Source organism: Quercus robur, chromosome 5 (genome assembly GCF_932294415.1).
Source record: "Quercus robur chromosome 5, dhQueRobu3.1, whole genome shotgun sequence".
In the NCBI taxonomy this organism is placed as follows: Eukaryota; Viridiplantae; Streptophyta; class Magnoliopsida; order Fagales; family Fagaceae; genus Quercus; species Quercus robur.
Genome location: NC_065538.1, coordinates 14309098 through 14453276, shown reverse-complemented (window position 1 = coordinate 14453276; position 144179 = coordinate 14309098). Strand labels below are relative to the sequence as shown.

Below are 144179 nucleotides of genomic sequence, written 5' to 3'. Positions count from 1 at the left end.
TAGAGAAACCCAAGTTAGTGGAGAAAGGTCAGCACTAAAACGAATCTAATTCATCAAGCCATGGTCGTATAATTTTTACCTAAGCTTCATTTGTTCATCAGTTCTCAGTTCATCCTCCCATACCACTTTGGGGTTATAGGAGTGGAAGTTGTAATAACCTTAACATGGTTATGCCATCTACATGTAAACTAATACTTGATTTGAAGTTTTAACTGATTTGTTATTTATGCAAGTACTAATAACTGCCTAGCTTGCTTGTGTTAATCTGGCTCTCTGGTGGTTTGCTTCCTTGTTCTGCAGACTTCGTTTTTCTATTAGTCTTGTCTTCTGATCCTGTTGCACATGTTTCTCACTATAATACATGTGATCTTGGAACTTTAAAGAGGGAAAGAGAGGGGGGTGGGGGGATCCTATGTTGATTTTGTGGAAAAACATAAAATTTTTTGAACTGTATGAATTTTTTATAAAATAAATAGGCCGACATTTGCCAACTAGGAATGGATCAGCGAAAAGTGAATGTACTTGCAAGAGAGTACTGTGATGACATCAAGAGGAAAAACAAGCCTATTATTTTGTCACACCGTATGTTCCTAATTCTTTATACTGACTATTTCTCTATTTATTTTTGTATCCTGTAACATTTTGTGTATAGTTGTGTGGTCTTTATTTGTTTTGCTTATTGGTGATTTACAGACATGTTACCCGGTTTACAACAAGGTCAGGAGAAGATGTCGAAAAGTGATCCACTATCTTCCATTTTTATGGGAGATGATGAGGTAGGGTGCATGTAAAGGGGTATCAAATTGCCATTTAGGGGGTTGCATTGTGTTTTTTTTATTAGTTGCACATAGCATAAGGATGGTGGATTAAAAACTAGGTTAACCTTAGATTTATTCTGCCTCCATGTTGTAGGCCGAAGTGAATTTGAAGATAAAGAAAGCATACTGTCCTCCAGATATTGTGGAAGGGAATCCATGCTTGGAGTATGTGAAGTACCTCATTTTACCTTGGTTTAAAAAGTTTGTAATAGAGCACAGTGCAGAGAATGGTGGTGATAAGTAAGTCATAAGGATTTTATTATGAAAGCTTTACTTATTTTATTTAATTAATGCTAGGACATCTGCCTTTTCACCTAATTTAACCCTTGCATCTTGTTGAAAGTGCGTGCTCCTTAGATTAGTACAGTTTCTTGAGCTATTTTTCCAGAATCAATTTTCATTAGGAATATTAACTCATATTGTTTTCTTCCAATGTATGATGCCCGTTATCCAGGAGCTTCGAAAATTTTGAAGAATTGGTTGCTTACTATGAAAGTGGAAAGCTACATCCAGCTGATCTTAAACCAGCCTTGGCAAAGGCTTTGAATAAGATACTAGAGGTATGTTCTTTCCATCTATCTCTAATTAATGCTTCTTAGGTAAATTGATTCCCCATGACTTTGGGGAGTGATGCCACTGCTTTACACATGTTGGATAAATGATGTTGGACTTCTGCTAGCCATAAAGCATCTTGAAGCTATGATTAAATTGCTAGGACCTTAATTTGATTGGCCCAAATACTTTAGGGTTTGTTTGGAACTGCCCCATCCAAACATAGGGTGAATTCTTTGGAAGGGTGGGGCTATTGCAAAGTATGCTCAAGAGAGCCTACAATCCATCAAATTTGTTAATTCTGTGGTCTAACTTCTTTGTTCTGTCTGTTTGCAGCCTGTAAGAGAACACTTTAAGAATGACAATGATGCAAAAGATCTTTTGAAAAGGGTTAAGGTATGGTCGATTGACTTTTAAATTTTTTTTTTATTTTTTTAATAATGAGTTTTAAAAATGTTAAGAGTCAGAATTAGCATTTGCACATATAAATTGTGCCTTAAATCAAGAGACGTTTTGGTTCATTGCATTTCAATTCCAATTATTTTTTAAATAATTCTGTTAAGGAAACTCAACCAAGTGGTGTTTGGTTTTTGTAGGCTTACAGAGTCACAAGGTAACGTAGAGCACGGCCGTCAACTTTTTGCTCCTTCCAAATTGGTGCATTAAAGGTCTGGTATTTGTGAATTGGCTTGCAGCCATTGCACTAGATGTCAAGCCTTGTTGCAATGGCAAAGGACCCTTTTGTGCTGATTGGTTTAGGATTTTGAATGCATTTGTTAACTACTGCCTATTTTAGTCAATATTTGAATCGGCTCATCCCAAATTTTCATTTACCTTAGGAGGGCGTATTTTTCTAATCACACCTGACACCCATAAACTCATATTGATGTTTCCTAAATCATGTTGTGTAGTATCTAATTATTAGCTTGTGATTAATTTTGTCTATGAATTTAATGTGAAGTGGATGGAGGTAGTTGATCAAAACAATTAGATACCTCAGAAAGTGATTTGAATAATCAAAACTCAGAGTGTGAATAGGACTCATTGAACCATAAGGGGTGTTGGTAACTTGATCTAATAAACCGCCAGAATTCCATCCAAAAAAAAAAAAAAACCGTCGTATATGACCCGTATAGACAAATGTGGAGGCATAACTCAGCTTTCATATGTAAGAAGCAAGGGTGTTAAATACTTAAATTAGGGTGTAATATTTACCCAAAAAAAAAAAAAAAAATAGGGTGTAATTGTCACTTTGGAATAATATAAGTTTCCCAACTCCCAAATCACCTTTTTAATTGGAAATCCACATTTCCATAAAAATGAGGTTTGAGAAAAATTCAGATGTCGTGGTCCTCAATTTAGGCACACTGTTAACCTATATATATATATATATATATATATATATCAAATCTAATTATATTTTAGGCTAAATCCACATTACAAATTGAATCTAATTGTTCTATATTTTACAAGAATAAATATCTCGAAAGTACACAATTAATAACTTTTTATATATAGGTCATTATATATCATTTATATACACTATAATTTGTAGGATTCTTTTTATAATTTATGTTTTTATTTTGAAATTTTTTAGATGTAAACAAATATTATAAAATGGACATATATATATATATTCAATAATTTATAAGCTACATGAATATTATATGAAATACATTCTTTTCAAGTTTACTAATAGTATATTGGAACAAAATTAAGAAAAAATTAAATTAATCATAAACATTTTATCAAACTAAACAAGGGAAAACTACATGACATAATAAGAATGAAATCAAGGTTAGAGAGTTATTTATTATATTTTACGCAAAAAGCATTTATGCTACGTTTATCACTTATTATATATGTATGTGTATATCATTTGTCGACTTTTATTTTTTTGAGAGAATTATAACTAAATTTGTCTAGGTATTATCTATATACATATATATATATATATGCTTGAGTTTACAAGGTTATAACATTAATACTTTTTTTAAAGGAAACCTAGCGATATTTTTCCTAGTAATATAAAAAAAATAGAAGAAAGAAGCCCAAATTATTTTGAGTCTTTTCGATATCAACGAAATATAACTTTTAGCCCACTACAAAAGAACAAAGAAGCCCAAAAAACAAAAAGAGAAAGGAAGGGCATGAGACATGGTCTCTGCGGGGCATTTAGTCGAACAAGTGGAGGGCATCTTGAATGAGACCACATTTGCCGTACTCGTCTATGAGGGTGTTGGGCAAAGGACCACAGTGCTCTAGGCCAGCTTTGATAATTTGGGCATGAAGGTTTTCGGCTGTAAGTGGGGTATGGCGCCTCACACAAAGTTGGAGTTGATGGAGATAGTGAGAGATGATAAGCATTCATCACCGTTATATACTAAGGGTTTTTGTTTTTGAGACCAACGTTAGTTAGCCGAAGTGGGCGGAGTCTCTGTTATGTACTACTAGCGCCTGTGAACTTGAAACTCATTTAAGTGGGCCTAGCCGTCAGCAACCCATTTACTTATGCCGTTCAGTCATGGGCCCTATTATTCCTGGAAACCTTTTGTTATGAGCATGGTTTACAACTTACAAGCCCACACAACACAAGTAATCCATGAAGATAATCTAAAGAAATTTGAAGAAAACAAATGGGCAGTATTTGGGCCTTCACCTATGGAGAATTAAGCAATGGGCTTCAGCTCAAGCAAGACGGTTATACGGGCCCCAGTCGGAACAGCTCTTACCTTGGTTACCCACAAGAAGACACTAACGAAAGGCCCAAAAGCCCATCACCGGAATCTCCAATATTTTTCCGTTAAGAAGTCTTGACAGAGTGAGGAAATGAGGTATCAAAAAACTTTATGCAAACATATTTTACACCCACTTTCACACTAAGGTATTAAGTTGCAATCGAAGCAATATTACTTTAACATAAGTTCATAACTAAAACTTCTTTTATTATACAATAATTATAACTTGATACTTTAGCATGTTGTGAAAGTGAGTGTGTCCCTACAAGGCATGTTTAGTCAACAATGTACTCATGTCTCTTCATAAGGGTTTTGGGAGGTTTTTCCTCAACACAGTTGGAACTATTAAAATTATTTTTGTTTTAGGAATATATGATATACCAAAATTTTGGATATCAAAGTAGCTCAAATCCACATATTAAGTATTTGTTGCGGTGTCTTCTAAAAAAAAAAGTATTTGTTGTGGTGGCAATGAATATGATTTATTTTTTTTGTTTGATGTGGAGAATGAATATGATTAGCATTACACCAATAACATAATAAATATATTTATGAATTACTTTCTTTAGATTTTATACACATCACTTTATAAGGCTTCTTTAATATAATTAAGAGTAAAGTACGCTTTTACCGCTCGAAGTTTGGGTTCTTATTTTAGCCCTTTAAGTTTCAAATTTTAACTTTTTCTCTTCCATATTTGATTTTTGTTTTTAGATTAATCCTACCATCCATTTACATTAGTAAATTGATCATAAAATGTGAGATAAATTCAAAATAATTTTGTGTCTAAAAAAAACTAAAAATAATTTTAACAAGGGAAATGGACAATAGATTCAATAAGAAAACAAAATAAAATAGGAAGGGCAAAAATAAAAAATTTTGAAACGTAAATGGTCAAATAAAAAATAAAAAATAAAAATAAAAACCTCAAAGTTTAAGGATCAAAACTATATTTTAGTTCAAGAAAAATATAGGCTACCATGTATATTAAGTGATTTTTAAATAATAAAAAATTACTAAACCATAAGTGACATTTGCTAAGGGAAAATTCATGATTGAATGAAAGTATCCCTACATGACTCTTCGCCTTCTAATTATTTTATTTTCCTTCTTGTAGCAATTCACCGTATTCATGTTTTCATATGGTCAAATAAGAAATGCAATGTGATGAATAGCAAGATTAGCTCCAAATTCCCATGTTTTGAGTTTAAGTGTATCTCAAATACATAGAGTATTGCAATAGGCATTGTAGCCCCCATTGTGGTGTTAGATTTTTTTTTTTTTTTTTTTTGAGAAATAATTACAACATGCTGCTAACCCTGCAGCTCGAACCCTTTTCCCCCTAAACCTCTAAGCACTTTGTACATGAGGAGGTGTCAATTCAGTTACAAGGCCTTTGGCAGTTGTGGTGTTAGCTAGATTGCTTATATCGTCACTTTTGGCATGTGGTCTATTGGCCCTGCCAAGCCTCACCCACACCATTAAGGATTTACCTATCCCTTCCATGGGCAGTATGGGATAACACGTCATGTAGTACCTCTTTTACATGTGATCTCTTGGCCCTACCTAGCCTCACCCACACACTCAAGGATTTACCTCTTCCCCCCCCCCCCCCCATAGGCAGCAGGGAACGACGTGTCGCACAGTACCCCTTTTACATGTAGTCTTTTGGCCCTATAGGCAGCGACTTTACCCACACACTCAAGGATTTACTTGTGTCATACAAAGTGTGAGTCTCCAACTTGGCTTGTTGTCACCAAGACAGGGATATAACCAACATCACAACACAAGGGCAAAGCCACATCAAAAGCTCACAAGTTCAATGCATTCAAAATACATCGTTTCCTTCCAAGTAGTTTCATAAGGTATTACAACAACCAAATATCCACAATATTCTCAAAAGTAATTCTTGTCAAAAATGTTTTGCATCAATATTTCCCAAATAATACAAGACAAGATAAATAAGCACCTTTCAGTTTCCAATGTACCATGAAGTCATGAATTCCTTATCATAGGATTAAGTCAAAGTTGCTCATATTTTCCATGTCAACAATCCATGCATTTCCCCAAATGCAATACTAAATATGATGCATTTTTTTTATATATAATAATATATAATAGGGTTACAACACAACACTTTTAAGAAAACGTAGATCCATATATATAATTTCTCAAAATGTGTTTTACCCCAAAACAACATTTATGCAACATGATTATTTTCCAAAAAAATCCCATTAAAAGCTACTTACCTTGCAACCCGCAAAAGCTTAATTTTCCAAGTTCCAAATAAGATTAGCTAGACCTAAACAATATCAAGCAAACTTATCACAATAAGCATAAAACTTGAAATTGTATCTAGCTACATATTAGGAATTGCCAAATAAGCACTGAAGTAGGCAAGCCTAGATTTAGCCTCACAAATAATATTTTCCACTTTCAAAGTTTCTCAACCAATTACTTTACAAGGCATAGACTCCCATTATACTCATGAATCATTCAAGGTATTATCTTTAACATCAAAACCTCAATAATTTATGAATAGTTTCCACAAGGTTTTCACAACATCATCAAGAGACCCATGACACCAAAATCACAATATCCTTCCAAACAAACAATTTAAATCTTTAACTAGCTCCAAATAAACCATAAAATTATATTCACGATTTATTTCACAAGATATACCTCAAAACCCCTAAATTTTCACCATTCATAAACCTTAGTTAGCCACCACTAGTAAAACCATAAACCCACTCATCAAATTAGTCCACCAAATCAAAAACCCATATACATAATTGCAAGAATATCACCCAAGAAGCTCATAAAACTCATGAACATCATTATCAAAGCTTAGATTAAAATAACCTTAAGCAAAAGTATAAAACCCATTAAAAGATTAGAAATTTATACCTTAGATTTAGAGCTGGACGTGGTCGTGTTAATAAGTTCAACATGAGGTAGCTTTAGATTTAGAGTTTAAATCTATTATAATCTTCCATTTTATCATAGTGGATTTATTTACCTTGAGGATAGCTAAGTTAAATTCTCTCCAAGTTTTTACCTTGAAACGGTTGGTTTCATTAGTTTTCATAGGTCATCATATTACTATCTTCACACTAAGTAATATATTTGCATGTGTTTAACCTAGATCACATAATTAATCTAAGTAAATACTTGGCTAATTCATTAGGTTAAACTAATCTATTTTTAAGGGGGTCCAAAAAAACAAACACATTCTATTATGTTATGTAGCATTATACTTGATATTTTCTAAAGCCAAAAATCTAAGATATTGAATTGCTTTATGCTAGAGCAAATATTTTCTGAAAGCCATAAGCACTTTTAGTTGCTTTGGTGTTACAAAAATATAACAGGAAGTTGATTATATAAATATATATATATATATATATATATATATATATAAAAGTATCAAAATAAAGAGAAACACTCAGTAAATTGCACCTTTTTAAGACTAGATACTGTTAAGATAACTGTTATTTAAGTGGCTTATTGACATTTTAGCTTTTGTTTTTTTGTGGTTGGTGACATGGTGACCGTGACTTGATGCTTAGGTAGTAAGCATTTTTGCGTCGAGAATGTTTTATTTTCCTAGAAGTCTTAGAAACCTAATCTAGGAATATCATTTATAAAAACTGTCTTATTTTCTTGTGCTGATGGCTATGAAGTTTTAGAAGTTTTAGATTTTAATCTCACCCGAGGTGGAAGCAATTGAGGGAGTAACAACAGCACCTACTTAAGGGTGGAATCCCAGTAATATTTACAAAATGAATTTCAAATGCATGAGGTGTAAGTAAGAATAAAAAATGTATACCATTTCAATGCATAAAGAAAAGGAATCAAGGGGCAAATAGACAATCCATGTCGTTCATAAGGTAAATAGTTTTCATGTTTATATATATTTAGCTAGGAAGCATGGTGCGAATTCAGGTTCAGATGTGGGTGCAGTGGGGCGACAAGACAATTTTTGAAAAAGTAGGACGTAGGTGTGGTAGGATATGTTTATTAATTAATTATTAAATATGTTTTTATTTATATTCTCAATATATTGCTAAGCTTTTTTTTTTATATAATGGTAAACATATATCAATTTAAAAGCAATAGTAGATAATAAAGTGAATACATAACTATTACATGATGTTCATAAATTAGAATACAATATCAAAAGTTTGAAACTAAAACTAAATAAAAGATAAGTTTGGTATTAACATTTTTTTAATAAGTATTTCGGCCCATATCGTGTCCAATTTCAAACCAAATTGGATTGAATCGGACCAAATCGAGACGTGTAAAAAAAAAAAATCGTCCATGGAGGCATGTGCAATCACGACCACAACCGCATGGCGCATCCACACGAATCTAACTCGGGTGCACTGGCCAAAACAGTCCACATGTGCTTCCTTGATATTTAGTTGGTATTGTTTTGTTGTGTGTTAAGTTTCAGGCCGATGATATTGGAGAATATTATTTGAGAAAGAGAATCTAAATCAGCAATACTTTGAAGGCACAAATCCATTTTTCCTTGGTATTCATTCTAAGCATCTCCACGAAAATCCTAGTTCCAATGCAGAAAACCTTCCTTGCACAACCCCAAAAATCACATAAAAATCCCTCATTTCTACCATCAAGCCAAAAAACCCAGAGTCACACCTTTTTCATAATCCTAACAACCATTGTCAAACCACAACTACTACAGCAAACTCCAAAAAGCAACCTCCTTTCTTCCACAAACCCAAAACAATAGACAACATTAAACAAGCAGATGAGCCCATTGCAACACCAAAGACAACAACTTCAACAAGAAACAAGAGCAAAGGAAGAGAGAAAAGGGGATGGAGCACAACAAAGACAACCCAATACCATTCTTTCTTACTTTGTTCTAAATCTTTCGTCTTTCTTTTTCTTTTTTTAGCTCAAAACCTAAACTAAAGTTTGCTCATTTTTTCAGCTATCAATAGAACACAGAGTAAATAGAACAAGCAGGTAACATTTATTCCTTCTTCACATGCACCTATCACGCACACAAGCTACATTACAGGAAATACACATAGCACACTCAGATTCATGCTCACACACATAACCACAAGAACACATATCAAAACCCCAAAATCCATTGGTAGATGGAATTTTATTTTATTTTATTTTTTGAGAGAAGGGATTTTATTTATATATTAGGTTTGGGCGTAATACATTTGGGAGTAATTAAATTTAACACCATGGTTATTAAAAATCTAGTCGAGATTTAATTAAAAAAAAAAAAAAACATAAATTTTTTAAATGGCATGTGTGTAAACCAAATAGTTAGTGTTGTAATGGCTTTCCCGCCATCATTCTCTTATACTTATAATATATAATTTTCTACAGTTTTTCTTTTTGTTCATCCACTTTGTAATTGTTTCTTTTTTTCACATTCTCTCTATGTTATTATGCACTATAGAGATCTCTGCTAGTCATCCCTATAGCTCTGTCTTTCAGGTATTTTCGTTTTTCAGTTTCAAGCCCTTTCATAATACTGTAGTTATCACATTCTCTCTATTTTCTCTCTTTTTTTGCCTTGTTTCCTTTTTTTTTTTATTAGTTTTGTTCAATGTGAAAACTAAAAACTGATGATGGATAAAGTTTCATTTGAATACTTTGTCAAACACCAAAATGGTATTTGACATGACTTTTTAAAACTGGAACTAATAGCTTCTTATTTACCACGTGCATGTTGAGTTGCCTTGTAACAGTCTTGCTTGCTTCAAATTTCTCCTAGATTGCTCTTTGTTTAGTCGAAGTCTTTGGATTACCAATATGCCTGTGAATCTTGTAGGGAATATTTTAGTGGGGACTTTTTCCTTATGAATAGCAATGATATTGATGACGTCGAAAATTGTCACCAATAGGTCACACCGTACTTGCGACTCGAATCGAACCTGCACGACAAGAACAATCGACGGACGTCCTTCAGGGAGCACCGGTGTGGTGCCGGCCAAAGGTTCTTCAACGGTCAAGTTAGAATTGTTCTGTTTTACTTAGAGCGTTAGAGAGGGTCAATTAAAGCGTACCCCGATTTCTGTGGGTATTAGACCTTTTATAGTGATAGAGGGTTGACTTTTCCTTTTTGGTTTCCACATCTTTTCAATGTGGGACTCTACTCCCAATTCTTCTAAGCGTGGTGAGCAAGGATTCCCACTTCCGGATCTTAGGGTTTTTCTGGGCTATGGACGTTTCGGATCATGGGCCCTTACTGTGTCAGTCAGTGATGGGCCTTCAAAGCTGGGACCATCTTCACACAGGCCCAAGAGACCCAATCCGTCAGGCCCATCAAGGTAAGCCCATCAGGCCCAATATTTTATCATCTTCAGTTGCCCCCTTCACCCCAATGGTCCGTCACCTTTTAGGTCAAAGGATCAATGGGGTGACGGTCTTTAGGTATGGGTATGACGGTCATTTTATAACGGATTCATGCACTAAGGACGACGGTTCCAGATGGATGAACCCGTCATAGGAAGATTCACCAAGTTGACGGTTACATGACGGGTACAAATCTGTTGGTACGTACTGACAGGTTGTCAGCATTTATTAAGCATGCCACGTGTCACTCTCTGAATGGTCGTTGTATAGGATCGAAGCGTCGCTTCGTCTTCCGTGCACCTCCTATATATATAAGGCGCCTCACTCTTTCATTTTTCACTTTTCACTCAGAATACATTTGTCAGAGCGGAGCCGTCAACCTTGTCAGAGTAATCCGTCGTGGACGACTATCTGTTGATTACACCAACCGTCACCTATCCTCTGATAAGTTTGGTAAGTGCTTCTAATTTACTATAGTCAAGTTACATTTCCGTCCATGCACTGTTGTTAGGCTTTCCGTACCCGTCAACACATTCAAACCCGTCGGTCTTAGGTTTCATTGTAAATTGTAGGAAATGTCTAGTGCGTCAAGTAACCAGTCGGTGGTTCGTGATGGGACGGAATACGAGGATGTATACCCGTCCGGTCATAAAGACCAAGAGAGCCCCGGCGAAGATAGGAGTCCGTCTGCCTCTTCTTCATCCTCAACAAATGAGGATGTGGAGATTGTCGAAATAGAGGGTTCTGATGACGACGGGGATCAAGCACTGGAGTCCGTCGTAGGCGCTGATGGACTAAGGCAGTTCATCATGTTGCCAGAGTGGACGGTGCATAGGTTCACGTCCGTCATAAGGGAGAAACACTTCAGCACCTTCAGGACCAACTTCCAAATCCCAGACTATGTTTCCATCCGTCTACCATATGCGTCGGAGAAGTGTTACTATGAAGGGGTAGACGGTGTCGGAGTGTACGAGCAGGCGTTGAAGGCTGGACTTCGATTCCCGCTTTCTACCCTTCATAGGGAACTCTTACAGTATCTGGGGTTGTCCGTCACCCAGATATCCCCTAACGCTTGGAGGGTCTTCATAGCCATGGAGATTCTTTACGGTGCGATGTCAAACGGGGAAAGAAAATTGACGGTCCGTGAATTTCTTCACTGTTACCGTCCAAACGAGATTTCTGGATCAAGGGGGATGTATAGTTTTGCTAGTCGGAGCCCCTTGTTGAAGGTGATCTTTGAGACCCCAGACTCAAATAGAGACTGGAAGAGTCGGTACTTCTTCCTAGAGGGTGACAGATGGATGAACCATCCAGGGGAGACGGAGTACATGCCCGTCGACACAACTTGGGCAGTTATAAATCAGACACGTATGCATCCGTCTAAATTTTGTACTGCTTTTCATATCCGTCCAGTTATATGTGTATATCTTGATCATCTTTCTTTGCAGGTAGACGGCGCCCACAAGTCAGCCTCAAGGAGTTTAGCTTCCTTGAAAAGGTTTGCAAGAAGACTACGCCGGAGGAAAGGACTTGGGCTAAGTTGGTGAACCCGAGGACCATACATTGGTACTGCGACGGTCCTGAGCCCACCCAAGAAGCAATAAGATACGACGAGCGAGTTCATAGACGTAAGCCCGTCGACTTTACTTTACCATTTACCTGGCTTTATTTTGTTTTAATTTCATCTGTCATTATTTGCAGAGATGGATGACGCAAAGAGAAGAGCTTTGATCAAGTCACAAGCCGTCAAGAAGAGGGAATCCGGCGAGGAGGTACCTAGGGTGTCGGCTTCAGTCCCTAAGAGGAAACTGACGACAAAATCCGACCGTCCATTTAAGCAACCAAAGGTCTCTCTTGAACCTGTGGTTGGCTTAATGGCTGAGGGTAACAAGGCCGTCACCCCAGCGAAGCAGGGGAAGGGTAAGGGATTGATGACGGTCCCAGACGGTAAGCAAGAGAGACCTCCTTCCCTTCTCCGTGATGACTCCAAGTATGCATTGGAGAAGCTGTCGTCCATCATCACGGCAGAAGATTATGAAGACCTGGGAAACCATTCGACGGAGGCCATGGGGGAGACGGGCCTCTTTGCCGTCGTTCAGGTTGGTTATGTCCGTCAAATAAGCTTTTATTTTTATTTCTTGTTGTTACTTACATTATGTGACGGTCTCTTTTCTATTCGCAGTCCTTGGTCATGATGAAGGGACTACTGGACCGGTGTCTCAACCGTGAGAGTGCCTTGGAACGGGTGCGCGCGAAGGCGGAGCAGACGGAGGAGGAGCTCGGACAACTCCATAAATGGAGGTCCAAGATGGAGAAGAAGCTGGAGCTTTCTGAGAAAGTGAGGAAGGAGCTGGAGGAGAAGACGGCCACTGCGCTGACGGCCATAGAGAATAAAGAGGCGGAGATCAAACAACTCAAAGAAGAGATCCGTCAGGCGAAAGAGGCAGCCGTCGAGGAGTATCGATGCTCGAAGTCTTGTTTGAGCGAGCTGTCAGACTCCTTCCTTCAAGGCTTCGATGACTCTCTCCGTCAAGTCAAGAAGGCTTATCCAGAGCTGGATTTGACAATGGTCAAACTTGAGGACCAAGCCCAGACTTCTGCCCTCCCCGTCGCCTCCGAAAATACGGAGGACCTTTTTGGCGACGGTGTTGCTCAAGGAGACGGAGAGTCCGCCCCGTCGAAGGATGTCCCAGTTGCTGAACCAAAGGAAGTTTAACGTCAATGTAATTCATTTTGAGGACAATCCGTCTATTTTTTTTTTTTTTTTTTATTCACATGTTAAGACAATCCGTCCTTTTTAATTGTATTAAACATTTGCCTTTGGGGCTTTTGGCTTAATGTTCACATATGCTTTTTATAATTGTTTGGTACCCTGTTTAAAGCTCCGTCTCCCTTCTTGAGGAAGGATTTTTGTGAGAATATTTGTTTCTGTGATATTCCGTCCACATTGTAGACTTATTATCTTGTGTTGATTGAGCATTTACATCGTTGAGGATTTTCCTTTTCCGTCTGTTTTGAGAGGTTTATTAGGAGGACCGTCCACTTTGCGGCGTTGTACATCATTTTTAAATATATCGCGTATTTAATGGACTTGTAAAAAATTTTAACGTAGTTAACTTCCGTCCACTTTGCGAACACGCTCTTCTATTATTTCCGTCCACCTTGGGACTTTATTTCATGTATTTCAACATCTTAGTGATCTGTCCACTTTGTGGACTAATTTCATCACCTTAGTGATCCATCCGCTTTGTGGACTTATTTCAACACCTTAGTGTTCCGTCCACTTTGTGGACTCACGTTTCATCACCTTAGTGATCCGTCCACTTTGTGGACTTATGTTTCATCACCTTAGTGATCCGTCCACTTTGTGGGCTCAAATTTTGCGTCCGTCCATCCTGTGGACTTAAGGTTGTCCCGTGTAGGGTGATCCGTCCGCCTTGTGGACTTAGGGTGATCGCCCCTGTAGGACGATCCGTCCATCTTGTGGACTTCATATTGTATCCGTCCATCTTGTGGACTTAAGGTCATCGCTGTAGGACGATTCGTCCACCTTGTGGACTTAGGGTGATCGTCCCTGTAGGACGATCCGTCCATCTTGTGGATTAAGGTTATCATCCCTGTAGGATGATCCGTCCACCTTGTGGACTTAGGGTGATCATCCCTGTAGGATAATCCGTCCATCTTGTGGACTTCATATTGTATCCGTCCATCTTGTGGACTTAAGGTTATCATCCCTGTAGGATGATCCGTCCACCTTGTGGACTTAGGGTGATCGTCCCTGTAGGATAATCCGTCCATCTTGTGGACTTCTATTGTTTCCGTTAACTTTGTGGACAATTGCAATGACATACATTCAAGTAGAAGATCAAAATTGCATCTGATTATAGAAATGCGTAAAGGAAAAGTGCCTGCCCCCTTGGGCTTAAAAAAGGCACGACAATATTGTAGCAAAAATAGTTAAACAGTGCCAAAAAAAGTTAATAATGCCAAAAAGTCTTAAAAGAGAAATTGGTTGTCGTGTCGCTATTACTGGTAGTATTTCCTCAAGTGCTCGGCATTCCTCGGATGTGGTAGCTTTTCTCCGTCTATTGTCTCCAGGTGGTATGTTCCTTTCCTTTTCCACGACGTAACTCTGTAGGGTCCTTCCCAGTTGGGGCCGAGTTTTCCCTGTGTAGGGTCTCTAGTTGTACCCATGACCCTCCTGAGTACGAGGTCTCCTACTTGGAAGCTTCTTTGTCGGACCCGGGAGTTGAAATGTCTGGACATGCGATCCTGGTATCTAGCGATCCTCTGTTCTGCTGCCGACCTGACCTCATCTATAAGGTCCAGCTGTAGCCTCATGGATTCGTCATTCCTTCCCTCGTCGTGGTTGTGAACCCTGTAACTTGTGAGTCCAATTTCTGCTGGGATGACTGCCTCGCTCTCGTATGTCAGTCGAAACGGTGTCTCTCCTGTCGGAGTCCTCGCCGTTGTCCTATACGCCCACAGTATGCTTGGCAATTCTTCTGGCCATATGCCCTTTGCCCCCTCGAGCCGAGTCTTGATAATCTTTAGCAGGGATCGGTTTGTGACCTCAACCTGACCGTTAGCCTGAGGATGGGCGGGTGATGAGTAGTGGTTTTTTATTCCTAGCTGTGTACAGAAATCACGGAAGGGGCCGTTATCGAACTGCCTCCCGTTATCTGAGACAAGGACTCTAGGAATACCAAACCTACATACTATGTTCCGCCAGACAAAACTTCTAATGTTCTTTTCTGTAATGGTGGCCAAGGCTTCCGCTTCTACCCATTTCGTGAAGTAGTCAATACCCACTACCAAGAACTTTAGCTGCCTTATCGTCGTTGGGAAAGGTCCCATGATGTCCAGTCCCCACTGAGCGAACGGCCATGGAGCCGTTATGGGGGTTAGCTCTTCAGCTGGCTGTCCGATAAAATTGCTGAACCTCTGGCATTTGTCGCATCTTTTAACGTAGGACTCAGCATCCTTTTGCATGGTCGACCAGTAATACCCAGCTCGTAACAGTTTGTGCACCAACGACCGCGATCCAGAATGATTCCCGCATATTCCTTCGTGTACTTCCCTCATCACATAGTCTGCCTCTTCAACCCCGAGACATCTTAGGTAAGGACGGGAGAAACCTCTCTTGTAAAGAATGTCTTTTATCAAGACGAACCTTGCCGCTCGGACTTTTAGCTTTCTTGCTGCCTCCTTCTCTTCAGGCAATATCCCGTCCTTTAAGTATGAAGCTATCGGCGTAGTCCAGTTTCTTTCGGAGCGTATCTCGTGCATGTTGTCGGGGTCTATTAGCGGAAAGATTTGAACAAAGGGAAGTACATTACCCGGTGTTATCATATGTTCTGCTGAAGCGGCTTTGGCTAGCCGATTGGCGGGCTCATTGTCTCCCCTGGGGATCTGGACGAACATTGCTTTTAGCCCGTCGACTCTAGCCCTCACTTGATCAAGATATCTCTTCAACCTTTCCCCTTTGCATTCATAATCTCCGTTTACTTGATTGGTCACGACTTGAGAGTCGCAATGCACGACCACGCTTTCAGCTCCGGCGGCTTTGGCTAGGTCGAGTCCTGCTGCTACTGCTTCGTATTCTGCTTCATTGTTGGTAATGGGGAAGTCGAGACGGACCATACATTCAATCTCGTCTCCTTCAGGTGACAGCAATACTATGCCGGCTCCTCCAACACGCTTATTGGATGATCCGTCGGTGTAGATGTTCCACTGGGGGGGTTCTTCTGCCCCCTTGTCCGCGTCATGCGTAAACTCTGCTATGAAGTCGGCTACAGCTTGTCCTTTAATGGCCACACGTGGACGGTACTTGATGTCAAACTCACTCAATTCTATTGCCCACAGCGTCAGTCGACCTGCGGCCTCAGGATTACTTAGTGCCCTTCGCAAGGGCTTGTCGGTCATTACGTTCACGGTATGGGCTTGAAAGTAGGGCTTGAGCTTGTGAGCCGCCGTGACCAACGCAAAAGCGAGTTTCTCCATAGGTTGGTATCTTTCCTTGGCACCGCGGAGCGCCCGGCTGGCGTAGTACACGGGCTTCTGTGCCCTGTCCTCCTCTCTGATTAAGGCCGCGCTGACGGCCACAGTGGAGACAGCCAAATAGAGGAAGAGCTCTTCACCTGGTTGCGAGGGGCTCAGTAGAGGTGGTAAAGATAGATAGGTTTTTAACTCCTCGAAGGCTCGCTGACACTCGTCCGTCCACTCGAATGACTTTTTCAATGTTCGAAAGAAGGGTAAACATTTGTCCGTCGCTCTCGACACGAATCTATTCAATGCCGCTACCTTGCCGTTAAGGCTCTGTACTTCCTTCACGTTTCTCGGGGGGGCCATCTCCATTATGGCTCGGATTTTGTCCGGGTTAGCTTCAATCCCCCTTTGAGATACCATGAATCCTAGGAATTTGCCTGCCGTTACACCGAATGCGCACTTTCCTGGATTGAGTTTCATGTTGTAGGATCGAAGTGTGCCGAATATTTCCTTGAGATCTTCCAAGTGGTCTTCTTCCTTCCGGCTCTTCACCAGCATGTCGTCAACATAAACTTGGACATTCCTCCCGATTTGCTGTGCGAACATCTTGTTCATTAGTCTCTTGTATGTTGCCCCTGCATTCTTCAGACCGAATGGCATTACTTTGTAACAGAATAGTCCTTGACTGGTTACAAACGAAGTCTTCTCCTGGTCGTCCTCGTGCATGCGGATCTGGTTATAACCCGAGAAAGCATCCATGAAGCTTAGCAATTGGTGTTGAGCCGTCGAGTCCACTAGGATGTCGACCCTTGGAAGGGGATAGCTATCTTTGGGGCATGCTTTGTTAAGATCGGTGAAGTCCACGCACATCCGCCATTTGCCACTCGTTTTCTTCACCATTACCACATTCGCCAGCCAATCGGGGTAGTAGACTTCCCTGATGAAGCTTGCCTCTTGGAGTTTGCGGACCTCTTCCGCTATTGCTTGGTCTCGTTCCGGGGCGAATACTCTCTTCTTTTGTCGGACGGGTGGAAACGAGGGCAACACATTCAACTTATGTACCATGACCGAGGGATCGATTCCTGGCATATCGTCATGGCTCCAGGCGAACACATCCTTATTACTTCTCAAGAAAGCTACGAGCTCTTGACGGATTGCGGGTTTGGCAAGCGTTCCGATCCTGGTGGTTCGGTCTGGATTGGAACTGTCGAGAGTTATCTCCTCTAGCTTCTCTGTAGGTTCTGCCGTCGTTCGGTGTTCTTCTATGTTCAAGGCCTGGATCTGGTCTTCCACCTCCATCATAGCTACGTAGCATTCTCGTGCCGCAATTTGACTTCCGCGTAGCTCTCCTACCCCATACTCTGTTGGGAACTTGATCATCAGGTGGTAAGTTGATGTTGCCGCCTTCCACGAGTTGAGCGTGGGTCGCCCAATAATAGCATTGTAGGCTGACGAGCAATCGACCACCAAGAATGTTACGTCCTTGGTGATTTGTTGTGGGTAATCTCCTACTGTCACCGATAACGTGGCTGCACCCAAAGGGAATATTCTACTCCCTCCGAAACCAACGAGCGGGGCGTTTGTTGGTATCAGCAGCTCCCTATCAATCCTCATTTGTTGGAACGCCGGATAATACAAGATGTCGGCCGAACTACCGTTGTCGACCAACACTCGGTGGATGTTGTAGTCGCCTGCCCGCAAGGTGACGACGAGGGCATCGTCGTGTGGATGGTGTAGGCGCCTTGCATCCTCTTCCGAGAACCCGATAATGGGGCCTTCCCTTCTTGCCATCTTTGGCACTGTACTCGCCAGCTGGACATTCTGTACTATCCGAAGATATGTTTTGCGAGCCTTTTTTGACGATCCGGCCGCACCTGTTCCTCCAATTATCATCCTTATGTCCCCCAATGGGGGCCTTGGTCGCTCGTTCTCTCGACGGGGGTGTTGTTTTTGTGGGGGTTGATCCGTTCTCTCCTTACTGACGAACTTCTTCAGTTTCCCTTGTCGGATAAGGGTTTCGATTTGTTGTTTCAAATCATAGCAGTCGGCCGTGTCGTGACCATGGTCACGGTGGAAGCGGCAATATTTGTCTCTGGACCTTTTGTTAGGATCACTCTTCAGCTTTCCCGGAAACGTCAGGGATCCTTCGTCCTTAATCTGCATTAGGACTTGGTCTATCGGGGAGGTCAACGGAGTGAAACTTGTGAACCTTCCGCCCATTGGTTTTGGACGTCTCTCCTCCCTCCGATCTCCCATCCGTCCTCTCTTCCGCCCCTGGTCCTGTCGGGGGTCCTCTTGTCTATCCCTTTTCTTGGGTCTGTCTTCTCGGGCTAACAGTGCGTCTTCAGCGTTCATATACTTGGTGGCCCTGTAAAGCACCTCTGACATGGTCTTTGGGTCGTTTTTGTATAGGGAGAACAAAAACTTACCCCCCTTCAGCCCGTTCGTGAACGCTGCCACCAATATCTTGTCGTCGGCTTCGTCGATCGAGAGCGCTTCTTTATTGAAGCGTGATATGTAGGCCCGTAGCGTCTCCTCCTCTCTCTGCTTGATATTCATTAAACAAGCTGTGGACTTCTTATACCGATGTCCTCCGATGAAGTGCGTAGTGAACTGAGCGCTCAGCTCCTTGAAGGTGCCGATGGAGTTTGGTGTTAGTCGGCTGAACCAAATCCTTGCCGCGCCCTTCAGGGTTGTAGGGAATGCCCTACACATAATTGCGTCTGCCACTCCCTGAAGGTGCATCAGGGTCTTGAAGGTCTCTAGGTGATCGAGAGGGTCCTTGATTCCGTCATAACTGTCCATACTCGGCATGCGGAACTTACTCGGCAGGGGGAAGGAATTGACGGACGCCGTAAATGGTGAGTCAGTCCGGTTGACAAGGTCGTCAAGATCGCTGGACACTCGCCCCTTGAGAGCGTTCATCAGGACTTCCATCTGTTCCTTCATCGCCTGCATCTCCGCGATGATGGGTTGTGGAGCTGTATCCGTCACTGAAGGGATGCTAGCGTCCCGTCGCACTTGTTTGCTCGGGGCGTTACTCTCCTGTGGTCCGTCATTATTTCTCCTTTCCTCACTGTTCCCTTCTTGGTCTTCTCCTTGGCTATTCACCGCTGCACTCTTTTGATTCAGCTGCTCTACCAGGTCGTGGTTTTGTTTGGTGAGGCGCTCCACGGCTGCGGCGAGCGTCTTGACCTGTCTCTCAAGGGCAGTCGTAGGGGCTTCTTCTTGGACGTCATTTGTGGTTGCCATCGAGTGTGTGAGTACCATGTAACTCTTTTGTCTAGGAAACGTCGATTCCCACAGACGGCGCCAACTGATGACGTCGAAAATTGTCACCAATAGGTCACACCGTACTCGCGACTCGAATCGAACCTGCACGACAAGAACAATCGACGGACGTCCTTCAGGGAGCACCGGTGTGGTGCCGGCCAAAGGTTCTCCGACGGTCAAGTTAGAATTGTTCTGTTTTACTTAGAGCGTTAGAGAGGGTCAATTAAAGCGTACCCCGATTTCTGTGGGTATTAGACCTTTTATAGTGATAGAGGGTTGACTTTTCCTTTTTGGTTTCCACATCTTTTCAATGTGGGACTCTACTCCCAATTCTTCTAAGCGTGGTGAGCAAGGATTCCCACTTCCGGATCTTAGGGTTTTTCTGGGTTATGGACGTTTCGGATCATGGGCCCTTACTGTGTCAGTCAGTGATGGGCCTTCAAAGCTGGGACCATCTTCACACAGGCCCAAGAGACCCAATCCGTCAGGCCCATCAAGGTAAGCCCATCAGGCCCAATATTTTATCATCTTCAGATATGTTTAGCTGCTTCTTCCTATATGGTCCTAATCTAAATGGTCCTTGATTTTAGCTTGTGATTTTTGCTTTAAGGAGAGATAGAAATATGGTACATTGGTACTAATTTAACCCAATGTATACTATTATTCATTCATTATTTAATTGCTAGTCGACCATATATATATAAATATATATATATATATATATATATATATATATATATATATATATATTTGAGTTTATATCCATATTGATAAAGTATGGTATTAATTAATGTATTAAATAATTATGACATTGTAAAGTGAAAACTCAAAAGTATTAACAACTAGTTTTTAACCCGTGATTCCCATGTTTTTTTTTTTTTTTTAATTAAGTATTTAGTTTAAAGTTTATAAACTTTTATGGACCTTACATATCATCTTCTCAAAGAACTTAATCCTTAAACATTTTTTATATTAAGTATTTAGTTACCAACCTTACGTCTTAAAATTTGAGGTAATATGTTTGTACAACAAAAACTTTTATTGCAATAAACTCCAAATTTTTTAATGATAATTTTAATGCAATGATATATATTGTTGCAATAAACAATTTACTATTTCAAATATCCTGTAAGTATAGGCTATTAATTCACAAAATTTATTGCAATAAATTGCAAATAATTGACCAAAATAAGTCGGATTAAATTATTGCAATGATATCTTTATTGTAATAGATAATTACTTCATTTTGTTATTGCAATAGATTATGAAATAATTGATACTAATTTATTTCAACAATATATTCATTGCAACTTCGTGTTTGTCATTGCAATAGATTATAAAAGAATTAATATCAAATTATTGTAATGATAACTTCTTTGCAATAAGCTATTAGTTCAAAATTTTCGTTGCAATAGATTGCAAAAATAATTTGTATCAATTTATTGCAATTATTCTTTCATTTTATGTTATTGCAACAATTTTTCCTAATTTATTAAAACTTCTATTGCAACTAAAAGTTATAGGTTATTGTAACTTATTATTGTTGATGCAATATTTTAACACTTTTAAGTTACTATTGCAACAATTTAACTTGTAGAGACAATATTTTGTCTAACACTACACTACTACACTTATTTTGTTGTATTAACACCTAATATAATAGATTTTTTTTGGTATAGTGTTAAGATGTTTTAAAAATTAAGAATTAGATGACTTGACAAAAAATGGACACATTAGGGTCATGAAATTGGAATGTGAGAAAATGGAACCTGTTGATGTGGCCTTCGATTTTCAGTGGCAGGCCTATGATGTAAGACATTAAAATTATTTCTTTGATTATATTTTGAGTATAAATGCATTCTAATGATTTCTTTTTGCAGAAAAATGGCAATATATCTAAAGGCCCGTTTGGTAAGAAATTTCTAGTAACGTTATTTGTATTTTTTGGAAATATGTGTGGATGAAAAAGTGTGAAAATATGTATAATGTTGTTTAAACACTGAAAACTGTTATTTAAACAACGGTAACAAACGGCCCTAAAGAATTTGAATTTACTGCTAATGTGTGCCTTGAGTTCAACACTCCCAAAAGTGATACCACAGAGCAAGCTGCAATGTTGGGCTTGAGGGGATATTTTGAAGTGATGAATGGTTGAAAGAGTTGATCTCATTACATCTTTCTATATTACTACTACTAATCAAGTCTTACAATATGACACATAATGGTGGACTGAAGCTATTTTAGATGATACATAATTGTTATATGTAATATTTTTCAAGAAAACTCTATGTTGGCTTATAGATTTAGACTAAAGCTATTTTGAGAGCTTTTAATGTTATATTAATTAAAAGTAGGAACCTAGCTGCTATGGCAGCAAGGTAAACTCCTAATATTATGATGTAATCCTTTAACTTCTTTGCCTGGTATTAGTAAGAAAAAAAAAAGTCTTGGAATAGTATTTTACAGTTTTTTTTTTAAAAAAAAAACCATAAATGATATGCAATAGTATGTTTGGATTGGAATGTATGAAACATTATTGTTTATGAAAAATCCCAACATAATTTCATAAAAATAAGTGGAATGTATAGCTAACAACAATCAGAATCACCACAAATATATCAATAATCAATTATATCACCATCTTCACTCTGTATAGAGTCTTGACCACAAGTACCAAAGAAATTTCAAAGTTTACAATCATTAATTGAAAAAAGAAATTAAAAAAATAAAGATATAGAAAGGTTTTAAAGAGTAAATACTAAATAATGAAAGGAGGTTTTAAGGATATAGTAAGGGTATGTACATTGTAATAGCTCTTGTAATTGAATAGTTGTTCATGTGTAATATCAATTCAATCATTTAGTTGCATTTTACTATATGAATTAGCTATTACATTGGAATAACTATTCTTTAAATTGAAGAATAGCTATTCTTCTTTAAATTGAAGAATAGCTATTCTTCTTTAAAATGGATGTAATAGTTATTCCTTAGTGCATATAATAGGTTTTAAAATTAATATATTTCCAAAAATATAAAGCTTCCTTATATATCATCTTTTACAAGCTTTCCATACGTAACAACTAAACTTATGAATAGTAATAGTTATTTCATTACAATGTCTTCTATTTCCAGTAATAAAAATTATTATTATGTAATCTTCATTCAGTGTATGAAACGTATCCTAAGTATAACCAATAAGTATAACCACATAATTATAACGTCCACTATTTTACACCTCCTTTATTTTGCTTTACCAATTACAAACTCTAAGCTTTTCCCTATCCCAGTCCTTTCAAAAGCAAACCTATTGCTTAGCATAGAAGATAAAGCTATCAAGAACGTTATGCAGAAACCTACTTTTGGTTTTCTAAATCCCAATGGCCATTGAAATATAAAGAATTTCAAAGTTCTATTATCTTCAATTCACTGTGTTTAGAGCATTAAACATACAAATAGTTCACATTATCCAATGTAGGAAAGTATTTATTCCACGATAAAATATTGCTTCAAATTCTAATCTTGTAAAAGCTTAAGCCACCTCTCCATGCAAATGGTGATCCCAATCCAATCTAAATTGAATCACATGATTTCTGTCAAGGGTAGGCAATATATCAAACAATGTCTTGCAATTAAGAAGCCTCTCATCTTCAATCCTAGGAATACAGATGATCTTTGCTCCTTTTAAATGATGTCACCAACATTTCGAATGACAAGGACAGCAATAGTCTAAATCTTCTCTATTTAATACTTTCTTACATAGCATCCAGTGTTTTATGTAAATTAGAGTTGAAGCAATTAGTTCCAGCAAGAGTAATAATTCTGAGACAAATTAGAATTATTCCTAATCATCATTGCTTTACATAATCTAAATAATTGCATCCATAGCCACAACCCACATCTTCACACCTGGCATCAAGTAACTATGTTCTCTTTAAGTAATAAAAATAAAAAAATAAATAAAAAATAAATAAAAAACATAGTGAGGATATTTAAAACAGAGTCTTGGGCAAAAAATGGAGGGTATTTATTACTGCCTTTTGGGAAGCAAGTGTAACTACTAACTAGGTCAAGCGTTTGCAGCATGAGTGTTGCTTGAATTCTATTTATAGAGGGAACTGCCTGTTTGGTTAAAGATTTAAAACAACAATTTTCAATGTTTACATACTGCAAACTATGGGCCTATTTCAACATATTTGGTAGGAAAGTTTAACAAAGACAGTGTGAGTCACAATTCTCATTTTAGAGTATTTAAGCGTTGTATTTTAAGAACATCTCAAGAGGAGTTTTCAATTTTTAAGTCAAAGTTTTAAGTGACATTGTTGTAATTATTTTGAAAACCATGAACCCATATGATGTTAACAACAAATAAAACAAACTTTTTCTTTAAAACACATACTCATACCAAACACTCAAATTGTATTTTTTTTTTTTTTTTCAGTTTTGAAAATATGTTATTAGAAACATAATACCAAGCACTTTTTTTTTTTTTTGGAGTACTTTAAACACTAGTTCAACACTTTTAAACCACAGTTTTTACATCATTTTGAAAACCAATACCTAAACTCTCTTACCAAATGGGACAACTATTCGGTTTCTCCATTCGGTAATGAGATATAGACTCATTCATCACAATCATACCCCACTCACACCCCCAGAAAATAAGAACTGTCTTGATTTTTTTCAAACTAAATGATAGACTTGGAAAAAGTAGAAATTTTTTATGTTTCAGACTAATAAATATTTATTTGAAAGTTAATATTTTCCAAATTTTAACTTACAATTCAAATGGAAAGGTTCTCCTACAATTAAAAAGGAACCACATCAAACTTGAGCGCTGGCTCTTTATATTATCATAAATAAACATCTATAGTATTTCTCCAATGCTTGTGGGAACTGAATGTACAACTGTTTGGTTTCTTTATTTGGAATTGAAATACTTATTCACCAAAAAAGAGTAATTATGGAAAGTAAACTTGTGCATATTTCAAACTAATTGATAAATTATGGGATTTATAACTTTTGGTTGTATAAGACTAATTGATATTTTATTAAATGTTTCAATTTTTCAAGTTTTAAAGTATATTCACATCAAGCTTGTGATAATGTATTGTGTGAAACAGAAGAAAAAGGTTTGTGAAAACTTTGGCATAGGATTCACATTAGGTTTGAGTATTGACATTTTATATTATCATATTCTTCAAATAAAAATAGAGTCAAGATAATATAGAGATATAATGAGAATATCATACACAAGCTCATTAATTTTGTTCTTCCATATAATTCTTAAAACTTATACCTTTTAAGAAAATTTACTAGCTACTAGAGTTTTCTCAATAAAAATTGATTTTGGACAAATTCATTGTTCTATAAATATTCCCTCGCTCTCCCAACTCTTATAGGCTTGTTTAAAAAAATCATTAATTCAAAAACTAGATAATGCAAATGGACACCAATGGTCTCAAAGTTGATGTCTCTTGAATGGATTTTTTTTTTAGACAGACCTATTAAGGGGTTTTAAGTCTCAAATCCCCAGACTATGGCTTGTGGCAAACGAGGCAAGGTTTAGGGTACAAATCATTTAAAATATTAATAATAATAATAATTAGATTTACATTTATTTTATGCAAATCTATTACCAAGCACCAACTTCTGCAACTTTGTTACTTGGCAAGAATTAACACTAGTTTAAAAAACAGAACAAAAATAAACCTAACTACATTATTACTTTACAGAAATGCAAATGCTTTTTCTGAATTTTAATTGTTTGACATCAGGAAGGATAGGTATTTAAAATCAGATACCACTTTTCCCTTATATTTTAATATCTGAATAACTGTATATGTTAATCACTAACATGCAATAGATGAAAACCCACTTTAATCTAATTAACTTGTTAAGTGCAACTTAGTCTAATAGAGGCACTCTAAAATCTAGTAGAAGAAAAATCATACCTTTATGCAGTTCTCCCGGGACTTCAAACTTGTTAGCAATGACAGTTTATTTGGACAACAACTCCAAAGCAAGCCATCTAAGAGACTTCCATGATCTATTGTTTCTATGAATGGTGGTGATATTCGTACATCTGTCGTCATAAGTTCCAGTTCAAATGATGGAGGAAGTGTAATTCCTTTCAATTCTTCAAGACTAAATGCAACCTTTATAATCAATGCAAAGTAAAAAGGTTTCAGAAAACAAAAGGTGAAATTGAAAATTTAAAATCACACTGAAGAAAAATTGGTTGAAAATAGATAAACTTGCATTAGTGGATATACCTCTTGACACAAAATTCTTAGGGTCAAAACTTTTCTTTGATTTGACATTAGTAGAAATTCCCTCAACTTATGGAACCACAGAGTGTCAATAGAATCTTCTTCGAATAATATAAAAGTAAGCACTACAACAAAACTCATTCTATTGCAGCGTTTTTTTCTCGGCGCTTTTAAAAACCATTATAATAGAGGAGCTTGTAGCAGCGCTTTTCGAAACCGCTGGTATAGGAAATCCTATTATGGCAGCTCAAAACCAGTGCTTTATTAATCGTTGCAATAGGAGGCCTATAACAGCGGTTTCCAAAAATGCTGGTATATGGAAACCTATTGCAGCGTTTTACAATCGCCACTATAGGTTCGGTTTATCATTTTTTTTTAATTACTTTAATTTTTGAAAGTACCCTATCCCAGCGCTTCAAAAGCGCTAGAATATGGTCGTCCTATCCCAGCACTCTAAAAGCGCTGGAATAGGGTTACTCATTTCCCTTATGGGAGAGACCTATCCCGACGCTTTTGGAAACGCTGGTAGAGGGTTACCCTATTCCCTTATGATGGAGACCTATCTCGGCACTTTTGGAAGCGCTGGAATAGGATTACTCCATTCCCTTATAGGAGAGACCTATCCTGACGCTTTTAAAAGCGCTGGGATAAGGTTAACCTATCTTGGCGTTTTTGAAAAGCGCTGGAAAAGGTCTCTTATAAGGATTTATTATCAAATGACTAAAATGCCCTGTAAACACAAAAATATGTCCAAAACACCCCCGATACCTAGAATAAGAGCGATATACCCCCAAAACCTAATAAATGACTGAAATACACCCCCAAAACATCAAAAATGACCCAAGCACCCCCTTAGACATCGAAAATGACCAAAGTACCCCTTGTGCCTAAAACAAACCAAAATGCCCTTGATTACTTGAATAAGACCAAAATACCCCTATAAGTCTGAAAAAAAAAAAAAAAAAAAAAAAAAAAAAAAAAAAAAAAACACCCCCAACACATTAAAAATGACCGAACTACCCCCAAAACATCGAAATGATCGAAATACCTCCTAAAAGCTAGAAAATGACAAAAGTACCCCCCATGCCTGAAAAAGGTGGAAAACCCCTTGATTACTTGAATAATACCAAAATAGCCCTATAAAAAAAATATAAAATAAAATAAAAAGACCACAATTCCCTCATAACCACAAAAAATGTCCAAAATATACCCGATATCGAAAAAAAAAGACCAATGCACCGCAGAAACATGGAAACCGACTGTAAATATCCCCCTACGTTTGAAAAAGCCCAAAATACCCCTTGATGACTAAAATAAGACCAATATACCCCTATAAATCAAAAATTGACCATAATGCCCCCATAATCGTTGGAGCTGTCTAAAATACACTTGAAACCTAAAAAATAACCAATACACCCCTAAAGTGTAAAAAATGATCAAAGAACTTGTGCAGGCAGCGTTATAATGACAGAAAAATTAGAGAAACGTTATAGCATGACCGAAATAGCCCCCAAAACATAAGAAATGATCCAATACCCTTTAAACATTTTAATAATTTTTTAAGTTCCAAGGGCATTTATGTCATTTTTTCGGCTTAGGATGTATGTGTGTAAAATTTTTTAATGCATAGGGGGTATTTGGATAATTTTTTTTAAGTCTTAGATGTCTTTATCCATTTAATGGATGTTAAACGAAATAAATAAAAAATATATATATTTCATGCCATATCAACTGCCAACTGTATTGCCTATTAGATAAAAAATAAAAATAAAAATAAAAATAAAATAAAATAAAAAACTCTTTTGATGCTCGCACATGAAATCAGTTTGGGGGAAAATTCTAAATCCCTACTCCCTCTCTCTAGTTAGATTCATCTCCCTCACCCCCTCACTCTCACATGAGTCAAGATCAAGTTGTAGACAACAAGGATTCCAACAATAGAAAGTTCATTCTCTCTCTCTCTCTCTCTCTCTCTCTCTCTCTCTCTCTCTCTCTCTCTCTCTCTCTCTCTCAATCTTTCTCTCTATTAGGGGTGTGTAGAATATTCGCTTGACCTGCCTACCCGCCCAATACACAGCCAACTCGCCCGTGCCAGGTGGGTTATTAAATTAGGTGGTTTGGGTTGGGTGGGTTAGACCCCTAAAATAGCGAATTAGGTTGAGTAACAAATTGAAACATTGCCTACCCGCTACAACCCAACCCGCCCAGTTAATTATAAATAAATAGAAAAATATATATTAGTTCAAAATTTTTAACCGTATATTTTTTATTTAAAGTTAATCAATTTACCTAATCAATTTTTACAACTAATCAGCAAAAATTTCTTAAACAAAATATAAAAAGCCAACCCTTAAACTCACTCTAGCTATAGACTACATACACTCTGCATTTAGCCTTCACCTTCAGCCAACATTGAAGCCTCTTTTTTTTTTTCTTTTTTTCTTTTTTTATCCTTTCAATTCTTCACTTTCCATCAACTGCGTACTCTCCTAGACAACAACAAAGGTAATTGTTTTTTTGTCTTGTATTGTTTAATGTTTGTATCTATATTTTTTTGAGTATGTTGTTTATCTTTTCAATTTGGGCTCCATATATTCTTGTAAATCTACAGAATATTTTGTCTTTTAATCCATTATATATATTATAAAAAATGTTATAGTATGACATGTAAAGCCAGCTATACCTACAAACTCAAATCAATCCACTAAAGATGCAAACAAATACAAAACAACATGTAACATTAGATTGAAAAGCTAAAGGTCATTTAGTTTCTAATAATAGAGTTAGTTTTACTGTTGTGCATGTGTAATACTCTTAGTGGTTCTTAACTTCTTACAATTTGTAATACGGTTAGTTTAGGCACCAATGTTGGTTATCCTTATATGTAAGTATATATACTCTTTAGTTTATTAAAAGAATAATATCAACCCGCCTAACCCATCGAGTTGATATTGCAAAAATTTGTAACCAATCTGCCAGATTTAGAATTCGATGGGTCACTGGCAGATTGAAATTTTCCCAACCCACTAGTGGTGGATTGGATAGAAATATTGAACTTTACCCACCCAACCCGACCCGTGCACACCCTTACTCTCTATGTCTTGGCTGAAATGGGTTTGATTTGTGCTTAGGTTTAGTGATTTAGAGATTTGGTTTTTGGGGTTTGAAAAAGGGATCTTCATTTGGGGATTTTCAATTGAGAAATTAATCCGTAGGTCATCATGCCCTATGCCAACTCAATTGTCTCCCAGGTTTGTCTCTCCATTCCTCCTTCTCTTTTGCTATTAGTTCCACAAGTATCAATTTTTGTCCTTTGTAAGTTGTAACTCAATTACGAATTACAAATATATAGAAGTTAAGTTTAGCAACAACAACAACCAAAAAAAAAAAAACACACACACATATATATAGTCAAATTCAATTACACGTGATTATTGTTATTGCTTATATTTATTTTTCTTTCTTATTTCTTGTTTTATTTCTATCTATCACTGTTTGCTTCGTTTTGAGGAGGTCAATGAAATAGAGGAAATTTTTGGTGAACCGTATTGAGTCCAAGATTGCTAGAATCTAGAAACATAGCATTGAGCCAGTTCACATAAATGCAAATTGGGTTTTGAGTGTTCAGAATGAATAACATCTTGCAAGGCTTCGAAGGAGTTAGTACACAAGAAGCACTAGAGGACACTTTTATTTAGCCTTTGTTGTCAAGACTCAAGAAGAAAGCAAGTGGATTAAATTTCACAACTTTACATAATGTAAATTTGCCGAACAAGTGTGATTGTAAATTAATAATGAATCAAACATTATTGGTCTCCCTTTTTTTGTGTGATAAAATTATATATCTTCTAAAGTTGGGTCTTTCTACTTTTGATCTCCGTTTTGTTTTTGTGAAAGTTTTTTTGCTTATTTTCCCTCTCTTCCATTTTTTTTTAATGCGCTGCTGTCCTTGCCACCTTCTACAACTTCAATGATTTTATTGAGATGGAGAAAAGGGAGAGGAGATGGAAATGATATTGGATAACGAGAGAGAAACTTATAAGGATTTTAGAACCATTTAGTGAGATGGTATTGATCTCACATACGTGTGAACATCTGAAATAGGGTTTTTTTTTTTTTTTTTTTAATCTAATGTGGCCATACAGTGGGTAGATGATGTGGTATGATTTTTTTTTTTTTTTTTAATTATTCCATTTGACACATCATATTTTTCCATCCAAATGATAAAGGCATGAATTAAATTAACACACTAAAAATATTGGAGATCAAATTGATACAATTGAATTGTTAGGAACCAAATTAAGATATGGTGTAAAAAATAGAAACCAACTTTGTAATTTATCCTAATAATAATTAATAAATAAATAAAAGAAGCAAGAAGGTTGCATGGCATTGCAGAGTGGCTTGAGTAAGTGGGTTGAAAGTCTAATACAACTTCTTCTTTTTAAAAGAAAATAAATAATAATTTTTTTCCCCCACAAACTTATCATTTTTTTAAACACTAAATTATTTTTTTTCCCACCTCCACATTTTTTTCTCACATTAGTAGCCAAGTACTAATACAACTTCTTCTTAAAATAAAAAATAAAATAAAATTGCCATGAATAAAATGTGTAAACCCAAAAAATAAATAATAAAAAGCCTCATTACATGCACAAAACATGTGTGATGAGGCTATTATATAATAATAAAAGTTGAGTTTGGAAACCGCGACTGTGCCAAATGATTACTTTTACTAATTAGTAAATTAATTTTATATTACTTATTAAGATATATTTCCTCAAATTAAGGGATAATATTTAAAAACTATTAAATTTAGGAAAAAATTTATCATTTAAATTTTATTTAAACTAAAATTTTATCATTGAAATTCTATTTTGACCTGATTTGACCAAAACTGACCAAAATTAATCCTGACCATTCGATAAGGATTAATTTAACCTCATGTTGTAGAAAATTTAATTCCCTTCAACATGATAGCTCATGAACCAAATTGGATTTAAAATTAACAAGATATCGTAATAACAATGATGACTTATGCCAAGGATCCAAAACACCATTGTAGAACCAAATAAATAGACATTCTATTTTACTACACTTGAAATATTATTACACAAGAAAAGTTGATCATCCAGCGTATCTCCACTAGCAGGATGGTAGTCAATCCACTTACTAAGGTCACTACTAAATATGTATTTTTACTAAATATGTGTTTTAGACTCATCGTAGGAGTTTGGAATTTTGTTGGATTTGATATGTTTTTTTCGATAACTTATAGACATTGTGATTATTCATATCATATGCAACAATGAGGTTATTAATTTTAATTCATGTTGTGATGTGATTGATATTGCATAATAGGCACATTATTTGAGAATATGTCACCATGCTTAGATTAATCTACTCACATGAATGATCGCCATGGTGCTTGAGTAGTGAGCGGGATGAAACATAGCGATCACTTTGGCATTTTGGAAAGTGAGCAAGTGATCATCTTGTGTAGTGAGTGGGAGCTTTGCCATAGCATACAAATTATACTATAAATGCTGTAGTCAACAAATTAAGGAAGTGCTTGTATAAATCCCTACATTGTCACTATATGAGGCTTCGTTTACCATTACATGATCTATTTTATTCCCTTTTTGACTTAGAACTATGCCATGAAGGCTTGATGTCGCTACTTAGCATGTCATCTTAGGGCCATGATAAAATACAATCTCACAAAGCATGTCTAGGAAAGTAGTCAAGTGCAAATGAATTATCATGAGTGTCTCTCAAAGATTATTTAGAGCACTATTCATTCTATGACATGTAGTCCTAATGATTATGATGAATCTTTGAATTTCAACATAATCATGAGAATATTATATGCTATGGGATCAAATGTTGCTTTGAGTTTTGAACTCATAGGGTATTAAAGAAACTTGAACTAGTGCGATAAAATAATTTGGGACATAGATGAGATATTATGAGTGATGTACTATGTTAGTTTAGATGATGACTTAATTTAGTACTCATACCCTACATACTCTATTTTTTGTATGAAGAAAGGATTGAATTAGAGATTGATAGGATCCAGTTCTGACTATAGTTCCCAATATGGATGGGTGGAAGATATTAGTAATTGGGTCAGATTCGACTCGACCCATAACCCATGGCCTAAGAATTGTCCACATGGGTTATTAAATGTATTTAACTTTGAGCTTAAATTTAAACTGATCTTATATGAGTTGTCAAAATTAGTAGTGAATTGTTAAGATGAGTGATTGAGTGTTTGAAGACCACTCATCCTAATAGTGGGGTTTATCCCTATCTACTTTTATTTTATTTTATTTTAAAGAAAGTTTCAACTTATAGCGTCCGTTTTTTATGATAGCTCTTTATCATCAGACCAAGACACCAATCAGTTTTTGGTGTAGGTGGGGATTAAATCTCAGATATCTTATTCAACCATCAAAGACTTTACTAGTTGAGCTAATTGGAACCCACTTATCTACTTTAAATATTCCTACAACAGTCAGAAAACTGAAGACTAAGGGTGTGTTTGTTTGGAGGTGAAATAGAGTGGATGAAAAATTTTGGAGAGAAAATGGGAAGGAAAACTTTTTGGAGTGTGTTTGGTTAAGAGGGGAGGAAGAAAAATAAATGGTAGGGTTCGTGTGTTTTCTCCTCAAGTCTACCAGTTGTTTTGTTTTGTTTTGTTGTTGTTGTTGTTTTTTTTTTTTTTTTTTTTAACTAGACATGATTTTTTTGGAACATGATTTTTATTTTTTAATAAATTGAGTAATTGCTTTTTCTTTTTTGGTTGTTTGACATTTTTTTTGTTTTAATTGACCATCATTTTTTAACAAGTATATATGAGTAAATTTATACAAACTCACTTTTTCCATCTCTCTACTTTTCCACTCCCAACCAAACAAAAATGAGAGAAATTAAAACTTTTTCTATTCTCCCACTTTTCCATCCCCTAAACTGTTAATGCAATACCCACAATTATAGGTAAACGTCAACCACTTTCACCGTAAAGCCTGATAACAATAGAAAAACAGAGCATCATTTACAGTTAAAGGAAGAAGATGGTTAAGCACGTATTGGACTCATACACACGTGTGAACCACTAAGTTAAACTATGTCGTTTCAGTGTGGGTGAGAGTTAGTTATAACTCGTGTGATTCTGGTATGGCACGTGTCTGTTTAAACCCAATCAGTTCAAGCTTTAGAGATGGCGGGAAATTCTGTTACAAGTTAGTTAGGATTGTTAGAAAGTTCTAGATCCTATTTTATGCGTGTAAATTCATTTATATATAAGTGAGATGTATTGTATTTTATTTTCATTCAAGAAAATCATAATTGAGTTTTCTCTTCTCTGATATTCTCAATTCTCTCTCTCTGGTTTTCCTTTTCTTTTCCTTGCTTCTTTTCTCTTTCACGCATCTCTGCAATTCTTACTTGTTTCTTCAAAGCCTGTGTTTTCCTTGGCTTGGAGGTTGAAAATACGAGATCAATGTCATTTAAACCATTGGTGCTGACAACACAGGTTAGGTGATATGTGTTCCAATAAAATTAGCAAGCCTCAGAAATTAAAAAAAAAAAAAACCAAAATGAAAGGAAAAGGCTAACTACAAGAGGCTTGAATAAGCAGATTCAGACTTGAACCTATGATCAATAGATGGCAGACACATGAAAAACCAAAGGAAAAATTCCAACGCAGATTCGCAAAATCACCAAAATCATTGCATGAACACTCCCCGTCCTTGAAATGGTGATATCTATTGGCATCTCTGACAACAATTTCCCTCTTCATAATGGTGCTTATAAATTTTAAAACTGTGTGACAGTCTCCACAAACACGAAGATTCTTCACTACCCGAATAACTGTCCCCGGGACAGCCTTAAGCAACCCGTAGGCCACAGCTAACCTCTCACTATGCCAAAATAGCTGTCTTTCCTTCTCTTGCCACTCCATGTCATGTAAAACAGAACTAATATCTGGAACATAACCCCTTCTCCTCATCTCTGCATCCAACTTCTTAAGCAAACCAAAAATCACATCCTTCATAGAATGAGCGGTCTCCCCAGCATAAAACACTATGCTTTCCTTTCCCAATTCAATACAACTATAGCCTGGTTGCTTTTTAACTTCCATGAATGCCATCAACTTTCTCACCTTTGAAACCTTTTCCCACAATTCAGCTCTAGCATAAATATTAGACAACAGTATATATGTAGATGGGTCTTCTGGTTCTAAACTTAATAGATGATCAGCAACCCTAATTCCCATTTCAATTTTATTATGGTGCTTGCAGGCACTTAGTAAAGTTGCCCAAGTAGGTTCATCAGGCTTAAATGGCATTGCATTAATGAGATTCTTAGCCTCATCTAGCTGTCCTGACTGACTAAGAAGATCCAAGAAGCATGTGTAGTGCTGCAGAGAAGGATTAATCCCATAATCCTCCATAGATTTGAATAGATAACGGCCTTTACTTACTAAGCCAACATGGCTACAAGCATAAATCAATCCAACAAAGGTCACTTCATTTGGCTTTACTCCAGCATAAATCATCTCATCATAAATAGCCAATGCCTCCTTTGCTTGCCCATGCTAAGCTGTCCCAACGATTATAGAAGTCCAAGAAACTACATCTCTTCGTTGCATCCTACCAAAAATTTCCTTTGCAGCCAGAATATCACTACATTTGGCATACATATCTACAAGGGCATTACTTATAAATATGCAAGACTCATAACCAAGAGTGTTGACTAGGCCATGAATCTGCTTCCCAAGTTCCAGCACTGCTAGATTAGCACTTGCACCAACAATGCTTGACAGAACTAATGGATCAACTATGTTGACTCCTTCTCTTCGCATTTCAATAAATAAATAAAACGCATCAACCCCATTCCCACTCTGTAGCGACCCTGAAATAAAGGCTGTCCAAGAAAATAAATTCCTGACTGGTACTCTCTGAAACAGGTCACTAGACTCTGATTTCCTCCCATGTCGAGCATACCCGGATATCATAGCAGTCCAATAAACTGAATTTTTCAAAGAAATTGAATCGAAAACCCCACGTGCAAGTAATCCACACTTGGCATACATATCAACTAAGGATGACTTGACAACATTGTCGTCACGAAATGGGGACAACACAAAGTGGGCATGCACTTGCTTGCCTTTCCTAATAGCACCCAAAGTAGTACATGCCTTAACGAGGCTAGCAAGCACAAAATGGTCAGGTCCTTGGTGATTTATTGTCTATACCTATGGAGAATTAAGCAATGGGCTTCAGGTCAAGCAAAAAGAGGTAAGGTTATATGGGCCCCAATCAGAACTGCTCTAACCTTGGTTACCCACAAGAAGACACTAATGAAAGGCCCAAAAGCCCATCACCGAAATCTCTCCTATCTTTTCCCCTTAAGAAGGCTTGACTGAGTGAGGAAATGAGGTATCAAAAAACTTTATGCAAACATATTTTACACGCTCTTTCACACTAAGGTATCAATTTGTGATTAAAGCAATATTACTATAATATAAGTTCATAACATAATTACAACTTGACACTCTATCATGTTGTGAAAGTGAGTATATCTCTAAACTTATTAGAAGTAAATAGGGAACATTTAATTGAAGAACTACAAGGTATGTTTAGTCACTAATGTACTCTTGTCTCTTCTTAGGGTCATGGGAGGTTTTCCCTCTACACAATTGGAACTATTAAAGTTATTATTTTTTAGGAGTATATGATATTAAAGTAGCTCAAATCTACATATTAAGTATTTGTTGTGGTGTCTTCTCAAAAAAAAAAAAAGTATTTGTTGTAGTCATGATGAATATGATTTATTTTTTTGTTTGACGTGAACAATGAATATAATTAGTGTTACACCAATAACATAATAAATATATTTATGAATTACTTTCTTTAGATTTTATACACATCACTTTATAAGGCTTATATAATATAATTAAGATTAAAGTACATTTTTAGCGCTCGAAGTTTGGGTTCTTATTTTAGCCCTTTAAGTTTCAAATTTTAACTTTTGCTCTACCATATTTGATTTTTGTTTTTAGATTAATCCTACCATCCATTTACATTAGTAAATTGATCATAAAATGTGAGATAAACTCAAAATAATTTTGTGTCTTTAAAAAAACTAAAAATAATTTCACCAAGGGAAATGGACAATAGATTCAATAAGAAAACAAAATAAAACAGGAAGGGCAAAAATAAAAATTTTAAAACGAAAACGGTCAAATAAAAAAAAACCTCAAAGTTTAAGGATCAAAACTATATTTTAATTCTTGAAAAATATAGGCTACCATGTATATTAAGTGATTTTAAAAAAAATTACTAAACCATCCGTGACATTTGCTAAGGAAAAATTCATTATTGAATGAAAGTATCCCTACATGACTCCTCACCTTCTAATTATTTTATTTTCCTTCTTGCAGCAATTCACCATGTTCATGTTTTCATTTGGTCACATAAGAAATGCAATGTGATGAATAGCAAGAGCATGAAAAGCATGAAAAGTTTATAAAATTAGCTCCAAATTCCCATGTTTTGAGTCTTAATTGTATCCCAAATACATAGAGTATTGGAATAGGCATTGTTAAAGCGTAGGCATTGCTAAACCGAAATAGAATGAATGGACAAAAGTGGACCAAATTGACTAAAGTAGACCCAATGGACTAAATTGGACCTAAATGGACCAAATGAACTAAAGAGATCGAATGGACCAAATTGAACCAAATTGGACAAAAGTATACCAAAATGGACTAAAATAGACCAAAATGGACTAAAATAAAGCAAAGTAAACCAAATTGGACTGAACTGGTCCGAATGTTGAACCATAACTAGTATAAGCATGGCTGAAAAATTACTAATATATATATATATATATAAAAGTTAAAGCATAGCATTTATTTGTTAATACACTTCTATTAAATCACATCAGCAGCCACATCATCAACCTATTTACAACTCTCTCTCTCTCTCTCTCTCTCTCTCTCTCTCTCTCTCTCTCTCTCTCTCTCTTATTTTTAACCCTTTTTATTCTTATTAATTTCCCAAATTATTGTTACACTTTTTCAAACCTTTTCCCTTCGTTTTACCTTTTCATCTCCCTACTACTATCTACTTTAATATTACTTTTCCTCTATCCATTTATCTTCCTTTATATTTGGCTTTTCTTATTCCCATCATCTTAATATAAATTTACAATTCTCTTTCTTATTCTATGCATAGTCTTCTCACACACAAAATGTTATTTCTCTCTCTTTGTCTCTCTCAAATTTTTTTTTTTTTCAATTTTTCTGTTGATTTTGATTTATCTTGCATCTCTACTTGAGGTCGATGAATTTTTGTATTATTTAGAACTCTATTTTGGGTTGATGTGATTAAGTTTTGTATTTTTATGTTTTTATCTTTTTCCTTTTCTTTGATTTTGTACATGTTATCCTAGTTCATTACAAAGATAGTATATAAGAATACAATGTTTTTTTATTACATAACATGCTTTAGATAAATTGGTATATATAAGAGTTAAAATGCTCATTAATCAAATTATTTGTTAAAAAAAAAAAAGGAATTGTGCATGGTAAAAAGTGTGCATATTTCAAAATAATTGATAACATTTTGGATTGTAGAACTTTTGGTTATTTCAGACTACTTGATATTTTATAAAAATGGATAAAACTCTATCTACTTATGATACTGTGTATTAATAGAAGATCAAAAGTTTGTCAAAACTTCAGCATAGGAATCGCATGAGGCTTGAGTGCTAGAATTCTAGAATATGGTCTTAAAATAAAAATAAAGTAAAATAATATAGGAATATAATGAGTATCATTCACAGATCATTATTCATTTATTTGTATACTTCCATATAAATCTTTAATACATAATACCTTCTAAGAAAAATTTCCTATCTACTAAAGCTTTTTAAGTAAAATTTTATTCAAGCTGGACAAATTTATGGTACTATAAATACTCTCTAATGCAAAAGGCCTTGTAATTGAATTGACACATCTCTATACATAAAGTGCTTGGAGGTCTAGGAGAGAAAAGGTTCGAGTTGCGGGATTAACAGCATGTTATAATTATCTTTTAAAAAAAAAACTCTCTAATTATCCCTAATCTTTTAGGCCTGTTTAAACAAATCTTTAATTTTCAAAACAGATAATGTAAATGTAGACACCATGGGTCTCAAAGCTAATGAGACCACGCTTTTTAGTTTGTCAAGTTGTGGCAAATAAGGAAAAAGCACAAATAATTTAACAAATTAATAATAATATTTACATTTTTCATCCTATTTGTGCACAACCAAACCGCTACTAATCTACAGCATATTTGCCTTCAACTAAAAATCATGAAAATATTTTATCCAGTGCTAACTTCGCCAACTTTTTTTTTACAGTTGTCGGAAATTAACACTAGTTAGCTGTCATCAATGGGCCCGGTCCGGGCCATTTTTACTTTACCCATGAGCACAAAAAGTTAAAAATAATGGGCTATTAAACAATTATAGTGGGTTATTAAAGTCATTCACAAAATGCAACCAAACAAACAAACTACTTTATTACTTTACTGAAATACAAATGATTTTATGAATCCTAATCGTTCGACATCAGAAAGGATAGGTTTTTCAAAAACGGAAACCACATTTCCCACATATTTTAATCACCAGTATAATTGTATAAAATTCATCACCTAACATGATAATTAATTAGAGGCACTCTAAAATCTAGTAGAAGAAAAATCATTCCTTTATGCACTTCTTCCGGGACTTCAAACCTGTTGGCAATGACAATTGTTTTGGGACTCCAAAGCAAGCCATCTATAAGACTTCCATAATCTATTGATAGTGCCGAGATCCGTACGTATAGCATCATAAGTTCAAGTTCGAATGACAGAGGAAGTGTAATTCCTCTCAAATCTTCAAGATTAAATGTAACCTATAATTCAATGAAAAGTAAAAAAAAAATGTTTCAGAATACAAAAGGTGAAATTGTAAAATATGAAAAGACGTTAAAGAAAGAAAATAGGTGAAAATAGATATATTTGCATTAGTGGACATACCTTTTCACAAATGACTGTTAGCTTCAAAACTTTTCTTTGATTTGACATTACTAGAACTTCCCTCAACTGGAGGAACCAAAGAGTGTCAACAAGATTATCTAATGTAAAAGTAAGCTCAAAAGGACATGAAGCATTCTTTGGAAAAATCATAGGAAATACATTCTCTAAACTGCGGTATTTGAATGATGACAGATTTGGACTATCAATTTCAAGCTCCAACAGCTTTAACAGCTTTTCGCATGCATCAAATGTTAACATTCTAAGCCTTTGTGCAGAAATCTTGACCCTTTCCAACATGATGCAGCCACTAACCTCCAAAGTTTCAAGGTGGGGGAATCTAGAAATATTGAAGTGAAGATATTGGTTTGTGTAATGCTCAAATCTGTCAAGTATAATTCTTTCAAATTTTGACATGCAATAATGTCCAATAGACATTGGCGTGGAAAAAAATCATACCCTCCCCAGCCAAAACACAAATCGAGCCTTCCCAGTCTAGCCTATTGAAAGTGGGCACAAAGAGACATAATGACAGAAACAACCATGGGAGTGACAAAGCTAAGCATTTCAAGTTCGAGGAAAGCAAACTACAAAATGGATTATTAATGGTGGAGGTTGATGCTCAGTCATGCCGATCACAATGATTGTCCTAAGTTGGAACTGTCGAGAGCTTGAGAATCGTCATGCAGTCGAGGTCCTCTCCAAATTGGTGAGGAAAAAAGCTCCCACAATTTTGTTCCTCATGGAAACAAAATTGATTGATAGAGAGATGGAACCGATAAAAAGGGAGTTGGGTTTTTATGGTATGCTAGCTGTGTCATGCAATGGTTGTAGGGGTGGATTGGCACTACTTTGGAGAGCAGATGTGACCGTGGACACACAAACCTATTCACCAAACCATATTGATGTGAGCGTACACCCACAAACTTCACCTGTATGGAGACTAACAGGGTTATATGGCCATCTGGAGGAAGAACTCAAACCTGAAACATGGAGACTCATGAGATACCTACATGCTCGACCATCTCTACCTTGGGTATGTTTAGGTGATTTCAATGAACTGTTGGCCTCAGATGAAAAAAATGGTGTCAATAGTAGACTGATGGTTGCAATGGTTGAATTCAAAAACACTCCCCTCCACTGTGGTTTAGTTGACATGGGTTTTAGTGGCTACCCATTTACATGGAGGAATGGTAGGCAGGGGGTAGCTTTTGTTGAAGAGAAATTAGATAGGGCAGTTGCAACAATGGAATGGTGTGAGTTTTTCCCTCAAACAAAAGTGAGTCACCTTTCAGTATCCTATTCTTATCACGATCCTACTATGATGGACATGGCACCACCCACCCAACCCCAGAAAAGACGACACAAAATCCAGTGATTTGAAGAGAAGTGGGTGGCCCACACTGATTGCGAGACGATAATCTAGGAGGCATGGAATCAAATACACCTTCATAATAGTCCCATGTACTACCTATTTGAGAAAATTAAAAAATGCAGAATGGACCTTATAGCATGGAGTCGTGTCACCTTTGGGAACACTAGAACTCACCTTGATGCAAAACAAGGAGAACTCACCTCACTGCTGGAAGCAAGGTATGGGTAGAATGTAGAGAGGATACATGGTGTGAAGAAGGAGATAAATGAGCTCTTACACCATGAGGAGGTATTTTGGAGACAAAGGTCGAGATCCATCTGGCTACCAGTAGGGGATAAAAATACAAAAAATTTCCATCAAAAGGCGAGCCAACAATGAAGAAAGAACAACATTGTGGGGTTGTATGATAGGGAAGGAGAGTGGCACACCGATGAGGATAAAATTGCCAACATAGTAGAAGACTTACAAACAGCTATTCACATCTTCCACCTCATTGGATATGAATGCTATAATTGAATCTGTTGATCAGGTGGTGACCAAGGGTATGGCACAATCTTTGACCCGCCCCTATACAGAGGAAGAAGTGAAAACAGCTCTATTCCAAATGCACCCATCTAAATCACTAGGACCTGATGATATGTTGCCTTTCCTTTTTCAAAATTTCTGGCATATTGTTAGGCATGATGTTACTACTATTGTATTATTTATTTTACACTCTAGCAGATACCTAAGAAAAATGAATTATACAAATATCGTTCTTATCCCCCCCCCCCCAAAAAAAAAAAAAAAAGACCCAGGATATATCACAGAATTTCGTCCAATTAGTTTGGGAAATGCTGTATCAAGAAGTATTTCTAAGGTCCTTGCCAACCGGATAAAACCCATTTTACCTAATGTAATTTCTAACTCACAAAGTGCTTTTGTGCCTAATAGAATTATAACAAATAATACTACAGTGGCTTTTAAGATGATCCATCGTATGAGAAACAGGAGAAAAGGAAAAAAAAAGGGCCACATGGCGGTGAAGCTTGACATCAGCAAAGCATATAACCGAGTGGATTGGGAGTTCCTTCAAAGGATATTGCTAAAAATTGGCCTACTAGAGCAATGGGTCAACTTAGCCATGGAAATGGTGCGTACTGCATCTTATTAGACTTTAATCAATGGAGAAGCTAAGGGATTCATCACACCATCCCATGGCATCAAGTAAGGGGACCCTCTGTCTTTATACCTATTCCTCCTATGTGCCAAGGGTCTCTCCTTTCTCATTCGGAGAGCCATGGAAAACCAAAAATTGAGAGGAGTATTGTCTTGTAATGGTCAAGATCTCACACTTACTATTTGTGGATGACAGTCTACTATTTTGTGAGACAACAACTGTTGAATGCCGACACTTGCTTGACATATTGGAGTCGTATGATAGAGCATCGGGTCAAGCCATCAACAGAAGAAAAACCACTCTCTTCTTCAACCCAAACACAAGCCAATAAGTGAAGTTAGATATCCAAAACATGCTGGGAACACAGATCATGACCAATTGTAAGAGGTACCTCAAACTACCAATGGTGGGAAGCAAATCAAAGGTGAGCACTTTTAGAGAATTACAGGAGCAGGTAACAAAAAGAGTGATGGAATGGAAATTAAAAAAAAAAAAAAAAATCTCAAAGGCAGGAAGAGAGGTATTAATCAAGATGGTGGCACAAGCAATCCCAACTTATTCCATGAGCATGTTCAAAATCTTGAATAGAATTTGTGATGACATTAATTCGGCATTAGCAAAATATTGGTAGGACCAAACATGAAATGAGAAGAAAATCCATTGGATTAAATGGAGTAAATTGTGCAATCCGAAGGATAGAGGGAGAGTGGGATTTAGAGATATTCATGCATTCAACCTTACCATGTTAGCAAAACAAGCATGACGGCTAATCCAAGGAAGCCACTCTCTGTCTTTCAGAGTAAACAAAGCATGCTATTTTCCTAATTGCTCATTCATGGAGACCGAAATAGGGAACAACCATGGACGGAGCCATGGTTGGACTTGGGGGGGCAATGCCCCCCAAATTTTTTTTAAAAAAAAATTTATTATATATATGGGTACTAATTTTAGCAATTTTGTTTTAGAAAATTACACTTTTGATCCCTTAAAAATCTTATTGATTCTTTTAAGAGTATTGTTATAATCACAAATTTTTCTATAATATTTTTACAAACGGTTAAGGTAGCAAATTCTTATTAGTTCGTATTTGGGCTCACTACTTACATTATCAGCAATTTGTAAAAAAGTTTGTAGTTCAAACATTTTCCACATTTTAAAGACCATTAAAAAATGTTTATAAGTCTAAAATCTAAAAAAGAAATATACAAACCCAAAAAAATTAGTACAACAACAAAAATTATCAACAATAAACTTTAAAAAAAAATTAAGCTTAATCAACAAATTTTACTTAAAACAAACAATTTGAACCTTTAAAAAATTTTAAACAACTAGTAACTAAGCGACTAAGTAGCAGCAAAGTTGAAGGCTAAAGTTACTGTACACAACCAACGGCAAAGCCTCCTCTCCTAACTCTAAGTTCTGGCTTCGTCCCTCGGAATAACTCCTCATTTGTGTGGAGAAACTTGCTGAAGACAAGAGACCTGATACGGGCAGCCACAGTGTGGAAAGTGGGAGATGGGAGGAGCATCAAAATTGATGACCACAGGTGGCTCCCACACCCCCCACGATTCAGACCAGATGCAGACAAAAATATGAGGATGGGTGACCTCTTCAACCCAGACACAAGACAGTGGCACTTGCAGTTGCTCTCCCATACGTTCATGCCTAACACGGTGGCTGATATTCAACACATTAATCTGGGTACAACAACAAACCGAGACAAACTAATATGGAAGGAGAACAGGAAGGGCATATTCTCTGTTAAATCGGCCTATCAAGTAACAATTCGCACGAGGCAAACTGAACAGGTGGAGCATTCCTTGGCAAGGCAGGATAAAAAGTTGTGGAACCGTATTTGGCAGCTACAGGTACCTCCCAAGGTTAGAACTTTTGTCTAGTGGGCGTGTTCCAACATACTCCCAACCTGCACGAATCTATGTCAAAGGAATATCCCACTGGACCCAGCATGTGCAGTTTGTCATCAACATGATGAGATGGTGGCTCACGCTCTTTGGGGATGTCCCATGGCTAGAAATGTATGGGCGATGGTGGCAGGAAAGTTGCAGAAACGAAGTTCAGCTGCAGAGGATTTCTATAGCTTGGTGCGAGAACTGATGTCTGTGTTGACGACAAAAGAAGTGGAGGTGAGGGCTATAGTATCATGGGCCATCTCGAATGCACGAAACAGGTACCTATTTGACAGAAAACAAACCCACCCCAGCGACATTCTACGAGGGGCAATGACACTGCTACAAGAATACCAGAGGCCTGACTAATGATGATGTACACCAGTGGTTGTTGTTTTTTCTTGTCTGCAATGTTGCCTTTAGTGTGGCCAACGGCTTCTCGCATGCATACCCAATACTTCAACATTTTGTATTATGTGGGCCTGGCATTAGTTTTTTTGTACCTCTATACTTTTGACTCTATAATATTTCTATCGTTACTGTAAAAAAAAAAAAAGAAAAAAAAAATTTAAAAAGAGCTGAAATGTTGAAGATTTGCTGCTTCAACTTTGATGTTCTCAACTTCTTGTTCAGGAGGAGTCACCTCAACCTTGCAAAGTTTAGGAAGTTTGGAGATCTCCAAATTTTTCAATCCGTGGCATCCTATAATACTAAAATCTGTGATAAAAGGGCAACAACGAATGATATCTTGGATAATTTCTTCGTTCACACAAATATACCCAAGCAACAACTTCTGTATGGAATAAAATTTCACGGCACTCCCAAGTACATGGTTGCTCTAACTTACAACCATTTGTTGATTTTGCAACAAATATTGTTCTAGGCAAAGTATACCACGAATTCTTTTCAGTGTTCGAAGGCCAACTCTATCCAATTAACAACCAATGAAGCCAACTTGAAGTCAACAAGTGTCATGTGAAGTTCAAATTTCTGCATCTTCAAATTATGCTATTGAAATCTATCTTAAAAGATGTATCCACACTATTCACGGATGTATCCGGCATGATATAACCTTTACCAAGAGCTTGATCAAAATCCAAAATTGGAAACGAAGACCATACACAATTCCATTTCTTGGACAAAAGACAAATCTTAGTTGCCTCTTTTTGGGTAGGAAGGACAAGATGTGATGCAAGATAAATTCAGGCAAATCCGATGTTCGATCTACAGCATCAATCTTTGATCCATCATGTGTCTCTCTAGGCTCACAATTTTTTAACAAATGTTTTTGTTAAGTAGTGTCTAAGTTCGAGTTTCTAGGAAGGAGATTAACATATATATATATATATATATATATACACTAAATTATACCAACAAAATTTATTACAACTATTTCAAAATATAGAGATTTTTTTAAAAACTAAAATTGACAAAATCTAATTAAGATTGATTATGTTTAGCAAAACTTAAATACAAAAACACAATTAATAATTTGAAATAAAAATTTATAATATAGAGAGTTATATAAATATTATTTGGTTGATATTTAAAAATACTACCAAATAAAAAATATTATTTGGTGGGTGTCTAAGACTCTAAGCTTACCAATAAAAAAAATCAATTAAAAATTTCAAGGTGGTAAATTTTTACCCCAGAAAAAGAGCATTTTTTTTTTGGGTAAAATTTCAAGGTGTTAAAATCAATAATTATGTACTAAATTTCTTCAATCAAAAGAAATTAACAAGATTTCATGGAGCAAAATATTTGGCTCTCCCAGCCAGCTAAACAAAATTGACCGTGGGTTCTAAAAAAATTGACTAATTGTTTCTGTACATATGTTCACAATGAGATAGATCAACAATTAATCCTTCCTTTCTCAAAAATCATCACTTTTTAACAAAAATCAAATCTTCGTCCCCTAAAAGCTTCAAGGGGACAAAAATAATTTGATAGAAGCAAGGCTAGTAGCCTAGTTCATAAAAAATTTATCTTAAAAACAAAAAATTAATCTCTTTTCCTTTAAACCTTGAAAAAGACAAATAATTTTTGGGTTTTTCATAACAAATGCTTACTCTGTCCACTTCGGTCCATTTCAGCCTGCTTTGTCCACTTCGGTTCATTTCAGTCTACTTCGGTCTAATTCGATCTACTTCAGTCCAATGTGGTCCACTTGGTCCAATTAAGTTCATTTGGTCTACTTTGATAAATTCAGTCCATTTGGTCTACTTTGTTAAATTTGGTCCATTTAGTACACATTGTTTATTCAATCCAATTTGATCCATTATGTCCATCTTGGTCCATTTGAACTAATTTGGTCCATTCGGTACAATTCTCTGTATTTGCTTAAGAATGGGATAATGCAAGTTTGGGTTAAGAGTACTATCAATTATTTGAGTAATATCAGTTGTAATTATATGATATGTTTTGGTTATCATAATAATCTTCTTAAGAAAATAAGATTTTGAATAATAATTTAAATTTTAAAAAAAAATCATTGTACCAAAAGAAATTAGGAAAATATAATGCATAATAACAATAGTTAGAATAATATAAACCATTTCAAAAAAGAATAATATCAATAAAAAATAATTATAAAATTATATAAATAAAAAAATAATTATAAAATTATATATTTGTAAAAATAGAGTTATGAAAATTACATGTTAAAAGTGTTTAATTTTTAGGAAGAACAAATTATCTTTAAAAAAATTTAGAGAATAAATTATAAATTATGTTACAATTATAAAATAATTATCTAATCTCACACATTACGTGTGTTTGCAACTAATTATTATTATAATAAAGTCAAGTGAAACCATAATCTATGGTAAGTAATGAATTCCAATGTTAAGGAAGTGATTTGTTGTTAAAGTAACATCGATTAGATTTTTTTATCACATTAATATTTTAACTAAATTATTGATCATGCTTGTAAAATTCTATGTGCCCATTAAAGGTTTTATTGAAGTAGAACTTGATAACATATAGAGAGAGTTTATTTTTTAGAACCATATGTTGATAATGTATTTGTCCAACTCAAAATTTTGATAGAGATTTCAATCCTAAAATTAAATTTTTTCTTGATTTTAATAGCTAGACCCCCTTTTTTTTTTTGGTTGAGTTTCACTAATTTCTATGCGATTGGATAGATTTAGTTAAGCTTTGATTGAAATATAACCATGTGATTGGATTAATTTTAGAGCTATGTTTAAGATCATGGTTTTCCCTTTATTTTGACTAGTAATGGCCGAAAATCAAGTTTGAATTGAATGAGGTATCACTTAATTAATAAAATTACCGAAATTGCAATTCAGTTGTGAAAAAATACATAATTTTTTCTACAAAACGCATGTTAAATTTTTGGTATGATTTTCATGAAAAATTGGTACCATTTTGGAACTTTTAAAATCAAGCATGCCTTTGAAGATCACACGTTAGAATTGATTAAGAAATTTAATCGATTCACATAAATTCTATGTCTTGTTTTTATTTGGGTCAATTTGATTTGTCATATTTTGGTCCTTTATTTTTATCAAATCATACCTGTGATTTATGTGAAGATCAAGCCAACTTATTATAATTAATGGGCATGCCATTTTTTTTTTTTTTTTTTTTTGTAAATCATTATATATTGATTTAAAGTTTATATAGTTAAGTGTAGGGCAATCTAGGTTTAAGCGTAGCGCAGTCGAAGTTCACATTTTTATCCACTTCTATTCCTATCCACATATCCTAAACTCAGGCAAAATTGTTAAATACCCTTAACTTTAAGACTATGTAGCAAAATACCCATTTTTCCAAACTATTTAGCAAAATGTCCATGTTTTAGAACTTGGTTTTAGCAAAATCGAGTTTCATTGAGTATATGTTATTGTTTTTTTTTTTTTTTTAATTTTATAGTTCATTAATATTAGATTCTTAGTATTTTGCACTCATTAACTCACTTGACACAAAGATTAAAAAACTTAAATAGACACATGGCACATACTTAAGTGGATAATTATGGTGTAATCCCCACATAAATTTAAACGTGAGCAAAATTTGATTATAATTTTATATTCTAATTCAACTTTCTCTAAGTTTTACATATTAATATATATATAGATGATTTATAAATTTGAATTTTTTTTAGTTATATGATTATGTTTTTTATACTTTATTATATTGGACTTCTCGTTTTCTATACTAAATAAACTAATTTGACACAAAAATTTAAAAATTTTGATTAGATGAGACACGTGACACAAAATTAAACTCTAATTTAAATTCAATTTTTACACTAAATTAACTCACTTAACACAAAATTCTAAAATTGAAATTAAATGAAACACGTAGCGCGCAAAATTAGTTTATAATTGAATTTCAATTTGAAATTTAATTAGATTTTCCCTCTACTTTACCTACTATTATATATATTTATATATAGATTAGATTAAAATTCAAAAGTAGGTATAATGATTATGTTATGTTGCCTATAGATCTCATTCGAATGTAGACTTCATGAATATAAACTTTAATTCTTAAGGTGGCCATGTACATGGCCTTACGTTTTCAATGAGGATATTAAATCCTAAGTCTAGAATATCCTGGCTACTGCCTCTCTAATAATAATATGAGATTATGAGAAGAAAGGGACGGAGCTGTAGTTGGACGTGGGGGTGGGAATTTTTTTTAAAAAAAATGCCAGTATATATAATGTATTAAATTTAGCAATTTGTTTCAATAAATTTGTATTTTACCCCCTTAACAATATTATTTATCTTTTTAAAAGCTATAAAAAAATTGATTGAAAAGCTCAAAAATATTAGCCTAAGAGCAAACTTGAGCACAAACAACATCCAAAACAAACCCACGTAAGGCAAAAAAAAAAAAAAAAAAAAAAAAATCCTAAGCCGATTATAACAACTAGCCTAGGAGAACACCCACACACACACCTGACATTACAATTTACAACACAAAGGACACCCAAAAAATAAAAGGAAAATAGAAAATAGAAATAAGAGAAAGGATTTAAGCGGCAGCAAGACACTAAAAAAAACAAAAACAAAACAAAACCCTAACTTTCTAAGTGAGACCTGGGAGTGGGAAGGGCTGGGCAGTGGCAGCGGCAGCACAACAAGCACAGGCACGACACAATAGAGCAATAGCAGAAGCAAGAAATAGATAAACACCACACCACCGTCAGTCCACTGCCCCCAAATTTGGTATAATATCTAATCTCTCTTCTTCTTTTTTCTTATTATAGGAATATGAATATCTTATCTCTCTCTCATGCCTGAATCTCTAGTGCAAAAAATTGCTAAATTTTTTTTGGTTGATAATCTTTGTGAAAGAGAAACAGAAAACAGAGGCAGAGAGATGAGAGAACTCTCTCCAGTCTACACTTACCGAAAATATGATAGAGAGAGGTAGAGTTCTCTCCTTTAAGTTAAAGTAATTTAAAAAAAAAAAAAAAATAGCTGTGACTAACGCATCACATCACCATGTGCTGTGCATTGCATTTGACAATGTTAAAATGTTAAATTTTGTCTGTATTCTCTTCTCTCTTTTTTTGAGCTGATTGTATATGCTGCTCGCCTGTTAAGGGTGTTTTAATTAGGCTTGTCTGACGTGTGTAATGAGTGCTTGTTAATGCATTTTAATGTATTAAAAAACGAAAATTTTGTATATTTGTTTTTCTTGATGGATTGTTAATGCTAAATGAATGTTTATTTGAATTAAAAAAAATTGTTTATACTTTTACCCACCTAACTCTAAGTCTTAGCTCCGTCAAGAAACTGCTTTAGCCTAAGAATGACTACATCAATGGCTGAGAAAGAACCATTTTCCCTGTCTCATATTCGCCATCTTTTCTTCTAAATTATTTGATTTTAACAATATTCTAGATTGGTCAGCTAACTGCTATATTAATTTGTATATGTGTGTGTGGAGGTTTGTCTTAACTAATATATTAGTATCACAACTTAGCCCCCAAACTAAAATTTCTAGCCCTCCCCCTGCATGAAAGTGCCTTAATATACTAACTCTGAATTATTAATTCCCTGCAATGATTTTATCTAGTTCAATGCACAAGCAATGAGCAACACTGAGCCATACGATGCAACCCTACTATACCACCTACTCACCATCATGCACGCTAGACCTAATATAACTGAAGAAAAAACAGTAGAAACAATCTAATATCAATCTATTATGTGACTAAATTTTTTTCATCTATCCAAGATGTTTCATAAGAAATATGGGCAAGTGCTCTGGACTTGGATTTAGTGGAAAATGATCAACTATTATGCGCTTTGGCCAAGGAAAATAGCAAACCAACTAGTAGATCATTGATCATCAAGTTCGGCGTTGTTAGTACATTTTAACAAATCCCATTAAATATTCTAACTAAAGTTACTCATTTAAGATCTCAAACTGGTATGAAAATAAATTAATTGCACATAAGAACCACAAGATTTATGTGAAACTATTTTCTCCTTTTAAGGGAAAAACTGAAAAACCATTGAACCAACAATGAAAAATTCATTATAATGAAATCGATTACAGAATCTTATCACATTTATACCTAAAACTTGAGTTCACATCAAATATAATAATATCTTCTCTCTGATAATTAATACAAACTCACTTGAGTTCTTTACTAGCTCTAGATGCTAAATCTTTTTCCAGTTGCAGCATCGGAGAAACTCTCAATAAACAAAACCCAAATTCTTAAGATGTGTATGCAGGGATGGAGCTACTCGTTGTGGCTTTGGGGGGAAAAGCACCCCCCCCCCCCCCCCAAAATATATATATATATATATTAGTATATGTGTAATACTAATTAAATTACACTTTACTCCCCTTAACAATACTATTGATCCCTTTAGAATAATTCTATAGCCAAATACCTTTCTACAAAATATTTACAAACTATTGAGGTAATAAATTCTTATTAGTTCACATCTAGATCCACCATTTGTCTCACTTTTTTACTTATCAATAACCACTCACCACATCAACTATTTGTTAAAAAAAAAAATGTAGCTCTAGGATTTTCCTCACTTTAAAAACTATAAAAAAATTTATAGATCTAAAATTAATAATCTAAAACAAAATATTCAAGCCCCAAAAAATTAGCCCAAGAACGAAAATTACAAATAGCAAAGTTAAAAAAAAAAAAAAAATTAAGCCCAATAAATCAATTTCACCCAAAATAATTTTGTCATTATCTAATAGTAGACGCACACATAAAAAAAAATATTTAAAAAAACCTTTTCAAAACTTTTTGAAGATGCACCCCCATACAATTGTAGTTTTGATGCATATTAGGCGATGCTGTCATTCCTAATATTTTTATAGGATTACTAGCATTTTTTATTGTATTAGGTGATGTTGTCAAAATTGTTTAGGATTATTAGCATGATAAGTAACTATAATAAGTAATGCTAGAGAAAAGAAATTTTACAACTTTTGAGATGGCAGTTTATTATTAGTACATCACTTTTAAATTAAGACACCTCTTCATGTAAATGATGTTCCCAATCCAATCTTAATTGAATCTCCTGATCATTTGCAAGAGTAGGCAACATATCTAACAAAGTTTTGCAATTAAGAAGCCCCTCATCTTCAATCCCAGCTATACTTGTTAGCTTTGCACCTTTTAAATGATGTCGCCAACATGTGTGATGACTAGAACAGCAGCAGTCTGGATCTTCTCTATTCAATACCTTCTCACATAGCACCTAGAGATTGAGTAATTTATAGCCAAATTAGTAAGTCCCAGCAAGAATAATTATTCTAAGACAAATTAGATATATTCATAATCATCATTGCTTTTCATAATCAGAATAATTGTATCCATAACCACATGCTGGCAAAATGTTTGTAGCAGTAGTGCTGCTTTTTAAATTCTGTTTATAGTGGTAACTGATTATACAACCGCTCTGTTTCTCCATTTAGCAATGATATAGACATTGCAATTGCACAATAGTTAATGGGGATAATTTGCAACTAACCCTTAATTATATATACAAAAGATTAGGGTTTCTATGACAAGTTATTAGGGTTTCTAATTTTTTGGATGGTTAGAGTTTAAGTCTATGTGATGTAAATCACTAAAAATGTTAGATTTTCAAAAATGTTTTGGTGAAAATTACAATTTATAATGACAGCTGAGTAATAATAATACTGGATTACATTCAAATTTAAGTTTTTAACCCAAACTTATGGTAAGATAAATGTGACAAGTTTGGACTTTGTCACAAGGTAGTGTCCCAATTTTTTGTCATACTATTATTCCCTACTCATGAAACACACTAGAAATTTCATTATAGCATGGTGGATGAAACTTGAGATTTTTAGGTTTACAGCACATCTTCAGGTCAATTGCATCCACCACTTTTGTGTTCTCGAAGGCTGTGAACCTCTTAACTTTAATTGTTCATTCAATTCCTATACCATTTTTTGTCCCTTGTGTTGAAATTATAATTTGTTGAACTTCTTTCACATATATTGTCTATTTTTCTTTTTCTTTTTTTTTTGCAATAAAAGCTTGAAAATTAGGCTGTGTTTGGTTCATGTAAAATATTTTCCAGAAAATAATTATTTTCTGGAAATGCTATTTTCGAGAAAGGAAAATATTTTGAAATGCTATTTTCGGGAAAGGAAAATATTTTCAAGTATTTGGTTGCATTATGAAAATTGTTTTAGAAAATATTTTCATGCGTTTGGTAACATTCTGAAAATGCTATTTTCTACCACCACCCACACAAAACCCACCACCACACAATAGGAAAACCACCAAAACACCACCACCCACACCACTACAACAACAACAACAAAATCAGAGATCAAAGAGAGAAAGTAAAAAATCAAAATCACACAGAGAGAGAGATCGATTCGTGGGTTCGTGGCGCGAAGGCTCTGGGTCACCGGCGAAGTCGAAGGCTCTGGGTCAAAGATCGGTTCATGGGTTCGTAGATCGGCGAAGTTGAAGGCATGATCTAGGCTCTAGGTTCACCGGTGAAGTCGAAGGCTTCTCTCTCTCTCTCTCTCTCTCTCTCTCTCTCTCTCTCTCTCTCTCTCTCTTTGCGCGTGAGTCCGGAAATTGTTTGAAGTGAAAATTTTGACTGAAACCAATTTCCAGGTCAAAGCCATTAAAACACACGGTCAACTGAAAATATTTTCCGGAAAATTTATTTTCCATGTGCAACCAAACATCCGTATTTACGGAAAAGCATTTCCGAAAATGATTTGAAACCAAAACAAACACAGCCTTATATTGATGAACTGTAAATGAAAAAAAAAAAAAAAAAAAAAAAAAAAAAAAAAAAACCTTATACAAAGAAAGGACTCTGCCCCGTAGGCAGAGACAAAAAGAAACAGCACAAATCCCAAATAAGGCAACTGGGACATTATATTCTTAAAATATGCAACAAATTGTATATTCTCTAATTTTATAACTCTAAAGAAATGAATGATCTAAAGTTTCAATAGCAAAGTTCATATGATTTTTTTTTTTTTAACTCAAATTTACATTCTAAAAATGTGTAATCAGTTATAGGAACTCTTGATTCTCAAAATAAAATTAAAAAATAATAATAATAAAAATAAAAAGCTATAGGAACTTTTTATATGGAGATCCTCTTGCAAATGATTCATCGCTTTATTGTGATCCTCTTGAAAGAAAACTCTGTACGCAAACAAGATCAGCACCCCTAATCTATAAAATAAATAATAGGGGAGATTTACTTTATTTTTATTTGTTCTTTAATATGTAATAAATTTATCAAGAAGTCTGAGTGGTTTAATTGAACCCAAGTTCATTATGACCCATGAGTAGCATTTCAAGATAATTCAACCACATCGTTTTTAAAATTCTACTCATTTAAATTTAAGAATAACATATTTCTTTAAATTCCATCATGAGAGCTCTTTTAATGCCTGGTAGACATAATCTGTGTTTGAGAAAGAGTGTTGAGCCCCATGAACTCTACTAGAAGCCTAAATGATTTTGATTATTTTTTTGGAATTTTTTTAACGGTAAATATTTTATAGATTTGTCAAAATTATTTGGTAATTGTCTAACTTGCCAGTGGAATAGGAACCAAGAAGCTAGAGGTTGTGTGTGTGTGTGTGGCAGTGTGAGAGAGAGACAGAGAGACAGAAAGCAAATAAATGAGACAAAGACCATTTGGATTTTGGACATACTATGCAAAAAAAAAAAAAAAAATTAGTGGTCACAATAAAATCTCACAATATTTTCATAACAAGTGAGTTGTCCAAACAGAATTCAGACATGATAAATGTGCCAAGTTTGACTAACATGACTTTTTCTTTTTTTCCAATTTCACCCTTTACATGTTTCTGGAAAACCTGGCTTCTCTTTACATTTATTCCAGTTCTAGCTAGTCCCATTTATTTTTGGTTGTTGGCCTATTTCTATCCATACCACAGTCTTGGAAATTTTTAATCCCTCCCACTTTTGTAATGTGATTGCTCCTGATAGTGTGATGCTTCCCAACATAAAGAACCAGTTGTCTGCATCAACTAAGTTGCATTTAAGTAAAAAAAAAAAAAAAAAAGGTATGTATCAACTAGAAATTAAATATTACTCAATTATTTATTTATCCTTTCCCCACAAATTGATGTTTGCCAAATCCCAGATATATTTTACTTTATCACCTAATTTTCTTTATGTTTTTTTTGAGAAGAATAACACCTATTTTTCAATTTCCCATTGTAATCTAAAGTACTTTATTTTTATTGGTTTATTTTACCTAATAAAATATAAGTTAAAAAATACATTTGTATTTAAAAATTTTAATTTTGGTTTTTTTTTTTTTTTAAGATTATTAATATATAGAATTTCAACTTAATGAGGTTCACTTGACGATTGCTCTTTATCAGTTGAGTTAACTGGACCATCAATGATATCATTTTTATTGCACACCAACTACTAACTGCCATCTCAATAATTGTGAATTTGTTGTTCAATTAATGAGAAACGTTATATCCACTATACTTTCACAATAATTTCTTAATGAATCTTAAAAAGTTAGTTAGATTTAATTTTTAAAAAAAATGAATTTTTTAAGTACCACGTGGGTGTTAGTGTTGCAATGGAGAAAGTAATGGCTTTCCCGCCATGTATAATTTTCTAGAATGTTTTCCTTTTTACCATTCACTTTGCCCTTCTTTCTTTTTCACCTTCTCTCTGTTGATTCTCTCTGCTAGCCATCTCTATTGGCTCTCTCTCAAGTATTTTTCGTTTGCCTTTCATAATACTGTAATTCTTACATTCTCTCTCTTTTTCTGTCTCATTTCCTCTCTCTTTTCTCTCTTTTTCTGCCTCATTTCTTTTGCTGAATCATTTTTGTTAACTTAATTCACAATTCATGTTGTATTACATATTTTATAGACTTTATAGTTGAATCATTACAACTCTTGTTATTGAAAGTATTGTTTGGCTAGTTAATTTGTTTTCTCTATCTGTTCAAAACCCATAATCAGTTTTCTTGTTACCCAAGAATCAATGAATTTGATATTATTTTTGATGTGCAACGAAAATTCGCTGAGTCATCTCCCGTCCATATGCGTCGTCCAAAGGATAGACAAGAGGTAAATCTTTGCCAACTCGTCCGTCTGTCCTTAAGGACAGACGAGCTCACTATCGTCCGTCTATCCTTGAGGACAGACGGGCTTTCTACCGTTCGTCCGTCCATTAAGGATGGACGAGCTTGCTACCATCCCCTCGTCCGTAAAGGACAAGGGAGGTTACTACGTCTCCGCCGAGTGGAAGAACGTACCGTCACCAGTCAAACCCAACCTTTGTGAAGTGCAAACTTCTACGTCAGTTACGGAAGTTACCTCCGAGCCTGTTGGATTCCTCAACTGTAGGAACGGTTACCAAACAAGTAACCGCTTCCCGCATGCTATATAAGCACACGCCAATGAAAGAGTAAGGCATTCTGTTCTTGGGAAACTGAGTTTACATTTTTTAGTCAGAGACTAACTTCACCATCGGAGGGTTCTTGGCCAGCTTCCACCGGTCTCCTCTGAGTTTTTGCTTGTTTTCTCAGGATCTAGTCGCAAGTTTATCAAAGTCTGGCATTTTCAGTCCACTGATATCCCAGGGTTCATCAATTTTCTTTTCTTTTTTTTTCATTAAACTTTCCATAACCAGTTTCTTGGTACCAAAGAAACACTGAATTTGATATTATTTTCTAGTTTTTTTTTTTTTTTTTGTTCATATAGAGGAAGATTTTATTTGTATGTTTTGAACATAATGGTTGTAATCTAATTGAATCAAGTTTAATGCACCTAATTACACTAATGAGGGCTTGGCTTAAAATCTATGTTACTTTGGTCCTAAAGATATGCATGCTTGTCTTGTCAATTTAGAATGAGATGGATACATTTCTTGGAGTGCTTTTCATTGGCCTAATTTTCACTTGGCATTTGCAAATGTGGTTTTCTATTCAAGTTGATATAACAAACCTCTGTAAGTGGAAGATTGGATATTGCCTTTATGAGAGAACCGTGTAGAAGTGTATTTTGTTTCTTTAAAAAATGTATGAAAAGGCAATGAGTATTAAGATGCTATCTCAGATTAGAATGCACCCAATTGGCATTATGTTTCTACATTTTCAAAAGCAATGTGCTTAAACAGGGAATAAATGTGTTCCTTGTGAATAGAAGCCCCTATATTTGAGAATAAGTACCTATTTTAGTTTATACAGTATTATGTTCCTATTATATGCCAGCATTGTTTTATATATGATATTTTTAGTAGTATTTATAAAATATATAAGAACAGTACCTGTGAACCCTCTTTACCATGTCAAGGTGTATCTAAATAGAAAAATATCCCAATTTATATGAAAATTGGAATACGATGTCAAACACCAAAATGGTATTTGACATGAAGTTTATTTCACAATTTAGATCAAGGTATTTTTGAATAAACTGAAAGCTGATGCTTGATAAAGTTTGATTTTTTGAAACTAACTTTAATTTTGAGCCCTTCTTGTTTCAAAGTTTTGTTTCTGTTTTGTGCTATTATATAGTTGGTTATAGCTTATAAGATCAAAGCAATCCTCACTGGAAATAAATCTTAGATATGGATATGTTATGTGTATTACATATCCAATAGTTGCTTTTATTATGTTTATTGTCTTCTATATTTGATGAGGAAACATGAATTTATTAAATTGCATTTACTGTCTCATCAGAAAAGAGTGATTGAAGTTTACTTATATCCCAATATTTTCCTATTTCATCAAATAATTCAGCAACTCCCATAAAGCCTTGTTGTTGTTCCTCCTCTCACCAACATTGCAGATGGCTATTGTTGAATACGATTGTAGTTATCCCTTGAAGTTGAGGGAATAACAAAAATTATGATTTTCAATGGGTGGAATGACAACCATGATAGGTTTTTGCTGATTCTTCACCGCCAAAACTGTGGATTTGACACAAAGCCCATAGCAATTTCTATGCATAACAGTTGCGACTATAAAGGACAAACATTTCATATAGTGAAATAAGGTATGTAGTTGCATAAAATTTAAATAAAAAAAATTGTTATATCACTTTTCATTTGTCACTAATACTAGATTTAATTTCAGTGCAGGTGCAAGTCAATAGGAATAGTATGCATCGCAAAGTTATTGCATGGTAAAGAAATGAGAAACAAACAACTGAAAGAAGGGTCATCTCTAGACATTTTGGGGGCCTAAGGCGAGAACTAAAAATTGGGTCTTTTTTATACTTAGATATTAATTAGTCAATTTGCATCTCAAAAAGCACGAAAAATAGATTTTAAATGTAATATATTATAATATAAAAATATTAAATAAACATTAATTTAATTAATATATAAGTATAAAAAATGTCTCATTTTTAGTTTTCGCCTTAGGTCCCAAAATGTCTAGGGTCGGCCTGCTTTCAGTTGTTTGTTTCTCATTTCTTTACCATGCAATAAATTTGCGATGCGTACTGTTCCTATTGGCTTGCACCTGCACTGAAATTAAATCTAGTATTAGTGACAAATGAAAAGTGATATAACAATTTTTTTTATTTAAATTTTATGCAACTACATTCCTTATTTCACTATATGAAATGTTTGTCCATTATAGTTGCAACTTTTATGCATAGAAATTACTATGGGCTTTGTGTCAAATCCACAGTTTTGGCAGTGAAGAATCAGCAAAAACCTATCATGGTTGTCATTCCACCCATTGGAAATCATAATTTTTGTTATTCCCTCAACTTTAGGGGATAACTACAAATCATATTCAACAATAGCCATCTGCAATGTTGGTGAGAGGAGGAACAACAACAAGGCTTTATGAGAGTTGCTGAATTATTTGATAAAACAGGAAAATATTGGGATATAAGTAAACTTCAATCACTCTTTTCTGATGAGACAGTAACTGCAATTTAAAAAATTCATGTTCCCTCATCAAATATAGAAGACAATGGACATAATAAAAGCAACTATTGGATATGTAATACACATAACATATCCATATCTAAGATTTATTTCCAGTGAGGATTGCTTTGATCTTATAAGCTATAACCAATTATATAATAGCACAAAACTTTGAAACAAGAAGGGGTCAAAATTAAAGTTAATTTCAAAAAATCAAACTTTATCAAGCATCAGCTTTCAGTTTATTCAAGAATACCTTGATCTAAATTGTGAAATAAACTTCATGTCAAATACCATTTTGGTGTTTGACATAGTATTCCAATTTTCATATAAATTGGGACATTTTTCTATTTAGATACATCTTGACATGGTAAAGAGGGTTCACAGGTAGTGTTCTTATATTTTTTTATAAATACTACTAAAAATATCATATATAAAACAATGTTGGCATATAATAGGGACATAATACTATATAAACTAAAATAGGTACTTTTTCTCAAATATAGGGGCTTCTATTCACAAGGAACACATTTATTCCCCGTTTAAGCACATTGCTTTTGAAAATGTAGAAACATAATGCCAATTGGGTGCATTCTAATCTAAGATAGCATCTTAATACTCATTGCCCTTTCATACATTTTTTAAAGAAATAAAATACACTTCTACATGGTTCTCTCATAAAGGCAATATCCAATCTTCCACTTACAGAGGTTTGTTATATCAACTTGAACAGAAAACCACATTTGCAAATGCCAAGTGAGAATTAGGCCAATGAAAAGCACTCCAAGAAATGTATCCATCTCATTCTAAATTGACAAGACAAGTATGCATATCTTTAGGACCAAAGTAACACAGATTTTAAGCCAAGCCCTCATTATGTAATCAGGTGCATTAAACTTGATTCAATTAGATTACAACCATTATGTTCAAAACATACAGATAAATCTTCCTCTATATGAACAAATTGTTATGAAGCCAATAATGAAAAAAAAAACTAGAAAATAATATCAAATTCAGTGTTTTTCTGGTACCAAGAAACTGCTTATGGAAAGTTTAATGAAAAAAAAAAAGAAAAGAAAATAATATCAAATTCATCGATTCTTGGGTAACAAGAAAACTGATTATGGGTTTTGAACAGATAGAGAAGAAAAATTAACTAGCCAAACAATACTTTCAATAACAAGAGTTGTAAGGATTCAACTATAAAATATGTAATACAACAAGAATTGTGAATTAAGTTAACAAAAATGATTCGGCAAAAAAAAATGAGGCAGAAAAATAGAGGAAATGAGGCAGAAAAAGAGAGAGAATGTAAGAATTACAATATTATGAAAGGCAAACAAAAAATACCTGAGAGAGAGCCACAGAGAGAATTAGCAGAGAGAATGTGAAAAGGAAAGAGTGGCAAAAAGGAAAACATTCTAGAAAATTATATATGGCGGGAAAGCCATTACTTTCTCCATTGCAACACTAATACCCATGTGGTACTTAAAAAATTCATTTTTTTAATTAAATCTTAACTAACTTTTTAAGATTCATTAAGAAAATATAGTGGATGTAACGTTTCTCATTAATTGAACAACAAATTCACAATTATTGAGATGGCAGTTTGTGATTGGTGTGCAATAAAAATGATATCATTAATGGTCCAGTTAGCTCAATTGATAAAGAGCAATCGTCAAGTGAACCTCATTAAGTTGAAATTCTATATATTAATAATCTTTAAAAAAAAAAACAAAATTAAGATTTTTAAAAACAAATGTATTTTTTAACTTATATTTTATTAGGTAAAATAAACCAATAAAAATAAAGTACTTTAGATTACAATGGGAAATTGAAAAAAGGTGATAAAGTAAGAAATTGAAAAATAGGCGATATTCTTCTCAAAAAAACGTAAAGAAAATTAGGTGATAAAGTAAAATATGTCTGGGATTTGGCAAACATCAATTTGTGGGGAAAGGATAAATAAATTATTGAGTAATATTTAATTTCTAGTTGATACATACCTTTTTTTTTTTTACTTAAATGCAACTTAGTTGATGCAGACAACTGGTTCTTTATGTTGGGAAGTATCACACTATCAGGAGCAATCACATTACAAAAGTGAGAGGGATTAAAAATTTTCAAGACTGGTATGGATAGAAATAGGCCAACAACCAAAAATAAATGGGACTAGCTAGAACTGGAATAAATGTAAAGAGAAGCCAGGTTTTCCAGAAACATGTAAAGGGTGAATTTGGACAACTCACTGAAAATATTGTGAGATTTTATTGTGACAACTAAATCTTTTTTTTTTTTCTTTTTTTCCGGATAGCATGTCCAAAATCCAAATGGTCTTTGTCTCATTTATTTGCTTTTTGTCTCTGTCTCTCTCTCTCTCTCTCTCACTGCCACACGGACACAACCTCTAGCTTCTTGGTTCCTATTCCACTGTCAAGTTAGACAATTACCAAATAATTTTGACAAATCTATAAAATATTTACCGTTAAAAAAATTCCAAAAAAAAAATCAAAATCATTTAGGCTTCTAGTAGAGTTCATGGGGCTCAACACTCTTTCTCAAACACAGATTATGTCTACCAAGCATTAAAAGAGCTCTCATGATGGATTTTAAAGAAATATGTTATTCTTAAATTTAAATGATTAGAATTTTAAAAACAATCGTAACAAAATAAAAGGAGAGCAGACTTGAGTTAGGCGGCTAAAAGTTTTTTTTTTTTTATTACTTTTTTTGTCTCAATATTTTTTTTTTGGATAAATAATCTAATTTTTAGTATTTTTTTATTCAACTATAAGTTTTAGCATTTTGTCACATATTTAAAATAAAATTATTAAAAATCTATATTTTTTAATAAACAATATAAAAATAAACTACCAAAAATAAGCAATTTTTAAATGGATTTTAATGGACGTAACAAATGGTTTAATAAGTAAAAAAAATAAAACATGTATTTTTCACTTAGTAAGTTATGCAACAAATTATTTAATGTCAAATGCATTAATTTGATTCACAGAAATAATACATCCATAAAATTTTTACAATAATTTCACAACAAAGTTATTGTATGTTTTTGTAAAATGTTTTACCAAATTTTTTAAAAGGTAAAACTTTTTATAAAAAAATTTAAGGTTAATAGAAAATATTTTACTAATTTGACTACATTTTTGCAAACATTTACTTGAAAATGAGAAAACCTTTTTCTGAAAAATATTTTAATTTAAAACAAACAGAGCATTAGTGTCAACTGTCAAATGCATGAATTTTGATTCAATCTTGAAGCAACGCTTCTTCACCTTGTTGTCTGAGTATTGTGTCACCACTTGAGCCACCAACCACCAGCATCAATCTTAAAGCAACGCTACTCTACCTTTATAAACTAATGTGACAACAAATGTTATTGATGGATTTCAACAACATCATGAATGAATATTTGAATTGTTTCTTTATAATTGATAACACATGTTGTAAGCTCAATTTAATAAAACTTGTACTACTCAACACTACATTTTTAAAAAACGTAGTGTGATCTCTTATAATCTTACATTGTAGATGTGTCATTTTTGCCATGTCACCTAAAGGAACTAAAATCATTCATGGGCTAAACTTTAAAGACCACAATGTATTTAAGTCAATCACTACCATACTAACTGAATTCCCACTAAAACCATCGAATAAAGTGGAAGTCCAATTCTTATTTCCAACTTTTCATTGTGCATTTAAGTTTCTCTACTACCCAAGAGTTCAGTGTATACTTCTGAGCACTCTTGCACTATAGAATTGATTGTCCCCTTCATCTGAAGGTGCTGTTAGGTTCCTAGGAATACCACGTGTATTGCTAGGCTTGTGGGTTTTTCTTCGGGGGTTTGGGAAACAGAATTCAAGGTAGTGTTTTGGACTCTCGAACAATCTCAATGGAGGACCTTACACAATCTTGGACACGTCTTTCCCTATCTGAAAGAGAAGGGCCAGGTTGCTGCCTCATGACAGAAGAAAGCGTTAAATCTTTCTCCATTACAGCAAACTTCCTTACTAAAAGAGCTCTCAACGTTGAAGCGATTGCTAGAACTTTTACACCACTATGGTGGGCAAGAACAAGTTTCAAAATTCAAAATATTGGAGATCATAAGATTCTTTTTTCTTTTGATGACAAGGAGGATGTAGACAGATCCTAGGCAGCAAACAGTGGAGTTTTGACAAGCACTTGGTTGTTATGCAGTGCTATGATAATGGAAAACCTCTCCAAGATATCAAGTATGATAGGACTACCTTTTGGGTACACGTCCACGGCCTCCCAATAAGGTATATGACCATCGAAGCAGCTGAAAAGATTTGTGACGTTGTGGGCAAAGTTATCAAACAATCTGATTCACAAGTTTATGATGGGGGGTAACTTTATTCGTGTGAAGGTCTCAGTTAACATTACATTACCCTTATGTCGAGGTCACCTTATCTCCCTCAACAATGATAAGCAAGTGTGGGTCTCGTTCAAATATGAAATACTGCCAAACATTTGCTATTGGTGTGGCCGTCTTACTCATGACGATCGAGACTGCGACATTTAGGTTGAAAGTGAAGGAACTCTAAGGCATGATCAGAAGGAATTTGGATCCAGCCTACATGCGCCTCCATTTGTGGTTTCGAAGAAGAAAACAATTACGGTGTCGGGATACTTTTCTACGAGGAAGATGAAGAACAAGGTCGGACATGCTTCTCAGCCAATGGAAGAGGAGCCACCGACTCAGCAGAACCAAACCGAGAAGTTTTCCGAGCCGGTGCATGAACCAATCGGTGAGCCAACTGGAGCTGAACGTTACAGGCAGGGAGAGAAGACGTAGTTATTAAGCAACGGTCAGAATGAAATGAATCCCATTAATCATGTAGGTCTGGAAATTTCGTTGCCATTAACTCCCACAATTAATGAGATATTAAGCTGTCCTAAGGACATTGATACGGTATTAAATGTGGGGAATGATGAGCCACAAAAGTCAAATGAGTCAGAAAAGGGTTCGGATACATCAGGGGTCTCAAAGCCACGTGACAATCCTAGTGTTTCAAGTCCAGGTTAGCAAAATGACTTAACATCTCACGTGATGAATAGGGTTGCACAAAAAATCGAGCAGGGGCGTGTTCTCCCCTCTTGGACTTGTAGAAACAGACCAACCACACTTACACTTAGTGAAATCCCACCCACTCAATTCACCATAGGAAGAAAAATACAACCTTTGGCTTTAGATGATTTTTTAGAATTGCCTTCCAAGCGGGTTTAGGCTTCTCATAAAGTTAATGAAGTTTCTTTTATATTGGCGAAAGCTGATCATCATCCCTGTCAGAAGCAATGAGTTCCCTAGCATGGAACTATCGTGGGCTTGGGAATTTGCATACAGGTAGAGAGCTTGTGGAAATTACAAGGGCAAAAGATCCCTCTGGTGTTTTTGGCCGAAACACTTGCAGATGATGCGAGGCTGGAAATTGTACAAAAAAGTATTGAGCATGATCATCGATGGGTGGTCCCAAGGGAAGGTCAAGGTGGTGGATTGGCTTTATTTTGGAAGTCTTCAATAAATTTGACAATAATAGGGTCTTCGAAGTATTACATTGATGCAATCATTGATAAGAATTCAGAAGATGAATGGCGATTTACGGGTTTTTATGGTGAACCAGAGACAGCAAGAAGAGGTGAAGCATGGGAACAACTCAAGTACCTCAACTCTCAAACTAATATTCCATGGTTTTGCGTTGGGGACTTTAATGAGATCACCAGACAAGATGAAAAGTTGGGTGGTGGAAAGAGGCCTCACAATCAAATGCAGCTTTTTAGGGAAGTATTAGATGAATGTGGATTTATGGATTTGGGGTATGTAGGTCCTAAATTCACTTGGGCTAGGCATTTCGAAAACGGCAACTCAATTTGAGAGAGGTTAGATAAAGGCCTAGCCATAAATAGTTGGTTTTTAAAATTTCCTAGCACGAGGGTGTACCATTTACAATGTGACTCTTCTAATCACATCCCTCTCCACATTATTTTTTCGGGTTTGGATCCTCCCAAAAGAAAGAAGTTGTTTCGATTTGAGAAAATGTGGTTGTCCAATCCTAGTTGTAGTGAGATTGTTGAAGCCGTGTGGCATAGCAGTGGTGTTACTGATTTTGATGAAAGAATTTTACAAAGAATTGAGAAGTGTGGTAGGGATTTGAGTTGGTGGAATATCTTTGGGAATGTAAGAAGGGAGTTAGAAAAATTGAGGAATTTACTCCTCAAGGCCAAGAATGAAGCTGTCCTAAGTGGTGATAATACTCGGGTTAGACAACTAAAGAAGGATATTGAAGTATTGAAGGATAGGGAGGCGACTATGTGGGCACAAAGGTCGAGATTATTATGGGTAAGGCAAGGGGACAGAAATACAAAATATTTCCATAGTTATGCCACAAAGAGGTATAGGAAAAATCTAATTGGGGGAGTTAGAGATTATGAGGGGATATGCAAAGTCCACCCGGAGGAGATAGCACCAATTTTTGTAGATTACTACAAAATACTCTTTTCTTCATCAGGACATATTGAGGTTTCAAGGGTATTGGAGTGTGTGCCAACAATGATTATGGATGAGATGAATTCCTTGTTATGCCATGCCTTTGAAGCTAGTGAAGTGAATGTGGCTTTGCAACAAATGAATCCTCTAAAAGCTCCCAGACCGAATGTATTGCCTCCCCTTTTTTACCAACACTTTTAGGGCACAGTGAACCAAGATGTCACTTCTTCCATCTTGGAGTGGCTAAACTCAGGTACTCTACCTACTTCCCTCAACCATACTTTTATCACACTTATCCCAAAGATTAATTCCCCCGAGTATGTTCACCAATACCATCCTATAAGCCTATTCAATGTGCTATATAAAATATTTTCCAAGGTTTTAGCCAACCGTTTGAAGAAAATATTACCCTCCATCATTACAGAACACCAATCCGCATTTACAAAAGATAGGCTAATTTCTGATAACATTATGGTGCCATTTGAAACTTTACATTGCTTGCAAAGATATAGGTCTGGTACCCATGGCTATATGGCCATAAAACTTTACATGAGTAAAGCCTATGACTGGGTGGAATGGCATTTTCTTGAAGGGATTATGAAGAATATGGGTTTAAATGAAGAGTGGATTAAGCTTGTTATGGTGTGTGTTAAAACAATTACATATTCAGTTTGTGAATGATGAGGCCAGTGGTTTAATCCACCCAACAAGGGGCATAAGGCAAGGAGACCCATTATCTCTATTCTTATTTTTACTATGTACGGAGAGGCTGAATGGGATGATAAAAAAGGTTGAAATTGATGGGAATATCCAAGGGTTTTCCCTTTGTAGGAGAGGCCCAAAACTAACACATTTGCTCTTTGTAGATGATTGTCTTCTTTTTTGCAGGATATCTATGGATGAGTGTCGGAAGGTGTTGGATATCTTGAATGACTATAAGGAGGCCTTAGGACACAAAATAAATATAAATAAAACTGCACTTTTCTTCAGCAAAGCCACTAATGCCGAAATAAAGAACAATATCAAAGAAGCTTGGGGAGTTTCAAAAATTATGCAATATGAGAAATATTTGGGTCTACCTTCCTTTGTTGGGAAAGGAAAAAAAGCAAGCTTCAATTACATTAAGGAAAAGGTGTGGCGAAAATTACAAGGATGGGAAGGGAAGTTATTCTCACAAGTAGGTAGGGAAGTGTTGATTAAATTAGTCATCCAAGTCATTCCAACATACACAATGGGATGTTTCAAAATTCCCTTGGGTCTATGCAATGAGATTGAAGCCATGATAAGGAAGTTTTGGTGGGGACAAAGAGATGATAGAAGAAAAATCCATTTAATAAAGTGGAAAGATTTGACGAAATCAAAAGTAGTTGGTGGTATAGGTTTTAGAGATCTTGCCATGTTCAATGTCTCATTACTAGCAAAGCAAGCTTGGTGCCTTTTGCACAACCACAATACTCTCTTCTACAAGGTTTTCAAGGCATGGTTTTTCCCAAACACAACGATCATGGAGGCTAAGGATTCAGGATGGGGCTCTTATGCATGGAGGAGTATACTTGTAGGAAGGGATGTTATCCAAAGGGGTGCTAGATGGAGGGTTGGCAATGGGAAAAAAAAATCAGAATTTGGCAAGATCACTCGCTGCCTAGAAAGCACCCTTCCCTTCTATCCGAATGCCCAATAGCAAATTATGAAAACTCTATAATGGATAGTCTAATAGATCCAGATAGTAGACAGTGGAACAAAGAGCTAGTGGAAGGGCTATTTAATGAGGAAGAAGCAGAGTTGATAAAGAAAATCCCATTAAGCCAAAATGCACCCGATGACATCTTGTATTGGCCATACTCAAGCAATGGACTTTACAGCTGCAAGTCGGGTTACAAGTTTTTAAAGATGGAGGAAAAATGGTGTGAAACTACACAAGTAACCACGAACAAAGACACACAGGTTTGGAAGCAAATTTGAGCTATGCGAGTACCACAAAAGGTGAAGACAATGTTGTGGAGGGCTTGTCGTGAAGCCATGCCAACAAAATAGTCACTGTATCGTCACAAAATTGTGGAGGATGCATTATATGTGAGATGCCGAGCTGCTTCAAAAAACTCCCTCCATGCATTGTGGACATGCCCTAAGCTTAACGTGGTGTAGGCAGAATCGAAGCTGTGGAGCTTCTGAAGCGGTGTCCAGTTCTTCAACTTCAAAGAACTCCTATCATGGCTAATCACGAACAACCAACAGCTGGAGTTATTTGCAATAACGGCTTGGTCTATATGGAATCAATGAAACCGAGTCTGTCTCAACCAACAAGCAGATGCTATCCATCAGATCACCCATATATCCAGAACTTGGTTAGTTGATTTCCACGCAAAACAAGTCAGTCACGGTGCGCAAGTAAACCATACTCAGCCTACTAATTGTCGATGGAAGCCTCCACCATCAAGTCTCTTTAAAATTAACTTTGATGGTGCGGTTTGCTAGAGGAACAAAAAGTCAAGTATTGGGGTGGTCATCAGAGACAGTAGGGGTCTCGTAATTGCATCGTGTTCAAAGGCGGTGAATCAGGTGCTAGGCAGTGCTGACATTGAAGCCATGGCTACGGCGTGGGCTTTATCGTTCGCATTAGATGTGGGGGTGAAACGTGCTATGCTAGAGGGCGATTCCTTGGCAGTGATAAAAGGCTTAAGGGAGGATGAAAGTCTTTTGGTTCCATGCGGACTACTGTTGGAGGATGCAAAGATTTTGTCTTGACGATTTGATGAGTTGCGTTACTCTCATACAAAGAGGGAAGGCAACGGTTTAGCACATAGTCTTGCTAGATATGCAATAAGCATACTAGATTTCCTAGTTTGGATGGAGGATGTTCCATCACAATTTCTTTCTGTATTACAAACCGATTTATTGGGTTTATTTTAATAAAAGTTGGATGTGCTGTCCCTAAAAAAAAAAAAAAAAACAAACTGAATTCCCACTAATTCCTTTCTCAAAAAAATAAATAAATAAATAAATAATTCCCACTAATTCAAATATGATGTTAGATTATGATCCGTCAAATCTCATCTTATTGAACATTGTCAAATTTTCCACCTGGAAAAGCTTGAATTGTAATTTGCCTAGATGTCCGTTTCTTTTTTTTTTTTTTTTTTTTTTAAATTGCTACCTTCATTAGTGGGTTCTATTTGACCAACTTGCAGTTAACTTATAAGTATGATACAGCTATATACCTCCTTCAATTCTTCTCCTTCTTCTTCTCAATTATTTAGAATAAAATATTTGAGAACAAAAAATAGAGGCCTAATTGATTTTATTATGGATATGAACCGCAAAAGAGCAAAGAATTAAAGATCATATAATTTGTACTAGATTTTTATGTGATTTTGTGCTGCCAGGTAGGGAGCGTTGGATGAGAAGGACCAACGCCAACTCAGAATAGAAAATGAACGAGCAAAAAGGCCCATAGTCTAGGTACCCTTTATAATGGGCCTAAAAGGCTAATCATAAAGTTTGGTGGGAGTTCCGTAGCATTACTTTAAAGAAAAATTGCTAGGAAAAAAAAAATACTTATGACGTTATAATCCAACTATTGTGTTCAAAAGTTTCTAATAATGCTCTTATGAAAGCGTTTTAATATAACAAATACTATAACTAGCGTAGGATTATTCATTTCCTGACAATGATTTTATCCAGTTCAGTGCAGTAGTGAGCCCATACGATATTATCTAGAGGTGGCCATTTGTATTTGTGTGTTGAATTTGTGCTGTGTCAACTTATGATAGGAATGGATTCACAGGTCCCTTGGCCCAAAAAAAAAAGGGAAAAAAATTGGGCCCCCTCAGCCCAAAGGAAAAAAAAATTTTAATGATAATTTTTTTTTTCTAAAGTTGTGCATCACTCTTCCAAAAACTTGGACTCCCTCCATTTTAATTAGCTTAGCCCAACTAGCAACTACTCAACTAAAAAATTTAACAAAAACAAAATTTTAAAATAAAAAATCTCAATCAGCCCAGTATTTGAGTACTAGCATTAGGTGTTATAAATGGTAAATATTTAATATTTAGAACACTAAATACCAAAAATACTACTGTACAAGACATTTCAAATACTATATTAATGTAGCAAAAGTACGTTTTGGTTTGTGAAAATAATTTTTTTTTTACAATAGTTGATACTTTTAAGAAACAATATTATTATTATTATTATTATTATTGGTAAATGATTGCATCTTAATGTATTAAGAAACAATGATTTTGTGTATTGATCTTGATTGATAGTTTGTTAGTACTATATGGATACCTATTTGGATTTTTTTCTTCTTATACTTCGGCCCCCCTTAACTTGAAATCCTAGGTCCGCCCCTGACTCATGAGTATTAGACTATATGATTTGTGAAAATAAATTTTATTTTGCAACAATTGATGCTTTTAAGAAACAATATTATTATTATTATTTTTTTTTTTTTGTCTTTGTTAGTAAATGATTGCATCTTAATGTATTAAAAAACAATGATTTTGTGTATTGATCTTGGTTGATAGTTTGTTAGTACTATATGGATACTTATTTGAATTTTTTTTTCTTTTTATACTTCGGCCCCCCCTAATTTGAAATCCTAGGTCCGCCCCTGACTCATGAGTATTGGACTATATGGGTCAATACTAACCTGACATGTTTATTAAATGGATCAAGATTTCTCAACCCTAACACGACCCATTTATTAAACAGGTCAGTCATGTCGACCTATTTATCAGATTTTATAAAAAAAAAATGTTAGTATTAACCAAATTATATGAATTATGAAAAACTAAACAAATAAATATTTTTAGTATAAAATTCAAAACTAGCAAGTAATTGCATCACAAATAATCATTCAAAACTAAAGAATATCTCAATATCACAAATAATGTATCACAATATGTCAAAGAAAATAAACCACAACAACTAATAAGTTTATATACCTAGGGTTTGAATTGTATATTGGTAAAATATCTTTTAATTAAATGGGTCAGATGGGTCAAACAGGTTCCATGAGTTGGATAATAACTTAATCCGTTTATTAAACGGTCATTCCTGCCGACCCAAATATGACAACGAATTTATTAAGTCTCAATCCATAACTTGCTAATTTTGTGTCGTATCATATCAAATTCATGAGTCGTGTCCAATTTTACCCCCTAATACCACCTACTCGCCATCATGCTAATGACACTGCGGTTTCTTCACATTAGAGATGCACTAAAAGTTTTGTGGTGTCTCTATCCAAAAATAAATAACAGTTTTGTGGTGACCACTGTCCACTATGCTAGAGTTTAATCATTCTCAAATAAATGAATTAACAGGACTGAAAATAATGGTAAAAAATCTGCATAACATAAGAAGCATCCAAAGAGGAATAGGTTGGTGCAGTAGTAATATTTTTTTTATTTGGTGTTTTGTACTAAAGAGGAGGATGGAAAGAAGGATGCAAATAATAAAAATATACCTAACATAACAAACATTCTAAGGGTAAGGGAGTTAGGTTGGTTTCACTAAAAAATAAATGAGGTAGGTTGGTGCAATGGTTCTTCTCAAAACAAAAAGTTGGTGCAATGGTAATCCACAACCACAAGAGTATCTATTTATAGCATTATTATTGTATACAAAACAAGAAAAAGGAGAAAGGAAGAAGGATGCAACTTTATCTCTAATGTATTTATAGCATTCTTTTGTACAAAAAAGGAAAAAGATAGAAGCTATGAAGCATGGGTGCGTTTCCCGATTCAGGTGCAAGTGTGAGACTTGGCAATTTTTTAAAAAGTAGGATGCAGGTGCGGGTGTAAAGGGTGCGGTGATTAAAAAATTATTAAAAATATTTTTATATAGTGAATTTTAATATTTTTTTATATAAAAAAATTCAAATAAAGAGGTAAAGTTTATTATTAAAAAAAACAATTATTTATGATTTGTTTTTGACAAAATCAATATTTTTGGTAATTACAAACAAAAAACCACCTTTCAGGTAGGTTCCTTTACTCCTTTTCCAATTCCCAAACCTACCCACTGGAAATAATGACTTTCTCAACTACTTAATTTATATTATTTTATTATATACTTTTATTCTTCTTCCTCACCACTTTAAGTTCTAACCCTTTCTTTGTGTCTTCTCATCTTCTTCTTCCTTCTCTTTTTTTTTTTTTTTTTTTTTCCTTTTTTCTTTTTCGTCTCTCACATGACCACATAAAGCAGAAGAATGGCGGCCAGCGGCCATTTCGACCTATTTTGGCAACCGAATTGGCTAGAACTGGGCCGTATCGATTGAAATCAGGTCGTATTGGCCTGTTTTGTTGGCCGGAATCGGACCGTTTTGGCCATTTCGGTGGGAATCGGGCCTAATCGAAGTAAATCGGCCAATTTCGGCGTGAATCAAAGAAAAAGAAAAAAAAAAGAGGAGAATTGACGTAGCGGATGCCAGATGACGCATCAAAACGAGTCCGGTGCAGGTGCGACAACTCTGGAGCCGCACTTGTGCTTTCTTGGATAGAAGGAGGAAGGATGCAAATGCTAATAAATGGTGGAGAAGTCAATGGTAGGAGCTCTAAAAAAAATTTCAAGTGTGATCATTAAGAAACTTAAATTATACAAAATATAATAAAAAGTGAACTTTATATTTAAAAAAAAATTACAAATATATGAAGTTTTACAATTTCTTTCTAAAAGTTTTCATGTTTGAAATCTTTGTATAATAAAATTTTAGTTCAATAAAATTTTCTTGGGCTTTTTTCTTTTTATTTGAAATGGTCTAATATATTATTAAAGAAAAAAAAGTTTAATTTTGTTAAAATTAAAAAATTTAGAATTGTTAAAAAAAAATTTAAGGCAAAAAAAATAATATTTTATATTTTATCTATAAAAAGAAAATATTTCTAGTTCTAGGTCAGGGTGGTACTGTGACCACCCACCTTTTAACATAGAGCCGCCCCTTGGAAAAAGTACGTTCTGACATGCTTATGTGAATTTATTAATGATGTTTTTAGGTGCTTTATGTGTATGCATGTACAATGTATTTGTCTATGAATTCCGAGAACTCATGTTTTGTATTGTAAGATAATATTTACTAGTTTACCAAAAAAAGATAATATTTACTGGATTTGATTTATTACATTCTACAATCAATTTTTATATCATTTCAGTTGGAAGAGAGAGAAAGCAGATACTTTTGAAGTGCAGTTCACATGTAACCCCAAATCATTAAAGTATATTATTTAATACAAAAATATGAAACAAAGTTTAAAAATCCATGTGAAAAGGTTAAGTTTTCCATTAAGTATTTTGCCTTTATTGTGTGTGTTGTTTCTAGAAAATAAATAAATGAAAAATAATTGTCTCATATTACTTGTGTGTAGTATAACTTTCCATATCACTCTTTAAAAGGTTTTATGGTTTTTAAGTAGAATTTGTGGTGTGCACTTTTATTAGAAGTTAGAACTTTATTCCCTTTTTCTTGTGTGTGCAAGCATGTGTTTGTTTTAATACTTCTAAGTTTGAAGGGGTTACTATTCAAATCTAACCAGAAAAATTATGATTGCTCCTACAAATTATATCAAATCCTCTCATTTAATGTGCTTGGCACAAACTTAGAATAGGCACAAAGTGCTTGGGGGTCTGAGGAAAGGGTTCGAGTTACGAGGTTAACAGCATGTTGTAATTATTTCTCAAAAATAAAATCCTCTCATTTAATGTGGATTCATCACAAGGGAGGTGTTATAGGTTTAAATCCTAATATATCTATATATCATTTTTCAAAACAAAAAAAAAAAAAAAAAAAAAAAAATCCTTTCATTTAATGCCAATTCGTCATATATATTTGAAATCTTGAACTACCAAATTCTTTTTCTTGCCATTTTAAATGAGAGGTTTTTAGATAGATTTACGTAATTATCATAAAAATAGAGTTGCAATACTAAGGGCATGTTTGGTAGACTGTAATAGGCGTTGGATTTTAATAGTTATTCCCATAGTTTAGTTATTCTTTAGTTTGGTTATGCTTTTATTACAAGGAATAATCATTCCTTATGAATAGTTATTTTTCAAAAATGAGGAATAACTATTCATCTTTAAAAGGTTGTAGTAGCTATTTCTTAGTAAGAACAATAATTTCAAAACTTAATATATTTCCAAATAAACAAACTTTCCATATACATCTAACAATTATAAAAATAAAAAATCATAAAAAATAACATATATCTCTCTTAAATTTAAAAATAACAATTTTTAATGAGATATAATTGCATGAGTAAGAAATTTCCTAAAATAAATATTAAGTTTAATTCTAATGTTATAACTCACAACCAAACTAATGAATAGGTTTAGTTATTACATTACAACACATTTTATTCCTAATAATAAAGATTACAAATCCTATCATAATCCTCATTCAGTGTACCAAACGTACCCTAAGTACTAACAACCAAAACTCTAAAATGTTGTCATTCTTGGGTGAATTTTGTACCACTAAAAATCTGTATATACACACAAAATGAAAACAAGCTGTGTGAAAAGGGCCTTTTTTATATATTTTTTTTATATATATTCAATGCAATAGTTAAGGAGGAATTTAAATTCTAGATGCATTCGTTGGAAAGTAGAAACACCATAAATGAGCTGTGGGCTCTGAGAGATGGGTTGAGATTAGTGGATCATAGGGGAATAAGCAGCTGGAAGTATAATTAGATTCTAAGGTGATTGTGGGGCTGCTTAACTCAAAAATAATCATAATTCTGCTTATGCTCCCCTGCTCTCTAATTGTAGGTATCTCCTGGACAAGCTTTCTCAAGTAAGGGCATCCCATGTGTTTAGAGAAGCCAACAAATGCGCTGATTGGCTGGCAAAATGGTGCAGTGCAATGAAGGAAGATTTTGCTGTTTTTGAAGTTCCTTTACTGTTGAACTTGAGACTTCAGTTGCTAAGGATAATAATGGCTTGTATTATGCTAGGCCTGCTGCTGCCAGTATGGCATCTGTAACTGTTTAACTCTTCTTTTGTTTTTTTGATTTGAATGCCTTTTAACCAAAAAAAAAAAAGAAACACCATAAACTATAATCCACTTGAGTTACGAGAACCTTGGCAAATATTAAAGTACATAACCCATGACCATTGAACAACTAAAAGGGGTTTTTAAGGACATTGGCTAGGGCCACCACACTAGTAAAAATCCATGCGCCCATACGTGATATGACAAAACAAAGTTTGTCTCAATAAAATCACAACAACAATCAATAACCATGAGGAACAAGATCAATGCTGGTTGGTGAGGGGGATCAGATCAATGGATGGACTCTGATACGAGTGGGGCCAATTAGTGTGCAATGGCCATTTAATCTCATCACTGCTGTCCGTTGCCATTTTTTACTTTCCTTGTAAAAGAATCAAAGTATGCGGATATAAAGTTGATTTTTTTTTTTTTTTTTGGGCTTAAAGAGAAAAGCATTTACTAGTTACAAAATGAGGAAAATGTGTACTTATTACGTTTAGGATCAATTTAAAGGTTGTTTGTTTGCTTCACATCAGTAACAATACTTTTTATGTTTTTATAGTGGTGCTTGCTTCTAAAGTATGACACACAATCCACCGCCGTAAGAAAGAGGTGAAAAAAGTTTTCTTCTATTTCTTACATTCTCAAATTCCATTGGTGATTATTCTTCACCCTGTCTATAAATTATGAAATGAATAGTTGTAGCAAGCTATTGGTTAATAATTGTAGGAAATCAAGGGAGACAATTTTTTGTTATGCACCGTACCAAACCTATTGTGGTTCAACTTTTTGAATTGGTCAAGTCCTAAATTTTTAACACAAACCAAAATTACTGTTATTTGTTAGGGATTGGAATTATTGACTTGGTACAAGCCTACTTTTATCCGGAAGAGAAACAGTAACCCCAATTTCTCCACCTACACAACAATTTTCACACTAACAATTGAGTTGTTAAATTATTATTAATTTGTTACATCACCTTTTTATCTATCAATAACAATTTAACAACTTATAAATTTTTTTGATAAAATTTTGTATTCTTAGCGTTATTGTTTCTCCCTCAAGTAATTCTAGTATCACATAAAAAATCACAAATTTTGTAATAATTATCTTACATGGCAGACTGCATTTGGCTGTCTAATATTTTCATATAATTTTTACAATTTTTTTTTTCTCAATTACAGCCCAAGCTCGGGTTGTAATCATGCCCGTGGAGATATTGTTGCCGCGATCATGGCAAGCATGCTCATGGGCATGCTGGCATGCCCAAATAACTTCCTATGGACATGTTGCATGTCCATGGTAGTAATAGCAAATGTTCAAATGAAAACTTTGAAAGCCAGAGGGAAAAGCATGCTTTCATACCGTGGCGGAGCCACATGCATGCTTGGGGGGCCTTGGCCCCTCCATTTTTTTTTTTTTTTTTACAATATAGGTATATTTTATAAATATTTAAAGATTATATGAAAAAAAAAATGAAAAAAAGAAAGGGAGTTGGCTCCCCCAAAAGAAAGCATTGATCAAATAATCTAGTAATCCTTCCCAAAAAAAAAAAAGAGAGTTTAGAGTTGATATACAATTGCAATAGAATGAAATAATTAGGTAGTAAGTTTTGTGCATAAATAGTGGAAGTGTGGAACCCCTAAATTTTAGCTCAATTTCAAATCCTATTAATGCGTCCAAATCATTCAACATTGATAATATATGCAATTTGGTTGAAATTTTCTATTCATGAGATTTTATCAAGAAAAAAAAAAGATCATATGAGACTTCAATTATAATATTATGATTTTGATTTGTCAAACATGAATGAAATTTTGCAAACAATTTATATATTAAAGAGGAAATTATGAATAATTTTGCTATAAAAATAATAATTGATGAATTTTATTAAGTGAAGTATTATTGTTGAGCATGACTTTGATGGAAGATATTATATTTGTTTCTTTCTTTTTTTCTTTTTCTTTTTTGGTTCTATATATTTGTATATTGTATACCCAATTATACAATATTTGTATGCTTATTAGAATTTAAGAAGATTATAAATTTCTCTTATAAAGAAGATCTTGTGTCTAGGTGTGTATATTGATAATTTTGTGTATATGTATATAACTTACTTTAGAATAAGAAAATTAAAATTTATATTTTCATACACACATATTATGTGAATTTTTTTAGGGTAATATCTATTTGTGATTTGAGGTTATTTTGACAAAGTAGTACAGCTTTCCCATCTCAAAATTTCTATCTTCGCTACTACTTTCGTATAAATTTACTATTTTTTTCTTAATTAGTCACAATCAGCCGCGTGAACGTAAACAATAAAAAGTTATATTTTATATACCTTAGAATTATTGTTTCTCCTTTATCAAAAGTCAATTAGTAAAAAAGAAAAGGATAACTTTAAAAACAACATGTGTATTACAATTTAGCACGTGGGTGGGCTGTGTGACTAATAGTGGCAGCCACTACTTTCAACAGATTCATGGTCGGACTGACCATATCTTATTAGAGAACACGGGTCTTTTAATATTCCAAAGTCTTCAATTCCATATTTTCCTCATTGTTTAAACTGTGCGTCACTTTCATACTAGTTTTCAACTTCTCCTATAGCCTTTAACCATTCTTACTTATAAAAAAAAGTTAAGTACTGAAACCCATGTTACCTCCAAAGTTTCTCATAAGCTTTCATCTTTTTTCTTTTCTGCCTGCTACTTTCAATCCCAACTCCCAAGCTCAATTCCCCATAAATCATGAATTTCTCCAAGTGGGTATCTTTGATTTTCATTCTTAACTTGTTTTGTCCAACACTCAGTTTCTCAGATTCTTCTTCTTCTTCTTCTTCTTCTTCTTCAAGCTCAAATGGGCTCACAGAAATCCCCAAAAGGTTTCTCCAGTTTGCCAAGAGACCAGAACTGTTTGATTGGATGGTGAGAATCAGAAGGAAAATACATGAGAATCCAGAACTGGGTTATGAGGAATTTGAGACTAGTAAGCTTATCAGAACTGAATTGGATAAGATGGGTATTACTTACAAGTACCCAGTTGCTGTAACTGGTGTTATTGGCTTCATTGGGACTGGTGGACCACCTTTTGTCGCCATAAGGGCTGACATGGATGCTCTTCCTATGCAGGTTTGATTAAATTTTGTTACTTTATTCTATATAAGCAAAGCAAGTTGTGTTATTGGAGAGTTTAATTGTTGTAAGATTGAGTAATTTTGTTCAAGTTGAGTATGTAAGTGAGAGTTTGGCAACTAGGATTTATATTATAATATTAGAAAAGAATGTATCTTTGTGAACTATGTTGATAGGGGTCTTAAATTTATAGGAAATGGTGGAGTGGGAGCACAAGAGTAAAATTCCTGGGAAGATGCATGCTTGCGGACATGATGCTCATGTTGCAATGCTTCTTGGAGCTGCAAAGATACTTCAAGAGCACCGTGAAGAGATAAAGGTCTGTTGACTTTTTGTTTGTTTGTTAATTTCAAATCCTGTGTAGACAATTTTTTTTTTTTTTTTTTAAGAAATCCTGTATAGACAAAATTGTTACTATGTTAGATTACTTTTCACATGACTAAATTACAACTCTCCTTACAAAAAGTTAAAAGGCCAAGCTACTGATCTCCTATTTGCTCAAGTGGTTTTTCACTGCTTGATTTGTGTCTAAATAATCAGCTCAATGATACCATAGAAAAAGCCTCTCTCTTTTTTTGGTAAAAAAATGTATATGGATATTTTACTGGTTTCAGGGGCATCTTTTTTCCAATATGTATAGAGCATATGACCAAGTACTAGGGATTAGAATCCTTGAATGTTGCAAAAGTCAATTTGCTACAGTGATATACCTTTAGAAAGGGGCTCAAAAGTGCTAATAATAGTAGTGAGGTACCAGAAAAGAAATCTGATTCTCCATTACATAATAAGATATATAGTTTGTTCCTTTTGGATGGACGATCAATTGCAAGCTTTTCTCCCTTTTTTTTATTTTTTATTTTAGTTGGGAGTGGGGAGTTCCAAAACATGAAATCTGTATGATGGAAGGTTTGCCACCTATTAAGATATTGACAACACAACTAATAGCCCATGAATCACTTGTAATTTGGATGATTTTCTGAGGTTCATTTTGCCCCCTTTTGGCTTTTGATTTTTTTTTGGAGAAACTTGGCTTCTGATATTATCCAATTTTTACCAGGGAACAATTTTACTTGTTTTCCAACCAGCTGAGGAAGGTGGTGGAGGGGCTTTGAAGTTGATAGATGAGGGGGTGTTAGAGAATGTAAATGCTATCTTTGGTTTGCACGTTTCAGCTAACTTAGCAGTGGGTGAAGTGCACTCCAAAGCTGGTCCCATAGGGGCTGGGAACGGTTTCTTTGAAGCTGTCATAAGTGGTAAAGGAGGTCATGCGGCCATTCCTCAGCACTCTGTAGACCCAATATTGGCAGCCTCTAATGTGATTGTTAGCTTACAACATCTTGTTTCACGTGAAGCTGATCCTCTGGACCCACAGGTACATCTCATTTCTTCACAATAATTTGGGGTCATTTCCCCCTTTTTCTTTATCCAATATTATAGAATGATTTAGCACATGTTTAGAGTCCTCTAGCTTAAAGAGCATCACTATCTACAGAAACTGTTATATTCTATACAGCCTCAACCACCCCTTTTCAAGTTCTAGGTGCATTTGGTGAAAATAAATAAATAAAGGTGCACTGCTCCCGTATCAATAAAAGTAGAGCATCCTATTTTGGCACCTACTAGAGGTTAGTGCCTCATTGTGAAGTGACTTTAACACTTATCTCTACTATGATACGGTACAACCTGATTGGCTGGCAACAAGTGTGATTGTTGTGAAACCAACCTCAAAATCATCATGTTTGCCACATCTATTAATTGTACCTGAAGAATCATGATGAACCAGAGAAAAGTAACTACGTAGCTTGTAAATGAAGCTGTTGTTCTTATTAAAAAATCATATTTGTTGCTGAAAATAAATTAAGGGTTAATCACCATGAACTTGGCATGCCTACAGCATTGATGAGCAGTAAAAACATCAAGACTTAAGAAGGAACTCCCCCCCTTCTCTCCCAATACATGAGAGGTAGAGGCCACAAATTGTATTTTTTATGTAATTAAAGACTTTGCAATAATCTTGGTATATTATCTAAAAATTGTTAGAATTCTCTTGAAAAAACATGAGGTTCTTGAACACTCTTTTAAGAGGAGACAAATAGTACCGATAGGGGCATTAGCTGATGCTGTGATATAACTTTCAGGCTTTCAATGTAAAAGTGCTAAAGGTTAGGACCCTATTTAGATCATACGCTTTTTCCTCTACTTTCAGGGGATTAACCCTTGGTGATAGCCTATAAAACGTGATTAGGTGATGTAAATATGAAAGAAAACTTCTCTTCTGATATCTTTTCCTTAGAATGGTCTGTGGAATTTGCTTCTTCTGTTAAACATTATTGTCATGCAAGCCAGACATTGTGTCTGTGAAATACATCCTTATTGCGACAATCCTATAAATCTGCTTAATGCCCTTGCAGGTAGTTACGGTTGCGAAATTCCAAGGAGGTGGTGCATTCAATGTTATTCCAGATTCTGTAACAATTGGTGGCACTTTTCGTGCATTTTCTAAGGAAAGTTTTATGCAACTCCGATATCGCATTGAGGAGGTATGGAAGTTAAAAGATGCATTACAATATATGTGGCAGAATCTGTGTTTCACATACTTTAGGATTGATAATGAAATTTTGGTAACTAATATACTGCCAAGAAGCAGGAAATCAGCTTTTTCTTTCATGCATTTATCCCAACTGAAAATGATTCTTCAATGGTTACTTCCCATTCAATCCCCCTTCTTATCACCATAACAAGTTGATTTACTTCTCGAACAGGTTATCAGAGGGCAGGCCGCCGTGCAGAGGTGCAATGCAACAGTGGATTTTTTCACAGAAGCGAAACTATTCTACCCTCCGACCATAAACCACAAAGGCTTGCATGAGCACTTCCTAAATGTTGCTGGGGATATGATTGGCATTCATAAAGTGAAGGATGTTAAACCGTTGATGGGATCTGAAGATTTTGCATTTTACCAAGAGGTCATACCTGGATACTTCTTCTTAATTGGAATGCAGAATGTGACACGTGGACGGCTAGAATCAGAGCATTCACCACACTACCAAGTCAACGAAGATGCATTTCCTTATGGTGCTGCACTACATGCATCATTGGCTGCTAGGTATCTGCTCGAATATCAACCAGAAGTTTCTTTTTCAGAAAGAAAATTTCACGATGAGTTGTAAATGTTTCTTGACTGTATTGTTACCTGTTCAAATATCATGCCAGCTTTGGCATGGCCAAATTTTCATTAGGCATCAGGTTTAGATTCAAACCTACTTTGGCTGTAGATGACTTGTTGGAAATTGAAATCATCTATGTCATTACTCTTAGGTTCATTTTTGTTATCACTATTGATTTATATTTTAGTAAAAAAGTTAGTCAATGTCTACTTATCCATATGGGAGAAAAAAATTTAATATCACATTCTTCAAGCATTCTTTTCACGTCTGTCTACATTGTCGTTACTCTTTAAATTCAAAACTTTGAATAATTCAATTATGGTTATACTTTTTATATGATGAAAATTCTTTAAGTAGAATTTTCTTGCTCCACTTGTTGCTTTATATCAATTTTTTTAATTGCATACAAGTCATGAAATTAGAAGGTTGAAGCTGACAAGAAGTGCACGCAAAAAAACTACGAAACAAACATGACCGTCAAGCATTTGCAATAAAATAAGAATGTGTACAAAAAGAAAGTCTTGATTAATACTTTATAGATGCGTACCCTATTATATCACGTCAGGAAATGAGTCTAATAGTGAAAGTGTTATAGCCGGAAGGGTCTACAAATTCTAGGCAGTGTTATATGTTTATAAACTTTTGCATAATTTTTTTTTATGGAGAATTTCAACTTATAGCATCTGTTTTTGATGATGACTCTTTATCATTAGACTAAAACACCGATTGATTTTTGGTATAAGCGGAAAATGAACCCTATATCTCTTATTCAAATACCAGAAACTTTACCAATTAAGTTAACTAAAACTCACAACTTTTGCATATTAAATATGAATGACATGCTTAAATCACGGTGCTATTAAGTCAGAAATTTATAAATGAGTCTTATACCAATTATTGCTCTAATTTAATATTTTTCACTGGTTGCAAGTCAATGATAAGAGGAGAGCCTTTTTTTTTTTTTTGGTTAAAAGGAAATATTATTAAACAAGTAAGCCAAAATGGCTAAGTTAGAGGCAGCAAGCCTACATACAGTTTCCCCAATAGTATCAGAATACACAAAAGCTGAAATTACATCAGATGGGGGATTATCCCAAACTACAAAATGATCTTGCATCACTCCACCTAACTTAGTCATAGCATCAGCAACTCTATTCGCTTCCCTGAATGTGTGTTGCACCCTGTAGTGCTGAAACTTGCCCAGAAGCGACCTACAATCAGCCAGCAAGGAAGAATAAAAAGCATTAGAGGGAGAGTGAAACTGCACCAACTCAACAACCACCTTAGCATCTAATTCAATCACAAGCTTCTGCACTCCCATTTGAACAGCCTGCAATAAACCGTCCCTTAAAGCCCAAAATTCTGCTGTAATGCTGGTTGTGAAGCCAATAGACCGAGCAAAGCCTCTCAACCATCTACCCTCACTATCTCTTATAACGCCCCCTCCTCCTGCCCTTCCCGGATTACCAAAGGAAACCCCATCAGTATTTAATTTACACCATTCTAAGGGAGGTTTTTCCCACCTGACATTACAAACCACCTTATTCTTTTGACTCCTAACCTTACCCACACAATAGTAATATTCCAAGGCTTGACTTTTACTAACACTATGTAAGCTTCCATTCGCAATATTATTATTGAACACCATGCCATTTCTATGTTTCCACAAATTCCAATTGCAAAAGAAAAAACATATGACCACAGCACAGAAGAGTAATGCAACGTCTTACTTTGGCAATTAACTTTTAGCCATTCAAGCAAATTCATTTCAGCAAAAGAACTAACCATTTCATGGGGGACCTTAAGTTTAAACCAGAAATCTTTTGCCACCACACACTCTTTCAATAAATGACTAATAGTTTCCAGAAAATTGTTACATAAAGGGCAGCAGCTCTCCCGTGTTATACCCTTCATCGCCAAAACAGATCTAACAGGCAGACTGTTATGCATACACAGCCAAAGAAAATTAATAATCCTTGGCAACATATCTATCTTCCATATCCACTGCCCTTGGAAATTAGTTTCCTCTTGTTGAGATCCATTCAGCCAAGCATAGGCAGAATTTGTAGTAAACTCTCCATCCTTAGTACGCTTCCACATAATCACATCTTCTCTTCTTCCAACCAGCTGCCTTGGAACAGCTTTAATCCTATCTTTAATACTAACCGGCAACTCAAAAGATAGAGCATCCCACTTCCACCCTTGCTCTGAATCAATAAATAGCTCTGACAACTTCATATCCATCTCCCTTGGAGTCAAAGGACCTTCAATCAGTTCTCTCAATGAGCATCCCCTTATCCAACTATCCGCCCAAAACTTAATTCTTTCTCCATTCCCAACCCCCCAACAAATACCCTCAGCAAAGGTCTGAAACCCAGCTTTTATGGCTCTCCAATTTGGAGAATATGGCAACTTTTCCAGGTCTCTAGCTCTCCTTCTATCCATTGAACAATACTTCTTTAGAATTACCTTAGCCCATAGACTTTCTTTTTCCTGATTCAGCCTCCAATTTAGCTTTGCTAATAATGCCAAGTTCTTGAATTTAGTAGCTTGGATTCCAAGGCCTCCCTCTTTCTTTGGCCTAATAATCTTACTCCACCCTACCAAATGAAGTCTTCTCTTTTCACTTGTTGAACCCCACAAGAAGTCCCTATTAATTTTGTCCAATTTGTCACAAAGGTGAGTAGGAAGGGCAACGGCCTACATTACATAATTCGGAATAGTAGACAGTGATGCATGCTATGTGAGTCTATTTTAATATGAGAAATGATATGTCCACAACATTTTCACAACATTTTTACAACAAATCCTAAGTAGCAGGTTACTACTGGTTGTTATTGTTGGGGCAAAAAAGTAATCTTAGTGATAGATTCAAATTTAAACCTATAACAACTAACCACCTATGATTTGTTGTAAAAATGTTATGGACATAGCATTTCTCTTTTAATATTTTTAATATTCTCACATGTGTTTATTAAAGACTTTTTTTTATTTAAATCTTTGTATCAATTAAAAAAAATGAATAAAAAAGCCTCCCCTCATGATAAATAAAAGATTCCATGTTAGTGGCAGCTTCAGGAATTTTTTTCAGGAGGGTTATTAAAAAATTTTAATTAAATAAAATTTAATACCAAAAAAAAAAAAAAAACCTTTAATATATCTAGTCATAAAAAAATGCAAATATATGAAATTTTACAACTTCTACGAGCTTTCATATTTTAAAATCGTTACATGATAGTTCATTATCAGTTTTTATTATCTATTGCCAATGTGCTAGGTGTGACCATTTTATTGTGTTAAGTTTGTATAACATTTATTTATATTTATGTAGTTGTCATTATTTTTATAAAAATATTTTAAACTAAAATGAGTAACCAATTGACACTATATTATTTATTAGGTTTGACTTACTTCTAATACTTTTTTAACTAGAGGTTTCCTTTTATTTTAAATATATAATGACAAGTGGTAATAGGTTTTAATCTCCACCTTTTATTTAATTAGTGAATGATGTGGTAATTTTTCATTAAAACAAAAGAAGATTCAAGCTAAAAAAGTATTGGAGGTAAGCCAAACCCTTATTTATTAACCTACTCATCCATATTCATCCATACATAAATATTACACTAAGAGTCCGTTTGGATTGAACTTATTGTTGCTGAAACTGAAAACTGAAAACTGAAAACACTGTAGCAAAATAATTTTTAAATGTGTGAATAGTACCGTGGGACCCATTTGTAATATTTTTTAGTACGTGAACAGTGCTGTGAACGGTAATGAACAATGTGTAAACAGTGAGTAAACAGTGATTTTTGTCCCCTGCACAATGAACCCATGTGAGGTTACTGTTCACGCGTAGGGGGAAAAAAAAAAGTGGAAAACGTGAAACGCAGAAACGCTGGACGCAGACTCAGTTCCCAAACGCTCACTAAGTGTCTACTTAACCAATCAAATATTTGAAAAATTGCTAACTTTACTATTTTTTTTTCTTCAATTGAGTACTAACATAAATAATACACTAAATGTCTAATTGTTGTTTAGTTTTAGGTTGTATTGATCTATGATCAGGGTGTGCAAGATTTCAACTAATGTATGAAAAATATTTTTAAGCATAAAATAAACTAATAAAAAAAATATTTTTTATATAATTTTTTTTTTTTTTTGAAGTCAGGGGGTTCATTTGAACCCCCTGAACAAGAAGTGCTGCCCCTATTCCATGTAATTTGCACATGACATAGAGAATTCACTAATGATAAGACGATATTAAAAGAGAAGTCTCATTATTTATAATAAGTTTGTAACTGTAAGGGTAAAACCCCCAAGTCGAACAATGGGCCTTAGGCCCCATACAGAGTCCAGCCACGACCGAGGAGAAAATGTGGCACTAAAAAGAATTCCAGCCCAACTCTAATAAGTCCAAGCTTATTTAAAAAGACGTCCAAGGAGGAATGTCTCCTCGGACGTACCAAATATGGGCCCAAAGTGCACCCTATCCCCAATGAGAAGTCACTCCCAACGAATATTGGTAGTAAGGATGATCCTCACAAAGTCAGGAGGAGGAAGAGAATATAGGACGTCCAGAGGGACATCACAACTACCGCATTAAATGCAAGGAAACTACTTTTCTGGCTGCATTAATATAGAGAGGACAGGCGAACAGTGTTATCTTGGCCACTGCAACTCACAGAAAGGTAGGGTGGATGTGCGATGGGACAGGCACTCAAGTGAAGGTCCAGATAATCAACATATGTAGGGCTCTTATTACTTTAAGGAGGCTATATAAGAGAAGGGCATCCCCATGAAGAAGGGATCGAAAAAAGCCAGAAGAAAGAGAGAAAGACTATATCCTTTAATCAAGAACATAGGTGCACCCACACGTTTCCTCGGACCGAACATCCAGTGGAGATAAAAGGAGATATTCTTATGTTCAACCGCTGCATGGCCTAAAATTAATTAACATTCACTTCGTTGAGTCCTAGTTCTGTAATCTGCTCTCTACAAATTCATTGTATAGGGTTCTTTGGGCCAAAATCACCCACTTGCTGGGCTTGGGCCCTAAAAACTGACCCTACAGTAGCTATTAAGTCAGAAATTTATAAACGTTTCTTATACCAACCATTACTCGATTTAATATTTTTCACCAATTGTAAGTCCATGATAAGAGGTGCCCTGATGCATTCTATTAATGACCTATTTGGATTGAGGGGGAGGGAAAGAGAGAGTGGAGGGGAATAGAGTAGAGTAGAGTTGGCCAAAAATAGTCTAATTTTTGGCCAACTCTACTCTACTCTATTCCCCTCCACTCTCTCTTTCCCTCCCCCTCAATCCAAACAGGGCCAAAGTCTGTTTTAATATTTTAGACTTTTTTTTTTATTTAAATCTTTGCACCGATAAGGGGAAAAAAGAATAATAGGGCTTCCCTTCATGATAAGTAAAAGATTCTATGTAATTTGCGCATGACGTAGAGAAAGAAATCACTAATGACAATTGATAAGAGGATATTAAAGGAGAGGGCTCAATATTCTTAATAATCATGTAAGAGGGCCACTGTTTAGGTTCTTCACTTGATAGCTCCCCTGAATAGTTAATGTTCTTTTCCAAGTTCTCATTATTTTCTTCTCCTGCTTCATGGAGTTGTACTTGTACCCTCTTTTACTTTTGTGTTAGGAAAATCATTCTGGGATGCTAATAATTTTGAGGGTCACTTGCATAGTATAGAAAAACCATAAATACCTGTAAGGATATACTATTGTCACTTTTGTATTCAGAGGGCACTAGTTGATTTAATGAATTGGTAAATTGGTATAGGTCATGGAGAGAAATTAGTGTGGATAAATGAAAGCTGTTGAACCTACTATTCATCACATCATAAATATGGTTTACACAAAAGATGAAGCATGTGCTAATTTATTTTCCAAGGCATGGGAACCCATATGAATCATATGACAATTATGAAAAGCACCAGGAAAATGAAAGTAAGAGAATTCATGTGGATCACAATTTTTTAAAGAAAAAATTCCTTTTGGGAAAAAAAGGAGGGGGGGGGGGGGGGGGGGGGGTGGTTGGAGTTTGTGGAAATTCCTTCAAAGAATCCACAAGTGACAAGTAGCAAGAGTGAATATCTGGCATTCCGAAATTCAGGCTTTACATAACCTTATGTGATGATGAATTTGGCTCTTGCATTCGCAGTTGGATAGAATTGGCCTCAAAGAGAATGTGGACCTCTTGCTCTTGAACCATGACCATGGTATAAGGGGTTTTGTGTAGACCTATTCTCTATGGTATCTTGAAAAAAAAATTTATAAAAATTGGTGCCATTCGTCCAAATTTCCAAGACATTTTTAGTGCATTTAATAGAAGAAAAAAAAAATATTTCCGATGTTGGACTAGTTTTTTTTCTTTTTCTTTATTTATTTTTTATGGAAGTTGGATCATTTTTTTTACTCGTGACACTATTCAATAAGAGTTAATTATGAACCAAATTATCAAATATTTTCTATGTTGGACCAATTCTTTTTTCTTTATTTATTTTTTATGGAATTTGACCAGTTCTTTACTCGGGACACTATTCGATATGAGCTAATTTTGAACCTTTATTCTATAGCTATCCTTCTATTAAGAATCTAAGATTTTTGCTCCTTTAGAAAGTTTTGAGTAAGAAAAAGAAAAGAAATAGATGGAAACCCAATGACTACTCATCTAATACTTATTAAAAAATTTCTTCAAAAGAAAAATGTACTTATTTTGAAAATAAAATTTTATAGTTCTATTAAGTCCGTTTTTTAATGATACCAATTATTATTTATGAGAAATGATATGTCCACAATATTTTTACAACAAATCCTAAATGACAAGTTGTTATTAGTTGTTATTGTTGGTGCAAAAAAGTAATCTTAATGTTAGGTTCAAATTTGAACCAATAACAACTAACCACCTATGATTTGTTGTGAAAATGTTATAAAAATATTGTAGATGTAGCACTTCTTATTATTTATATACGATGAAATTATTCAGTGTAGTCAATATACTACTTCTTCTCAAAAAAAAAAAAAACTCCACGTGTAAGTCATGCATATGAAACCCACATGTATTGGTTACCAAAAAAAAAAAAAAAACCCACATGTATTTAAAATAAAGATTGATCCACGGGATGCATTAAATAATATGTTTTATTTACGGATAGATTTCAACAATTTAATGGGCCTAGATCTTTAACCCAAAAAAAAATGGGCCTAGATCAAATAGAAACATGGTTTGAATTCTTCTTCCATTTACAATGTATTAAAAAAATATATACACTAAAATTTCTCTTCCCTCACCCCCTCCATTTACCGCAAAAAAAGAAAAATGAAATTTCTGTTTATCCTTTTGAACTTCCAATCAAAGTCTTGAACTTGTATCAGGGACTATGGGTTGAACTCGCTTTGGTCGACTCACTGATTAATCAATGGGAATTATTTCTTACCGATTAGAAGATAATATATAATCATTTCATAGATGTCCAAATTCTTCGAGCATCTTACTATCCAATAACATATCTCTGTTTTTTTTTGTTTTTATTTTTTATTTTTTTTTATATATATACATATCTCTGGTTTATTCATAAAACATGAAGATTGTATGTAACATAATAAATGCAGGATGCATTATAATTAACTGATGTTGACTGTAATATACATTAAGATCAAGGAAATGCAAATAATGACAATACTTTATTCAAGATAACCTATTCATTTCATCAAAAAAAAAAAAAAGATAACCTATTCATTGCCCTTTCATGTCAACATAATGACATAAAGATTGGACATGCATCCAAAGTCTGGCATCAAATACTCTCAAAGCTATATTGCTAGATTGCTACCACTCACAGAAAATAAAATTGAAATATGGAAATGAATTAAGAAAAAAAGAAATCTAATTAGATCAAATTTCAAATATCATACCTCACTTAATCCAACTAATGCCTCAAATTGTTAAAGAACTAGAGGTGGCTGTATTTCATACTACCCAAAAACAAAAAAAAACATAGAAAGAATTTTAGTGCAAAGAAAAACATCCACCAAAAATGAGATTACAAGATTTCTATTTAATAATGCTACAGTAGCATTACGTCTAATCGACTAACAAGTAACAACCCAATAAGACGTAATATTTATTATGCCTGAGATTGTCTAAGATACTACTTTTAGGCTCTGATTTTCTATACTTCTGATGCTGTGTAATATTGGATGCTTCAAAATCCTGTGACGCAGGATTATCAAAAGATCAATCACATCTAACCTTAATGGGGTTAGCGCATTACTAAACCGACATGCTCCAACTAGCAATAATCCAAATATGCATCTCACAAGCCAAGCATTTGTCAAAAGCCTAGAACTTCGGATGATAATTGCAATAGAGGCTCCAAAGCACTTGGAGAAAACTTTCTAGCAAAAAGGTAACAAAGTGAAGATGGCTGGTTATTGTAAAGACATATTTTGCTATCAAAAATCTTCTTGAAGAATTCCTCTTTAATATCAACCTTCCCAAATGTAGCAGGGTGAGCACCACCTCTTGACCAGTCCACATAAGTAAGGCTCCTGTTTGCGATAAGATGTGGCGTTTCGATGCTCAGCATTGTTTGGAAGTAGTGCTCATCCACATAACATGCTGGTCGACAAAAATCTTTGAACTTGGGGTAGTAAGTGACATCAGCAACGATCTTAACTGCAAGTTCTCGATTAACTTCAAACCATTGAGGCCCCTTACGCCAATTGGTGAGGTTGACCAGAGGTGCCATTTTTTCATTATAGCGCCCTCTCCCATAGGGTCCATGTTCATCAAATGAACCCATAAAGCTGTGCTTGGATCTTGATATGTAGCTATAGACAATGCTGAAGTTACGGAGAGGAATGCATGCCTCAGACAGCAGGATAAACCATTCATTTGAGATATCAAGCAATGCATTAGCCAGAAGCCTCCTCTCAGCATCACACATAGTCATTCTTCCCCACTCTGTCACCTGTTCATCAAAAAACCATAGGAAAATGAGTGGCTAATTTTCCCAACAAGAGAAAACATGGTGATTAATTTTCTTTTATTTTCCTTCCTTTTTCATGAAAGAAAACATGCTGAATAGAAACATCTTAAAGTAGCTGATTAGAAATACAGATAGAAAATTTCTTATCATTTCCACACTCACATTCCAAGCACAAAAATCCTACAAAGTCCAGAAGCTTCTCTAGAAACAGGCTTGCCAACATCATTTTGACAATCTAACTTTACTTCAAAAGTTAATGCTCTAATGATATCAGCATAAAGTTTTGGGTGAGAGGAAATTGCTCTGGCATTTCAGAACAGGAATTTCCAAGCAAATAGATAATTGTACATAATCTTTGATTGGCTATATACCCTAAGAGGAGAAAATTTACCCCCCACCCACACACACCAAAAAAAAAAGCCTGTGCAAGAGATTTCTAGCTTCCAGTAGAAGTGCCATGTGGTGCACGCATACATAAAGGTTGGTCAAGGTGCCAAACAAAAATGCATCAACATTTCTCATTCAAAATGAAAATTTTGTCTCTATCAAACAAAGAAGAGATTAACTGCATACCATATAAATTTTCAATACACAAAGTATGTAGTCCCAAAAGGCAGCATGCATTTAAAAGAGAAGTAACAAGTCAAAGCATGATGCTTAACAATAATAATAGGGGCATGTAAAGCATTACTGGTGGTGCATCCATTTGAAGCAGATGTTTCACCAGTGTCATTCAGGAAAATACGCATATGTCACTATTGCCTCCTAGACTGTTACAAGTCAAAGCAGATGCCAGATAGCCATTGAACTGGATCATTGAGGACTATCAAAGTGAAAATTAAGAAATGAGGATGAATGGCCAAAAACTACAAGAATGTAGGATGGTGCACAACTTTTATAGAGGTCACCAGTTATTTCCTACTACAAATGAACCACAACATGTTTATTGTCAAATGCAACTCAATAATGTCCCCTCTTGATTCAAGGTTGAATTGACAAAACCAATTCTGAAATTATTCCATCTAGGAACAAAAATGACACTTCAAAGGAACTTATACCCAAAAACCGGAGCCCTTGCCTTAAACTCAACTTATATGTATGTGTTGCTAGTGGTTAAAGATTCACCCTTACCAAAGAAAGAAAGAAAAGAAAAAAAACTGATGACTGAATCATGTACATCAAGGAAAAGTTTGCAATGGGAGTTGGGGTTGGAATTGGGTGAATGAGTGATGAGAGGCAGCAAGAAATACTCTGAAAAAGCCTATAAAACTATTTTCTTTAAAAAAAAAAAAAAACAGCCAGAAGCATTTCCTAGTCACCGGTTGGCATCCACCATATGCAAAGAAGCTGTCAGAAGTCAGAGCACATAATATCAGTTAAATATTACTACGACCATAAAGTGAATCTGAGTAGATAGTACCAAATTTGTACATCCTTTCTATTATGTTGCCCAAAGACAACAAAGAGGTTGGAACCTTCCTAGTAGGAATTCCCCAATCTGTGGTTATATCATAGGTTACGAGGTTAGACCTATAAACCAAACCCCCAAGGTGAAACAGGCACAAGAAAAGTGCAATAGACCGGAACAAACTGATATTAGGTAGTATGTAGGGAATGTATGGCAAATTCTAATCTTTCCTTTTACAAAGTATGGCTCCAATGTGCTTTCTAGTTTCTTCACATTGTCTTTCCATGTAAAAGACCCACAAATGCTTGCATGTAAACCAATATGGTGTAGCATACATCCTTCTAAACTAACCAAGTCAAAACTCAAAAAAGTCATGTCCTGAATATTTGGGGAAGGACAACTACAAGGGTCCTTTTTCCATTTGAGACAGCCAAATGAATCCCCTTCAACATTCCACCAGGCAAGAGTTTTTCTTTTTTTTTTGGGGTCTTTTGATAGGTAAGTTTTTTTAATGCTATATGTTGTCAATCAATTTCCACCAAGCACTAATTTGATTTGATCTTCATTTTCTACCTTTCAACTTAAAACATGGTCACTCCTCGACAATGCAATCAATAGTCTCCAACATAATTGCTGAAGCATCTCAACTAATTATATATTTCCCATCAACTATCAATCCTACCTTTACAATGACGGCCAATATATATCAATACTGTCACAAAAATTATAGAGGGTGACATCTAGCCATTTGAATAGAATATGCTAAGCACATAATTAGCAATTTATTAGGGATTGGATGAACATACGGCCAATATGACCAAGTACATCCATTGATTCCTTTCAAAATTCTATAGCTGATGGGTCCCTATAAAACTCAAAAGGATAGCTCTTCGGCAGCTTCAGGGCCATCTCAATTCACAAAATATCAGACAGTTTATAGTTGTACAGACAATTTTTAATATATATTCAGGAGACAACAATAATAGTAATTAAAGAAATTACTTTTGATGAAATAAAGAGAACCACTCATGCCACTAAACATATATAAAAAGAACCAAAGATCTCTGATACCTGGCTTGGGATTTGTCTCCTGTAAAAAACTGATGAAGGTGGATAGTTGGCATCATAAGATGGCATTGCATGAACATAGATCGAATAACGCCCCTCTTGCCCCTTAAAGAACCTCTCCCAAAGAGGTGCCATTGGCAATGGCCCCTTTGTTAAGAACATGAATGCAATCTTAGGAACTCTATTGAAAGGATAACTCTTTATTTGAGGAACAAACGAAGCCCGCCACAACAGCTCAGTATCATTCATGATGTGCAACAAATTTGATGGAGGCCTAATCCAACTCTGTATACTATCTAGCTCAACAAAGCAAGAAGGCACAATAGTGGGCTGTACTACTGGAGCCGCATTTGGAATTTTAAAAAATCGAATCATATACATGCTGCAAACTGAAACCCCAAGACCCAGAACCAAAAATACCAAGAAAAATTGAAGAACTCTCAGAGGCAAAGCCCTATGTTGATATGTTCTCACTGTAGGGGCAAGGTCCTTGCCTTCCTCCAGTGCCATCAACCTTGGTTGCATCTTTACTTCAATTTCCAATCAAATTCAGCTTCTGGGATTTACGTTTTCTGTTTTTTTCACAAACATCAAACTCATATCAAAACTCTCCCATTTGGCTGGAATTGCATCTCACAGTGGCAATGATGAAGCAATATTGGTTTTTGTCATATGGGTGTTTGATTATCTTCAAGAATCAAAACCCACATAAATAAAAACATTCAAAAACCCATCCAGACCAAGATCACACCCAACCAGGAAAAAGAAATTCAAGCCCTCACCAAATGATTTATTCCCAAATAAAAGTTCCCCTCAATAATAGGAAAATCCTAAACCAAATCAAAACTACCTATTCCAATTTTCTTGACAAATATGGAAAAAGCATGCAGCCTGGGGATGAAAGAAAGAAAAGACAAAAGTATGGCAGTGATATCATTTACCATGTGGGTTGCTTTTGGTATGGGCTTTATAAGGTGGAGTTAATACCAAAGACGTATGAGAGAATGAATGGGATCAGTTCACACTCCCTTTGATTGCGCCTGCTTTCATTGAATATGGAATGTATATGTAAATGTATGGTGAGAGAGAGGTTTTAAGGGACTTCTTTGATATCTATGTTTCTCTCTCTCTCTCTCTCTACGTTGGAAGAGTTTGTTGGGACCAAAGCATTGAAGAGAGTGAGAAAGACAGGGGCGACAAATCAAAAACAAGTAGGATGAATTGGGTGGAAAAAACTAGAATGGTTGCTTATGAGTTTTGTTTGTCTCTTAAGTTTGTGGAGCTCTACAACATAGGTCCGGCGATGTGTGTTTCTTTGTGGTTTGTTCTGTGTGTGCACGTGTTGGGGCTTCTTTGGCAGTAGCACTATTTTTCTATTGAGCTGGCATGAATATATTTCGGATGAATTGCGCTCCCATTTCCACTTCTCTTGGAGCCAACTGGTCAAATATATTACACTCGAATAAAAAATTAAGGATTCTAATCTCGCCTGTAATAAAAATTGATTTGTATCTTAGAATGATGAGAAAGAACAAATATCATTTATTTGGTAACTTGTACAATGCACATAAAATTTTATATATAAAATATAATTATGTTAGCTCTTTTATTTTTTGTCTAATTATAAAACTTAGTAATTATAGACTTTTAGTAATTATTAATAATAGTTATTTATTATGTTTGTGTTTGCAAATGAAAATATGATTTATGTAAGATTTTAATGGAGGGTTTTAATATAGAGTAGAATTTCTAATTAGAAAATATAAAATTTTCACTATTTTATTTTTTTTGTCTTAATATAAAATCAAATCATTATAATAGTGATTATTAGGCATTTATTATGTTTGTATTTGTATATGAAAATATGATTAGGTAAGATTTTAATGAAGGGTCTAAATATAGAATAGAATTTAAAATCAATTAAAAATAAATAATGAAATAATGATATGTAAACTATGATGAGGTTCTTAAGGTTGAGAATTTCTTCTTTTTTCATAAGTAACTAAAAGTCAAAAGTATTTGATTTTAGTGGTTTTTAGTTACCTCAACTATTGTCGTTGAATAAGAGATCCATAGTTCAAACCCCGCCTACATTAAAAATTGGTTGATGACTTAGCTTGATAATAAGAGCAATCATCATATAGTGAACGTCATAAGTTGAAATCCTATCAAATCTTCCCCCCTCCCCACAAAAAAAAAAAAAAAAAAAAAAAAAAAAAAAAATTTGATTATATATATATATATATATATATATATATATATATAAAACATATTTTAGTTATAGATATGAACTTGAACCTCTATGACGCTCACTCCATAATAATTGTTCTTTATTATTAGATCAGGATACTGATGGGTTTTGGTATAAATGAAACTTCAAAACTAAGTCCAAAGACTTTTTTTTTTTGATAAAAAAAAAAGTCTTAAGGACTTTTCCAATTGAGTTAAGATTGGACTATAGGCCTTATCAATCACCATTCTATGACGAGGTTCAATTTCCTCCTAGATACTTCTCTTGCCTCTTGCCTCTTGCCTCTTGCCTCCTGTCATAGTAAGAAACAAATGATGGTAGTTTATTCTAGAATTGAGGCTGAGTATCGCAACTTAGTTAATGCCACCTTTGGCTTTGAGCAGGGACGAAACCAGGATTCAAACGTAGGGAGGGGGGGCTTAAAACAAAAAAATAAAATAAAATAAAATTATGAAAATAAAAACTAACATCCATTTCATATTCAACAAAATACTACATACAAAATAAGTGATTCTAAAACATTCCATATTATAAAAACATCAACAAAATATAACATACAAAATAAGTGTTTCTTAAACATTTCAACACATTTATCAAAATGGAACTCGGTGCTCTTTTAAATCTTGAAAGTCGTTTATGATTGATTATGTACCAAATTTTGCAACAATCTCCTTCTCAATGTAAAAATCATAGAATCCATTAGAAAATCATCTTCCATCTTGTTGCAAAGCCTATTCTTGATAATATTTATGGTTGAAAATGCTCACTCTGTAGTTATAGTAGAAACTGGAAGAGTAAGCACAAGTATAATCACTCTATAAACATATGGGTAAAATAATGATTTTTGGGTTTTTACCAACCATTGGCACAACTTAGCAATACTTGATAGCTTTTTGAATTCCGGATGCTAAACTATAATGTGCTCATAATGATTAACTTCTACCTTTAAAAGAGTCATTTCTTGATCTATGAAGTCTCTTAGATAAAACTTGTTTACTAATGACAAAATGTCTTTACATCTAAAAGACTCATGTGCCTCTTTAGGATCAATAGCTTAACTAAGATTAAGCAATTCCACCGCATACTTACTAAACCGATAATTTAATTCTTGTAATATAGAATCTATCACAGCATAAAAATATCTACTCGATAATGATGCTCAATTGTGAAGTCATCTTATTGATGACGATCTAAACCTCCTCTCTTAACATAACGAGCATTCATATCTAGGACATCTATGTCACGTGCCTCACAAAATGATTTCACAGTGGTAAGTAAACTATCCCATTCTTCATCTCTGAATTTTTGAATAAGTGCTTTAATGGATGAAACAAAATTCATGGCATTTAAAATGTCTTGAGACTGACACTGCAAAGCTTGACAGAGTGCATCAATGATCTCCATAATTTCTTTCATGAGATGCAAAATGAACACAAATTTAAAAGAAATCGTAGCATGATAACATGAGTATGCTGCTTCTCGTAGGGAAGTAGTATTTCCTTCCTTGATTATCTTAAGTAAAATTCCACATGTTGGACTAAATATATTTACCAAACTAGAAATTGATCTCAAGTGAGAAACCCAACGAGTATCTTTAGCCGTTGTAATGTGCTAATCCGATTAAGTCTTTTTCCAGTTTCAAGCTCACCAATTTCAACAAAATATGCAATTTGATCAGCATAAGCTTTTTTTAGTTGCTTAGTATGCTTGCATAAAGCACCAACAACATTGACAATAGCAGATAATCTATTAAAAAAACTTTGAACAAGAATAACTTCTTTTTATGCTGCCATTAATGCTAACTGCAAGTGATGTGCAAAACAATGAATGTAGTGAACATATGGACAGTCATTTGAAACCAAAGCTTTTAATCCATTCCACTCACCTCACATATTGCTTGCACCATCATATCCTTGCCCTCAAATATCTTGAATATCCAGACTATGATGTAACAAGACAGAATATATTTCATCTTTTAGTGTTAAAGTCGTAGTATCAAGGACATGAACTACCCCAAAAAAACGTTCTCAAGCAAAAACCATCTTTGTCTACAAATCTTATAACAATAGCCATTTGCCATTCATTGACTCATCACGAGCTTCATCAACAATTAGACAAAACTTTGCATCACCAATTTCTTCATGAATTTCCTTCTAAAAGAATGGAACACAATTACACAACCATGCCCACAGCATGACAACAAAGTTTCTACTTGTTAGAATTTTTGCTAAAGCCATGACTTAAATAGTTAATTAATGTTATCTAAAATCTAATTATTGACCATTGGCCACACAAAGACTTAAATCACAACCACACAAAAAATTAAATCACAAGTAGACAAAGACAAAGTTATTGACTCATTCATAGACCAAAGACTTTAGTCTCACAAGCTCAGAGTCACAGTACACACTTTAGAGTCATAGTACCTTGTTTTAGATTATATACATATACCAGCCTTTTTTCTTTTCTTTTCTTTTTTTTGGGGGGGGGATGGCTCCCCCTGCCCTACTGTAGGTCTGTCACTGGCTTTGAGCTTCTTTGGTTGCATTAGCTTCTACAAGGTGTATATTTCATTCTCATCCACCATTGTTTTTGTGTTGTGACAATAGGAGAGGAGTGATGTTTGATTACCCATAATGATGTTTTCATGAGCGGACGCAATTTGAGACTAACTACCATTTTGTCTGGTACCATCTTTTTAGGGGACTTTACAACTTCATTTGGTCTCATTTTGAAACAAACTCGTTGATATCTTCATTGAGAATCATCCACCAAGCCGCTTATGCCCATTATACTATTACTTGTACAAGTCCCTAAGGTTAACACTACTAGTCATAGCCATTATAGGAATTCGTGTCTCTATATATATACCTCTCGCAATAGAATACACTAAAGGTGTGCATGAGTCAGGTTGGGTCGGATTGATGAGATTTTTTGACCCAACCCACCATGGTAGGTTAAAAAAATCCAATCCAACCCAACCCAACCCATCACAGAGGTTCAACCCAACCCAACCCACATGGATCTAGTTAGGTTGGGTTGAACCCATGAGTTAGACAATATTTTTTTTATTACTATTATTATTAAATTAAGCAAAAAATATATATCTCGCTTGTCACCTGAGTTGATAAACAAAATATATATGAACTAGTATTTTAACTCAATTATAAACAAAATATATCCAACTGAGTTGATAAACAAAATAAACCTGAACTAGTATCCCAACTCAGTTATAAAAAAAATAAGAGAAGGGAGAATTGAGTTTTATATAAGAGGAGCTGAATAGGGGAAAAAATTAAATAAAAAATTATTAATTATATAATATTGTTTTAAATATATATTAAATATATATAATTTAAAATTTAAATATATAGGTGGGTCTAGTTGGGGCGAGTTGTGATTGTTATGACCCAAACTCAACCTAACCCACTATTAAAAAATTTTTAATAACCCAACTCAACCCACACACCCCTAAAAACCGACCCAACCCGATGGGTTGAGTTGTGTCGGGTCAGTTTTGGTGGGTCGGTGAGTTGGTTGCACATCCTTAGAATACACATCAAAAAAAATTTCCCACTAATCATTTGTTAAAACCATAACAGTAGAGTGTCATTTATATAATTTAAAGGAAGAGAGTATCATTTCATTCATAATTTGGATAGGAATTTAAAATAGAAATGGAACATTCTAATAGGAGGCAAACGTTTGAGGAAGTGTCATTTTGATAATCTTCTATTGTGCAATTTGCTTTTTTTTTTTAGCTTATTTAATTTATGTGCAACTCTTTTAAGTTTTAAGATTACACTTGTTTATATATAATTTATTTTTAAGCAAAATAAACTCATTCTAAACACATTATAATATTGAATTTATAATCCATTTTGCTCTGTGGTTGGGAGCTCTAATTTTTTTTTTCACCAAAAATGAGTTACATGATATTATTATGTATTTAATTATTTAGAATATAGAGGGATGTTTGTCAATAAAAAGAATCGTAATAGTAACAATGGCACTGGTGACAAAGTGGTGGGGGTTGTAACATTGAAATATGATTATATTGATGGTGATGGTGATGTCATGATGTTAATACATATATATATATATATATATATATATATATATATCTTTTTGTGACCCTTTAAGGAAGAGTAGGGGAAGTCACTAGGTTAAAAGCTCTTTAAAAGAAATAATAAATTGATAATAATAATCTGCAAAAACAAGATAGCAACAGTTGTTTGAAGTCATAATATTGATAATGATAGAATAGTAGCTAAAGAGTAAAGACAATAGCAATATCAATGACAGACATATCGATGGCATTGAGGCGTAGTTGTGTTATGTAGTAGACTAGTAGTGGCGGCAACATGGCAGTGGTTAACATTAAATAGTGTTGAATTTTATTTGCACTTAAAAACAAATTTGAAGGGAGTTTTGGTTCAGAAGCAATAGATTGGGTTCTTAAATTGAAGAATTTGATAAGGATATGTATCCAAATGTTAGCCGATTAATGTTTTGAATTTGTCAACAAATAAACAAATAAAATGTTTTACTGTCCACTCAAGTATTACACTTATTTGGATTATAAAAAAAAAAAAATTAAAAAAAACATTACACTTAGTGTGCATTTGAATACTGCTTATTTCATTGAAAACTAAAAACTGAAAACAATAAAAAAAAAAAATAAATAAAAAAAGTTAGGCTATGTTTTGTAACAATTTTTGTTTTCTATTGTCAAAAACTTATTTTTGGGAATATAAGGAAAAAACAATTTTCTTGTATTTTTGAAATAAAAACACATGCTTGGTTAGTTGAAATTAAAAAGATGGGTTTTTCAAGAAAAAAATAGAAAATACTAAAATATGTTATTCTTAGGATTTAAACTCTAATGCTAACTCATTAAATGAGAAAAATTTATTAAATTAAATACGTATTTTCATTATCCTTTGAAAATTAAAAATTGAAGATAGCCTTTTGTATGTTTTCAGTTTTCTTCACAAATTGAGTTTTGAAAATAGTTTTTGTTTTCTGTCCATTTTAGGTTACCAAACAAGTTTTTTAGTCTAAAAAATAAAAAATTATTTTTGGAAACAAAAAATAAAGAAAAAAAATAGTTACCAAACATACTCTTACTGTTCACACGTTGGTTCTTAAAAAAAAAAAAAAAAAAAAAAAAAAAAAGGCCAAAAACACAAATGCATCTGATGCAAACGGACACTTAATGAGTGTTTGGATTACGTTTTGTGAGGGGCGTTTGTGCGTTTGCGTCTTCCTTTTTTTTTTTTTGATGCACGCAGATTACACGAGGTCCCGTGCACTATGCATTGTTCAGATACTGTTTAGGCACTATTTAGGAGACACTATGCATTATTCAGTGGGTCCCGTGTACTGTTCACGGGACCCACAACCACTTTATTAAAAAAAAAAGGTGTTACGGTATTATTTATACATTTAAAAATTATTTTGCTAAAGTGTTTTCAGTTTTCAACAAAAAGAAAAACGGTATCCAAACAAACCCTTTAGTCATCAACAAAACAAAAAAATAAAAAACAAAAAAAAAGAGAGTTTTCCTTGCACCATTTTTTATTTCTGTAAATTGATATATTGCTTTTCTTCTTCTTATTATTATTTTTTTGATAAGGCTTTTCTTAATTTTAAAATATGTACAGATTCATCCATGCATGATTCTGTATGGTTCCTCTCATTTTAAATCTTAGGCTTAGAAAAAGCTTATAATTATCTAGAATTAATTCCAACTACATCAACATTGATAACATGTGAAGCTAACAAAAGGTCTCGATGTTTGCTTAATCTGCTTGTTATTTTTGTAGGAATTTCGCCACTTTGCTAGCAGAGATGGGTATCCTTCTATTTGCTTGCTCTCGAAAATCCAGTGGTTTCGATTATACCACACTTTCATTGCTATCACAAAAAATAGTTCTAGTAACTAGTAAGTTCAACCACTTCATTCACCTTTTGCATCATATAAAAATAGAGCTCAAAATGATTATGTTCCCCACGCTACTCTTGTTTTTCCACATGCCCACAGAGCATGCATAGTTCTTATCGCACCAATTCACCACATTAATCCCACCAAAGTTAGTTGTGCACATTTAACTAATCTTTAATACTTTTTACATTTCTTTATTTATCAATCAGTTTACTATATTTACATTTCTTTTATAGGTCTTGACAAACGACAATTAGGTCTTGTGTCCTCAAAACAATTATTAATAAATTACTTAAAAGAAAATTTTAACACCACTTTTATAGAAAATATTAAAAAAAAATCATAAAAAAATGTTAATTTTTTTTTTCTTTTCAGATAAACTTTTTAAAAATATTTCATAGACCAATGATTCCACTAAACTTTACTTTTTTTTTTTTTTAAATATTAAACCTTGTTAAAATTCTGGTCTTAGGTGTAGAGGATGAGTTCAAATCCCTCTTTCCTCACTTACTGGAGGTTTTTTTTTTTTTTTTTTTTCATTCCCATTTCGGGAATTTGGGCCTTACATTTCTTTTTTTTTTTTATAAAAAAAATCAAGAATCGCCGAAGAAAATTCAAAAAAGAAGAAAAAGAAAAGAAATGCTAATAATAAACTCAAAAATCAACCCATGCTATGTAATGGTCAATTTAAACCTCACAGAAGTGTTTTCAACAAAGACAAGTTCACACAAAATATGAAATACTAAACTAAAATGTAGTTTGGCTACAGTCGAAATATAAAACTTTGAAACTAGTTTTTCATATTTAACCACTGCCTCCACAAACAAAACTCGTTGAAAACCAAGCCACTTACTTCTCTGAAGAATTGGGTCCACGCTTCTTCCCAAATCCAACAACTGTAAAAGAGACCAACAAAAAAAGAGTCAATCCATAGTTTATATAGCTCACAAACATATATACGCTCTCTTTCTTCGGTTGACACTTGTATAAAACTGAAAGAACCGTATGGTATTGAACCTATAATCTCATCTTCCACACTTTGTTTATGACAAAGGAGATGCCCTTTGGTCCAAAGACCTTTGGCACATTTTGCATGACTCTCAAAAGCAGTCCAGAACTAGAAACACTATGAAATTCTTACGTATAGTGAACCACCCTTAGCCATCCATTATTCACAAAAACTGACCCACTCAAAACCTACACGTTATAAGCCTAGAATTCTAAACCCAGAAAAATTGGCAACAGACTAGTTAGATATAGAAATGTCAACAAAAAGCAGGTTGGATGATGTTAAGTAATTCCATAAGACTAAAGATTGGACTATAATTCATGTAACAAAAGCCGGATCAATGCAATTTGTAGGGTGGGTATCACATTTTTTAATCAGTAAAATTCTGTTAGGACTTGGTGCTTCTTTGATAGTTGAAAAACCACATGGCATGACATAACATGGCTTAAATTCAGAACATCCATTCCAGTTATAATTATACTGACCATATATCAAATGGAACCGGATGGCACATTCACCAATGCCATTTCTACTGATAATATAAAAGTTCAAATGACATTTCATGATCTCCTAAGACCATTCTTACATGACACCCATGTTTAATCTCTAGAAACTCACACTTACAATCATCAACTAAATAAGTACAATTTAAACATCTAATTAACAAAAGACATCAAATTGCATTTCATAATCTCCTAAAACATAAACAAGAACATTTTGCAAAAAACACACCATGTTTAATTTGTACAACTACTTATCTGACTAACAAAAAGACAACATATTTCTAGTAAAACGTTACATAAAACGTAATGGGTTCAACTCAAATCCTTAATAAAAGTAAGAGAGAGAGAGAGAGTGATAAACAGACCGGCGGTGACGAAGCGGCGATTGTACTGCATGCGCTTGTGGGCACGGCCACGTGGCTTCTTCTTCTTGTCTTGCTTAGCCACCTTTGGTGTCTGACCTCTCACCTTTCCGGCACGTGCCAACGATCCGTGAACCTTACCTGTTCACACAGTCACACACCCATTTCAATTGCTCCATTATCGAACCCAAATCTAAGCAAATATTACATAAACAGAGAGAAATACAGAGAGGGGTTGAGATATTTTTTTACCCATGGTTCAGTCTTCTTAGTGCTTTTCTTCTTCTTCTTTCTCTGATGGAATCGCCGGCAAGCGCACACAGTGTGAGAGATTAGAGTTAGGGTTTTGTGTTTTGGGGGACGTGTTTTATATATACGGTGGGCAAGTGATGAGATCCAACGGCTGAGAAGTGAGCACAGATTAATGTGGGTTCAGATTTGGGGGGTGAGATGGATGGAATGATACGCTGTCGTTTTTGTCTGAGTTTGATTGGGAAGAAGGCTAGAGCCTAGAAGCCCAAAAGTCCAAAACTTATTTATTTTTTTACGAAACAAAAGTCCAAAACGTTGAATACAAATGAATGGCATTATGGGCCTTTATGGGCCAACAAGCAACCAAATTAATCCTAATTTTTGTCAATTTATAGAATCACTTCTTCTTTTTTTGGATGGATATAGTATCACTTTTTTTTCTCCTTCAAATTTTACTAAATTTTTTTATTTTTTCCTCCCTAAATTATTGAAATATTTAAATTTATTTATTTTTATATAGAAAAAGTTTTATGTGCATAATATTTTCGCAATATTTTCATAAAAATCATAGATGACAAATTGTTACAAACTGTTACTAATAAATAGGGAAGTAATTTTAGTGGTAGATTCAAATTAAAAACTTTTAATAACTTATCACATAAAATTTGTTATAAAAATATTATAAAAATATCGTAAACATCAAACTTTTTATATGAAAATTGTTAAAGTATTGAAATGTCTCACGTTTTATTGAAAATGTTTCAAATTATTGAAAATCTTGCCTCTCGAAGTGTACTTTGGTCTTTCCTTAATGACCAAACTACCCTTCTATACCAAACCAAAAAACACCCCATCTTGTTTCTTCATTATCATCACTTCCCTCCGAGAGTCCCCAAAACAAAAATGGCGACTATGCCAAGCCACGGCCTCAGGCTCAGGCACCTGACCACCACCACCACCACCACCACGCGCCCCTTTCTCCGAACTCTCTGTTCCTCACTATCTACTCAGGCCTCACTCCCCGAAGACTCCGCCCAGGTCCAGGTCCAGGTCCAACAACAGCCCGGTAAGCCCAACAAGTCATACTTCCCAAAGCGAGGCCAGACATTGGAGCTGGTGTGCGAGTCACTTGGTTTCAAAGGGAAGGGTTTGTGCAAGGTGGCAGACACTGGTTTTGTTGTCATGTGTGACCGTGCACTCCCCGGTGAGCGTTTCATTGGGCGTGTCACTCGCAAGAAGGACAACTATGCTGAGGTATTGCTATTGTTAATGTTGTTAATATTATTGCTTTTGGTAGTGAAGACAATACTAAATGAAGAACTGGGTCTTGTTTTATTTGCTGTTTTGGTTCCAAATTTTGGAACTTTTAAGTTTTGTGTGTGTGTGTGTGAGAGTAAGTGATATCATTTCAGCTCAAGTGTGGTTGGGTTGGATTCTATGTTTAAGTTGGTGAAACAGTTTAGTTTAGTTTTAAGTATGCTTGCTAACTGCCTAGGAAATTGAGAGAGGAAATGGGTCTTTTTTTGTATGCTAAATTGGGTTGGAAGGAAGGAAAATTAGAAGAAATTTTATGGTAGCTCAGACAATACAAAATGACGTATTGGGTCTAGTTCTATTTGCTGTTTTGGTTCCAAATTTTGGAACTTTAAGTTGTGTGTGTGTGTGAGTGGGTGAGTGATAAAATTTAGAAAAGTTAACATGGCTTTAGAAACAAGAGTATTAGTAACAATGTCACGTCACAAATCCTCATTGGAAAGGCTGGTGGCATGCACAACTTTGAGTAGTGGTGCCACTTGTATCAATTTTATTTTTTATGTGAATGTGCTTATAATGACATGCTAGGGAGTTATGTATCGTTTTTTGTCTTTCATTCTCTCAATTGAATCAATCTCTTCTTTTGCTTTCGAAAATTTTCAGTGACATGATTTTTTCTTTTTTGATTTTGTAAAATGTACAGGTGACTAAGGTAAAGACAATATCTCCTCATTGGGACTTTGTGGATGCCCCTTGTGAGTATGCTTCTTATTGTGGAGGATGCAAAACACAAAATTTGTCTTATGAGGCTCAACTTAGAGCTAAGGAACAGCAAGTCCGTGAGTTGGTGATGCATGTTGGGAAGTTTTCTTGTGAGGAACTGGAATCCCTAAACATCATGAAGCCAATTGTTCCCTGTGATATCCAGTTCCATTATAGGAACAAGGTTAGGACAGAATCTGAACCTTCTTAATTTTGTTGTTTTTGATCTGGTCACATGCAATGATTCTATTATTTTTCTTCTTTCTTTAGCAGTATTAAAGCAACCCATATTTGATAGAGAGACCAGCACTTGGTGCTAGATTCTTGCCGATTGTCACTAAGATTGTACTGGAAAAATTATAGCACTCAGCCATACATGCTCAACTTGTACTTTTTTTAGGTGTTATAGCCTCAAGCAAGATATGCCCATAACATTCAAATGAAATGCTTTCATTTGTTTTATTGTGCATTGGCTCATTAATTGATCACTAATTCATTTTTGGAATCAAGTAAATGAAAATTATGTCAGTATTTAAAAATGAAACGTAGAGATTCTTAAGCTAGACATTGAAACGATTTTATGAGCATAAATTATGTTAACAATTACAGTCTTTTTCATAATGAGTGCTATGCATCTGATTAACAGCTGATGTCTTAAGTATGCCAATAGGCCCAATACCCAGCCATGTTATTTTTGTTTTTCCTATTTCAATGATACCATTGATTAGCATAGAAACAGAATTTACCTCTACCAGTGATATACATTGGCCTGAGTATATGTTGTATGTTCTAATCCTGAGTATGTAATTCACTCCAAATTGATTTTCATACCAACTGTAGAACTCATAACTGCTGTGTACTTTGTTGTTATTGAAAAAAGTATATAAATAGATTGGTTCAAAATTTTAAAAAGATCTTAGCTGCTACTTTCCTGCTATTGCAGATGGAATTCTCATTTGGTACTCAAGAATGGCTACCTAAAGAATTATTATTAGAGAAACAAGATGGTAGTGAAAGCTATGCCCTGGGACTGCATGCTCCTGGCTTTTTTGATAAGGTTCTAAATGTCAACAAGTGCTTACTGCAAAGTGAACCTGCCAATATGGTATCTCATCTTATTTTTGTTTTTGTTTTTGTTCCCCATAATATTAGAGGCTTGCATGCTCTTCCTGCAGATACTTAGAATTGGATATGTGATTTATATTCTAAATAAATTAACTTGCCCATATCATCACATTTGAGGATTTCTCATTTGTAAATTTGCTTTGTATTGTTACTGGCATGCCATTCTTATGATGCAAGGCACCCATCATTTATTATACATGGACGATAAATCACTAGAGTAATCTAAGTTGTTCTCTAGAGTTGTCTACTTAATAAAAGTTGGAGAAGTCTATATTCCATGACATCTACTTGTTAGGAGGTGGTAAGCTTAACCCCCCAAACACTGCTCGACAGTGGATTAAGGCATTTCACTTGGTTAAAGTCCTTGGTAGGATTGGCAAAGAGCCTTTTTAGCTCAATGGCATTGCCTAGTCGCCCTTATGAGGAGAACTAAGGTTTGAATCACCCCTCCCTCACTTGTAAGAATTATTTTTTATTAAAAAGGTCTTTGGAAGTTGGTAGGATTTCTTTTTGGATAAGTAATGATATTTATTCCAAAAGAATCAACACGTACACAGGAAGTATACTAGCTGAAGGTTATGCAGGAGATCTAAAATTACAAAGAGCAATAAAATCAAATAGATTTGAAAAAGAAAACTTCCCTGCAGCTACCATCCTTGTGAGAATTATTTTTAAAAAAATGAAGAAATACGTGGCTTGTAAGAATTCTCAAGTCAATTGTTCAATGTCACCGAGTTTGTTGCTCATATCAATTTTGAGTTTTCATTACTTCCTACGCGATTGTCTTCTTCATGTACTTGTTTTTAGCTAGAGACTTAGACCTTTATATATGTTTTGACTTGATATTGGCAGCATATTTAATTATTTGACAAATTAGTTTATTACCATGTCAGAAATATTTTGATCTTTTCTGGCCTCTTTGACTTGCATTTCTGATATATAGGTTCTTGCAGCTATCCAAGATTGTTGGAGAGATCCACAACTGGGTATTTCTGCTTACAATGTTCACTCTCATGCTGGATTTCTTAAGCATCTAATGCTAAGAACTGGAAGGTACAGTGCATATAATTAGGTTTTTCTTTTTTTCCAATATTTTAGCTTGCTGTAATTCATATGCAAATATGCATTAACTTTCAACTTAGGAACTCTCTTCGAAAATAATGGTAAAATTTTGGTTGTGTTGGGGAGTACAGTGAACAGAAGCAAAAAAGTGTCAGAACTTAGATACATGTAGTCAGTCTACAGTTCTTTGCAGATATGAATAATAAATGGTTGAAACAAATTATTTGGAGTATGATCAGACATTGAATTCTTTTCAAAGACTTATTGGTCAACTGCCAATTTAAAATGTTTTCTTGATCAATTGACAAACAAAGAGTTTGTAATTTTAGTATTACTTACATAGTTACCTGTGCTTGTTTTGGATTTCACACTCTATTACCAAATTTCTGTTGTTCAATGTTGAGGTTGTTGAATGTTTGATCAAAATAATAGATGTAAGCATACCATTAGTTTTTATTTTTTATTTTAAATTTCAGTTTTCATGATTTGAGTCATAGTTATTACTTGTTAGTATCTTACAACACATTATGTGATTCACATTTTTTACTAATTTGACATGTATCTTATAAGTGTATCATAAATCTTAGTGTATCACACGATACAACATACGTATCTTAAGCTATGATATGTAATTTTGATATGTATTGTTTCAGGCAATGCACTCGTCATTCTTGGTTTACATTATGTCTTACAATAAATTATGTGATTCACATTTGTTATCAATTTGATAAATTATAAGTGTATCATAAATCTTAGTGTATCGCACAATACAACATTCGCATCTTACTTCGTACACTATGATAAGTAATTTGATACGTAATATTTCACGCAATGCACTCGTCATGCTTAGTTTACATTATTTGTATTCACATTTTTTTGTTTTTTGTTCTTAATTTTTTTTTTCTCCTCATAATAAAGCTAATTTAATTGGGGCATTGGCATTGCAACACCCCAATGGGTGCTGGAGGATATGCTTACCAAATTTGAGGATGTGGTCGTGATGTATGTTTTGTTGCTCTGCGTGAGTGATGTTTTTTAGGCTAGTCAGACCTAGAGATTTCACCAGATTGAGTCTTGTTTTGTGACAGAATGATATCAGAGTAGTAGGTTTTGAGTGAAGTCTAGGCTTGAATCTTAGGCTGATTCTAAAAATGTTTTGGAGATCTTTATGTTTTTGGTATGGTAATGATCTCAGATTGGAGATTTTTTATGTTGGACTGAGTTGAATTTGAGGAAAACAAGTGTGATTTTGAGTACCAAATCTCTTTTAGGGGGGAGTATGTAACATCACAATGGGTGTCATCTTGATATGCTTGCCAACTTTGTAGATTTGACATAACTTTAGTTGCTTTGTTTTAGGTGATATGTTTTTAGGCTAGTCAAACCTAGAAATTTCACATCACAATGGGTGTCATGTTGATATGCTTGCCAACTTTGTAGATTTGACATAACTTTAGTTGCTTTGTTTTAGGTGATATGTTTTTTAGGCTAGTCAAACCTAGAAATTTCACTAGACTGAGTCTCTAGTCAAGCTTTAGTGCGATGGTAAGTTCCTTCCATTAAAAGCAATAGGCTTTGGGTTTGAATATGAGAATCAATCCGTCTGGAAAAAAAAAAAAAAAAAATAGAGGTAAGGCAGCCTACCAGTCACATCTCATAGGCCCTACAAAAAGTGAGAGTTTTGTGCATTGGTACGACCTTTGAATACTATATAATTAACAAATACAAATGATTGAGAAATACAAAATAGAAATTTCATACAAGACCATTCATACATGGTATAAAGAGTAAAAAAAAAAAATGAAAAATATAAATTCTATAAAAATTTAAAACGAGAAAAACAATCATCATTATTCCAACCAGTATTATGATTTTATCATCATTTGAATGAGAGACATCTAGGCTATAGTGCTATTTCTCAAAGTGCTTATGTTGTTAGATACATACACGCACACACACACACACACACACCCCAAAAAGGAAAAAAAAAAAAAAAAAAAAAAAAAAAAAAAAAAAAAAAAAAAAAAAAAAAAAAAAAAAAAAAAAAAAAAAAAAAAAAAAAAAGATGATTAAAACTGAAAATATTCTAGATTTTCTTTCAATCAATTATCATAATTGACCAAAAAAGGGTAATGGAATCCAATTTGAAGATACAAAAAATAATAGAAAAGATACTAAAAATAATGAGTAGGAGCTGAATGAGCATGAATGCTTTAATTTATTTATATTGATATAATTTATTTATGAAATTTTAGTATTTTATTAATTTTCAGGGTGTTTATCATATAAAATTATAGCATTTTATTAATTTTTGAAATGTTTGTGTATCTTATGATACAAGATACCCCCAAAAAAAAAAAAAATCGATTCTTGATGTGATTCATTCAAGATTTGACAACTATACTTTTGAGTAGTTTTTCAATCATACAATGCTTGCTGCAGATCTTGTTCTTGGTATGTTCATGTTTTTTAGATTATCATTGTAAACCTTGTTCTCAATTTGAATTAAATAGTTATATTTATATATTGTTTATGTCCTAGGGATGTGAAGACTGGTCTGCCAGAACTTATGGTTAATTTTGTGACCTCGTCTTACAAGCCAGAACTGCTGAAGCCCTTGGTTGAGAAGATTTCATCCATTCCTGAAGTGGTTTGTATGACATATTTCTCCATCATTTACTCAAATTTAACTCCTGTGTTTTACTTTTGTATCAAGCAAGCTTCTGGTGTACTTAAAATCCTGAGTTTAAATTATTGAAATTCATAAATTCATACATAGATATGTGTGTAGGATTGGATTAGTTTGAGTCACTCCCAAATCAAGCCATTGAAAATCAGTTGATGACCAAAGACTGGTACAACCAATCCAAGCAGTTTAGTTGGTTGGTCCCTTCAATTCTGATTCCTTAGCCATAATTGTCTCCTTTTTCTTTTAGGGTTGCAGGGACCCATTTGATTAATTTGATTTTTATTTTCTCATTTTCAGTGCACAATGGGTCCGTTTGGATTGAGCTTATTTTTGCTGAAACTGAAAACTGAAACTGAAAACACTGTAGCAAAATAATTTTTAAATGTGTAAATAATATCGTGGGACCCATTTTTAATGAAAAAGTTGATAAAAAGTGGAATTTGTGGGTCCGTGAACAGTGCACAAATGCACTGTTCACAGTGGACTTGGTCAAATAGTGCGGCTGAGAGAGAAAAAAAAAAAAAACTGGAAAACGCAGCCACAAATTCAGCAACTTTCAGTGCAATCCAAACGCACTCAATATCATTGAATTTAATTGGTTTTTTTATTTTTTATTTTTTATTTTTTTTATAAGTAAGAAAATAATTCATTAGAAAGACAGGATGCTCAAATGTGAGCACCCTTAAAGAATTACAAACAGACACTGATTAGGTCCAAAATACAACAAAGGATCTTCGTGACCCCCCCAAATCAAAATACAAAATTCAAACAAAGATCTCACTATTCTTAATATCTTGCATAGAAGGCTCTTTGTTCTCAAAAGTCTGGTGATTTTTCTCTCCTTAAGGTCCACATGATGGAATATGGAGTAGCTTGATTTACAAACCTGTTTCAGTGACGTATAAGCACCCTCTCCAGACAGTCAACAGATCAATCATCTGGCTTGGAATTGCCCAAGTTATCCCAAAAGCTGTAAGGGCAAAAGACCACAACTTTCTAGCTATTGGACAATGTAGTAATAGATGTTCAACTGATTCACAACTGCTCTTACACATTATATGTCCATTAACAAGTATTAACTTCCATGGTTTCATGGACTTTTGAACTTTATGCACTTGATTTGTTTTTGTCCCTGATGTATACTTCCTATATACTCAGGTGACACCCTTTTTCTTTTTAATATATTTTTATTACTTATCAAAAACAAAAAGGTATTAACTTCCATTTAAAAAGGTTATCTAAGGGTTAGTATGGAATTCAAACATACGTAATAGGATTGAACACTTAAATGCCCTTTCCTATTGAATTAATTTATCTTATCAATTCATGCTTCATTTATCTCCTTTTTTTAATTTATTATTATTATTATTATGTTTTTTTTTTAATGATTACTAGGTAAGTGTCATGAATAATGTAAATAGCTCCATTGGTAACACATCGGTTGGAGAGGAGGAATACACTTTGTATGGGAAATCCACCATCACAGAGATATTAAGGGGTCTTACATTTCAAATATCAGCCAACTCTTTCTTTCAGACAAATACTCATCAGGTATGCTATGGAACTTAATTTGATGCACTACCAACTCATGCTTGCTTTCATATGATTTCACCATAGATTCTTACTTAGGTTTCCTAGTTTGCTTTTTGTATAATCCACAATTAGAAGCAAAATTCTCAACTTTCAGGCAGAGGTTTTGTACAAACTCATTGAAGAATGTGCTGGTCTCAGAGGAGATGGATCAGAAATTGTTCTTGACCTGTTTTGTGGAACGGGCACCATTGGTCTGACACTTGCCAGAAAGTAAATCTCTCTTCTTCTTTTTCTTTTTCTTTTTCTCATTGCATTTGAAGTATTATGAACTGTACTCAAATTGACTTTTGATTTAATTTGTTAGGGCCAAACAAGTTTACGGATATGAAGTTGTTTCTCAAGCCATTGCAGATGCTTGCTTGAATGCTAAGCTGAATAATATCTACAATGCCACATTTGTCCAAGGAGATCTTAATAAAATTGATGAAAGTTTTGGCAACAATTTTCCTAAGCCTGACGTCGTCATATCAGGTATGATTGATACCTTTTTTTATGTAACTTCACCTCCTTTGGCATTATTTAGATCCAAGGTGTTCTGAAAACTTGTTGTGTTGGTGAATGTTGGACCATATAAAATTTTGTTTTTGAAGTTTCTGAAGCATTAAAGATGTATTGATAACCAGTAGTTTTTTCTTCCATTTTCTAGTAGGAAATTATTTGCCGTTAAAAATGTTTCTTATTATCTATTACGTACCAAAAGATGTTTCTTGTGTTCTTTGCCATCATCGTTTTTAATGAGTATTCACAGTATTGTCTCAATTTGTTTTAATGTATTCAATCATGCAGATCCAAACCGTCCAGGCATGCACATGAAGTTGATTAAATTCTTGCTAAAGCTTAAGGCACCACGCATAGTTTATGTATCCTGTAATCCTGCCACATGTGCACGTGACCTTGATTATCTTTGTCATGGCGTGGTATGTCTACTATTTTACCACTCTCTTTTCCTTGATTCCCAGTCATGATTTTTGAAATTCTTGTGCAGATAGATAAAAATTTAGAAGGTTGTTACAAGCTAAAGAGCCTACAAGCAGTAGACATGTTCCCACACACTCCTCATATTGAGTGTGTTTGCCTGTTGGAGCTTTGCTGATCCACAGAGGTAAATATTTTTTTGCCGTAATTTGTAGGCATTGAATTGAAAGGGGCTTGTATGTCTTTTTTTTTTTCTTCTTTAATACTCAATTTTCACAGTATATTAGCTTAGGTAGAGGGAGAGGTGAGGTTGAATGAGTGAAGCCGGAATCATTTTTTGCCTATTTGGCTGACCATGTTGAAGTAAATTAATTCTCTTGTTGTGCTTTTTATGACAGTTCACACAACTACATCTGTAGCTTGACTTAATCAAATAGAAATCCATCATATGTTTTTCTGTCTTTCTTCTTTTTTCTTTTCTGACTTTTGATTTGCCTAAAAGAAAAGGTTAGACAATATTAAGGTTACGATCCAACAAGTCTGAATGGTTTTGTCATCTCTTACCGAACCATTACAATGCAATCTGAAACTTTACTGATCTCTTTGTTAAGCACCTTAATGCAGTTTGGACTTTGGAGCTCCTATATTGGTCACAAAAATAAGGAAAAAAAATTGTAGTCAGAGTCTTAACTCTGTTCAGTGCTTAGAATTGAAAGGATAACTTCCATTCCATTCTCAACCCTATATGCTCAACTTTGGTATCCCAAATGGTCTGACATGTTTATTCATTTTATATCATCAAATAATTATAAGCCAATTTACATACATACGAGATTGTTGGACAAAAAATTGATAAACTGGTCATGTTATTTGGAATATGACTAGTGAAAATTATCACATTTGATAGCTCACTGATATTTTTTGTTTGAACCCTATCTTTCCCCTCCCTGCTATCTTTCTATTAAAAATAAATTTCCTAGAACTTAGATTGGACTAATTCAATGCCATTGAGGCCTTTTAAATTTTGATTCTTACTTTTTAGTTGGTTAATAGGGAGGCTAAGATCCTGTGTTTATTGGAGATTTTATGTTGCTAACTACTTATTTAAAAGCAAAAATTTTCTATGTTGCTTATATTTCAGTTCTCATATGAAAAGCCTATCTATAAATGGAAAAGGCGTAGCTGTTGCAAATTCCTACCATTTCCATGTTGGCGGCATTGCTTGAAGACTGTCAAGATTAATAGCCTTAAAGGACATGCATATAGACAGATTCTATGCAAGTATTTTTCTAAAAACGCAAAAACGTTGGAGAGATTCCAATTTAATGTTGGCATTGCTTGAAGAGTGTCCAAATTGAGACCTTGAGAGGATATGCATACACAAGGATCTCAAATAGAGAACACAGAAATCTTGGAAATGGTCTCATAGATGTGACTTGTGAAGTCTTTAAGTTAAAATTGATTTTTGTAAAAGTGAGTGTCTCCTAAGATTACTTAGGACATTTACCAACTAGAAATATTTTGTAAACCAACCCCCCGCGGCCCCCCCCCGCGCGCGCGCGGGGCGGGCGCCCCCTTTCTTTTTACTTGTGGTTTGGCTTCTAAGTTATTTGATATTTTAAACGTGGGAAGTTGAGTTGACTTCTTTTACAGCTTTCCAGTTTCATAGTAAAAGACTTTAGATTCGATTTTGGAACTGTCTATTGATTTTGGTATTTGAGAATGAAGTATGCCTACCAAACACATTATAGAAAATAAGAATCTTCTCTTTCCTCCTACTTTTCTGTTCTCACAATATACTCATTAAAATATTTTAAACCTTCAAGTACAATTAATTCAAAATGTGCTTACGAAACTGCTTGTGGAGAAACTCACACCCAAATATGTTAGCTCACTATACTAGGCTTGTTCTTTGCAAATAATTAAGGAAAAGGCTTCTCTCCAAACTACTTTGGAGAGAAATCCTTCAAACTCCTCATATATTTTTGATTAAATGTGAATTTTGAACCACAATGTAGTCGTAAACAGTCAAGTGAAATCCAATCTACGAAATAATTTGATCTATGGACAACATCATTGTAGTAAAGGTCGTAATGCTAGAGGAATCATTATTGCAGGGCATAGAGGGGGAGGTCATAAGCGTCTATACCGTAAAATAGATTTTCAACGGAATGAAAAGGACATGGTAGAATCGTAACCATAGAATATGACCATAATCAAAATGCATACATTTGTCTCATATACTATGGGAATGGTGAGAAAAGATATATTTTACATTCAAGAGGGGCTATAATTAGAGATACCATTGTTTTTGGTACAAAAGTTCCTATACAAATGGGAAATGCTCTACCTTTGAATGTAGTTTGAACTACTGATTTACGTAATTGGAAGTAACCAATTAGGTTTATAATGAAACCTAGAAATCGATCACCGATCCAATTTGAGTACCTCTACAGGATAGACCTTAACAAAAAATTGAACCAAGAATTCTCTTTCTTTATCATCAATCAAATTACTGTTCAAGACCCAGGATTCTATTTGATCATCAATCCAATCACCATTCACGTTTTTTTTTTTTTCTTATCAATGAATAGATTTCTTTACTTGTATGACTCAAATGTCTCGTATTTGTCGAAAAAGCGATTCGATTGATGGGATTGGTATGATACTCATGAGATCGATGAGATTGATATTCAAATATTTCTTCTTAGAACGTATTGATTTGACCCCATAAGCGGGCTCACCGCCCCATAGCATGTTGCCACCAGAAGCATAACCCCGAATTTTTTTTGTCGAATCTCCTAATTGTTCCAGAGCAATTAGAACGAGATTCTTTAACCAGAAAGAATTCAGCTCAGATGTAGGATACCTATCCAGAAGTTTTCGCAACTCAATCATGTATGATAGAATCATCAAAGATTTGATCGTTTCGAATTCTGTTTGTAACTCAGTATAGGCTCGAGAAATGAAGAGAAGATGTGTACGAACGAGATATCTAGCAACAAGAAGAAGGAAAAGGATTGAATAAAGGAACTCTCAAACATTTTGCGATCTTAGATGTGTCGATATCAATGGTGACTCATTATTTTGATGAATCATTTCTTTGGACAAAAGAAGATTATGTAAACACTTACTCAAAATCTCACTTATCAGATTCCATTGTGGAAGACACAATTTCTTCTAAAGAATTCACCATGATATATCTGATCCATGCATAATATCATGAAAAATGGATACAAATTTTTGGTTGCTACTTAGTATCGGCAATAGATTTGAAAAAGTATCTAAAAATATCAAATTTAGATATTTGTACCCTGTCGAAGTAAGGAACCATGGCATATATGTTTGGAATAGATTCCATTTTGAGAGAGTTGAAAAGGCACTATCTCGTTGAAAGGTTTTATACATTTTCCCTTTCTCAAGGCATTTCTTTAGACAAAGACTTCGTCTTTTTCATCTTTTCGGATGGTAAATATTTCTCAGAACATGGAGTGTGTGGGGGCAATTTTTGCCTAGACCAAGTGTTGCACTTGTAGTCATTTTTGGCTTGGAGAGTCTCACATTAACCAAACTAGTGGTACTCTATCACCATTGGTCATCCCTTATATGGCATGAAGAGGAAGGCTTTCCTTCCAATGTGGGACTCTTCAAGCCAAAAATGACCACAAGTGCAACACTTGGTCTAGGCAAAAATTGTCCCCACAGAGTGCGAATCAAACCCATGTTTGAATTGAAATTGAAATACTGCTGCAAGTTCTTCCCCTTTGAATCATATGAATTCATATCTGAAGGAGTTTTACAATAAGTTCTTTCAAAATTGACTATTTGTCCCTCTATTAGAGGTGTTTCAAAAATGTCTGCGATCAAGTAAATAGCTGCTGTGACTTAAATAATGCTCCTAAGTGCAGGATTGTCATGAAGTAATAACTCGGAAAGTCCGAGGTCGAATCCACAGGGAAAAGGGAATTGATTAGCAAACCACAAGAGAATAAAACTAAAATAATAAAGTTTAACTGAAGAGATTTTTGATAGTTTAGTAAAGGTCATTTAAATTGAGAGAAAATGGCAATATATTAAGGCACTAAGGTTTAGGGATTCACATACAACACATCTATTGGTAGTCTTAACAATATTTATTTCATAACTCAACTAAAATTCATACAAAGGATGATCTTAGTCGGATGATTTAACAATAAAACTCAAGAATTAATTGTCTAAGGTAGTTTCATGCAATTGATTGATTTTAGGCAAAAAAAAAAAACTTTTAAGTTAGTTTGCAGGGAATACTAAGCATTTAACGTGCCCAGAGTCTACGATAAATCAAAAGATTATACAGAACTAAACACTTTTCTAGATGAGTAAAACAATCAAAAAAATAAAAAACATAAACATTAAAACCAATAAATAATTGTTAAGAACATACCAATAAACAGTTGGGTTTCACCCCTTACCTTAGCAAAGTTTCTAGCAAGCCATAACACAAATAAAACTCTAAAAACTATAAAGAAACTTTAAGAAAACCTAAATTATGTTCTACAGCAGCTCCCCTCTGAATTTTGCCCTAAAGAGCCTTTAAATAGGTTAAGGAATCCTATTACAAGTTGAATTCTTGTTTGGAGGAAATCCTAGGTTTTTAGGCTTCAATTAACCGACGTTTTTGGCCCATTTAACTTCAGAATTCGGACTTTTGGTAAATACAAAGTTGTATCCTTTTAAGTTAGCTTTCTAGCCCAACTTGAATCATCTCGATTGGACATCTGAGCCGAAAATTATGCTCAAAATACTAACTGGTGCGCAGGCTGGAATCCTAATCCGAATTGGACTTCGATTTAATTGGGTTGACCTTCTTTGACTTCATCATGGCTCCTGTAAAATTAAAGTCCATTAGCTTTCTTCTTTGCACAAATCTACTTATTTAATTTCATTATCCTACAAAAGACAAATTTATGCATTAAAATTCAATTAAGCACAAAATTGATTATTTAGCATTATTCCAAAACCAATTATAAAATGCATGAATTAACTCAAAACAAGTATAATAATGCTTTCTAATAATGATATAAATGTGCAAAATTAAGCTATTATCAATAGCTCTACGAATGAATGGATCAGATCGAATTGGAAAATAGAAAGATTTGTACAAGTTATACGTTCTTTCGTCACCACTTTGTGGAAAATCGTTAGGTATGAATATGTTAGATACTTGTAACTCGGTTGGTGAAATAGTATCTCTCTCCAAAAAAAGCATTTTTTTTTTTTTTTTTTACCACCGCGCAAAGAAAATATTTTGTTGCAAATGAACAAGATATTAAGGAATTGTCCATACGTAAAATCATAATTATTGACACGGGCCTTTTCCACATAAAAAGGGACTCTTTTGTTACAATCGAAGAAGAAGTGATGTGGATTATACAAGAATCGAAGTCCATTTGCTTTATAAAAAGAAGATATCAGTGAACTTCTATGAAATGGTTTCATGGGATTCGGCCAATTGTCTTGATTGTGGGATATCATTGAGAAATAGGAATTTGTGTTCTCAAAAGATTTCCTACGATTATTTCTAGTATGGAATAAGTCAATCATCCGCCACTTTGGTATCTTATTGAACAAAAATGGTGATATTGTTGCTCCGTTGATCAAGAATTTCGATTTTTGGGAAGTATCATGATCATCCAATAAGAAGGGTTTCAATTTTTTCAAATGAACGATTTGAAGACCTATTGATTAAACAACTGATTGCAGAGTTGATCATTTGGACCTTTCAATTCATAGATGTGGATCTTGGACCTATGAATTGGGATATTTCCAAAACTCACATAGAAAAAAGGAAGTGAGTTAGAAAAAAAGAGAAGAAACTTGGACAAAAAGAGAGGAAGTGACTTAGACAAATCTTTTTTGTTGATAGCCTCAGACGAATCAATTGAATATTGATTAATACGTAATCTATCGAACGCTACTCGAAAATGAAAACGACTCTTTTGTTCAGAAATAAAATGTTCCAAATGTTCCTGGAAATTCTTGCTCCCATTGAACCATTTGTATCTATATGCATTAGGATCCTGATTCATGGATCTCTTGGTTTGAGAAATAAAACTACGAGGATCGAACCCTTTCTTCTAGCTCTTTTTCAAATTTGATAAATGTTGGTTGATTGTATATTTCATTATAGTTCTATGATTTAGAGTATCATTTCCTATTTAATATCTTTGAATTCCATATACGAAGTTACAATTGGATCTATTCTTTAAAAAGAATTGATTCAATACGTTTATTATGTATCCATATGTGTTATATTGGATTTGAATCAAATTTCGAATCAATTTATATTGACTGACTACCTCGATTATGTTGTTGCTAACAAATGCCACTCTTTTTGGTTTTGGATCTTCCAAATCATTCCCATAGGAGGTCCAGACCCATTTTTCTTTGATCCTTTAATAAAAGGATTCATTCTCTTCATAAAAAATAGGAGGTAGGACCAATAAATATTTCTTTTTCGATTCATCCCTGGAGTTGAATACCTTATTCAAGAATTGTTTTTGATACAATCTACAGGAATCAATAGAAAAGGTAAATCCCTTATGATACAACAGATTCGGCTCGGTTATTGATAGAGTGAATATATCCGCCATTTCTTGAAATCTCTCTTCTAATTCAAAATCGTGATGTAACGTGTATCCCCCTTTGTCCCAGTCACGAAATAAAAAAAAAAAAAAAATTTATTCAAGAATGAAATCTTATTGGAACTGTCCATATCCAGTTCATCATTCGAAACCATATCACATCCCAGATTGAATGAAATTGGATGAACTGAGACAATATTTTGTAAATAAGTAATTATCTTGAATATATTAACTATTTCTTTATTTTTCGATCGCTTGGAAGGGACAAAAGAAACATCTTGTTCTTTCTTCAACAATTTCTGATCTCTAGTGGACCTCTCAGTAGGATTCGAACCTAGATGAAGTTTTGATCATCTGTCAGAGAAAAAAGAACGAATGGATCTTGTAGGATTCCCAAGAAATTCTTCTATTTCTTCCGGAAGCAGACGATTATTCATCTGCTTCTCACGTTCTGTGAATAGCCGGGACATTGAGGAATATCCAGAAAGGCATTTAGGAAACCGGTCTAATTCTATCTTTGTTCGTTCTGTTTTAAGAAAGGAAGGATCCTAAAGAATTGATCCTTCTTTTAGTTGTTGAATCTCTCTTTGAATGATCAATGTGTGATATTCCAAATCCTCATTACTAGTGGAATTGAAATGATCTTTGGATTGATTAGAAGATCCTTTCAATTGGCTAGAATTTTTACTTAAACGAAACTAGATCTTATGGAATCATATTGAATATTTGATGATACATTCCGTACCTTGCTAAAAAACCGATCCTTGTTTACCACCCACACATTGTCTAACTAAATCCAATTCTCTCTTGATATTTTCCTCAAAAATCCGATTCGTGCAGATTCTTCCCCCAACTAAAGAAGAGATCTTGGCGGAATTGCCACATATGAAATTGAGCACAATTTTGCAAAGAAATAGCCCACTTGTTTCTCGAGAAGAGATAGGAAACATGCTCAATATCATTTGATTGAATAGTTGACCTAACTACTTGTTGTTTGAAGAAACCTTCCATTTAAATTGGTATTTTTTCATGTAAAGTAAAGATGAGATAACCAATCCAATCTTTCACTAAGATTTTGAATGAAAATCTAACTGTTGAATTATATATTTATTATTGTTCATAACCCGCACATCAAATTTCTTTCAAATTGGATGTTATTTACTAGTTGATCAATAAACTTGTTTTTTATGCAAAATTTTAGACCACAAAAACTTGAAATTTAAACTTTTGATTGATGTTATGATCCTAATATCCCACATGGATTAAGTGTAAGCTTAACCACATGTTTATAAGCTCTTGGGCGCTCTCCCCTTGTAAGCCGGTTTTTAAGGGTGAGTTCTACCCATAGGTTCCTAATATTTGGTATCAGAGCCAACCACCATGTCGAGTAATCGGACTTAATTCATTGAGTATGAGATTAAATGAGTTGCAGCATTGTGGTCGGATTCTAGAGGGGGCGACCTAGAGGCTAGATTAAAATAACTAATAGGTGAGTAGAGCCACCAAAAGAGAAAGGGCTACCATTAGGTCAGTGTCGCTAAAGTGAGCTATCGTGGACATCGGCTGTGGAGCGTGGTGGTATGTTATGATCCTAGTGTCCCATATGGATTAAGTGTAAGCTTAACCATGTGTTTATAAATTCTTGGGCACCCTTTCCTTGCAAGCCAGTTTTCAAGGGTGAGTTCTACCCATGGGTTCCTAACAATTGATGACATAGTAATTGATCTTTGATCTTCTTGAAAGACTTAGTTTAGTTGGGAAATTATATGGCTTTTTTAATAGGTAAAATTCAAGCATAGTTGGGAAATTATATGGTGAAAGTAGCATTCAACTTTAGTTAAAAATGGAAGATATTTTCTTGAAAAGTCATAGATTAGGTTAGGCCATTTAATTTAGTGGGTGACAACTTCAATTGATATGGACAATTGACAAGGAAAAGTTAAGGAATTTTTATGCACACATTAATCGAGTAATTTGTAGGTACTCCTAGAGTACGGTAAATGATATTCCATTCTCTCACATTCATGATACCACTCATTAAATTTATGGTAGAGTCCACCATGAATATTAGAGGAGGAAACACCATTTCACTAAATTCTTAGAGTACCTAAGAATTTTCACATTAACAAGGAGAATAACAATGAATTCTACTACTCGTCCAAAATCACTCCCCTACATGCAAGGGGGGCCTAACATAATTTGGAGTCTATGGCGAAAGATTTTTGTGGGCCTTATATCTATAAATATTAATTAAATAAAATTATTTAATACTAATCCAATCGAGTTTAATTTGATGCATTAAGTACATAATTTAATTAATAATTCTAACTAAAACTAATGTAAATTTCATATAGAGAATTGAATATCATAGTTGAAACATAAATTTTAACAAAAAGAAAAAAAATGTATATTAATTTTTTTTTAAAAAGAATATTACTTTATCTATGATGATACATAGTTAAGTAAATTTGTAATCTAATTTTTAAGAGGCAAAGATAAATATTATTTGGTGTGTGGCGTTGTAGGAGATTAGTTTACAAAAATTAAAGTCTTGAACTGTTAAGAGAGATTAATTATCATTGATGATCTAACACATTTGCAACTTTTTTTTTGGAAGCATTTTAGGCTTTCAATTGGGTTAGGTTAGGTCTCTATTGGTCTCATATTTTGAAAGCCTTATTAAAAATTAGACTCATCACACGTTTTGCGCGTGCAATAAGACTCTTTTTTATTTTGAGTTTAGTGAAATAATGTTTAAAGGTGAGATAGAGATAGAGTTCTAATTTTTAGGATCTTGATAAAAGTTTGAAAGCTTAAAACTTAGGAACTTTTTAAAAAAATATTAAATTACTCTTTTAACCATTTTGTGTTTTTAAATTTAAAATTATTCAATTAAAAGATAGGGGTATTTTAGAGAGTTTAAGAATTTGTGTGAGGATATTTTAGTACACAAAATGATGAAACCCAAATAGAGAATCATGTTTTTTTTTTTTTTTTTTTTGATATAGGGAGTTGTGTTATTAATATATTAAAAAAAAAAAAACGCTAAGGTACTATAAAGTGTTCACAATATGAGATTTATATTTTTTATTATAAAATTTTGGGTCTTTTACAACCGGAGGAGGCCTTTTTTTTTTTCTTCTTCTCTAGATGTAAATTTTTTTTTTGTGGTAGTGCCTTAAGCCTAGGCCTTGAGCCAGACCTGCCCTACATGCTAGACAACTTCTACCCTTGATGCAGATTTAAAATTTTCCATAGATTTGGGTCATGGGTTAGAATTATTAGATGTTAGCTTAGTGGGTGTATGATGGCTTTGTAATATGGGCCGTGATGTCTGCAATTGACAATGGGTATTGGGCCTTCAAGTTATAGTGTACAATATGCCCGAAAGAAGTGGTCTCTCTCAACAGTCTCATAATCTAAGATATTAGCGAAAATTAGTAAAGTCCGACAAAGCAAACAGATTTTCAAGAACGACATTGACAATCCGGGTCACAAAAATCCACATACAAACACAAACGTCATAAAACCATGGAAATTCGAATTACTGAGATTTGAAACGGATACGGTTAAGGCCCTTAAAGTCAAATAGAGAATCTTTATATGGATATGATCATTTGATCCTCTTCCTCTATATATACTCGTGTGATCCAAAAGTCTTCCAGTTGTTCTTGTAGAGAGCTCAGTCTCAATCTCACACTCAATCAGACATGGAGTCCAGTTTCAAAACCCAACCACTACTCCTCCTTCTCCTTCTTCTCTTCACCTTCTCTTCCATTACTGAATCAAACCAGGTACTTTTTCTTCAACTCTTATCTCCATACTCAGTCTCGTTTCAACTTTTCTTTTTCTTCTGCAAAAAAAAAAAAAAAAAAAAAAAAAAAAAAAACTTCTGGGTTGTTGAGAAAACCATGTAACATAGAGAAAAGATAAAACTTGGCCCCTTTTGATATTTATGGGATTTTCTTTTTTTGGGTTGTGGTTTACTTGTTTTAGTTTCTTCAAAGTGAAGTTCTGCTGGAGTCAACTGTGCTTTATGTCATAAAGAAATAAGGCTGAACATGTAACTCACTTATATTCATAATTCAATCAACAATTAGAAAACAGGAACAAAACTATGACTATGTTCAATTTTTACTTTCTGGGTTTTTCTTTTTTAACCAAACTGGAGTATTATGTTATGTAATTTTTATTATTTTTGAAAAAAAAAATGGTTCAGTTTTGTAATGCTGGGATTGAGTATGGTGAATCGTCATGTGGGGTTTCGTCTTCATCGTCGAAGATATTGATTAAAGGGGGAACTGTTGTGAATGCTCATAGAGAGGAGGTTGCTGATGTTTATGTGGAGGATGGGATCATTGTTGCCGTGAAGCCTAATATCAAGGTACTATTTCTTTTTAAAATGTTGTAGTTATGTAAATCTACTAAGTGCTTTGTTTTGAATTGGTATAAATTGTGTGTTGTATTGTTAATTGATGAGAGACTGGTGTTATCAATGGTGGGATTGGATCATATCATATTATATTGGTAAAGGACTCTTGAACATTGAATGGTGTTGGTTCTGTATGTTATATTGGACTTAGCCTTAGGGCCCTATGTTTAAGTCCTACGCTTATGTAATTTGGCATTAGAGGGGATAACAAAGATGTTGGCTGTATGGAATAAATAATATTGATCTCTCCCGCTTACTTTTGCTCTGTTTTCCTGATGCATATGTTTGTTGGCTGACAGACTAGAAAAGTCTTAAGAATAAATGTCTTTTGGATGGTTAGTGAAATTGAGTTAAAAGCCAGTTGGCGGACTTGAAGATAGTTTTTTCCATTATTCAATTAAGAAACTTGGGTCCTATAGAACTTACCTTACACTACACATAACCAAACTCTCTTAGGGAAACTATTATAGTGGTTCGTAAAAGTGAGACATAGACTTTGGAGGCATGTTGTGGGTTTGTAATGTGGGAAGAGCTGGATTGATGGACTGCTTTTATGGAAAGTTCTTGTAGGATATCCTTATGATTAGGAGTGGCTAGGAAGTCCATAAGATTCTTGTGTAAGATGTAGTTGATGGTAGGAAATTCCAATTTTGGCATGATTTTTGTATGGGGAGGCTTTACTTAAAGCAGCTTTTCTAGACATTTGAGCTAGAGTGGTACAGGATAGCAAGCGAAAGTATACAAGTGACTCCAAAGGGGGCATTCCAGGGTGTTTTGTGTGTGTGTGGCTATGGAAGAGTTTAATTGTGTTGACATTCCCTATAAGTGACTCTTTTTGCATGGATAGTTGTTTTCTGAAAGATTCTTATGATGGAGAATCTAGAAGAGTGTGTAATATGTAAGCACAATGGAGAGAGGATGGATCATCTTCTGCTACATTTTTCTTCTATTATTTTAAAGGAGATTTGGTCTCTACAATTTCATTTTCTAGGATCTATTGGGTAACTCTGAGTGTGGTAGTTGAGATGCTGGCTAATTTGGAAAAGATTCTTATGGTGGAGAATTTTGTTTACCAAAGACAGTTCACTATCATTTGGTATTGCATTTAAGTGTAGCAAAGGGATGATAGTCGTATTCTGGTACATTGTTTTGTAGCTCAGAGATGTGGTCTCATTATTTTCAGGAGCTTCTGGTTAATGTATTCTTGATGATAGTTTATATTCCAGCTAGTTGGAAATAGGGTTCAAACGCATGAGGTTTTGTGAAGTTTTAAAGCTATACATTAATACTTTTGTGGTATCTTGGTGGTAGAAAAAATAGTAATAACATGTTTGAGGGTGTTGAGCTCCTTTGGACATGCTCAAGCTCTTGTTTTGTCTTGGGTTGGATGGCTTCCTTGAATGTTTTCCGTCTCCCTTCTCTTAGAGTAACTAATGTTGAAAAAGGTGGATGATATATTTCATGCTATTGGCTATTTCAGCCAGCCATGCCGAGACATTGAAAATAGCCCTTTAAGATCCACACTTTTGGTGTGCTATACAATACTGAGTTCATTCTTATGAAAAAAAAAAAAAAGGAAATAAATAACTCATCTGTCATAGGGCACTGAAATACCAAAAGAAACAATTTCTAGCTCATTGTAGCTCTAGGCTACTGGCAGATTAAGATTTTAAGCTACCATGCACTATCAACACATGCATTTTCCATTCACGAATGTTTTTTTGGGCAATAATTACCCTGTTATAAATTTTCTTTCATACATATATGCCCTTTTCTTGCCTAGTTGGTTGTTTACCTTTATGTTTCCTTTGATTTTTTTTTTTAATCTTTTTTTAAAATATTTTATTCTATGCTTTCTATTGTTTGATTTATGTCTGACTTGTCTGATGGCCTTTTGCAGGTTGGTGATGATGTTACCGTGCTTGATGCCACTGGAAAATTTGTCATGCCAGGTTATTTTTTTTATTATAAAAAATAATTACAGGTTAGATCACTATAAGTGACTTCACTCTTATGAGTATGGTGGGAGCATTTGGAACCTAAGTGTACTATTATGTAATACTTTTCAATGACATTTACAGTTTCAGAATACATCATACACTCTACAATCTAAATGGAAGAGATAGATTACTTCTTCTTTGTTGTATTTATTTTGAACCTCATATATGAAATGGGATGGAAAATTTCATACTCAAAAGGCTTCCAGATCCACAATGTCCCTTTTGCCATATCTTATGAAGTTGGATGAATAGTTTCTGGTCTTGCATGGCATGCCACCATGGTGGGATCCATCAAGTTGAGTTGCAGTCTTTCTTGCATGTTGGCAATAGCTCCTATTTTTATTCTTCAGCCTGTCTGCGCTCATCCTCTCAAAGACAAGATTTATTATTAATAATCACAAGCTGTCAGTTGGGTTTTCAGTTTATTTTATTTTATTTTTGATAGGTCTATTCATTTTATCTGAGTTTAATACCTTAGTTCTTTTCTGTTTCCAACACCAATTTGTAATTACGTAGATCTGATCCTGATGTACTCTATGACTACATTTGTTACCTCAACAGGTGGAATTGATCCTCACACACACCTAGCTTTTGAGTTTATGGGTACTGAGACAGTTGATGACTTCTTCAGTGGTCAGGCTGCAGCCTTAGCTGGTGGAACAACAATGCACATTGACTTTGTTATTCCAGTTAGTGGGAGTTTAACAGCAGGTTTTGAAGCCTACGAAAAGAAAGCAAAGAAATCTTGCATGGATTATGGTTTCCATATGGCAATTACAAAATGGGATGAAGTTGTTTCAAAAGAAGTGGAAATCATGGTTAAGGAGAAAGGTTAGTTTTCTTATTTTTTCTGTTTGTACTGTCCAGATTTCTTCTTATTTTGGACCTTTGTGAATGCTTCTTTGATTTCCTCTTTTCATGTATATGCCATCTTATAGGTATAAATTCTTTCAAGTTCTTCCTGGCCTACAAGGGGGCACTTATGATTAATGATGAGCTTCTATTAGAAGGGTTTAAGAAGTGCAAGTCCCTTGGTGCTTTGGCTATGGTCCATGCAGAAAATGGAGATGCGGTATATGAAGGACAGAAAAGAATGATAGAACTTGGTATTTTTGGTCCAGAGGGACATGCTCTTTCGAGACCTTCATTGGTAACTTTTAGAATTATGTATATATGTATGTATGAATGTATGTATGTACTTATGTATGTATATGGTTGTTCCTTCAGACTACTCCATTCTATATATCAATCATAGTTTGACTCTCTGCAAATTTGGTAGTCCTATGATGATGGACTATGATTACTGTTTGAATGGCCTCGTCTTTCATAAAGAGTATACATTCTGGTAACCATAATGATTCAGTTATGTGTGCTCGAGCTTTGTAGGGACTTTACACTGTTTCACCAATTACATTAATGCATTAGGAGGACAATTAATTATAAATTAGTGAGGAGCATACAATACATGTGGTTGTGCGACATGCTGTAGACAACACTCAAAATGTGGGAAGGAAATTATCCTATAGAGGATAGTGAGTGAAAACAACCTTGATTTTAAATTAAGGGAAGATCGATCTTTATTTTTTTCATTTGGAAACATTGAGCAAGCATCCTATTTGGAAGTGGTTAGTGAGTATTTCTTGGTGAAGGTGGTGATCAAGTTCAGGTTGAGAGTTGGATCTTGATATTCCTGCTTTCATATTCAAGACCTAGTTAGGAGAGATCAGTGAAGGCTGAGATGTCTGATGGTAAGGTAAAAATGATACTCCAAGATGAAACCAGTGCATCTAGATTCATCTTAGAAGTGAATCTTCTCTATGTTCCTGTATTCTCATTCAAGACACGGCTGGGACTGTGTTGCAACCGTGTCCCAGCCTTCTCTTGACCATGGCAAAAATGAAAAAAAATTGTTTTTGCCAGACACTCCATGGACACAGACACACTGGGCTTTTCCCTCTGTCTGTGATTCCTACATATGCTGTGGTCAGACTAATGAATAAAGCAGTTGATCTGTTCTATTTATCATGGTTGTTTCCTTAAAAATTTATTCCATGAATATCTTTGTAGAAATTCTCCTTGTATGATTTGACTATATAATAATACCTGTACAGCTGGAAGCAGAGGCAACTGCTCGAGCAATTCGTTTGGCAGGTTTTGTGAATACTCCTCTCTATGTAGTTCATGTAATGAGCATTGATGCTATGGAAGAAATAGCTACAGCTCGGAGAAAAGGTCTTCAATTCTCTAATCTTACAAATTCTGTTTGATTTAATAAAGTTTATTTGATGGCAGCATTAATCTACAATTATGGAGAATCATTTTATTAATAGTAAAAGTTGCATCTTTACATTTGAAATTGGGCTTTCACTTCTTTTGGGGGAACATTCTTTGCAAACTTCCTTAACAAAATATTAATCTAAGACATGAAAATGATTTTCATAGGATGTGGCCATAAGTTTAAAATGCTTTTCACATGGCTTTAAAGGTTATGAACTTGACACACAGACAGTGATATAGACACGCACTCAAACACCCAATAAATAAAGATCCCAAGAATTTTATTTTCCCCCATCCTAGCTGATTGATTTGGTTTAAGTGTCATCTTCAAGTCGTTGGCCTTCAGTTCTAGAACTCATGTATGCTGATCTCCGGATTTCTTTTTTTTTTAGATGATTTATTGTTTAAGGAGGATAAAGAACTCGTCTTTAAATTGCAGGGCAGAGGGTTATTGGAGAACCAGTAGTTTCTGGGTTAGCCCTTGATGAATCTGGGGTTTGGGATCCTGACTTCGTCACTGCAGCAAAGTAAGATCCTGCATTACTTTTCATTTTTCATTTTTATTTATTTGTATCTTTATATTTAGATATATTCTGTCAACTTTTACAAACAGTATCATCTTCATGTTTTAGGTTTGTTATGAGTCCCCCTATTAGGGCATCTGGACATGATAAGGCCCTTCAAGCTGCCCTTTCAACAGGAATTCTGCAGGTTCCTACCTCATCATTAGAGAAGATAGTGCAATCATAACAGCTGGGACCTTAAAGACACAAGAAAAAAATTTATTTTTATTGATAAGTAAAGAAAAAAACATTCGTGTTCTCATTATCCATGACATGAATTTAATAAACAATTGTCTATACAAGTACTCTCCAAAATTTTAGCTTATAACCATGTGCTAGCAAACCATATAACCTTAAATTCAGAATATTTTCTTTTGACTGATTGCCTACAACGTGACCTTTAATATATTGGTTTTATGGAGATCCTTGAACTTGTTTCTCAGGAAACTTTTGCATTTTGCAGCTTGTAGGAACCGATCATTGTTCCTTTAATTCTACACAGAAAGCTCTAGGGATTGATGATTTCCGAAATATTCCAAATGGTGTTAATGGTAATCACAAGTTTTAGTCCCTGCTATTTCTGAAATGACATTGTTCTGACTAATTATTTCGGGCCAATACTGTGTTACACTTTCTAATACTTCTCTGTGGCAATTGGTAATCTTTAGGTATTGAGGAGAGAATGCATTTGGTATGGGATATAATGGTGGTAAGCTGCAATGGATTTCTTGCTCATTCCTTCAAAATAATCAGCTTGAGTTAGAATCTATCCTAGAACTTGCTCCTTTTTCTCAGATTTATGTATTCATGCAGGAGTCTGGCCAAATTTCTGTCACTGATTATGTTCGGATAACAAGCACAGAATGGTATGCTATTAATCTGACTATTTTGGTAATGTAAAAAACTAAATGAGAATCTTATAAAAAATAAGAAATAAAATAATAACTGAATGAGAAAGTGTGGGATTATGCGTTTTATGATCTGATCCCCACTAAGCTATCTGACATATGTTGAAGTTATCTCACCATCAGCAATTTTTCCAGTGCTAGAATCTTCAATATATATCCAAGAAAAGGAGCGATTCTTCCTGGATCTGATGCAGATATAATCATATTCAACCCAAACTCAAGCTTTGAAATAACTGCGAAGTCCCACCACTCTAGATCAGATACAAACGTTTATGAGGGAAGGAGAGGAAAGGTAATGTTTGTATCAATAATGTAGTTGATCTGTTGATTACCAATGCATTATAAAATAGGCTAGCCATTGTAATGTGAGAAGGATATAAAATCAATTAGATTATACTCCCTCCGTCCCAAATTGTTTGGCTTAGTCAGAAAAAACCCAATTATTTAGGGAAACATCATTAACTACCTTATCTCTTTAAAAAAAAGTTAAAAATTTCCTAAATTACCCTTAAACAAATTTATCAAAAAATTATTTAAGAAAAAAAAAACATTTCTAGTATTGGTGCCAACTGCCAAGCAATTTTCAAAGTTATTGTAGATTTCAAATTCTATTAGTGTACTACTCTTACAATTTGCAAACCTATTTTCAAATCCGAATTCTTTAGCCACCAAGCCTAATCCAAATTCAATCTTTATCTTTAAATCAAATTTTAATACGATAGATTGGAAACTCTACTAGTGGCAAAACAATAGCTTTAGTGGATTTCAAAATTTAGGTTTTTAATTTTTTTTAATTAAAAAAATGCTCCCACAAATAAATTAAGAACATAAAGGGAATGTTAATAAATTAATGGTGTTTGACTTTTCAGACATGACATAATTTTAGGAGATCCCAAAATGGAATACAAGCCAAACAATTTGGGACGGAGGAAGTATTTTGTTTGCACCTATCATTTGTAGAGACAGCAACTCACAAAAATTCACACACAAGTAAACAGCCATATGTGTCTTTGTAACTTGATAATATTGAACATGTCTTATTACATTTTGAAATATATTTTTGTGTGCAAAAGAAGAATAAATGATTAACAGTCATGAAAGTAATAATTGTGTAAAGTTTTTATTTTTATAGGTAAGAATAACTTTATTGAAAAGAGATTACTTTATGAAGAAAAACATAAAGTAGCCTAAAGAATTACAATTGAAAAATATTTTTTTAAATTTATGAATGGAAGTAATAATTGTGTAAAGTTACTTGACAAAACACATAACACACTCATAATTTTGTTGAACTATGTGTTAGAGTATTGGTTAAATGATTAAATTTACTAGTTCCTATTGTTTAAACTTTTAGGACAATCGGTAATTTATCAATGTATTAGAGAAGGTAGTCTTGCCTTCGAACTCTGGCTTTGCTCTTCCTATCATCTAAAAAGTTAAAAATCCCATGGGTTAGGCCCCACTTAATAAGGGGGGAGTCTGAGCCCACACATGAAGGGGAGTGTAAGAATATTAGTTAAATGATTAAATTCACCACTTTCTAACAGTTTAAACTTTTGGAACAATTGGTAATTTATCACTATGAAACAAATGTTGCTCTGAAATTCTTGAGTTTATGAATGAGTGCTAGGAACCTTTGGACACGAATGTCACATCAAAGTTTCAATTTTAGAATCATCCTTCAATAATAGGTGTGCGCTTACAAGGCAAGGCCTGTGAGCTATAATTTGTGGACAAGGACACAATTTTTTTGTCATGGCATGGTAACTTTCAACAATATAGATAGAGGGATAGGGCTATATATATGTCTTGATGACTTAATAATAGTAGGCTTATAGTTTAATGCATGTTTAAGTGTTTGTTTGTATGCAAAAAAAAATGCCATGTCCTAAAACACTTGAGAAAAAAAGCTCTTTAGCTTTCTTCCTAAAACACTTGAGAAAATAAAAGCTCTATAGCTTTCTTAGAAAACAAATGAGGAACACCCTTTTATATCTGCACTTGTACATTGCGGAAATGAAGGTGAAATCTTCTGTTTAAGTGTCAAATGGAATATCTGACAGAGAATGGACATGGGTTTCATTCCTCAGGTGCATAACTTGCCAATTTTCATATAGTATAAAGCATAGCTAGTGATATCTAACTCTATATTTATAACTATCTGTAGATATAGTCCATATAGCATCCTCTGCTATTTTTAAGATGTTGCTTGTTCTTGCGACGCTTTCATTAGATGGCTGTATTAATGTACAGATCGTGTTTCTGAAACCTTTGCAAGTAATCTTACCATCTGATTCTTTGCCCAAAAATGTCCCATTGGATAAGAAAAATGGCTTCTAGAAAGAATAGATGAATGTAATTTTAGTTAAGCTTAGTTGATTGATGTTTCTAGATTCATATTTTAGTATTTTTCATTGATACTGATGTAATCTTTGCTTTTTGGTGGTTTATAAGCATATCCATTCGTCTTTTGTTTTTACTTCATATTGCAGAAACATGACCGCAAAGCCATGCCATTGCAATGTTCAACAAAAAACTATCATAAATGAAATTAAAGTTTAAGAAACTCAATCTAGTTTTTAGACTTGTCATCCATAATCTTTAACTACTCTTAAACTTTGTTATTAATTCTTATAGACCATCTTTTCCTCTCATAATTCTATATTTTGCTTCCCCATCATGAACCTCGCTCTGGTCATGATTAACTTGTCTGTATTTGCTTGAATTTGTAATTTTTTGAGACCTCTCTCTCTCCCTGTTAGAGCATGCACTCTCCTAAACTTTGTCATTTTATGTAAGGTTTTTATAAGTTCATTTATGTTCTCTTAGGGAAAGGTTGAAGTGACAATCGCTGGAGGAAGAATTGTTTGGGAAAATGATGAGCTGAAGGTTGTTCCTGGTTCTGGAAAGTATGTAGAAATGCCACCTTTCGCTTATCTATTTAATGGAATTGACAAGGCAGATGCTGAGTACCTATCTTCACACCGAGTTCCAGTAAAGCGATTTAAATCCACAGATTAAATTGCACTTTCTATCATTTTTATAGTCCTTTTACTTTCTTATCACCTAGAGGGTAAAGAATACATGATACTCAAGTATATATGGCCTTGAGTTTGTATAAAAGAAAAATAAATGAGAACATGCCACTAGCATCACCACACTGGGTGAAATGTATGTGAATATATCTTTGAATGTACATTGAATGGAACTCTAATATTACTATATGGCCTTGAGTTTGTATAAAAGAAAAATAAATGAGAACATGCCACTAGCATCACCGCACTGGGTGAAATGTATGTGAATATATCTTTGAATGTACATTGAATGGAACTCTAATATTACTGTTTCTAATTTTGTTATTTTAAGATTTCATTTCTTTATTTTGCTGCATCTGAAGAACTTCTCTTGCTTATGTAGCACACTTAAATCAAATAGTAAATAGCATATGTAGCACACTTAGATTACAGAATTTTTAGAAAAATAAATTAAATTAAAGAGAGACTGAAGCTATGTATGCTTCATTAATTGATGAGCATGTGTCATCTGTAAATTTACAGGCCAGAACTCAAAATTTAGCAGGATGGTACAAGATTGAAAATGAATGGTCTACGCTCTTAAAAAATTAAGGCCTAATACAGCAATTGATGTAGGTCAGAATCTTCCTTTTCCTCTGCATGGCAATACAAATATAATGGTAATAAAGAAGAATGTGAGGATTGAATTAGTACCATCCCCCTCTTTCCAAAACAGTTTATTGAATTGGAGACTTATACGTTGTTTATATATATATTTTTACTTTTTACAATTATTGTTAACTTTTTATCGTTCATGGTTACTGTTTACTACGCTTTTTAGGCCTATTTAAAGGGGATGTTCCTTATGTTAAACTCATAATTCTCTAGAGCCAGAATTTTCTTTAGGCATACTTCTCTCCTTTAGAATTCCTCTCTAGAATTCCCACTACTACATGTTTCCTACAAAGCCTATAACTAGAACTAGTTTCAAGTCTTGTACTGTTGAAATCCTGTAACTACTACTGCTATATATATATATATATATATTAAGAGTAGGTAAGCATACAATACACTCTACAAATGTAATGATCCATATGCACTTAAAAAAAAAAAAACAAAATTGCATACAATCTTGAGATTGTATTGGTCAAGATCCCTTTGGTCAACGAACGTTGACCAATTCAAGCTCAAGAGAACTTTTGCTACCTAATCAAGAAGAATTGTTTCTCCAACTAAGATATATAAATTACATTGTAACAAATTCATATACAACATTGAGCAAAAAAAAAAGAAAAAAGAAAAAAAAGAAACAAATTCAGATACAACAAGTCATAGTGACAACATGATATTGAGTAGGAAATTGGACTAATCAAGGCAATTTTACGAAACTACTTAGCTAAATATATTCTTATCATGCTTTATAATTTACATATTCTTGTTTCTAGCATGTTATTCACATCCTAAAAATGTTACTAGCATGTTATAGAAGGTAAGGAATAAAATAAACAGCATGTAAAGTAAAGAACAATAAAAAAAAAGAAAAAATCTAGGTTCTTGGAGAGACCACGTATGCATGACTAAAGCTATGTACACAAGGATGAACATGTATGCACATCCTGAGGAAGAAACCCTATAATTCTACAAATTTTAACCTAACCTAAACAAACTATAGTCGAGAGGGGCATTGCATTTTGCAATGTAAGTCCAAAGGACTCGTCCATATTTAGCTCAACAACCCTATTTGGCAATTTCCAATCAAATGAATGCACGGATGTGCGAAGAATGTACTCAACTAGCATGATTCCCATCCTAGTCCTATCAAAAATGGAATTAATTCAAAATCATTTCCTCTTGGATCAATTTTTGCATTTTCCCACTCTGAAACCTTTCAGATGTGAAATCCAATGGGTTTTTCCACACATTAGGGTCACGCCTTATTGCCCATATATTCATACACTAAGCCTAGTATTCTTTTGAATGTAATACCCATTCACTTCACATGCTTCAGTTGAGATTCTAGCCTAGTGTTTTTGTTGTTTCAATTTTTAACTATTGGATATAAAGTAATGGCAATTTTTTTTTGGTCATGTTAACGGATGTCCTTATAATAGAATAATTTTGACACTATTTTATTGGAATATATAAAAAACTGATAACATTTATTGTTTTATCATTCTCCCAATAAAATGTTTCTAAAAATAATAAATTTTCAGGTTTTCTTGGACAAGGATAGCCATGGATCGGGTTTGGGTTTAGATAGGGTAATCCTAACCCGACTCAAAATTTTATTATTGGATATCCATCTCTAAAACCCAATAAATAGTAAATACCCCATACTTGATCCCTTTTGGAATTTTTACCTGTGGATATCCAAACTCAGACCCGCCCGACCTACTTATTTTATTTTTAATAATAAGATTGGATCTAGTAAACTGTGTATGTCTTTGTTTTGTTTTTGTTTTTGTTTTTGTTTTTTTTTTTTTGTTTTTGTTTTTTTGTTTTTGTTTTTTTGTTTTGTTGTTTTAAAATTTGAGCATGTGTAGATTTGTTTATTTTTTCACTCTGATTGTGTATGTTCAAAGAGCTTTTAAGTCACAAACAATGTGAAAATTTTGAACCAAAAACACGTGTAAGTTTATATTTTTTATTTTTAAGAATAAGCCTAGATGGTCACAACAAATTTTTTTTTTTTGAGAAGATGGTCACAACACAATTGATAACAAATATTACAACAGTAAATAATTGAAATTATCAGTACTATATATAAAAATGGAAGTATCTACAATTAATCCACCCAGTCTCCTATGATGCCATATGTTGGATCCTTTTTTTTTATTTTTTTTAATTTTTTTTTATTCTCTCTCTCTCTCTCTCTCTCTCTCTCTCTCTCTCTCTCTCTCTCTCTCTCTCTCTCTCTCTCTCTCTCTCTCTCTCTCTCTCTCTCTCTCTCTCTCTCTCTCTCTCTCTCTCTCTCTCTCTCTCTCTCTCTCAATTAACATTTTTTCAACTTTTACTCCATCAAACGTAGGCTATAAACAAGTCAAGCCGAGTATTAAAAATTTAAATTTGTTTATTTAGTTTTATTTTGAAAATGAGCCAAGTATTAAAAGTAGTATTTTTCAACTTTTACTCCATCAAACGTAGTCTATAAACAAGCCAAGCCGAGTATTAAAAATTCAAATTTGTTTATTTAGTTTTATTTTGAAAATGAGTCAAGTATTAAAAGTAGCACGTGGGTCTTTGTCCCAACCTAGATTCTTTAGAGAGAGTAGTATTAGTTGAGAATTCACGATGTTGGTCACATGTAATTCATCACCTAACCACATGCATTAATTGGCTGCTATAACATCATTAAAAACGGATTGAGATAAAAAATTCCTTTTAAATGGCTGTGACAAAAATTAGGAATATTACTTTTAAAATATCAGCCATTGAATCAAAGAAAGTTTAAAAAGTAAAAAAAATAGTTAAAAATTAGAAGAGGAAAAAGATGAAAAATTTGAAATTTTTTGTAAAGGATTCAGGGGGTACTGCGTTGCACCTGATCCAAATCCATTAATAACACCACCTACATGTTTAATGCAACAAGGTATCACTTTATATCACATATATGATATATAACCTAATCCTAGTACTATTGTACGTACTACGTAGTTCCTTCTTAGAGAACTTGTTGCTGCATTATCCTCTTTTTCATCACACGCTATTCCATTCATCGCTACTCAAAAACCATTCTAGTAAACTCCACTTCTAGGGACAAATGGACAATGCCTCATATGCTAGCCCTTACTAAAATGGCAAAGCAATATGGACCTGTCATGTACCTATATAAAAATGGGCACTTGTGACATATCATACGTGGCATCTACACCAGATATTGCAGCTAGCATGAGCATTTCTCAAGCCCCACACATGAATTTCTCTAACAGGCCCCCAAATGCTGGTGCAACCCATTTAGCCTATGTTGCCCAAGACATGGTTTTTGCACATTATGGACCAAGGTGGAAGTTGCTTAGAAAATTAAGCAACTTACACATGCTTATAAGTAGTGAGGTGAAGAGTAGCAGCACTAGGTTTGCTATATCAGAAGTGAGGTGCAGAGTAGCAATAGAGTCTGGATACCAATTTATATATGAGGGAGCATATTCATTATTCTCTTTGATATGAATTATAAAAAAGGTGGTAGCCATTTTTTAAGTCTTCAAATGAGAGATGATCCACCTGTACGTGTTTTAATAGAAGTGACGAAGGAGACATATTTTGTACCAAGGCCAGCCAATAGGAAGGATGCTCTTCATTAAATAAGGTTTTCCAATAAGTCTAGAATTGGAAAACCTTATCTTTAATTGTCGCTATTTAGGTTAGTTTTATTGTTATCATTGTATTTTTTTTTATTAAAAAGATCATTTGATATATTGAAAACATTAAAATTTTGGATTAGTTTCTCAAAAAAAAAAAAAAAATGGATTAATAAAAAAATTCTATGTTTTTATAGAGACAGATCCAATATGGAGAAGAAGATAAAAGTACTATAGCTCCACTTTTAGAACTAAAAGCATGATTAAAAAACGGAAAAGAGTAGTGAATCTAGTGATAGCCCTAGACTCTATGCTCATATCTTTACAACTTTTATACTAAAAGAGTCATTGCCCCAAAACACAAAACCTCACGAAATTACTTCTTTCCCATATGATATTACTTGCCTGGTTATGCCTAGCCACTGCCGCAATAGAGGTGGCAATTCCACCAAGAGTAGTGCTCATGTCAAGCCTCTTTCTTATTTTTGCACCAATTAATCACCCTTTCAGCATCTTCTCGTCACTGATTTATCAACTAGCAGCCTTGCAGTGACATCCTGCTCAAACAATATTTTTTTGAGTTACAATTTTCCAATCACATGCACTGTAAACTTTAAGATAAAACGTTGGAATGTAATTAACTTAAATGTGGATTTTCTAACCTTTTAATATGACTAGTTAGGGTAGCACGTGCAAGGCACGTGCTTGCCGTGGAAAAAATGTACTGTAGTAATTAAGGTCAATTCTAAATTTTATTTGTATTACAAAACAAAGATATAAATCATTTGATTTTTAAAATATATAGAGATTTACATTAATCAAAAGATGCATTAATTTTAAGAATTTTGATAATTATGTCGTAAAAAGTTAATCTCATTCGTTTTAAAAATTTTGATCAACCACAAAGTTAGGGTAGCTATTTAACATATAAATATTTATTTAACTATAATAGTTTTTTAGTACCTACTTGCTAAAAACAATATATCTATTCTCTAAAAACTTCTAAAAATGATAGCGAATATCATCATCTTCCAATAATAAACAACTGAGTTTTACTAAGAAATTAAAAAAAAAAAATAGATAACAAAAGGCTTGTGTCATCGAATATCAACATTCTAACTTTCTAAGAATTTTTATCATTTAAAACTCAAAATACATAAAGAAATTTTTTAGGATGTTAAAATTTAGCAAGAGTAATTTAGACACTACGCAATAAAATATTTTAAGAATCATAAGCTTTCATTAGGGTTTAACAAAGAGAATAACAATATAATATAACATATTTGCTCTTTTCCAAAATATTATGGGAAAAATTGCATGATTTTAAAGTTTAAGGAAGAATTGTAAACTACCCCAAACATAAAGGATGAAAAAAAAAATTTCCTAAGTTTTTTTTTTTGTTTTTGTGTGCAAAACTATGTGTTTTTACTTAAAATAGTGTGTAAAGAAAAAAATATACAAAAAGTCAATCCAAGAAAATTGTATGTGGAATAGTAAATTTTGGCCCAACAAAGTTGATTAAACCAACAAAAAATTTCTAAAAACCCAACAGAATGATGCAACATTTTCATAATACCTTTAAAATTTTGTTATATTTTATTTTAACTTATAAAGAATTGACAGCTCAGCAGTTTTGAAAATATTGTGATAACATCAAGATGTCTTAACATTTTTCACACAAAAAAATGTTATGTTCATGACATTTTCACAACAAATTATAAGTAGTAGATTACTACAAGTTGTTATTGGTAGGTAAAAAGTAATTTTATTGGTAAGTTTAAATTAGAACTAATAACAATTTATCATATTTGATTTTTTATGAAAGTGTTGTGAAAATTATAGTGGACAAACCAAAAATAATATAGCAAATATACTACAACTTTATGCATTCACAGTATATATATAAAAAAAAAAAAAAAAGGGCTAGCAAAACAGTGAAAGTTAAACAAACCAAAACTACTGTAGTGAAATTACTGTAACTTTTTCCATTCACTATTTTTATATAATATATATATATATATATATATACATTGCACTTACAATGTAAATTTATATTGTAAACACATAAAAATTGGGAAATGTTGTACACATTTGCAAAATTTGTACAATTGTTTTTTTTTCAAATGTATATAATATTTGCTATTTTTTGTGTGTATACAATGTAAGCTTACATTACAAGTAGAAAGTAAACATATAAAGATCTTTTAAAAGAAAAGAAAAAGAAAAAGAAAAAGAAAAAAAAAAAAGCTCAAACCAAGTTGGTGAACTTGAAAGAAAAAAAAGGAGGAAAAATGCAAGTCACTAAACCAAAAATACAGTTCATAACACTATTTATGAGCCTATTGGCTCTTTTTATATATAGAAAAAAAGAGCACAAATCAATATATTACTGAAATATATATATATATATATATATATATATATATATACATATGTTTATATGAACAGTATATATTGAACAAACCAAAAGTACTGTAACTTTTACACATTCACCCAACAAGTGTTACAACATTTTCACAAAACATTTATTTTCAGTTGGGGTTGGGGTCACAGTTTCATATTTTATTATTTTATTTTGACTTATAAGAAATTGATACCTCAATAATTGTGAAAATATTGTGAAATTTGTTGTGTCAGTATAACAATATATAAAAGGTAAAAAAGTACAAATGGAAGACTGAAAAAAAAAAAAAAAAAAGAAAAAAGAAAAAAGAAAAAAGAAAGAAAGACAAAGTGGCTCAATAAACCAAAATGGCACTGTAGAGGCATTTCCTCTTTTTATATAGTTAATAGAAATAGAAATGAGAGATAAAAAGAATATAGAGCTTGAAATAGTAACTAAGAATTTAATAATTTCATTTATATATATATATATATATGAAGAATATAAAATCTGTGTAGTAGTGATACACTCATCCTTAGGCCAAAGGCTTATAGGGCATGGGTGGGAGACGTCTCTCCCCGATGTGGGATTGAACAAACCCTTGAGGATTAAGGCACAACGCCATTTCCAAAAAAGACAATACCTTATTGGGGGCCGAGATGAAAGTCCTCCCATAAAAAAGCGTCTTTTGGGGTTTAAGGGGAAACCCCTACCTTCCTCGATCGAGTTATTGTCCCATCCCGAGTGCACTACGTACAGGCATATGGCAATTTTTGAGACTTGCTCCACATGTGTAGTAGTGGTACACACATCCTTAGGCCAAAGGCTTATAAGGCATGGATGAGAGGCGTCTCTCCCTGATGGGATTGATCAAACTCTTGAGGATTAAGGCTTAACGCCATTTCCAAAGAGGACAATACCTGATTGGAAGCTGAGACGAAAGTCCTCCCACAATGATTATAATACTTTAATAAAATCATAAATAAATATCCTAATTAATTTTTTTATTAATTACATATTTTTATAAAATTTTTAATATTCATCATACCATTTTAAAATTTAGTAAAGTATATTTTCTACAGATTTACTATAGTAATAGAGTCTATTTTTGAAAAATATAAAAAAATTAATTATTATATTATTGAAGTAATACCAATTATTACCATGTGATTTTGTAAAAAATAATGATATTAACATACTATAAATTATATATTATTGTATGGGGAAAAAATCCAAGGGCCAAAAAGGTGATTGGGCTTGGGTCAAGGTCCACTACAACTAATTTATAGAGATAGGTCTTCGGACCAACATGATGACTCTTAAATGACAGATCTTAAACAAAGAAAAAAAAAAAGATAATATATGTATTTGATTTATCTTCCTCGAAATGGCCGATGAACCTTTTACACTTGGTAGGATGTAGGGATAAGTATTCTCTCTGATTCTTTAAGGTTCTGATCCTATTCATAGGAGTTTTCCTCTCTTTTATAGTGTTTTAGATCTGATCCTGTCCCTCCACATGGAGGGTTGTTGATTTTCCTTTAGGATACTCGTCACATCCTTCCTTTTCAAGTGATGTTGAGAATGTTATAGGCTGTCTTGGAACTGTGTCATTCAGCCATTGATATGACTAACATGACTGGTGCAGTGCATTTGATGCGAAGATAATTGATACTTTTTTGGAAAGTTTTCCCTTATTCTTGGTCTGGTCTGTGTACTGCTACCTTCCTCAGATGATGACCCTTGGCCTCATAAAAATTTCTTCCTTCCCACGGGTTGTCCTCGTCCGGTCGCCTTCTTTGGACAGAATGACTCTTCGGCCTCTTTATTCTTTTTGGTAGTTCTAGGGCCCATCTAATGGGTAGACACGTTGGGCTTTTAGACTCTTCAAATAAGGCCCATGGGGTCTAATGTCTTGGGCCTCCCACAATTACCTTTAGTTTTAATTTTAAAACAAAGAAAAGAAAAAGTAGTTAAAATTTTATTTATTTGGTTAATATTGCAGTTGCACCCATGACAATCCCTAAACATTTTGAAATAAAAATTATTATGGTACTTTAAACATTTTCCTAGTCAAAATACACTTATAACTAGCATCACCCATGTGAGCTGGTCATCATGATGAGACAAATCAATAGTGAACAAAAATTAATTACCACTAGGATATCACAGAGAGTAGTCTTATTCTCATTAGCAGCAGATTGTGCCATGGAAGTCACTCCACTAGGTGTTATTTCGTTAGTCCTAGTGGCTCTCATCTCAGCAGCTTGTATTGCAGTAGCGTCACCTTGGTCAATAGGTTTGTCACCGAATGAAAGAGCAATTGCCTCTAGTGCCTCACCAATTGTTATATGACATCTCTATTAAGAACATTTCCTGTAGACCTAAGTCAAAGTGGCACATCTGGGGTCATGTGTCGTCGCAAAACCTGTCTAAAAAATATGTACATTCTAGATGTGCACCTTAAATTTTTGTTGTACTCTACACACATAAAATAGAAATTTTGAACCGTGTTATGTTGGAACCCAAAATGAGATGCACAAAAATGACATAATTGTTGGAGTAAGTTTGAAGGTTTAACATGTGATGGAGATTTTCGTTGAAAAGGGCAAAAAAAAAAAAAAAACTTGAAATATGATAAAACATGAGATATAAACATGGTCGTTTTTTAATGTGGAAACATTTGTTACTTTTATGTTTTAGCCTATAACCTAGAAAAAACACATTGAAGGGATCAAGTGAAATTTCTTAGAATTATAAGGGCATAATAATCTGGACAGCTAAATAATCTCTCTTTGTGGACCTAACCGAAGCAAAATAAATTTTAAGGTGAATCAAATACAGCTGATCAATCCCAAACTGCCGTAACACTCTCAATGGAGCCAGGACTTGAAGTTAAGGGGTGGTTTTGTTGTTGGCTATGTGTAGCAGCTCGAACCTCTGGCTCTATTGCTACTTAGCCACTTGAGAGAATTTTTTATTTTTTTTATTTATTTTTTATTTTAGGTGTGTGTGACTTTGATGCTACTACTGGATAATGACAAAATAATTTTATTTAAATTTTTTTAAGAGGCCGAGTTGTTTTTCTTTGGATAAAATTGGTTGATTGGGCTTAATTTGTTTTAGATTAATTATTGGAATTTGTTGTTGTTGTGCTAAATATTTTTTGGGCTTGTATATTTTGTTTTAAATTTTAGAATTATAGATTTTTTTAATGGTCTTTATAAGAAGAAATGCTAGAGTTACGAATTTTTTTACAAATTTCTAATGCAGTGAGTAATTATTGGTAAGTAAAAAAGTGGTGGGTCAAGTGCAAACCAATATGAACTTGCTACCTCAACAGCTTGTAAAAATGTTTTTAAAAAGTTTGTGCCAATAGCATTACTTTAAAAAAAATTAACGATATTATTAAAGGGAACAAAGCAAGGGAGTCAATACCGTACCGGAAGCTGTTTTGGTTTGGTCAGGGAAATAAAATATTTTGGTACCGATTGATACCGGTGTACCGTTTCGGGATTACCACTAATTCGATATATTTATATATAAAAATTAATAAATATAAATATTTATATGTTTAATAGTAAAAAATATATATACTTTCTTGAAAATATTTAAAATTATAAATCTATGTATTATTTAATACGTTAACCCTAATTGAAATGTTAGTTAATTAAAATAATATGCAATCTACTTAGATGATGATGATGATGTAATTCAGAGAAAAAAAAAAAAAAAAAGAAGAAGGGATGATGATGATGTAGATTTGATAGTTACTCTCATATCACATGTATATAAAAAAATTAATAAGTTTCCCACTATATTTTTTTTGAAACCCGAGATCTAAAAAAAAAAAAAAAAAGTAGCTCTTTGGAAGTTGTAACTATGGTTTTAAAAACCGGTACGATAAAAGAACCGGAAAATGAGTTAATTACTGGTTTTATGGTCGAATCAGTGACGTCATAAATAATTTAATTATTATTTATTTAAATTATATAAATAATTAATAGTTTTTTAATATACTAAAACTAACAAACCAATACTAATAAATATGTTTCATTTAAAAAAAAATACAAGTATATAAGTATATAACATCTTTTTAAGGAATCTAACATAATAACATTACAAAACAATTATCCTACCAACGGTGTCTTGGTCTAGTGGTGCCAGGGGCTAGACTTGGTAGGGAGAACTACGGTTCGATCCCCCGCAAGCCCGTTGGGAGGAGTTTAAAACCTTAACCCCGGGACCCGCTCCGAAACCGGATTAGTCGGTCCAGTGGGTTCGGATACCGGTTGGGAAACCAAAAAAAAAAAAAAAAAAAAAAAAAAAAACAATTATCCTTAACATAATAAACTTTCAACAAAACCATATAAATAAGTTCATTAGTCATTACATTTACATCCAAATGGCAAAACCCCAGTAAAATTCAATCCATAAAAAGCAAAACCCAGAAACAGATCAGCCCCAAAACCAAAATTTTAATAAGAGCCAAACTGTTGGTCTTAGATTGAAGCAGCACTCAACATTTCTAAGCACAATAATAAACGATCACTAAATTTTTATCCATAAAATGTAAAACCCAGAACCAAAATATTAAACTTTTTAATCTTTAGATTGAAGCAGCACTCAAAATTCCGAAGCACAATACTAAAACACTACCAAAATCCATATATTATCTAACCAGTTAATTGAGGGCCTATAGGTATAAGACTTAATTTTCCACTCTATAAGACAAGTAGCATAGTGTAAGTACTAATTATCTTCATGTTTGTATGGCAATTAAAACTCCCAACTACCTATCTACCCTAAACTTTGAATCATGCCGACTCATTTATTTTCCAACCGATATTTATTTATCACAGCAGCCATATTCTACTTCAATGTTAAAGGTTGTTTCAGACAAGTAGTACAAACTTTGTATATCAAATGGTTCCTTTTAACCCTATTTCTTCTAATACTAGTTGCCAGAACTGGTGCCAAAGCTCCAGCAATTATCGTATCGTGTTTGGGGACTCATCCGTTGACGCTGGAAACAACAACCAGATCCCAGCAAAATTCCCAAGCACAATACTAAAACACCACCAAAATATTTCTAAGCACAAAAATAAATAAAAAACAAAGCAAACCCAATAACAAATCAACCACAAAACCATAGAATTTCACATAAAAACCGAACCTTAGGCTTGAGATTGGGAAAAAAAAAAAATAATTCAGAGGCGTGTGTGAGGTGAGACCGTGAGAGTGAGGGATATTCAGAGAGACTGAACTTGAGTTGAGTGAGGCAGAGAGCTTGAGACCATGAGAGTGAGGTAGAGAGGCAGAGAGCTTGAGACGAGGATTGAGGCGTGAGACGAGAGTGTTTTGTGTTTAGGAGTTAGGGTGAGTTTTTAAGTTCCTGGCCAGAATGACATAGTTTTAGGCTAGGAAAGGACAAAAAATGACCAACCAGTCAGTAACCGGTTCGACCATGCTGATTTTCGATTCTCAGGTTGAACCGGTTGATTTTCACTATTTACCAATTTTTAAGCTATTTTCGGTTTTTTACCATAACCGGACCGGATTAAAGGCCAGTTCTCAATTGACCAGTTGGACCGACCGGTCTGGTCTGGTTTTTAAAACCATGGTTGTAACTTTAAAATGTTAGTACTTAGTTTACATGAGTGGGTGTCAGGGCACACCACCACTCGAAACAAATGTACTTTGCTTTTTACAAAAACAAAAGAAAGTCTCAGAATACATTTAAAAGAAGCGCAAGAGTTGGAGAGAATCGCAAGAAGATGAAGAAGAAGAAAAAGAGAAGAAGAAAAAGAGTAGACAAGGACGATGGCAAAATGGGACCAGTGCTAGAAAATCAATGGCGAAGACAATGTGTGGGTTATTTTATTTTCTTTTCTGTTTATATATATTTTTTATTTGTTTATTTTTAGTTACCAGCCGATTTTCATTTTCCGGCCGAAATTCGGTATATAACCTGGTACGGCCGAAACGAGTCCAATACGACCAGTATTTGAACTGGCACGAAACACTAGTATGCCTATATCAGTGTTCGTGCTGGAACGGTAAATACCGGCCAATACAGTACGAAATTGACTTTCTTAGAGCAAAGTGTAACTTTATAGAACAAAATTACTAAAAGCCTCCAAATCGTGGTTCCACTTGACTTGTATCAGTTCCAAGTTTTTATTTGATTCCACTTATATTCACATGCTTGGAGTTACGTATTTTTTGTTGTCTTTTATTATTTCGGTTTCTTCCTTCCGTTTTTGAAAATTTTGTGAGATGATTCTTTAGCGATTTTATGAAAGTACAGGTGACTAAGGTATAGAGCATAGAGTCATAGACAATATCTCCTCATTGGGACATTGTGGATTTTCCTTGTGAGCATGCTTGTTATTGTGGAGGATGTAATGCAAAACCAGTCTTATGTGGCTCAGCTTAGAGCGAGGAAACAAGAAGTCTGTGAGTTGATGATACACAATGGAAAGTTTTTTTTGGTAAGGAATTGGATTCCCTGAACATCGTGAAGCCTATTGTTCCTTGTGATATCCAGTTCCATCATTTGAACAGGGTTAGGGAAGAATTAAAACCTGATCACTTTGGCTCAGATGCATGCAATGATACTGCTAGTTTTCTTCTCGCTCTAGCTGCTTAAAAAATAACTCATATTCAATAGACAGAACTAAAGACAAATTGTGAAACTCTATCTCAAGGTGA

At 34.1% G+C, this 144179-nt stretch overlaps 6 protein-coding genes and 2 pseudogenes across 7 annotated transcripts; 5 read left to right on the top strand and 3 right to left on the bottom strand.

The window, feature by feature from the left end:
- Positions 1-2330, top strand: part of LOC126725228 (tyrosine--tRNA ligase 1, cytoplasmic-like) — a 4586-nt pseudogene extending 2256 nt beyond the window's left edge.
- Positions 2331-33604: 31274 nt separating this feature from the next.
- On the bottom strand, positions 33605-39503 carry LOC126727850 (pentatricopeptide repeat-containing protein At4g14050, mitochondrial-like; annotated as a pseudogene).
- A 24493-nt stretch (positions 39504-63996) lies between these two features.
- LOC126727849 (uncharacterized) lies at positions 63997-66127 on the top strand. The gene is made up of 3 exons (XM_050433759.1): positions 63997-64614; positions 65117-65262; positions 65335-66127. Exons 1-3 carry the CDS (start codon positions 63997-63999, stop codon positions 66125-66127), a joined length of 1557 nt encoding a protein of 518 aa, XP_050289716.1.
- Positions 66128-76015: 9888 nt separating this feature from the next.
- Positions 76016-79913, top strand: LOC126725227 (IAA-amino acid hydrolase ILR1-like 4). The gene is made up of 5 exons (XM_050429797.1): positions 76016-76578; positions 76775-76900; positions 77639-77953; positions 78993-79121; positions 79344-79913. Exons 1-5 carry the CDS (start codon positions 76198-76200, stop codon positions 79749-79751), a joined length of 1359 nt encoding a protein of 452 aa, XP_050285754.1. The 5' UTR covers positions 76016-76197; the 3' UTR covers positions 79752-79913.
- A 7732-nt stretch (positions 79914-87645) lies between these two features.
- On the bottom strand, positions 87646-92590 carry LOC126725226 (glycosyltransferase BC10). Its single transcript, XM_050429796.1, has 2 exons — positions 91247-92590; positions 87646-88749 (listed from the first exon to the last, which is right to left on the bottom strand). The coding sequence occupies exons 1-2, from the start codon at positions 91766-91768 to the stop codon at positions 88111-88113; spliced, it is 1161 nt and encodes a 386-aa protein (XP_050285753.1). The 5' UTR covers positions 91769-92590; the 3' UTR covers positions 87646-88110.
- A 7500-nt stretch (positions 92591-100090) lies between these two features.
- LOC126725225 (40S ribosomal protein S30) lies at positions 100091-101734 on the bottom strand. Its single transcript, XM_050429795.1, has 3 exons — positions 101568-101734; positions 101319-101456; positions 100091-100337 (listed from the first exon to the last, which is right to left on the bottom strand). Exons 1-3 carry the CDS (start codon positions 101569-101571, stop codon positions 100291-100293), a joined length of 189 nt encoding a protein of 62 aa, XP_050285752.1. The 5' UTR covers positions 101572-101734; the 3' UTR covers positions 100091-100290.
- Positions 101735-102407: 673 nt separating this feature from the next.
- LOC126725224 (uncharacterized) lies at positions 102408-112658 on the top strand. 2 transcript variants are annotated; one of them, XM_050429793.1, is made up of 12 exons: positions 102408-102821; positions 103525-103767; positions 104527-104688; positions 105652-105761; positions 108312-108424; positions 109307-109431; positions 109855-110010; positions 110147-110262; positions 110357-110523; positions 110839-110969; positions 111038-111154; positions 112109-112658. In XM_050429793.1, exons 1-11 carry the CDS (start codon positions 102471-102473, stop codon positions 111143-111145), a joined length of 1782 nt encoding a protein of 593 aa, XP_050285750.1. In that variant the 5' UTR covers positions 102408-102470; the 3' UTR covers positions 111146-111154; positions 112109-112658. The 2 variants fall into 2 exon arrangements, with proteins under 2 accessions (XP_050285750.1, XP_050285751.1); XM_050429794.1 differs by lacking the exon at positions 109307-109431 and having other exon boundaries at positions 102410-102821; positions 108312-108420.
- Positions 112659-121112: 8454 nt separating this feature from the next.
- LOC126725222 (dihydropyrimidinase-like) lies at positions 121113-131129 on the top strand. The gene is made up of 13 exons (XM_050429792.1): positions 121113-121384; positions 121810-121974; positions 123923-123974; positions 124584-124853; positions 124961-125172; positions 126134-126254; positions 126739-126826; positions 126932-127010; positions 127326-127413; positions 127531-127571; positions 127676-127728; positions 127906-128062; positions 130600-131129. The coding sequence occupies exons 1-13, from the start codon at positions 121301-121303 to the stop codon at positions 130789-130791; spliced, it is 1602 nt and encodes a 533-aa protein (XP_050285749.1). The 5' UTR covers positions 121113-121300; the 3' UTR covers positions 130792-131129.
- The last annotated feature ends 13050 nt before the right edge of the window (positions 131130-144179 follow it).

Coding starts and splice junctions, on each gene's coding strand:
- LOC126727849 (XM_050433759.1), top strand. CDS start 63,997: ATGTGGTTGTCCAATCCTAGTTGTAGTGAGATTGTTGAAGCCGTGTGG. Junction 64,615..65,116: donor TAAAAGCTCCCAGACCGAAT/GTATTGCCTCCC, acceptor TTACATATTCAG/TTTGTGAATGATGAGGCCAG. Junction 65,263..65,334: donor ATTGATGGGAATATCCAAGG/GTTTTCCCTTTG, acceptor TCTTTTTTGCAG/GATATCTATGGATGAGTGTC.
- LOC126725227 (XM_050429797.1), top strand. CDS start 76,198: ATGAATTTCTCCAAGTGGGTATCTTTGATTTTCATTCTTAACTTGTTT. Junction 76,579..76,774: donor TGGATGCTCTTCCTATGCAG/GTTTGATTAAAT, acceptor TTAAATTTATAG/GAAATGGTGGAGTGGGAGCA. Junction 76,901..77,638: donor AGCACCGTGAAGAGATAAAG/GTCTGTTGACTT, acceptor AATTTTTACCAG/GGAACAATTTTACTTGTTTT.
- LOC126725226 (XM_050429796.1), bottom strand. CDS start 91,768: ATGCAACCAAGGTTGATGGCACTGGAGGAAGGCAAGGACCTTGCCCCT. Junction 88,750..91,246: donor GGAGACAAATCCCAAGCCAG/GTATCAGAGATC, acceptor TTTGATGAACAG/GTGACAGAGTGGGGAAGAAT.
- LOC126725225 (XM_050429795.1), bottom strand. Junction 100,338..101,318: donor TCGCCGCTTCGTCACCGCCG/GTCTGTTTATCA, acceptor TCTCTTTTACAG/TTGTTGGATTTGGGAAGAAG.
- LOC126725224 (XM_050429793.1), top strand. CDS start 102,471: ATGGCGACTATGCCAAGCCACGGCCTCAGGCTCAGGCACCTGACCACC. Junction 102,822..103,524: donor AGAAGGACAACTATGCTGAG/GTATTGCTATTG, acceptor TAAAATGTACAG/GTGACTAAGGTAAAGACAAT. Junction 110,524..110,838: donor GCCTGACGTCGTCATATCAG/GTATGATTGATA, acceptor TCAATCATGCAG/ATCCAAACCGTCCAGGCATG.
- LOC126725222 (XM_050429792.1), top strand. CDS start 121,301: ATGGAGTCCAGTTTCAAAACCCAACCACTACTCCTCCTTCTCCTTCTT. Junction 125,173..126,133: donor CTCTTTCGAGACCTTCATTG/GTAACTTTTAGA, acceptor ATACCTGTACAG/CTGGAAGCAGAGGCAACTGC. Junction 128,063..130,599: donor ATGAGGGAAGGAGAGGAAAG/GTAATGTTTGTA, acceptor ATGTTCTCTTAG/GGAAAGGTTGAAGTGACAAT.